A 134,622-nucleotide genomic window follows, 5' to 3' on the forward strand; every position below is an offset into this window, starting at 1 on the left:
CGCGAGCCGCACGAGTCTTCCGCGAGTCGTCCAGAGTGAACGAGTTTACGCCGAAGGCTGTGCGGAGTCGTTTCTTCCATTTCCAGAGCTCCGCGCCCGCTTCAGCCGGCACCCAGCACTCCAGCGTCGACGGCGAGGGGTGCTCCAGAGGCCGAAGCCCCAATGCTTTCAGAAATCGTTCGGTTTCCTTCACCACTTGTTCGATTGTTACGGAACTCACTGGGCGAGCCAACTCGTGACACAAATCGGCCCAAATCGCTTGGCGAGTCATCGTTGGCTCGAATGGCTCACCCCAGTCGCTCTTCTTCATCTCTTCGTAGAGGCGACCGAGAACCTTGTTGGCCGCCGGCGTGTCATCGTTGAGTGGCGGCCGGTTGCCGGAGGTTTGCTCGGTTACTTGAGTCGTCAGGACCGATGACCTTGAGTCGTCGGCGGCGTCCTCAAAGTCTTCCAAGTCGTCATACGCTGGCCCTGGGCCATCCACATCATCCAGTTCGTCCGCGAGGTTGAGCGTCACGGAGCGTGCGTCATCGTCAACTTCAACCGCGAGGTTTCGCGACAACGAACGCGTGCCCGTGCTGCGTCCCGCAGACAGCACTGCATCTTCCGGAGTCTCGGGTGTCACCACCGCTGGCGCAGGCGCCTTCTCCTCCAGGTAATCGTCGTAATCTTCATCCATTTCTGCGTCCTTGGCGTCGGATCCAGTCATCGAGTCGTCGAAGCTGACGGTCCGCTCAGCAATCGGGTCGAGGTGCGGCGTGATCAGGGCCGCCGTCGAGTCGTCGCCACGCGTTCCTCCAGTCTTCATCGGAGTTGCTGGTACCGCTGAACGTGATCCTTTCGCCATTTTCTTCTTTCTTCGTCTTTTTTTCTTTTTTCTTCTTTTCTTGTTCTTCTTCTTCTTCTTGGTTGCTCGTAAAGTCGATCGACCTGCAGTAGCACGAAACACAGAAGGTCACACCAATCCCGGGTCGCGGCACCAGTTGTCGTGTAGGAACACGCACTAATTTATATAAGACACACTTTCCCCACCAACAACACCCACCGAGCCACCGAAGACTCAATGGGCTTGTTAGGGTTAGAACCTGAAGGCCCAGGAACTTTCCCTTGCACCGGGTTGGTGTTTCCTCCGTGCACCGAACTTCCACTAGTCGACCGACGGAAGACTCAGCGTCACTAGCCACGAGCAAAGGCTAGCACGCTCTCACACACAAAATATACCTCGCAGGCCCTCAGAAGGAAGGGTCCCGGCCTTTTACGGCGTGATACGAGGGTGCCGGAGCTATACTCCGACGGGAAGAAATAAATGGAGTGCGCTCTCGCTCCTCCAGTTCCTGGCGACGACTCGTCACTACCAATACACCGGCCACTAACTCTTGGCCCTGCCAGGATGAACACACGCTACACTAGTAGATGTGCCCACCGACAGTCATAATCCTACCTACCAGGTTTACCTTGAGCTGCAGGTCGTTCACTGCAGGCACCGGTGTCGCCCTTGCGTGGTTGGGAGGAAAAGCTGTTCTGTTATTGTTACCCGAAGGCTTATCTTGTCTTCTCTTAAGTTTCCTATCGATCAATACAAATATCAAGTATAAACGCGTCCGTTTTGGACCGTCAGTTGTAACTCACGACTCTTCGGCGCTTTCTCTGCGACGTGGCGGCGTTACCGACGACTCAAACGGCCGCTGAAACGCCACCGACGACTGGGGACAGGCGCCGATGACTCATAAGTTCGGATCTTGCCAGTAGGTTCGCACCGTACTTAGCGAGCTGCAACCGCCCACGCTTGACTTGGGACCATCGACGAGTCATCGTCACCGACCAATTTAGACCAATCAGCGACCGGGTCGTTTGGTCCAATGACTGGCGTTGGGTTGTGACTTGCCAGTTGGCGCCGGCGCCTCGAGTCTTCTTCGCCCCTTGTCTCGGCTTTGGGTTTTGGCTTCGGCTTCATTTCCCGATACCACAGGAGTCGTCACCAAGTTGTGCGCCAGCCCTTGATAGACAAAGCATATTGATGATATCCATAATCGCTTATCATATCAATTATTCGCACACGCACCGCCGCGGACCGGTCATCGCGCAGGATGACCCGAAATTTGATCTTGAGTCACCGGGGCTTTCCACCAGGGTTTTTTGCCGCTTGGTAAGTTGCACCGTTGGTTCACTTAACTTGGGATAGGCTTGGCGCTTCGCTTCTGCTTTGGGAGGCATTTGTACCATGAAGCGATCGGCGAGACTCAGGCGATGCTGTTGAACTTGGATCACCAACTCGTGCTGTTCGTGTTTGGATACCAAGTGAGTCTTGGCATTTGACACGTTGCTAGCACCGCATAGAGACTCTTGCCATGTCTTCGTCCTCGCACACCGCAGGCACATATGTGTGAACGTCTTGCCCCCATAGGTGGTAGCTTCTCTAAGCGGTGTATCACATTCCAAACCGACCCAGTCCATTTCTTAGGCGGCTTGTGAACGATGTGATTTGGTGTGAGCTCCTGGGAATCGCTGTCAATATTGAAGAGTCTGGTCACCTGCAAAACCTGTATTCAGATAGTGTTAGGGGAAACAGATCAAACGCAAAGATATTACCACAGTATTGTTACCGTTTTGACAGGTCTGCATATGGCTTCGTGCAGAGCTCATTGCTGCACAAATGATGTACCTGACCGCCGTAAACAGCAAGGAAATGTCTCCGCTGTGTCGCTCCAATGACAATCGATCTTAGTGCACTTCGTGGGTGTGTTGATTGAGCCGCAAACCGAGAAAAGAGCGACGGAGCGAGAAGGGGGGGGGGGGCACGAGGCCACTAATTTTCGCGCCCTTCGAAGATCACACATGGTTGAAGCTTGGGAACTATAGTAGTGCTAACTAGCACTACTAATGGCATTTTTCCTCGCTACTATTCAATTAGCACTACTAATTGGACAAACCACCAGTACTATAGCATAGTGCTACTATTTAATAGTGATATATTTCTACTAACGCTACTAATCTGGGATCTACTACCGAATCCTGGTTACAATTCACGTACACTAAGGCGGCTACTTGCCTCTGCTTCTAGCTGCCTCGTCATTTCTCCTTCCCGTGGAGAAGTTTATTTGGCCCCCGTCGCGGGGCGTACCGTGCCCGGCATTTTCTCCTGTTGTTGCTGATCCTGTTGCTGCTGCAGACCGCCCTTGCCGTTGACGAGGTGAATGTCGTTCATCGAATACTGGCACACGGGATTCTTCGGTCCGTTGCCCAAGATGAGAGGATGGCCACCCTTCTGCACACCGCGCGACCAGCCGCACTCGGTGTAGTTCTCCGCGCCGGTTTGACGTAGATGTTGCGCAAGACAGCCTCGTCGTTGTAGTTTTCGTTCATCATCACGATACTCACGTTTGGGTCCACGCGCTGCGCCTTGATGATCTCGAGGTCGGCATACACGTTGCGGATGTTCACGAAGCGCTGAACGGGGTTGTTCTTGCACGACCCACATGCGCGATACAATTTGCCGAAATCTTGGGCGAAGAACCCGTCGATGATGACCGTACCGAATCCGTTGTGTTGGATCACCTTGTCGTCCGCGTAGCGAGCACCACCGCCAAGAACCCTCGATACGCTGGAAGCGTTGCCGCCCTTGATGCTCAGGGCGTCTTCGCACACATCATCCCACCACACGTTCTCGATCGTGCAATCATTGTAGTCGCAGTGGACGCCCTCCATTTGGTTCGCGCCGATGATAGCGTTTTTGAGGGTGGCACCAGCTTCGAGCAGGAACACGGCTGTGGAGTTGTCGCTCTCCTCCTGACCGTGACACGTGAGGTTAAAGCGGTCGAACGTCTGCATTTTCCCGTCGAACACTTCGCCAGCCTTGATCGTGTGCACTTTATCAAAACTAACATTGCCTTTACTCACAGGCCAAGTGCCATCGGGAACAGGTAGACCAGCGACTATGGTGGCCGACAGAAGGAGGGTTGCCACTGAAGTAAACGATTGGAGCATCAGTGCGGAAGAAAGTTGGTTTGAGCGATGAAAAGTGAAAATGAACTGGAAGTGGGTGGGTGGCGTTGGAGACGATTGTCACGCAAGCACGGAATACGTGACCCTAGCGTAGAAGGCACGGCGGTGTTGACGGTCTCAGAGCAATCGTGGATGCCATCGATTTTACATGATGGCACAAAAGTATGTACACAGGGTCCTTGAATCGATTCATTATGTATGTATCCTATCCATAAGCTACCTGCAACTCACTTCAAGTTTGATTGTTGAGTTGTGTGCACACTGCACAGGAGCAGATCAAGATGCTAATCACTCAGATGTGTACGCTAACGATCGACGAGCGGGCTCCGTCGAAAGCAAAATTTTGTTGTGTCCGAACTCCGGACAATAAAAATCTGAACCAGCGCGATACGTTGTGTGAAGTCGTACATATAATACTCGAGCCGCGGAGCCTGCGTTCAACTAATAGGGTTGTCTTCGGATGCCACACTTGTTGCTGCGCGCTGGATCGAAGACAAAGCTACGAGGAGGTATCGAAGCAAGTGTGGTTCATAAATACAGCACATTCCAAACCCCGGCGCTCTCTAGGTGTGTGGTACAGTAAATCCCTATAAGGCATCTTCAAGATTAGTGCTGCGGGTGGTGTGATTGTTGGCGCCATGTTCCCTGCCACTGTAACCACGGCAGTGTAAACTTTGCCGATAGTTCTCCGAGCATATTGCGCTTGAGGAGCCGAGATAACGGTTCCAGGGTGTCTTTGACTGCTACATGTACAACATTGGTTTCTGACTAAGACTTAATCGATTCGGATTAAGCGGATCTCTTGGATTTGAAAGAAGACGAAACGACTCGACGATCCCATTGCTTCCCAACTCGCTGCATTGTTGTTGGAAATGCATGTACGTACGTATCCGCAATAACCTCAGCACTTGCTGATCCAACGTAATAAACCAACCATTGACATTTTATTTTTCACGTTTAACATTCGCTATGAGTTGAAGATCTTGAGAAGCACTGGAGTGTGCAAGTCTACTGCTGCTAGCATAACTGCGCTTGGAGTTGCAGCTCCGGTTGCTGCAGTTGTTGCTGCTGCTGCTCCTCCTCCTGTTGCTGCTTAGTGTCATTTTGGACAAGGTGGACATCGTCGTACGTGTACTGGCACACAGGACTCTTAGGACCATTGCTCAGAATCACCGGTCTCACGCCTTTCGTGTTCACACCGAAGGACGAAGCGCATTCCGTGTAGTTGTACGTGCTCGGCTTTACATAGAGATTGCGTAGGACGGCCTGGTCACCGAAGTTTTCGTTCATCATGACAATGCTCACGTTCAACGGAACGTTGGGATTCATTCCGCGGTTGGTCTGGATGATCTCCAGGTCGACGAAAGTGTTGCTGACGTTGAGAAAACGCTGACGAGGGTTGTGTACGCAATTGCCGCATGAGCGATACAACTTACCGAAGTCCTGGGCATAGAACCCGTCAACAACAACGGTGCCAAATCCATTGTGTTGGATCACCTTGTCGTCCGCGTAGCGAGCACCACCGCCAAGAACTCTCGATACGCTGGAAGCGTTGCCGCCCTTGATACTCAGGGCGTCTTCGCACACATCCTCCCACCACACGTTCTCAATTGTGCAATCATTGTAGTCGCAGTGGACGCCCTCCATTTGGTTCACACCGATAATAGCGTTTTTCAACGTAGCACCTGCTTCGAGCAGGAACACGGCTGTGGTGTTGCCACTCTCCTCCTGGCCGTGACACGTGAGGTTAAAGCGGTCGAACGTCTGCATTTTTCCGTCGAACACTTCGCCAGCCTTGATGGTGTAGACATCGTCAAAGGAAACACTGCCTTGGCTTACAGGCCAAGTTCCATCGGGCACAGGAAGACTAAGCACCATTGTGGCCGAGAGAAGGAGGTTCGCCACGGAAGTCAGTGCTTGGAGCATCGGGAGCGGTAGTTGGTTGGGCGGCGGCAAAATGGGAAATGAACCGGTAGTAGGGAGGTGCCGAAAGCGAGGACATGTCGTTCAACGATCGATTGTGTTGCCGTCTTGTGCGCCATCATCTCGGACGCCATCCAAAGTACACAACTGTCTCTTGACTTTGGTTACTTCATTACCTACGGAATCGACAAACAGGCTCCGAACTTCTCTCGTACAATGCTCAACAAAGGGGGTCAAGTAGAAGCAGCCAAGAGAGGGAAATATGGTAAATCCTTGGATAGCTCTGAATAGAAAGATTCCTTGGATAGTCTATTCAATGTTCGTGCAGCGTGGACGTCACGTTCCCCGCAACTCGATCGTTGCCAATACATTGTGCAGCAGCTGCACTGGAACCGATACATCGTTGACATTCGGTAGGCTACCGCCGGTAGCAGTGATCAGATCGCTACGCTATAATAGCAGCTGCTACTCTTGTGGGTGCAATTCCAGCGGCTGGTGCAACATTACTAGTTGATTAAAGTCAATCCGGATTAAAATGATCCCGTATACATGTATTTGACTTCTTACGAACGGGCGCTCTGCACGCCAACACAGGCTATCATGGATGCCTGGTAATGACAATTTCATCGTACGGCATCCAATTTTTTATGAGAGGTGTATTGATTTCTATCCACTCGGCGACTATGGAGAGAGATAGTCGCTAAAGCTCCTTCGGTAGAACACCACGCGTACGGAGGACTGACATCGGAGAATACAGAAGCAACGCAAATCTTGCAAAAGCTTCGCTCTGGATGGTTCACAGCCAACAGTGCTCATTAGCAGGAGCAAATTTCTGTGCATCAATGAACGACAGAGCTCATCGTGCCAACTCCAAGCTGGTGTCCGCCGAAGCATTTAAAACGGATAACATACATATATTAAATTTGGTCAACAAGTCAGGTAGCCATGAACTAAAATGAACTTAAATGCTTCAAATACAACGGACTTCAACACCAAGTTGGTGCCACCAATACCCGAAATTCAGTATCAACCCGTTTTCTTTTAATTCTAAACGCTAGACCTTCAATGCGGTTCGACAACGCAAACGTCTTAAAACGTCGACACAGCGCGCTTGTCAGCCCACGCGTGCTTCGGGTTCGTCCACACCTGCACGTTCTCGAACGTGGCGTCGCCCGAAGCAGTCAGCGCAATGCCGTCAGACTTCGTCTGGCTCGCGCACGGGTAGATGCGGGCCGACAGCGAGAAACGGTCGTTCACGAACACCTCCACGCTCGACACGTCCACGAATACGTGGAAGCTCAGCTTCTCGCGCTTAGCCTCGCACACGTCGCTCTTCGACGCGCCCGTGAAAATGTCGTACAGGTAGAAGTAACCCCACACCGACTCGGAGATCGGCTTCACACCGTTGTCGGCGAAAACGGCACACGTGGCCGACGAGCTGTTCGAGCGGTCGATGATGATCTTCTTCTCCGCGTCGTCGTACACGATGGTCGTCACCTCATCGCCGGCGCTGCTGCGACGCACCTCGAAGCCCACCTTGCTGCCGCGCTCGAACTCCGGCACCTCGGCGATCAGCTCGAACGACGCGCCCGTCGAGTTCAGCACCTGCGACGAGCCCTTCACCGACACGTTGGCCACCTGCTCGTGCGCGTTCTCGTTGCGCAGCAGTTGCAAGTCGCTCAGCGGCTTCACGCTCAGCGTCTTGATGGTCTTGCTCTGCTTCGCGGAGCCGTTGGCGCACTTCATGTCCTTCGAGTCGGACACGATCCAGTCGCCCTTGCCCACGAGGTGGCTATCAACGTCGTAAATGTTGCGGACAATGGAGATACCGACCTCACGCGGCACCGACAGCATACCGTCCCATCCCTGGGGCTGACCGGTTGTAAAGTTGTTGTCCTCGGTGATCCAGCCGATCAGCACGTTCTTGCCGTCCTTGTCGGTGTAGATGCTGTTAGCGTACCAGTCACTGCGGTCCGAGACACCGACCATCAGAGGAGTGAATAGGCCGGCCTCAGGGTCGGTCTCGACACCGCAGCCGCCACCGGAGAACGAGCCCGTAGCCCACATCGGGTAGCGGTTCGGGTCGCCCTCAGCGGCGAACAGCATCACGTTGTGCAGCTCACCGTCCTCGTCCTTCATCTCGCGGTAGATGGTAGTCTCGAAGTTGTAGCCCCAGTTGGCACTGTACGGAGAAAACGTCGTGTTCTTCTCCTGGGACAGCAGGTAGCCCTTGTACTCCCAGTTCTTGTAGTCCTCAGCGTGGTAAAGAAAAATGCGCGGGCCCACATCGTGGATGCCGCCGGCAACGAGAATGTAGTTGCTGCCCTTGGAGGCGTCGTAGCCGAAGTGAGCGTCCAGCGACTGCGAGTGGAACGGCATCGGGTCGCGCCAACCGGTCACGTTCAGACCTTGAGGCGGCAGCTCGATCAGGGGCTCGCTGCCTTTCTGCCAGGTCTTGCCACCATCGTCCGTGGTGGCGTACACGACGTGCTCGCCGAATAGGTAGGGCTTCTTCCACGAGATCGGGAGGGCAGTCACACCAGTGTAGATCACCGTGTGCTTGCCGTCAATGGCGTTGTCCATGGCGAAACCCGAGAACACACCGAGGTTGTCCCACTTGTCCTCGAACGGACGGAGCGCGTCTGGGTAGTCCTCCCAGGTGACCTGGTCCTTGGACACGGTGTGGCCCCAGGTTAGGTTGCCCCAGATCGTTGAGTTCGGGTTGAGCTGGTAGAACATGTGATACAGGCCAGTGGCCTGGTCGTAGTACGGCGCGCATGGATCGTTCATCCACTTCTCGCGGGCCTGGAAGTGGTAAACCGGGCGGAACTGGTTGAAGAGGTCCGTTCCAGGCTCAGCCTCGACCACATCTTGGGCGCGAGCAGTTTGCGGGCTGAAGACGAGGGCGGTGACGAAGGCGCTGAGGGCCAGGACGCTCGGGATCACCTTCATGCTGGAGTACGAGGGTCCTCGAAACTTGGAACTTGGTTGAAGGGTCTTCGGTGGGGCGAAGGAAATTGGGGAATGGCGAACGGGATGACAAAGTCGCCGGGTGAGCAAAGCTCTCGATACTGCTGCAGTGGAAGAGCCGGTGTTTGTCCCGGGTGCAAACCGAGTCGCGCCGTGCCGTGCCTTGGTTTGAGTATAGGACCGAGGTGATCAACGTTCATACCTGGGGCACCAGGGCCATGCAACGCCACGAACTTGATGTTTTTTTGTGTCCTGTTCGACTTGCTTCGACTTGCATCGAGTCGATTTAATCTTGCGATTAACCCGTCGGTCTTTTGCACCACCACTGCAGCGGCGCCCAAGCAGCGGATAATTGTTGTGTCACTACCCTGGATCGCAGCGAGCGAGTAACCTGCGTGAAGAACGAATACTATACTATAATAGCCGCCACGTTCACCTGTGACCTGCAGCAGTACTGAGCAAGATTGCTTGCTTGTTCGCTCGCCTGCAAAGCAGCAGGATCGACCCAGCGACGATACATATATTTCTCTTGATGACGGGAGGTGTCCACGCCTCAACCCGCACGCAATCTGAATTTTGACATCCATGGCCACTTTCATAAATGATGCGTTGGAGCGGATGCGTAGCGCAGTCACTGACGGATAACAATTGTGTACCGCAAACAATGTACTGGTGTACATGTACAGTACATGTAGTACATGTTTACGGTACACAATTTGGCGTTATCCGTCAGTGGGGTTCTAATTATTGAATTGAACGCTTATAAATTCAAGAAACGTACACAAATAGGAGAGGGTATACTACCACAGCTGAGTCAGTGCGGTCACTACCGGATAACGCCAAATCGTGTACCGCATACTACATTCTTATAAATTCAAGAAAGTGTACACAAATAGGAGAGGGTGTACTATCAATACTTAAATGGAGACTTTACCACTAAATGGTAATCTCGTCCAGATTTTAAAGCAGATCGTCCGCGGAGTCTTCGCCTTCGGAGTTCTTGTCGTGAGCGAACATATACGTCGTGGCGAGATTTTGTTGTATTCAACAAAATCTATCGGATTTGAGAGGAGGTACTCAAATCGGCAAGGGTACGCTATTTGGCGTTACATGTTATAGCCAACACCCGGGCGAGCGAGCGGCAACCCGATTTTTTTTTTCTAGATACCGCGCCTGGCCGAGTTGAGGATTTCGAGTAAGGGGGTGGGCAGCGGCGCCCCCCTTGTCGAAGTCCGCAGGCGAGAGCCAACGCGCAAGTGTCCGTCCCATTACAGCAATTAACATGTCCATTCTTTGAAAGTTGTCATGGCCCTTCCCGCTGCACCTGTTGAGTACCAGTACAGGTCCGCATGTTGCGCACGAAGCTTCCGCTTCGACGTGTGTGTTTGAGACAGCCACCATACGCTGCAGTATGTTCACTTCAAGTCTTTTGTTATTTTTATGGTGTTTGTAAATTCCTCTTCTGCTTTTTCTGCTTCATCTTCTCTGTTTTTCTTCTCGACCGTAGTGTCATCAAATGACAACAGCGCAAGGTCGTGACGACTGTCTTCGTGACTCGCACAGCGCAACCCGCACTTGCTGGGAGCGACATTAGGTTGGACGCACACCGTGAAATGCCTGCTCCTGCCCCGTCAGTGCACTAGCTGTCACCCTTCGTCTCGCGCACGCCCGTCGGCGCTGCTGACAGCAACTTGGTCGACAATCTAACATTAAACACTCGTCGTAGCGCTTAAATACGGATGTACGTCAGCAGCGAATCTTCGTCCCCCGCGACGTGATATGCTTTCTCGCTCTTCGGAAGAACGAGCCCACCCACTCCTCGTTCACCCAGCTTGCGTACCCGGATATGATCGCGGTGCATTGCGAAAATCGCGGCGCTGCTTCCGCTGGCCTCCCGCGTACTTGCGCGGACCACCATTGCGCCACTTTCCGTTACGGTTGTAGCTGTTGACGTAGTACGGCGGGCGGAAGGTCGGCGTGTTGCTCTGCGAAAAGCCCATCTTCTCCAGATCGTCAGTGTACTTTGCACGCTCCAGCTCGGCGTTGCTGCGCCCTAACCGGAAGACAAACTCGGGCAGCTCTTCCCAACTCATGATTTTGGCGTCGGCAGTCATATCAGGCTGCTTGTCCTCCATCTGCTGCAAGTCCGTCGCCAAGAAAAAGCGAATGGTCTGCTCCAGTGTCTTCTTTACTTCCGGGTCGTCCTTCGGCTGAATGGTTTGATGCCGACGGTAGAGGAACTCAATACCAATAAACATGCACGAGCCAGGTCCCTGGCGATCAGCATCGCAGGTGTGGGGGAAATAACGCGGGAACGCATGCACTCGCGAGACGGGCGACATGTGGTGGAGGTTATCCACGAGCTTGCGAAGTCGTGACTGCACAAACTTGCCCCACTTGTGCATCGCACTTTCCGAGTCTGCCTGGAAGTTGAATACCATGTACGAGCTGTAGCGAATAAAGAAATTTGACGGCTGGAAAAGCTTGTCCCACGCGCTTCCTTCGCCCCTGCCATGAGCAGACTCCACTACTCCATCTCTTGAATCCACAGCATTCAGCGGCTGGTCGAAAGAGGGCATCGAGGTTGCCATACACACTACTGCCGCCTTCAAGTCAGCTTCGTTGCTTTCAGGTGAAGGGGCAGCCGTAGGGAACGGCTTGGAAATACCAACAGCAATTTCAGCCAAGTACCTCGCACGCCACAGTTCCTCGTATATCACCGAGAACGTTGGCTGCGAAACTTGAACGGAGGAGTTCATGTGAGGGTACGCAGGCGTGATAATCGGCATGATATGTGATCGATCAAATACGCTTTGACGAGGATCCCACATATCAAACCCGAGGCCAGCGTCGTAGATCATGTTTAGCATGACAGGCTGGGGCCACTGCCACTCCGACAGTACCTGGAAGAACCGTACAAAGATTTTGGCAGGTTCCGCATTCGGGTACAACTGGCACACGAAAGCAACCAAGATTGCCCAGCTAATACCACCAAGGTAGCCTAGCTTGGCTGAGTAGATGCCGCGACGTCGGGCCCACGCACGCACGGCTCGCAATACTATCCGGTACTCACGACGTCTTGGCACCAGGCAAAGCAACATGGAGCTCACTCGAGGAGCGTTCAGGGCCTTCATCGATGTTTCGTGCACGCCAACCAGCATGTGATCCGAATCAATGTTTTGGTTGGGCTCCACGCTCGACACGGGCAAGCGCGCGAACAGCAAGTCCATCCGCACTCCCAAGAACGACAGCGAAATTAGCGGCACGTACGCGTTGGGCACAGGTGCAAGGTGGGATACCCCCGGTGTCTGCTCCAGCAAATGACAGAACGAGCTGAAAAAGTCATCGTGGGTTACATGCCAAGGCGCAACACACACAGCGTCGATATCCGAGTTGGGGTCATCCAGCCCCAAGCGATAGGAGCCAGCGAGGAAGAGGGATCCCTTCGTCAGAGTGATGTGCTCCTCACTGAGCTCACGCTCGCGTCCGACCATCTTCACCCACTTGGTAAGCAGGTCCGACAACTGCTTCAGCACCTGCAACTTGTGCATGCGAGCCTCCGGCACATCCGTAGGCGAAATATCATCAACATAGTCCACAAACGACTGCAGCGCAGTAGGATCCATGATTGGTTGCATCGGGCTCTCCATGACACTACCGACTGCTGGAACCAGGTGACACTTGTGGTACAGTACGTCCCGAGCCTCGTCAAGGTACCCGTCGCAGATATTCGAGAACAAGTTCTGCTGCAGCTGCGAGGAAATCGCTCCTTGCTGCGCTGCATGCTGCACCGACCACGACAGCGCGTTCGACTCTTCATACTCGCGGTTAGCCACAAACTCGGCCGACAAGTTGTTGATCCGGTCCAGCAGCATGTACGCCTCCTCGTCCTCCTCGTCCTCCTCGTCGCAGTTCGACAGCATCGACGCCAGCTCGTCGTGTTCTTGGCACGCTTCCATCTCGCGGCGGTGCGCGCCGAAGTGCGACAGCGGGCTGTGCCGAGGGCTCGGGCACGAGGACTCGGCCGTGGACTCGCTGTTGGTGTCGTCGCAGTCCAAGAAGTCGTCGTCGCTCTCCACGGCCTTGCGCGCGTGGTGTCTGCTGCTGCTGCTGCTGCTACCACTGCTGCTCCCACCGGCCAGGCCGTGCGACAACAGCTCGTCCGACTCCAGCGCAGTGGACGAGGTGCTTGACGGAGGGGAGACCGACACGACGGGACTACGCGGCTGCGAGGAGGCCGCCAGCCTGCCGCGCTCTTTCTTTCCCGCCGACTGCGACGAACCGGCGACGGCCTTGACGGGGCTGCTCTCGCACGAGGACGAGCTGGACTGAGTCTCCTGCGTGTCCGAGTCCGACGGGGCCCCCGATGGCAGCGAGGCGCGCCGCAGCAACACTCGGTCGGTAGACACGGCGCTCCCCTCGTCCTTCTCCGACAAGGAGGCGGAGGCGGGGCGAGAGGCGCGTTTGCGCGTCTTGAAGCTCTCGCCCGACAGCTTCTCGCGCTCGCACAGCTCCTCCAGCGGCGTCAACTTTTTAGGTGCGTCTTCACTGCTCGCCTTGGGCGAGGCGCAGGGGCTGCGGTTAGCACTTGCATTTGCATTTGCATTTGCATTTGCATTTGCATTTGCATTTGCATTTGCATTTGCATTTGCATTTGCATTTGCATTTGCACTTGCATTTGCAACTGCAGATTCGCTCTTCTTGTCGCCGTGGTGTTTGCGGCCCTGGTGCGCCTTGAGCGCCTCGCAGCGCTTCTTGAAGCTCGGGCTCTCGACGATCTTGGTGATGCTGCGCGAGCGGATGGTGCGCGTCTTCTTCTCGTGGTTGCTGCTGTTGCTGTTGCCTCTGGCCCGGGGCGAGGGCTGCACCTGCGGCTGAGGCTGGTCCTTGGCGGAGAGAGACGGCGCGCGCACCACGGCGTCCCTGAAGGAGAAGACGCGCTTTGGAGGCGCACGCGCGACCAGCGGGGCTGGCGCGGCGCTGTGGCTGTCGTGGCACAGCACCATCTCGTGTACACTCGGTTAGCACTAGCCTAAACGGGTGCTGGTTAGCACTAGCTTAAACTCGTGCTGCTGGAAAAAGTTGCCGACTGGAGAAGCTCGAGCCTAAAGGCGGATCTGCAACTGTCGCGGTTACTGCGACGCTTCCGCTCCTGTCGCTCTGCGCTTGCCTAGCTGTAGCTGGCTCTGGTTGCCTCTCAACAACTCGTGCTGCGTCGCACACCGCGCACTATAATACACGCGAGTCTCTTACCTGCGGGCAAAAGGCAAACAAACGCAAGTTGCAAGTGCAACAGCGTCTCAGTTCCCTTTACTGCCGACGTGCCAACCCTAACGCGATGCGTCTCGACGCCAAGCGATGTGGAAGCGCACCTGCACTGATGGCCTGCTGCCTGTTGCCAGTTTGCCTGTTGCGAGGGGCGGGGGTGGAGGAGGGGGGAGCGCGCGCGGGGCTGGGAGGGCGACAACCAAACGCTGCCGCTCGCTGCCGTCGCCGCCTAACGCTGCGCGAACCTGTGGACGACGTGGAGGAATGCGAAAATGGCAGCACGCCCCACCCAGCAAACCAAGAGAAGAGGCACCGTACAGAGGGCTCCCTATGTTTTCTCCCACTAGAATCTAATACTTGAGCATATTTTATATGCGGGAAAGATCTAAGTGATACAATTTGATCCTTCCAATCAAATGCAAGCTAACGTTTTATAATGGCCACACCCGCGAAAACGGGGGTATCCACTGTACGCAAGTTGTAGTTCGGATGGCGCACTGTTCGGGTGTTTACGGTACGGCCCAACGGCTCTTATCTTGCTTTCACTATGCGGGTGCCCTCCAGGCAAGCCTTCCCCTACGACCCGATGCTGTCCTGCCGATCTGCGGCGACAGTAGCGCCAACAACCCGGCGTCACGCCGGCTGAACGCCGGACGCCGTGTTCGTGCCTCGACGCTCGGGGAGAATCTGGCCGCGGGACCGGCCGGCTGCCCGCCCGATCAGTGCAGACACACCATACAAAGACCGAGTGTGCCGGCGGCGGCGAGCAATCCGCGGCCCGCAAGCCTTGCGCAGGCGAATCACCAGTATGCCGTAGCGCAGGTTCGCCGCTGAGACACGGATGCGCCAAGGCACATAGTATGCGGCCCGGAGGTGCACTGAACATCCGACATGCGCTTGGACAGGTCGCGTCGTCCCAACGGTAGCATCACTTCAACTGCCGTGCATCACATCGGTCTCCGGTGCCTCTGCGGTTCATGGCCAAGGCAAATAGGCAACGCCTACATAGGGCCTATAGGTATTATATTTATATTATAGGCGCGTGGGAGCGACTCTCTTGCTTGCAGTGCTGCAGGCTTGCAGAACCTAAAGCTTCACGCGAGATGGGAGGGAAGCAAGGAGGACCCCGAAACGCAAGCCGAATGACAGCGTGTGGCGTGAAGTCGGGCGGACCACGACGCTGCGCCGCTTCAACTTGGCTACAGTAACTCTCGGCGGTGCTTGCCGTCGTCCGGGCGAGAAAGCGCGACCAGATTTAGGCAGTCGCTGAGTAGTTGTTCATGCTCATCTGAGGTGGCATTCAGCTGTAGTAGACGCAATGTGCTCCTTCAAATTGAAGTGGAGGCTCGAGCATTTGTTTGGTGACCGAACTTCGCGGGAATCTTGGCTTGGTCGGATCGCCGCCGCGTGCCCTGCAGCACATGAAAGCAGCAGTATACACTAGTGCATGCCTGGACGCCAACGGGTGTAAGTGCACGCAGAATGGCTGTACTTTGAAGTGGCTGTATTAATACCTTACTTAAAGAACAACTCAAGTGATCAAGCTGCGGTCGCTTACGAGGTGGCGTATGCCGTGGTGATAAAGTTCTGCCTCGATCGAATCACCCGGTAGTGCTCGTGCGAGGACGAGGTACGACCAATTGCTGTATTTACCTTCGTCCAAGTGTTGTCAACTACATACCAGCGCCATTTGCAACGCTATGTAGCAACTATGGTAGTCAGGAATGGGGGAGGCGTTGTCTTCAGAAAGGTAGGTTGAGGCATGTTCCGCTTTGCCAGGCATCAGCGTGTTGGTGGGTTCATCAAGCCGAAAAACGCTGCTGTTGCTGCTGAGGATCCATACCTTGCCTTCATTCAATCCAGATACATACGGGTGTGCTTCGGTTTGAATAATATTAATTAACTTTGCTGAGTATTGTTTCGTGTCTTGCGCAGCTTGACGACACTGTGGCTGATGAATTGAGTTAGTGACTGTCTCGGTTCCCACACATGTTTCACGAGCACAGTGTTGTGCGATGGTCCATCGCCGATGGGTAGCCCACACACAAAAATACGCGATTTAAGAAAGTAAGGTGTTGATCCAACTAACGTTATTAGATCCCCCACTGCTTTCTATCCATCCACCACTTCGTTAAATAAATGTTGTGAGCTCGTATTTGTATTCTTTAAGTGGAAGTACCAAGTTGATACTACCAACCCATTTGAAATGTTGGCCAAACAACGCAAAATACTTCTCGTAAGGAGTGACGTTTTCGGCGTGCATGCCTGTTAGCAACGTCTGATGAAAATCGAACTTTGTAGCTCAATTAATTCACGAAGAACTGTGCGGCTCGGCCGCTTTCCACGTTAGCGCCAGCATTAAGACGCAAACTCGGATAGCAAAATGAAGAGCCGAATCGACACGCGTATGGAGGCCGTATTCTCGACATTACTCTCGACAAGTTATGCTAGACATCCGTGAGCTAGCCAGACAGTGTGCTTGATCCAAAAGAGGCTGTAAAGTGCACGAATAACCACAAAGAAACCAAGGATTTATGATCATTAAAGAAATCCACCGCAAGACCACGTCTACTTGGCAGCACATCAGCCCTACCGGTTAGAGCACGCAGAAACATCGGTGGCGCGCGCTGATTCAGGTAAATCGGCTGTGGTGATTAAACTTTACGAAGCGTTTAGCAAAGACTCCAGTCACGAGTATCCCTTGAGACTTGAGTCGATTTAGCGTAACTTACACTTACAGGTAAACACGTACATGACATGTAGTCGGGCATTGCAGGCTACAGGTACGCGTACCTACACATCCGAGATTGAGCTTGTCGATGTGTCCTCACCGCGCAAGCCCACAAATGACCGACAGGTGGCGATTAATCGAGCGTTTGAGATTGCGCCTGCTCTGCGGTAAGAGTGCACATGCATATTCCGCATGTCCTTAACGTGAGAGTATTTAATACTGTGCCGATTAATGGTAAAGCATCACAACGTCAAGGATTGCATCCAGTCGTCAGCACAACCACGTTTTTGTCTCGATCGTTCGCCGTGGCGGGGCTTATCAACAGTGTTTTCCTTCCTCACTCTCACTTCTACTGCTTCCTGGACACACAGCAACAAATTTCGACTTTCAAGCCACCGATGCTTCAGTTTCTCGGCACCGCTGCAACATTCGCGATTGGTGCCGCGATTGCATTTGGTGCCCCGGTACCCGATGGAACGTGGCCTACCAGTCAAGGCAACGTCAGCTTCAGCGAAGTGTACGTTGTGAAGTCGGGTGAGGTGTTCGACGGCGGCATGAAGACCTACGACCGCTCCGACATCATGTGTCTAGGTCAGACGGAGAGCAACGGATCGTCGAAAGCCGTTTTCGAGGTCGAGCCCGGCGCCACACTGAAGAACGTCATCATCGGCACGAACCAAATGGAGGGCGTCCACTGCGAAATGTCGGACTGCACGATCGAGAACGTGTGGTGGGAGGACGTGTGCGAAGACGCCCTCAGCATCAAGGGTGGCAATTCTTCTAGCGTGTCGAGGGTCATTGGTGGCGGAGCGCGTTACGCGGACGACAAGGTGATCCAGCACAACGGATTCGGCACCGTTGTTGTCGACGGGTTTTTCGCGCAGGACTTCGGCAAACTGTACCGCTCGTGCGGCAATTGCAAGAGCAACCCTCGTCAGCGTTTCCTCAACATCAGCAACACTTTAGTTGACCTCGAAATCATCCAAGCGCAGCGTGTGGACCCGAACGTGAGCATTGTCATGATGAACGAAAATTTCGGTGACCAGGCCGTCCTGCGCAACTTCTACGTGAAGCCCGGTAAGGAAAACTACACGGAATGCGCATCCTCCTTCGGTGTGAACAAAAGTGGTGAAAGGCCAGTGATTCTGAGCAACGGCCCAAAGAACCCCGTGTGCCAGTACTCGTACGACGATGTCCACATTGTCCAAAGCGACCAAGGGACTCAGCACCAGCAACAACACCTACTACTACTTCAAGTGCAGCTATAGATACTTCAACAGCACTGTTGAAAAAGCCTCTCATTGCTCAAATAGTAGCTAAGACGTTCAATGCTTCACTGCTTTCTTGCTATTTTGTTTCCCTTTTCACAACGCTTTACTGGTACGTCTAAATACAATACATATAGTTTCGCAAGTCGAGCAATATTTCAAGTCAGACACCGTTTTCACTAGGGTTGGAGGCTCGTGGGCCTGTAAAAAAAACCTAAGGAACTCTACAGTGCCTACAGTAATTAGTCTGGGCTCAAAATTAGTGTCTTCAAAATTAGTCGGGGCCAGACTAATTCATGTGCTACAGAAATCAGGATGTTCATATTTAGTCTGGACACAAATATTCATGATTAGTCTGTCTGAACTGGGCTCGTCTTGGTGAAGTGGTTTGGTTCCTGCCCATCCATTTCAATGAATTAAGCACGCAAAGCTATGATGAAATGTGGCTTATCGCTTGGTGTTGACGGAACGTGAACAGCAACGCAACTTCTCCCTCACTTACAGGAGATTATACAGAAGTACTGTGGGGATTCTTACAGCCATGCTCCTCTTGCATCGCATTGCATGTTCCACGAACAACACTCAGTCAATTACTTGCATTCTACGGGAGCAAGCACAATCAAGAGCAATCATCACAAGTACTCCAAACGTGCTGGCAATCAGCGAGCAATCACCACCAGCACTCTGCAGCTAACTGCAACCGTGGGAATCAACACAGTACAATCTGATCCGCCGGGATCCACCTCCCGGCTGTAGTTCAACGGTAGTTCAACCAGAAGGACGTTGACGAAACAAATACGCAGCCTAGCCTAGCCAGAGAGACCGCTAACCGAATTCAGTTTAAGATTTGCTCTGCAGTGAGCAAGGGACTTCAGTGCACGGCGGCCCGGCAGAGGGCCACGTGCGAACAAAGTTAACTTTAGTACCGACTAGAGTTCCAAGAAAATCCGACTCCGCGCAAGCTCTAGCGCGTGATACGATGGAGTACGACGACGACAATCACGGCGGCGACGGCGCTGGAGACCGCGCCGGCGACGCAGCCGCGCCAGCAGAACGCCCTGGCGCACACGAGAACGGCGATGATACCGTTGAGGAGCTCGCGGCACGTACGGCCGCGATGCAACTTGAGAGTGCGGCGTCACCAGTCCCTGGGTCCCCGGGACTGATTATCCAGATCCCAGACCCTTTCGACACGGTTAGTGGCGGAGACGAGGACGTGGAGATGCCGACAACGAGTCCCCAGGCCGAGACGAGACCGACATCGCAGCGCGTGGCTGCTGCGCCTGCGCTACCGCAGCCCCCAAGGTTTGCTGGTCGCACGATGCAGGATCGACGGGACTTCATGCAGAAGTACGAGACCTACTTAGCGGCGGTGAACGCCCTGCAGACGCCCTACAGCGGAGCATTCGCTATGCCTGTGGCGGCTTGTATTGAGTCGAAGACCAAGAGAATGATAGCACGCTACGAGTTCAACACGGCGCCGAACCTGATCTCGGAGCAGCAGTGGGTGGACTATTTCATGCAAGCCAAGGTCCCTCTCTTGTTGACTATGCGGCGGTGGATGTCGCAATGAAAAGTTGGAGATGAAGATAATCTGGCCGGAGCCGGAGAGCAGGATGATGAACCTTCAAGCTGACTTAGAAGGCATACTGGACAAGTTTAATCTGACCGACACCGCCTTTGAACATGAGCAGCGTCGGCTGGTCAAGTACCTCGCTGATGCACTGGCTCCTCCGCGCTTCAAAGCCGTGGTCGCAACGAAGCTCACGCTACATCAGAACAAGAAGTATAAGAACGAGGTAGTGCCATTTTGCTCGTGGGTGACCCAGCTGCTGCGCGAGTTTATGACGTGGGAGCATATTGCACCGTCTGGGGCTACAACTCAGACCCCTTCGACGGGGCGTGACAGCGGTGGCGACCGCGGAGGAGCTGGTGGCCGAGGTCAGCAGTCTGGTCGTCGAGGACGCGGTGGACGAGGGCGTGGATACGGAGGTGGCCGTGGCGGACAGGAAGGCGCCATGGCTCCAGCTGCGGCGACTGGCGACACTAGCGGGACGCCCTCGACATCGTCGGGTGACCGGCGACCAGCGAGAGGTTCTTGCCTGAAATGCCAGTCGACTGATCACCAAGTTCGCGAGTGTCCGCGCTGCACACCCGAAGAAGCCACCCGCCTGCTAAGAGAACTGCGCGAGCGTCGTGAAGCTCGACGATCGGAGAGTGTTCGCAAGTTTGATATTGTGGATACCAGTAAACGTCTCAAGTCGGACGATCACGGATCAGTCGCGGCGGCAATTGACGGAATCGCGGTTACAGCGCTAATGCTGGACACAGGAGCGGACACTTCGCTGGTAGCGCGGGGTGTTCTGGAAGCGCTGACGCAGATGGGAAAAGTGCTGCGCGTAAACCCGGTCGCGGGCATCACATTATCGCCTGTGGGCAAGGAGAAGATCAACGTGACCCGCATTGTCACTTTCGACGAGGTTGTTTTGACAACGTCAGCTGGGCCGTTGATGCTCCGGAACCTATCTTTCTATGTGGAAGAAGACAACGGCAGCATGGAGGTTATTGTCGGCCGACCCATCATGAGACTCCTCGGGTACTCCACCGACAAGCTATTAGTGGAGGCTAGGAAGGTACGCCCAGATTGGGAGCTCGGTGTAGCCCAGTCGGATAACCTCGAGCCTGGAGCGGCGCCAGCCGAGACGCCAGGGATGCGTCGCCTGTACGCAGAGCCGCCGATGCCCCCCGACGAAGAGGACGCGGTGGAGCGACATGAGACGCGGACAGCTACGCCAACGATGCATCCCACGAATTTGACCGAGGTCATCCAATATCTTGAGAAGAAAGTCGAGATCGCTAAGGAAATGGGCTTGACGCTCGACGGTCAAGCAAGACTAACCACGATTTTACACGTACGGGCCGACTCGTTTCGTGTGGATTTCGGCAATGACCCGCCAGTGCGAGTTGCACCGATGCAAGTCCATCTAAAAGCTGGTGCGAAGCCAGTCCGAGCTCAGCCTCGTCGCTATTCGCCCACGGATCGAGAGTTTCTCGACCGGCACACGCGTGCCTTGCTCGATCATGGCCTAGTGTACAAAAACCATCGAAGCCGGTGGGCCTCAGCGCCTAGGATCGTGCGAAAGAAAGAACAAGACAGTGACCCAACTGCTGATCCGCGCATGAACATCGACACGAGAAGCGTGAACGAGAAGACGGAGCCGATGCCCTGGCCGATGCCTGTGCTCGATGTAGTGATCGGCGAACTCGAGGGAGCAAGATTCTTCTTCGTGCTCGACTGGTTCAGGGGTTACTGGCAGTTGCCCCTGCACCCGGACTCCCAGGAACTGTACTCTTTTGTGACCCATCGTGGAATTTATACCCCGACACGGGTGCCGATGGGTGCCACGGACGCCGTCGCGTACTGCCAGGGTGTCGTCGAAGAGATTTTCGGAGATTTACTGGGGCATTGTATGCTAGCCTGGTTAGATGATATACTCGGCTTTGCTGAGACCGAAGAAGCCTTGTTGGATGTGCTCGACCAAGTGCTTGCGCGATGTGAGCAGTACGGGTTGAAGTTACATGCGAAGAAGTGCACATTTTTCTCTACGAAAGTGAAGTGGTGTGGCCGGATCATATCCGCCGATGGGGTCACGCATTGTCCGGAGCGTGTCCAAGGTCTGGTTGATATGCAGCGGCCACGTACTGCTGGAGAACTGCAGCAATTTGTCTGCGCCGCCAACTGGATGCGGCAAAGCCTTCCCGAGTATTCGCGCATTTCTGCGGCTCTGTATGAAGCATTGGACCGTGCCGCTCAAGTTGTTGGCTCTCGTAAGAAAAATCAGTTGTCGAAGGTGCGACTAGAAGACGTGAATTGGGGCGACGCAGAGGTCGCCAGCTTTGAAGCTGCTCGCACAGCACTGCTGAAAATGGTGCCTCTAGCACATCCCAATCCGACAATGGACGTGTGTCTTTACACCGACGCGAGCCAGGACTTCTGGGGCGCCGCTGTCACTCAACTCCCTGCTGGTGAAGCCCAACGACCGTTGGCCGAGCAGGACCATCGTCCTTTAGCGTTTCTAAGCGGACGGTTTGTTGGTGCGGCAAGTCGCTGGTCGACGATTGAGAAAGAAGCCTACGCAATTGTCGAGGCCACTAGACGTCTGGAATACCTGCTGCTTCGACCTCGGGGTTTCCGACTATATACCGACCACCGGAATCTCGTCTACATTTTCAACCCATACGCCACTGATGGAACCATGGCCCGATATCAAGCCGACAAATTACAGCGCTGGGCGCTCTCATTAATGTCCTTCCAGTACATTATTGAGCATGTCCCTGGCGAAGTCAACGTCTGGGGCGACTTGCTGAGTCGTTGGGGTGCGGGCCAAGTACGCGAAGATGAACACGAAGCGACTAGAGTCGCCCGGCTAGCTGTCGTAGAACGCGTATCCCCTCTCGAGGACCCCGAGTTTGTCTGGCCGTCGGAGACGGAAATTAAAGCAGTCCAGGACGCGGCACGTGAAGCTGGTCAAGACCTCGAAGGGGCCCAGCAGACTGGCGAACGCGAGCTCATGGTCATGCCGTCTGGACAAGTCTGGATCCCAGCCGACGCAGAAGATTTGCGGCAGCGCCTGTGCGTGATCGCACATGCCGGAGCAAGCGGACATCGGGGTGCACAGACCACTCAGCGCGCTCTCGAGGCTGTATTCTATTGGAAGACGCTTGCGGTCGACGTTGTCGCGTTTGTTGGTGAATGTCTACATTGTATGGCGACTGCGAGCGGCCGTATCCCTCGCCCGTTTGGTGAAACTCTGGTGGCTACGAAGCCCAATGAAATACTTCACTTCGATTACCTCAGTATGGTGGAGGGTGACGGTGGAGTAAAGTATGTGCTGGTGCTTAAAGATGGGATGAGCGGTTACGTGGAGCTAGTTGCCTGTCTCCAAGCCACGGCCGACACCGCCTACCAGGCTCTGATTGACTGGTTTAAACGGTTTGGCGTGGTTCACCAATGGGTGTCGGATCAAGGGGCGCACTTCAGAAATCAGATTGTGGAACGATTGCAGCGCGCTATTGGCGCACAACACCACTTCGTGACGGCCTACACGCCTTGGGCTAATGGGACCGTCGAGGTCGTCAATCGGGAGGTTCTGAAGTGTATGAAGGCACTCCTCAGTGAACGCAGACTGGCCATTCGCGACTGGCCCGCTCTGCTGCCGGTCGTGCAAGCAGCACTCAACACCATGCCAGCTGACCGACTGGGAGGAAAATCCCCGCTCACCGCATTTACTGCACTGCCCGGGGTACGCAGTTGACAAGCATCCTGCACCCCCGCGATCCGGAGGAGGCCACTATCCACTGGGTTGCACAGGAGATCCAAGAACATTTGGACAGTGTACGCGTGGCGTTGGACGGACTCCACGCGGAGATGGTGAATGCGAGTGAGAAGAGACGCCGTGCAGCACGCGAGCGGCACGCGCGTAGACAAGGTGTCAAGTTGCAGAAGTTCAGCGAGGGTGATTTTGTCCTCGCTGCGACAGCCACTGGTCGAAGCGGCAATAAGCTGGCGCTTGTGTGGCGAGGCCCCAAACGAATCGTTCGCGCGCTAAATGACTTCACGTTCGAGGTTCAGGATATTGTACAGCCGTTCGAAATGTCCGTTCGTCACGCCTCCCGGCTACAACTGTATCGCGACGCGCGTCGTGGACAGGTCGACGAATTACAAGAGCAGGCGATATATGGTGAAGGTGGTCACCTTGTTGAAGCGCTCCGTGAATGTCGGTTGAGTCCTGACTCACACCGCTATGAGATCTTTGTGAAATGGTATGGGCTGGACGACGTCGAGAGTTCATGGGAGCCCGCGGACAGTATCAAGCAGGACGTCCCCCAGCTTTTCCAAGCATTCCTCGACGCTGCGCCCCACGATAAGCTGCGCTCTGATATGGCGACCGCGCTTGCCAGGCCCACCTCCAGCTCAACTGATGTGCCACGACTGCCGCGCCGCAGGACTGCTGGTCGTCGCCAACATCAACGCGATACGACTAACTAAATCACTCCACAGTGGAGGGGGAAATGATCCGCCGGGATCCACCTCCCGGCTGTAGTTCAACGGTAGTTCAACCAGAAGGACGTTGACGAAACAAATACGCAGCCTAGCCTAGCCAGAGAGACCGCTAACCGAATTCAGTTTAAGATTTGCTCTGCAGTGAGCAAGGGACTTCAGTGCACGGCGGCCCGGCAGAGGGCCACGTGCGAACACAATCGACATGCATTCTATCGGCTCCCTTTGAGTACAAGAGCCGCACCCAAGGCACTACATGTAGAAGATGAGCAGAGAGGATTGGGCAGCTAGAGTAACCAGCAAATAGTAGACACAATTCAATTTGCCACAAACGCAGTAAGCAGCATCAGGATTTGCCATAAGTACACAATGGAGTTCGCCGGCAAAGCGCGGCGGAGGCCGAGACAACAGATGAATAAGAGCCAATCGACGAAGACGAGAGTGAAACTAGATGCCGCTCAGAGCGAGCAGGGCATGTCATCCTCGACGAGGCCATCGTGTGGTGTTTCCCTAGAAACGCTGCAAACGGCAGTCTTAACTACATATAAGCCACGTTCTCTTTACCACCAGCAGACTATTTAGGTATCCAAAATTAGTCTATATTCAAAATTAGTCTGTCCCTTTTATAGACAGACTATTTATTGTGAGTAAAAAAAAATCGATGTTCAAATTTAGTCAGGGCCAGACTAATTACTGTAAGTATTGTGGTTTGCAGATATTTTGTCGCTCGGATTTAGGGCTTAGATCGATCTCTGAGATAAAATAATTCGAAGACATAAAAATGCGAGACGGTACTCCAGGCTAGGTAAGTCGCACCACCTCTTCCTACTTAACACGGGCGCATCGTTGGTTCTCAGGACACCGAGGTAACGTCGCCGGCCACTGCTACTCCGGTACGGCTCTGTTGGACGTGTTTAACGGCTCGTTAGCTTCGTCTGTGAGTGCACGAGCGGCTCCTGCAACACTGGGCTTTCCGCTTCTCTGTGGTGCGAGCAACTCCCCGCCATGTAAGACCACATGTTGATACTACGCTACGAATTTATTTTAGGAAAAGCGTTTCGTATGGACTGCTGTAGCTCCTCTAAATAAAATGTAGGGTGGGCTGCTTTCACGTACTTTCGAACACGGGTAACCACGGCACTCGGCCAACGCGACGACCGGTTAGTTCGATCTCCTTCATCAACCACACCATCGGTCAAAAACAACTTGTACCAACGTTGCAGTGTTCGCACGTTAGCCCAAAATATATCGCTAACATACTGCACACAGATTCCATACACATGCATAAGAAAAACAGCTCGTCAACGGTAGTCGAGAGAGTGCATGCTGCACTTGTGCACGATGAAGGTTTTCGGAAACTGCGGTGCTTCGACAGATCGGCAGCGCGATCTGCCGACCACTCGTCAAGTGTCCAGATGTAAGTGTCCAATTGCATATTATATATATATAAAGCACGGCATTATAATCCGTACACAGCCATCGCGATTTAAAATAAATCGGCCCGAATTGCGTTTTTGGATCGGCAATTCGACCACAGATAGCGTATATCGAGATCGAAATCGAGGCTGGTGAAAATAACTTGGTCGAGTTAGTGGCCATCTGTTTTTATATCGGGCGCCAGATATTATAACTCGGGCAAAACACTAGGTGAAAACGACAAACGCATTGCAAAGCATAATACATTAGCGACTATTTCCTCCATGGTTGGCGTGCAAAATGGGAATATTTCAATAATTCAAATTAATTATTTTGATCAATCGAATATTTAAATTATTATTAGAAAACAATAAATATATTGTAAAGTTTTTTATGCATTATTGATTTGTATTATCGTCAAATTCGTTAAGGCTTTTATTGTCATTTTGTTTTCCCAGCACCCGACTAAAATATTACCCAAATAGATAGGCAGTCGACCTCTTCCTGCTGAAACCGTGCGAATAAACTCATCGAAACATGATAGTTGTCTCTGAAAACAGTGTTCCATAAGGAAGGTAATATTACTTTCCTTCTGAAAAGATAAATCACTTGGAAGAAGAGAAAGGAACAGAAAAGAAGTTCAAATACTTCAATATAAACGAGAAAATGATGCAATGTTCCTTTTTTTAGCAGGAATGGAAGATAATAAACAATGTGTTTGTTAGTCAAGGTATTGTTATACTGGTTCGCGGGTTTGAGGGGCCCGCTTGATCCGCAGTTCGACAATTTTTGTATTATGGAAGTTGATTGGGTATGAATGTAGAATTAAGAGCATCTCCACCGGTCGCGAGTAATACTAAAATTCGTTCTTTTTACCAAATATAGCGATAAGTTTAGTTTGTGTGTCCCACCCGTTAAAGTAAATTGCGAGAGATTTTCTGAGAATTTACGCGGACCGCGGACGCTCACGGAGAGGGCCTTGGATAAATCCATGAGCGTTGGCTGTGTGTGCGTGGCGGCTACCACAGTCTTGACCGCAATACCGCCGTTTGAGCTTTAGTGATAGGACTGTTGCGTAAGTCGCTCAGGCATTTATTACTCAGTTTCGTACTTGGCCCGGAGCCTGCACTCTCAATGCCTGTAGCTCGATACTGGACCGGTTGCCTGGGCAAACGCCGTACATGTATTAGTGAGTAAAACTGCACCCTCGGTGGGCTAACGCCGCGCCTGTATTAGTGAGCAAAGCTGCATCCTTGGTGGGCAAGCTTCGCACCTTTATTAGTGAGCAAGTGCTGCACCTTTGTGCAGTAGTTTGTAGGTTGCTGCATCCATCGGCTTCTCAGGATGATTATAGTTTTTATATTGCGTGAAAATATGGGACATAGGTACTTTTTATAAGAAGTAAATTCATGTAATCCAGCTCAAGACTGGGGAAGATGCTGTCTACCTAATACACATTCCACGATTGTTGATTATTTGTTGATACAGATTTTGTATTATACCTAGGCGTGGAATAGATAGATAAACAGCTGCAACGTCTGAAACGTCTGGTAATGAGCAAACAGCACAGAGATAATGCAACCCATTTAGTTGGTTTAGACTTACAGTGGCTGTTTCAGATATAAGACTTACCCCGTGGCGGCTATTATAAATGTACTTTAGTATTCATTCTCCACACAGGTCGCTCGCTCGCTGGGATCCAGGGTTGTAACACAGCAATTCCCCTCCGACATTCGGCCGTTGAAGTAGTGATGCAAAAGTCCGACGGGTTAATCGCAAGATTAATCGATTCGATGCAAGTCGAAGCGAGTTGAACAGGTGACGGGGAAAAGTATCAAGTTCGCGGCGTCGCATGGCCCTAGAGCCCCAGGTGTTTATCCGGGATGAACGTTGATCACCTCGGTCCTGTATACTCAAGCCAAGGCGCGACATGGCGCGACTCGGGTTGCATCCGGGACAAACGCCGGCTCTTCCACTGCAGCAGTATCGAGAGCTTTGCTCACCCGGCGACTTTGTCATCCCGTTCGCCATTCCCCAATTTCCTTCGCCCCACCGAAGACCCTTCAACCAAGTTCCAAGTTTCGAGGACCCTCGTACTCCAGCATGAAGGTGATCCCGAGCGTCCTGGCCCTCAGCGCCTTCGTCACCGCCCTCGTCTTCAGCCCGCAAACTGCTCGCGCCCAAGATGTGGTCGAGGCTGAGCCTGGAACGGACCTCTTCAACCAGTTCCGCCCGGTTTACCACTTCCAGGCCCGCGAGAAGTGGATGAACGATCCATGCGCGCCGTACTACGACCAGGCCACTGGCCTGTATCACATGTTCTACCAGCTCAACCCGAACTCAACGATCTGGGGCAACATGACCTGGGGTCACGCCGTGTCCAAGGACCAGGTCACCTGGGAGGACTACCCGGACGCGCTCCGTCCGTTCGAGGACAAGTGGGACAACCTCGGTGTGTTCTCGGGTTTCGCCATGGACAACGCCATTGACAGCAAGCACACGGTGTTCTACACGGGCGTCACCGCTCTCCCCATTTCGTGGAAGAAGCCCTACCTGTTCGGCGAGCACGTCGTGTACGCCACCACGGACGATGGTGGCAAGACCTGGCAGAAAGGCAGCGAGCCCCTGATCGAGCTGCCGCCTCAAGGTCTGAACGTGACCGGTTGGCGCGACCCGATGCCGTTCCACTCGCAGTCGCTGGACGCTCACTTCGGCTACGACGCCTCCAAGGGCAGCAACTACATTCTCGTTGCCGGCGGCATCCACGATGTGGGCCCGCGCATTTTTCTTTACCACGCTGAGGACTACAAGAACTGGGAGTACAAGGGCTACCTGCTGTCCCAGGAGAAGAACACGACGTTTTCTCCGTACAGTGCCAACTGGGGCTACAACTTCGAGACTACCATCTACCGCGAGATGAAGGACGAGGACGGTGAGCTGCACAACGTGATGCTGTTCGCCGCTGAGGGCGACCCGAACCGCTACCCAATGTGGGCTACGGGCTCGTTCTCCGGTGGCGGCTGCGGTGTCGAGACCGACCCTGAGGCCGGCCTATTCACTCCTCTGATGGTCGGTGTCTCGGACCGCAGTGACTGGTATGCTAACAGCATCTACACCGACAAGGACGGCAAGAACGTGCTGATCGGCTGGATCACCGAGGACAACAACTTTACAACCGGTCAGCCCCAGGGATGGGACGGTATGCTGTCGGTGCCGCGTGAGGTCGGTATCACCATTGTCCGCAACATTTACGACGTTGATAGCCACCTCGTGGGCAAGGGCGACTGGATCGTGTCCGACTCGAAGGACATGAAGTGCGCCAACGGCTCCGCGAAGCAGAGCAAGACCATCAAGACGCTGAGCGTGAAGCCGCTGAGCGACTTGCAACTGCTGCGCAACGAGAACGCGCACGAGCAGGTGGCCAACGTGTCGGTGAAGGGCTCGTCGCAGGTGCTGAACTCGACGGGCGCGTCGTTCGAGCTGATCGCCGAGGTGCCGGAGTTCGAGCGCGGCAGCAAGGTGGGCTTCGAGGTGCGTCGCAGCAGCGCCGGCGATGAGGTGACGACCATCGTGTACGACGACGCGGAGAAGAAGATCATCATCGACCGCTCGAACAGCTCGTCGGCCACGTGTGCCGTTTTCGCCGACAACGGTGTGAAGCCGATCTCCGAGTCGGTGTGGGGTTACTTCTACCTGTACGACATTTTCACGGGCGCGTCGGAGAGCGACGTGTGCGAGGCTAAGCGCGAGAAGCTGAGTTTCCACGTATTCGTGGACGTGTCGAGCGTGGAGGTGTTCGTGAACGACCGTTTCTCGCTGTCGGCCCGCATCTACCCGTGCGCGAGCCAGACGAAGTCTGACGGCATTGCGCTGACTGCTTCGGGCGACGCCACGTTCGAGAACGTGCAGGTGTGGACGAACCCGAAGCACGCGTGGGCTGACAAGCGCGCTGTGCCGACGTTTTAAGACGTTTGCGTTGTCGAACCGCATTGAAGGTCTAGCGTTTAGAATTAAAAGAAAACGGGTTGATACTGAATTTCGGGTATTGGTGGCACCAACTTGGTGTTGAAGTCCGTTGTATTTGAAGCATTTAAGTTCATTTTAGTTCATGGCTACCTGACTTGTTGACCAAATTTAATATATGTATGTTATCCGTTTTAAATGCTTCGGCGGACACCAGCTTGGAGTTGGCACGATGAGCTCTGTCGTTCATTGATGCACAGAAATTTGCTCCTGCTAATGAGCACTGTTGGCTGTGAACCATCCAGAGCGAAGCTTTTGCAAGATTTGCGTTGCTTCTGTATTCTCCGGTGTCAGTCCTCCGTACGCGTGGTGTTCTACCGAAGGAGCTTTAGCGACTATCTCTCTCCATAGTCGCCGGCTCGTGGGCCTGTAAAAAATCTAAGGAACTCTAGCGACTATTTCCTTCCTCCATGGTTGGCGGCTCGTGGGCCTATAGCCGTGCAAAACGGGAATATTTTAATAATTCAAATTAATTATTTTGACCAATCAAATAATTCCGTTATGGTTAGCAAACAATGAAATATATTGTAAATGATTTTAAGCATTATTGATTGGTATTATCATCAAATTCGTTAAGGCTTTTATTGGCATTTTGTTTTACCAGCAAATATATAAACCTGATTAAAATATTACCCTAATAGATCGGCCCGTAACGCTAATGTTGCCTAAACGTAGCGTGAATAAACCTGAATATCGTTCGATGACAACGCCTGGAGGGGCAAGCACAGATCTTACGAACTGCGAACATAGCAATTATAACCACACACCCGTGTAGATCAGGTACGCATTATGACTTCATGTGGTACCAACACTGGTGCTTTGAGACGTTGACAATCCTCTCTTTGGTAATGACCATTGGTCCTTCGGCAAGAGGTCTTGGTCCATCGACGCACGTCGGGTTACCACAAACAAATATGCGTGTTGTACCGTAGCTTTTTTTTTTAATTGCTACACGTGATCAATGATGGTTATAGGGACGAGTCTTTTAGCCGTGTGCATTTGTGATTGCATTCTCAGTTTTCCAGGGACTCAACAAACAATGTAAATAATTTCTATTCGAGGCAATGTGCTGCTGCCACGACGTCGACGTTTTCAAGAGACCCTCAGGAGCGACCCACGCAGAACTAACAAAAAAAAGCAACAAAAAAAAACACCAATCGTAATTAGCGTTTGGTTGCAGCAGATCTTGGTCACAACGAGAAGGAGCGGAATAAATGATGACGTTGCGCGAACAAAGTCGTTCACCAACCATACTTTCGCTAAGTACATGTAAAAGCAAAATATGAAGAGACCCTTGAGGACGAGCACTGGGTCTCTGTTTCGTCAAGGCCATTCTTCAATTTTCCTCGCAACGCCGAAGACCCCCCCCCCCCCACCTGATCCAAACACCAACTCCCGGTCCCCAAGCATGAAAGTGGTCCGAAGCATCGTAACCCTCGCAACGCCGGTGACCGCGGCTACCTGGGGCCCGCAGGCTGCACGCGCCGACATCGTTCCTGCTCAACCAGGATCCGAGCTGTTTGAGCAGTTCCGCCCCGTGTACCATTTTATGGCGCGCGACAACTGGATGAACGATCCGTGCGCGCCGTACTACGACGAAGATACTGATCTCTACCATCTCTTCTACCAGTACAACCCGAACTCGTCTGTTTGGGGCAACGCGACCTGGGGCCATGCCGTGTCGAAGGACCAAGTCACCTGGGAGGACTACCCAAACGCTCTCCATCCGTTCGGGGACAAGTGGGACTACCTGGGTGCGTTCTCGGGGAGCGCCATGGGCAACGCCATCGACGGAAAGCGCACAGTGTTCTACACTGGTGTCACGGCGCTCCCAATTCACTGGACCAAAAAATATCTCTTTGGCGAGCACGTGGTGTATGCCACCACAGAGGACAGCGGCAAAACCTGGCAGAAGGGCAGTGAACCTCTGATTGAACTGCCACCCGCTGGGCTGAATGTCACGGGTTGGCGTGACCCGAACGTCTTCCACTCGGCATCCCTGGACACTCACTTCGGCTACGATACCACCAAGGGCAGCAACTACATTCTAGTTGCCGGTGGCATCCACGATGTGGGTCCGCGCATCTTTCTCTATCACTCCGAGGACTACAAGACGTGGGAGTACAAGGGCTACCTGCTCGCGCAGGAGAAGAACACGACGTTCTCATCCTACAGTGCGAATTGGGGTTTCAACTTCGAGACCACAGTCTACCGTGAAATTGAGGACGAAGATGGCGAAGTGCACAATTTGATGCTATTTGCTGCGGAAGGCAGCCCAAACCGCTACCCGATGTGGGCTACGGGCTCGTTCTCCGGTGGCGGCTGCGGTGTCGAGACCGACCCTGAGGCCGGCCTATTCACTCCTCTGATGGTCGGTGTCTCGGACCGCAGCGACTGGTACGCCAACATCATCTACACCGACAAGGACGGCAAGAACGTGCTGATCGGCTGGATCACCGAGGACAACAACTTTACAACCGGTCAGCCCCAGGGATGGGACGGTATGCTGTCGGTGCCGCGTGAGGTCGATATCTCCATTGTCCGCAACATTTACGACGTTGATAGCCACCTCGTGGGCAAGGGCGACTGGATCGTGTCCGACTCGAAGGACATGAAGTGCGCCGACGGCTCCGCGAAGCAGAGCAAGACCATCAAGACGCTGAGCGTGAAGCCGCTGAGCGACCTGCAACTGCTGCGCAACGAGAACGCGCACGAGCAGGTGGCCAACGTGTCGGTGAAGGGCTCGTCGCAGGTGCTGAACTCGACGGGCGCGTCGTTCGAGCTGATCGCCGAGGTGCCGGAGTTCGAGCGCGGCAGCAAGGTGGGCTTCGAGGTGCGTCGCAGCAGCGCCGGCGATGAGGTGACGACCATCGTGTACGACGACGCGGAGAAGAAGATCATCATCGACCGCTCGAACAGCTCGTCGGCCACGTGTGCCGTTTTCGCCGACAACGGTGTGAAGCCGATCTCCGAGTCGGTGTGGGGTTACTTCTACCTGTACGACATTTTCACGGGCGCGTCGAAGAGCGACGTGTGCGAGGCTAAGCGCGAGAAGCTGAGTTTCCACGTATTCGTGGACGTGTCGAGCGTGGAGGTGTTCGTGAACGACCGTTTCTCGCTGTCGGCCCGCATCTACCCGTGCGCGAGCCAGACGAAGTCTGACGGCATTGCGCTGACTGCTTCGGGCGACGCCACGTTCGAGAACGTGCAGGTGTGGACGAACCCGAAGCACGCGTGGGCTGACAAGCGCACTGTGCCCACCTTCTAAGCAGGTCGAGGTAGTTCGTGAGTAGCTGATGGCCCTCCTTCTAACTGTTTGGAGCAGACATAAGACTGATTTTGTCAAGAATTGTATCTCTGCATCAATTCAACGCTTTTGTTATCCAAATTTCTACTATCGGTGGTTGTGTCCGACAGTAGGCGAGGACTGGCCGACCACAGCTGTGTGGCTGTATGTGCTTCGGCATTTACGCTGCAAACCATATCATGATTTTGTTGAATTGTGCTCGCCATTACAAGTACAATTATATACATTTCGATGTTTCAAACGTGGACTCGCGACATGTACACTCAATCTGCAGCGACGGAATCAATTGTAGAGAATGTGGTCCCGCAATCGCGCTGCGCTTGCGAAAGTCGCCACTTCTGGAAGCGGATACGTAAGATGAAGCGCCCAGGCGGACGCATTGCAGCGGCAGTAAATGCGCAGTATTTGAACTCGATTGCTGTAGCGACGCCGGGATGCCTACTACGACTACTGCGAGCTACACGATGTGCTCCCAAGTGGCGATTGTAGTGCATATGTACTCGCAACGGAATGTGGAGGGCTGTGAATCCGGGATTCAGGGGATTCAGAATCCCCTTGCATCCGGTTTGCGAGCTGCGATTAGAGGAACTTGTTCAAGTTTGAGTGTTTACTGTGAATAATCAACCCAGCAGGATGTTAGGCAATGCCTCCCCCATCACAGCCTGCAGAACGTAGGATCTGCAGTGCAGGGAACTGGGACGCAAGCTTCACCACAGTGCTGCTGTGGATCTGCGTTGATAGTCGGTGATGGAGGGAACTTATAGTTGCTCACTCACGCGCGGCCCACGTTAGCCTTGACATACCGCACCAGTGCGTTTCTATAATAGGCGGAGTGTCGAGCTTTCGCAGTTGACGCCATGGCACCACCTGGGAGTTGGCGAGTCCGGGACACGTCGAGGCGGAAGAGAGCCCGACACATGCTGCCCGGAGCGTTTCTTCCCCTTCCTGCGCCGCAGCGCAACACCAGCGACAGAGCCCCGGCACAAGTAATCACCTCCGTTTTCTGGCCGTCGGCATGATCAATCGTATGATCGAGCCCCATGCCGGCTCTTGATCTCACAGCTTTGAAAGGCGGCGGAGCGTCTTTGAAGCGAAGCCTCGGCGCGCTCTGGCTGTAAATTCTCCGAGGTGATCCCTACCAACTGCTGCTGCGTGATGCGTGAGCCGCATTGAGGAGCGAGAGCGCATTCTGCAGCACGAACACGCCTGCAGTGACGGTCGCTGCCGTGTTAACCCTTTGGCGCGCAATTTCGGCGAGTTTTGCGGTGCCTCTGCCAGCACAGCTGGACCCTAGGTTGGCTGCTTGGTCGGTAACGCAGCTTGAACTTATCTGCGTCGATGTGCGTCACGACGACCTGTATTCGCGCTTCATCTATCGCAGGTTCATCCAAATTCCGCAGGTTTTCAGAACAGAGGTTGTATCGCGTCTTCAAATAGCGTCGCTTCAGTATTCAAAATAGCAGGTTTTCGAACGTCTCACGTCCTCTTGAGCAAACTGAAGTAAATCAAGTTCGAGGCATCGCAAACGCGTGCAAAAAGCGCCCTCGTCAAGGGATCCGCAGCCAACGCACTGTTAACTCGGCGCTCGCGGTGTTGTGGCCTCCCCAACTTCAAGCGGGGCTGTCAAAATGGACGAGGCCGTCATAGAACACGAGGTGGAGCCATGGACGCCTTCGGTCCAGCCGAATCCGTTGAGCTCGGCATTCCCCAATTCACTTCGCTTCGCTGAAGTTATTTTCCAAGTTCCAAGACCACCCGATCTTCGGAGACTTCCTCAACCAACCATGAAAGTGATCCCGAGCGTCCTGGCCCTCGGCGCCTTCGTTGCCGCCCTCGTCTTCAGCCCGGAGGCTGTCCGCGGTGACATCGTGGAGGCCGAGCCCGGCACCGAGCTGTTCGACCAGTTCCGCCCGGTTTACCACTTCCAGGCCCGCGAGAAGTGGATGAACGACCCGTGCGCGCCGTACTACGACCAGGCCACTGGCCTGTATCACATGTTCTACCAGCTCAACCCGAACTCAACGATCTGGGGCAACATGACCTGGGGCCACGCCGTGTCCAAGGACCAGGTCACCTGGGAGGACTACCCAGACGCGCTCCATCCGTTCGAGGACAAGTGGGACAACCTCGGTGTGTTCTCGGGTTTCGCCATGGACAACGCCATTGACGGCAAGCACACGGTGATCTACACTGGTGTGACTGCCCTCCCGATCTCGTGGAAGAAGCCCTACCTGTTCGGCGAGCACGTTGTGTACGCCACCACGGACGATGGTGGCAAGACCTGGCAGAAGGGCAGCGAGCCCCTGATCAAGCTGCCGCCTCAAGGTCTGAACGTGACCGGTTGGCGCGACCCGATGCCGTTCCACTCGCAGTCGCTGGACGCTCACTTCGGCTACGATGCCGCCAACAGCAGCAACTATTTGCTCGTGTCTGGTGGCATCCACGATGTTGGCCCCCGCCACTTCCTCTACCACTCCGTGGACTACAAGACGTGGGAGTACAAGGGCTACCTGATCGCCCAGGAGAAGAACACGACGTTCTCCCAGTACAGCGGCAACTGGGGCTACAACTTCGAGACCTCCATCTACCGCGAGATGAAGGACGAGGACGGTGAGCTGCACAACGTGATGCTGTTCGCCGCTGAGGGCGACCCGAACCGCTACCCGATGTGGGCTACGGGCTCGTTCTCCGGTGGCGGCTGCGGTGTCGAGACCGACCCTGAGGCCGGCCTATTCACTCCTCTGATGGTCGGTGTCTCGGACCGCAGTGACTGGTATGCTAACAGCATCTACACCGACAAGGACGGCAAGAACGTGCTGATCGGCTGGATCACCGAGGACAACAACTTTACAACCGGTCAGCCCCAGGGCTGGGACGGTATGCTGTCGGTGCCGCGTGAGGTCGGTATCACCATTGTCCGCAACATTTACGACGTTGATAGCCACCTCGTGGGCAAGGGCGACTGGATCGTGTCCGACTCGAAGGACATGAAGTGCGCCGACGGCTCCGCGAAGCAGAGCAAGACCATCAAGACGCTGAGCGTGAAGGCGCTGAGCGACCTGCAACTGCTGCGCAACGAGAACGCGCACGAGCAGGTGGCCAGTGTGTCGGTGAAGGGCTCGTCGCAGGTGCTGAACTCGACGGGCGCGTCGTTCGAGCTGATCGCCGAGGTGCCGGAGTTCGAGCGCGGCAGCAAGGTGGGCTTCGAGGTGCGTCGCAGCAGCGCCGGCGATGAGGTGACGACCATCGTGTACGACGACGCGGAGAAGAAGATCATCATCGACCGCTCGAACAGCTCGTCGGCCACGTGTGCCGTTTTCGCCGACAACGGTGTGAAGCCGATCTCCGAGTCGGTGTGGGGTTACTTCTACCTGTACGACATTTTCACGGGCGCGTCGAAGAGCGACGTGTGCGAGGCTAAGCGCGAGAAGCTGAGTTTCCACGTATTCGTGGACGTGTCGAGCGTGGAGGTGTTCGTGAACGACCGTTTCTCGCTGTCGGCCCGCATCTACCCGTGCGCGAGCCAGACGAAGTCTGACGGCATTGCGCTGACAGCTTCGGGTGACGCCACGTTCGAGAACGTGCAGGTGTGGACGAACCCGAAGCACGCGTGGGCTGACAAGCGCGTTGTGCCCACCTTCTAAGCAGGTCGAGGTTGAGGTTTGCGAGTAGTCAAAGCAACATTGTCTGCAATGCTCTTTGAGCATACATAAATCCAAAACACGTAGCGTTATCTAGTTATTACTAGTATGATTCGGTAATTTTGTCTGCTTTCATAGCGTGTGGGGCTACTCTGGATCGCTCGGTTGTTTCTTCTTTCTGACAAATTTTGACGAGTTTTCAATATTTGGATCTTCAACATCAATTGCGAATCATGCAAACAATATAACTTCAACAGCGACTCGCACTCGTCGAAAGTGAGTGCTCCATGCACATTATAGTGTATTTTATCGCTGAGAGCGCGTATTTGTTGAAGTTGCTTTACCGGACTTGTTGTTGCTGAAAGTTTTAGAGGACTCATTGATTTGGGAAGAACAATTGACGAGATAGATGGCTACCGTAAACGGCGAAGATGCGACGTCGTAAAAAGGGGGTGTTTTTTTACTCTAGACGGCTTGCACTCGCTCACTCAACTTATACCGTCACAACCTTTCCAGTCTTCTTGTGGACCTGCTTGGTGGGCACCGTGCGCTTGGCCGGCCACGCGTGCTTCGGGTTTGTCCACACCTGCACCTTCTCGAAAGTAGCGTCGCCCGACGCGGTCAACGAGATGCCGTCCGACGCCTCACCGCACGGGTAGATGCGAGCTGACAGCGAGAAGCGGTTGTTCACGAACACCTCGACTGTCGACACATCCACGAACACGTGGAAGTTGAGGTTTTCACGGGTGACCTTGTACACGTTGCCATCGCTTGACTCCGAGTCATCCGCGAGCGAGTCGGAGTCGGAGTCCGAAGCATCGTCAAGCGAGGCCGAGTCCGAGTCCGAGTCGGCAAGGGAGTCGAAGTCCGCCTCACCAGCAACCGAGTCCGAAGCCGAATCGAATGCCCACTCCAGCGATCCAGAGTCCGAGGCATCGTCCTCGCCCGAGACAGGCTGGAAAATGTCGTACAGGTAGAAGTGGCCCCATACCGAATCCGACACAGGGGTCACCTTGTTGTCGGTGAAAACGGCGCACTCAGCGTTCGAGCTGGTAGAGCGGTCGATGATGATCTTCTTCTCCTTGTCGTCGTATACAATAGTCGTCGCTTCCTTGCCAGCCTTGCCGTGGCGCACCTCGAAGCCCACCTGGGTGCCGCGCTCAAACTCCGACACCTGGGCGATGAGCTCGAACGACTTACCAGTCGACTTCAACGCCTTGGACGTGCTGTTCAACGCCATGGTGGTCACCACCTCGGTCGATTCAAGGTTGCGCAGCAGCCTCAGGTCGCTGTGCGGTCGCACCTTCAACGTCTTGATGGTCTTGCTCGGGAGCTTCTTGCCACCGGCCACCGTAAGGTTCTGCGTGCTCGACACGATCCAGTCGCCCTTGCCGACGAGATGGTCGTCAACATCGTGGATGTCACGCACAATGGTGATGCCGACCTCGCGCGGCACCGACAGGATGCCGTCCCAGCCCTGGGGCTGGCCCTCGGCGAAGTTGTTGTCCTCGGTGATCCAGCCGATCAGCACGTCCTTGCCGTGCTTGTCGGTGTAGATGCTGTTGGCGTACCAGTCGCTGCGGTCCGAAACACCAACCATCAGAGGAGTGAACAGACCCTTGTCAGAGTCCGAGCCGGCGCTGTCACTGCCAGCAGTACCGAAGGTGCCCGTGGCCCACATCGGGTAGCGGTTCGGGTCGCCCTCAGCAGCAAACAACATCACGTTGTGTAGCTCACCGTCCTCGTCCTTCATCTCGCGGTAGATGGTGGTCTCGAAGTTGAAGCCCCAATTGGCGCTGTACTCGGAGAAGGACGTGTTCTTCTCCTTGGCAAGCAGGTAGCCCTTGTACTCCCAGTTCACGTAGTCCTCGGCGTGGTAAAGGAAAATACGCGGGCCTTCGTTGTGGATGCCGCCAGCCAAAATCATGTAGTTGCTTCCGGTGGTGGCGTCGTAGCCGAAGTGCTTGTCTAGCGACTGTGAGTGGAACGGCATCGGGTCGCGCCAACCCGTGACGTTGAGGCCCTTGGGCGGCAGCTTGATGAGAGGCTTGACACCCTTCTGCCACGTTGAGCCACCGTTACTGGTGGTGGCGTACAGCACGTGCTCGCCAAAAAGGTATTCCTTCTTCCACGAAATGGGGAGAGCGGTGACGCCCGTGTAGAACACCGTGTGTTTTCCGTCGATGGCGTTGTCCATGGAGAAACCCGAGAACACACCGAGGTTGTCCCACTTGTCTTGGAAGGGCAGCAAGGCGTCCGGGTAGTCCTTCCAGGTGACCTGGTCCTTGGACACGGCGTGGCCCCAGGTCATGTTGCCCCAAATTGTCGAGCTCGGGTTCGACTGGTAGAACATGTGATACAGACCAGTGGCCTGGTCGTAGTACGGCGCGCACGGGTCATTCATCCACTTCTCGCGGGCCAAGAAGTGGTAAACCGGGCGGAACTGGTTGAAGAGCTCGGTGCCAGGCTCAGCTTCCACAACTTGAGCGCGGACAGCCTCCGGGCTGAAGACGAGGGCGGCAACAAAGGCACCGAGGGCCATGACGCTCGGAATCACCTGCATGCTTGCAATTGAAATAACCGAAGGCCGATGGGTCCTGGTACTTGCGAAGTAAATCGAGGAATGAATGGTGCTTGACGCACCCTCAAGAAAGCGGTCTGGTTGGGCCGGTGGTCATCTGGACAACCATTTCTCTCTTCGCGGATGGCGGTGGAAAGACAGCAGGCAGTGCCCGTTTTGTGAGCTACAACTCATTTTCTTGTTGCAGAGGGTATCTTGGCAATCGCATCACCGTCCGGCAAACACCATTACGGTACGCCACGAACAAATGTTTCCAAAATTTGGCCGAAGTCAATTGTACTTTCACAGTTTTGGGTTTTACTGTATATTGCTCCAGTACTTATACAATATACACAATAGTGTTCTCGAATGATGAAACTACGAGTTCTCGAAAATGGTACATGTGTGAAAGAGATTTTATTTGGTCTACAGAGTAGCCATTAAAAATCCTAAGAAGATTTTATCATTTCTCTTGGTAGCTGCTACTGCTTACCTTTACTTGTCCGTGTATGTCTTGCTTCAACAGGAAGCTGTCAATGCAGTCCTCCAGCATCTTGCTTGCTCCACCGTTTGCGGTCTCATCTTTTCCTTCCTTGTTATGGCTCTCAACTGACGGATAATGGTACATATACTTGTACGATATAACTTTTCATGACTAAGACGATTCTCTCATTCCTGTATCCTGGTACCATGTAAATGTGGTTCACTTACATTAATGATCGATTCTGGCATTAAAACCCGAAAAAAAGCAGCAGAATTCTCCCTCATAATCCGTGGTGTGGATTGAGCTTGTTTTCTCGGCTGGTTCACACCGTGTAAGCTAGTACACCGTGAGCCGACCAGCACATCCTTGGCGATTCTAGCAAAGCTTCGAACAGCTCCAGCGGAACTGACACGGCGAAACGATGCACGTTCTCAAAATGCAGTAATGCCGAGTAGAAAAGCGAAATGCTTCACTTTTGTAAACGTCGCGTCAAGTTGCAGGGGTTTCAAAGCCGAAACTTGATCCTGCTGCGAAATTTCGCTGATAGAGCACTGCCAGGTGGCCCCGAGGAAGCGAGCCCTTCAGCGCATCATTCTTCTGTACCAGGGTGGCTACACATTGCAGTCTGCACGTCGGTGCAAAGCTCAAGGGTTTAGAGAGCATTTGATTTCTCGCTCGTGCGGGTGCCATACAGTACACCTGTAACTTGCAATGGCGTCAAAGTGCACCAATATCCACGGCACGCAGCAGGGCGGGCCTACAGATGAACAACGTTTCATACTGTACTAATGCTCGTGCGTATATTAATACTTCGTATCGATGACTCGACAGTACAGTAGCATGCAAAACTCAACTGGCTGATTTTTCACGGCGCAATTCGCTTTGTACCTACAGGAATATCGCCCCTTAATCCCTGAAATTTTAAGCTTGGTGCGTGCTTGGCACTGTTTGTACCGGGACTCTTACATAATATCAGGGCTGGTAAGAAATAGCTCAACTGCGTTGCGAGTTTGTGGACCATCGAGTCGGGAATATCATATTAGTGCTGCAAGGCGCATGAGTCCACACAAGGGAATGTGAAAAGAATATTTGACAAGCTTACACTATTCACACACCTCACGACAGTGTGAGACTCCCAGTCCTGAGGCTACAGAGCGATAGACCGCAATTAACGCTTGTCGTGGTCATCGCATTCAACTCAACCCTTGACAATCCAACCTGGCTTAGGTATTATTATCCTGCGCTCCAGATGTGGACACTGATGTCTACGGATGCAGCACTTCTAATCAAGTCTCTCACGAACTGTAATGCTTGGGAAGGTGTGGCAGCTGGGCACACGCGCGTGGAGCGCCGTGAATGTGGAACACCGAGGCGCCTACTCTATCGAGCGTTTACAGCGCCTACATGCCTTCCTTCGGCAGCGAGAAAACGGAGTAAAGCACGCAACTACATTTTGGTCCGTATTGCTGCTTTTTGGTACATCACTACCGTGTCTTGTTCTGCCGCTCATGCCTCCTGAGGCAGAACCAACCCCGCATAGTTACTTCTGGCTCATCATGGGCTTTTTCGTGCTTGCGGGGCTTACAGAAATCAACTACTGTGTTTTAGGGTTAGACTATCGCTCGTGGACGCTAGTTGTTGCAGTAATGCGTTACACAACAGGATAACGGCGACGTACTTCGCCTTGGCCCCTTCGCTAGGATTCCCGTTACCAATTTCACCTGTTGCTCTCAATCTGCCGGTGTTTGCAGTCACGTCCGCAGTAGTCTGGATACCGTTTGGGCTGATCCAGTGCATTCGCCGTCTTGTTCGACAACAATTCCAGTCTCAATTCGTCATGATATCGGTGAAAGCCAGCCTTGCTGTAGTATATCCGCTTTTCTGCTACGCGTTCACGATGGTTGATGCAAATACGCAGCTGCCGTTGACCTTGCTGTTGCCGCTTGTAAAGATGACGGAGAAGTTGCTGATACGACGTACTTGCCCGACTTCCAGCCCTTGCTTGTTACTTTTAACGTCGAAGTCTTCAACACGCTCTTCGTCTCGATCTGCATGCGCAGCTCCACTTCACTTGTCGTCACCGCCAGTCTCTTGACGATGGACTTTGTGAGCGCGTGCATCGCAATCTATCGACTGCGCGATCTAATGGTACACATATCCAACTACTAAACGCCAAAATGGCCCCTTATGACACATAGCGATGCTGGGCATCGCAGTGTTTTGCCACGAACAATTTCAAGCTGACGGTAAAAGCACCAAGAGCATTTTACGACTCGCCAGTAGACGTAAAAGCTCGCGGAAGACTTCTGTCAGCCCATGGATTGCCGAGATGGAATCCGAGAGGAGAAAAAGCGCCAGGGGAGATAGGAGGGCCCGCGTGACGGCTTCAAGTGGGGGCAACGGAGCTTCAGACGCAACGCCATTTAGCCATTCCCCTCCTAAAATACTTTGGAAAGAACAAACAAAATTCAGTCACAACGCTGTGATGCCTGCAGAAAGCGTTGCTCCTTCAGTCTCGCTCATTCACGGGGCTCCTTGGCCTGGCATGACTCACACACAATGCAATATCGCTGCAAATGGTCGAGCGCCTGACTCAGCCCGAGCGGCAGCACTTTGTTCACGAGGTCCTTCGCATATTTCGACGAACAAAATTCCTCGTGTTGATTAAGTTCACCGAAGTTGTCGTCCCTGTCGTATATGGTGCGTAAGAAATTATTGTTCAGTTGTTTCATGGTGTAGTTACGTCACTTTTGCTTTCGTTCGGTAAGCGCACCGATTTACGTGTCAGCAAATCGCAGTACCTGCGAGATATGTCTGAAGCTGAGCTCAAAACCACAACTCAACACGTGTTGTTGTATGGAGGGCTCCAGCTGCTGTCCTTCCTGTTACTGCTCCTTGAGCGTTCCCGCCGCTTCCAGTTGTCTCCCATAGCCAACTTCATTTCGTGCTGCAGACCGATTGGAAGCTGGTTCAATGTCAATTGGTGTTCTGGGTAATCTACCTGTTGCAGACGCCTCTAATTCATCTAGGTGAGTTCGTTATCACAACAGACAAGTCACTGACGGTCGTATTGACAGTGTTGGCTTGATTGAGTAGGCATAGACTACACCTTCAAATTTAAGTGGCTTTCAAGGTAATTCATTGAAGTCTCGAGACCAATAGGGTCACTGTATACCACACTTCGAGGTGACGGATAACTTAGAAACCAACACTTCTGACGTTTTATCGACGAACAATTACTTCACGGCGCACTGCAGAGGTCGCAGCAATCGAAAAAATATTGGACAACACCATGTGATCAAGCGATCCCGCACTCGAAGATAGATTTCCATGCTCCACGACGCTGAGAAACGATGTCTTCAGTTGAAGCGGTGTTTTATAACGCAGTACTTGCCCGTTGAACGATTTGACCAATGCCGTTGCTGCCTTCTGAGTCCCAGCAGATAGCGGGGACAAATGCAAACACCGCAACGTCGTATTAGCTGAAAGAGCACGCTGAAGTCCGTCCCAAATGCTCCCCTCAATCTTGTCGCCCTCAGCATCCCGACCGATGACTTCGAGCTGGAGTTTCTCCAACATCTTGCTGCTCGAGTTCAGCAACAACGCTTGCAACTGAGTATCAATAATATCCGTAATAGGTTCCACAAGCACACCCAAATTTGCTATTTGACAGCGACCCTCTTCATACGCTTGCAGCAATGGTGACAGGTCCGCCATCACGTTGCGGGTCACATTCAGTCTGGATAAATTCGGACAGACATTAAGAATTGTGCCCAAGTCCAGAGAAGTTAGTCCACACGCCGGAACATCCAGAGAGGTCAGGGATCTACCGAGTAGCCGCAGCAAATCTAGGACACCGTTGCTTTGCTCCTCAGCGCCCCGATACGTTAGAGACCGCAACCCGGGACGTGTTGTTGCCAAGGACGTTCTCGCCACGTTCGATGGCTTTGAGGCTTCGTACCGTACAGCACTTCTAACGACCCAGCCAACACCATAGCCTGGAATCAGAATGCATAACCAGTCAACTAGCCGCACCATCACCTCGTATTCAAAGTCACTTGCTTGCAGTGTTCCCGGTAACAATTGTGGCCACGCTGCCGAATAGCCAGGACTTGCCCACGCTTGGGAACCATCCAGCAGCCGAACGAAAAGCCTCTCATTCGGAGGTAGTTCACACTCCTCGCACCCTTCCCCCTCAGGCAAACGCCCGTCCTGCAAGAGTACCAAAGTTCTACCGGGATGGGGCGACTCAAGCATTGCTACAAGGGCCTCCACGTCCTGTGCTTGCAGTTGCAATCCAGAGACATCGAAGTGTTCCAGCTCAGAGCCCGAGTCTACATGGAAAACAGCCAGGAAGATCCAGGCCCACAACAGCCGCGAGTTCGAATGTGCACCTCGCGTGGTATACCCAACGGACAGCTTCGTCAGAGGCGACGAGTATCGAAGTGCAGAGCATAGGGCCGCCATGCAATTGCCATCGATCCCCACTCGTGTCAGGTCCAAAGCTCTAAGAGGCGACGACGGGGCAAGCACCTGTCGAGCAAACGACTTGAAACTCTGGAGCCCCGCAGGGTTTCTCAGCGAGTTGAAATACACCCCAGGCAGCATCAAATTGCGGATCGTCGACGACGGGAGCGTGACAAGCTGGGCCAGCAACTTCAAGTCCTCCGCCGCGCTCAAAAAGCGGCAGTTGTCGAACCAGAGCGACGTGACCTCAAACTCCACGCAGCGGAAGCCACCCTCTTCCTCTTCCTCCTCCCCCTCCTCCTCCTTCGTGGAAGTGTCCACCTTTGGAAAAATGTCCCACCGCAAACCATCCACCATGCTTCGGAGGACGGAAGTGTCCACCACGTTGTTGGACAGTCGCAAACAAATTTCAACCCGTCGTCTCTGCCGCACACACCCGGACACCCGCAGGCGCTCAATGAGCAGTCTGTCCTCCTCGGCCAGCAGCCCTCGAGGGTCCATCTGCAGGAACTGAAAGATCATCTGCACACCCTCGAGCGTCGGCCTCCCCACGGCCAGCGCGAACCTGGGGGCCGCCCCCACGTCGCGCACCGTCTCGAGGTACTTGTCTGGCGTGAAGTCCGCGGGCCGGAGCAGCGCCGGCCACCACAGAGCCTCGAAGCTCTCCTCCCAGCGACACGACGGCGTCGCGCTCAACTGGCACACGAGCTCCAGCAGCGCGCGGCGCGTCCGCAGCTGCTGGGCCAGCGACGGCCTGTCCGTCTGGGGCAGCGGCACGTTCATCTGGCTCATTGTGACGACGTCCAGCCGCACCCAGCTCTCGCCCGGGGACAGCGGCCACGAGCGGCCCACGGCGGCGCCGAACCCGCCGCGCACCAGTCTGCACGGGCTGCAGACGGCCCGGTCGGCCGCGTCCGAGGACGCGCGGGCCACGTACGCGGCCACGAGCGCCGTCGCGTCCCGCAGCGCGAGCGCCGTCATGGCTTGACAGTATGGCGGACGTATCGGCTTTGGCGGGTGTTCGGCTATGTCCGAGGCCATCGGGATGCGGACGCTTTGGGGCAGCTTCATACTGGAATCAAGTGAGTCAGCGGCCAGGCAGCAGCAGCAGCAGTAGCAGCGGGCATGTCGACCCCCAAGGCGCGCAAGTCCGTCAAGGTGGGCGGCAACGTGGGCGTGCTGACGGGCCGCCGCAACCGCCAGGAGACCATGCTGTCCATCCGCAAGGCCAAGAAGGAGGACGCGTACGCCACGCGCCGCAACCTCAAGGCCAACCACCCGCCGGCCGCCGCGCAGACGGCCAGCCGCAAGGAGCTGCTGCTGAACCTGGCCTCGCGCTCGCAGGCGCTGCTGCTCGGCATCCAGCGGCCCGACGCGCTCACGCGGCAGAAGTCCATGCGCGCCTTCGTGTACCTGCTGTCCAGCGGCGTGCCGCCGCTCTTCGACGAGAGCGACTCGCAGCACGAGGGCCTGTGGCGCACCATCCTGGCCGCGCTGCCCTCGTTCGTGGCCATCCTGAACGAGGCCCTGCCCGACGCCAACGCCGTGCAGCTGCACTCGGACGCGGCCTTCGCGCTGCGCTTCATCTCGTCCATGGACAAGGCCAGCGCCGTCATCGGCTCGGGCGCCGTGCCCAAGCTCGTGCAGCTCTTCCAGTCGGGCATCTCGGAGCTGCAGATCCAGGCCGCCTGGTGCCTCGGCAACATCGCGTCCGCGTCCGCCGAGAGCTGCGAGGAGATCGTCAAGGTGTGTCCGCCCAGCCTCGTGCTGCCGCACATCCGCATGGCCACGCCGTCGCTGCGCCGCGCGGCCGTGTGGCTGCTGCGCAGCCTCGTCGAGTTCCCCGACGTGCTGGACAAGAGCGGCGTCATGGGCCCCGACACCAAGCGCGAGATGATGGAGGTGCTGGCCAGCATCATCCTGCAGCTCTCGAACGAGAAGGTCAGCAACTTCGTCTCGGCCAACGGCCAGGCCGGCGAGGCGATCAAGTTCAAGAAGGCCGCAGCCATCGCGCCGTGGCGGATCTTCGAGGTGAGTTTACGTGCTGTTGTTGCTTCGTGACATGTCATCACGACCTGAGTTTTTGTCTAACCGATGGCCCCTTCTGACGTAGATCAACACGGGCAAACCCGCGCCGAACGATATCGCCGTCGTGCGGTTTGTGCGCGAGGTCGATGAAACGACCGTGGAGGTCATGGACGTCGACGTGAACTTCGAGACGGGCGAGAACATGGTCTTCCAGGCGAAGAAGGCGGACATGCGCCCGCTGCAGGTGGTGGACGACGCTATTGGCGAAGATGACGAGCTCGAGGACGAAGAGACTGACCTGCTAGACGAACAAGTACTGACGCTGTGCGATAGCTGTTGGGCGCTCGTCGAAATGACCCTGCACGACAGTGACGTCGTGGGAGGCATCGTGAGCGCCGGGCTGTGCCCGCGGCTCGTGGAGCTGCTGTACATTTCACAGAGCAGTGTCATCTTGGCACCAGTGCTGCGGCTACTGGGCAACATTGTGTCCGCGGAGATCTCGTTCTCCCAGGCCGTGATCGACGCCAAGCTACTAGAAGTGATCCCAAGCGTGATGACCACAACAAGTCGTGCGGTGCGTGAGGAGGCTTGCTGGATGCTGTCAAATATTGCTGGTGGTCAGGAGGAGCAGGTGGTTGCGATGATGAACGCCCCTGGAGTTATCAACGGCCTGGTGGAGCAGATGGCCTGGGCCGAGTACGGCGTCAAGCGCGAGGCCACCTGGGCGATGTGCAACATTATCGTACGAGCGAACCTCGACTTTATTAAGGAAGCCGTGCGTATGGGTGTGCTGCAGTCGTTCTGCCCGCTGCTCGACGAGTGGGAAGACCCGATGGTCGAGCTCGTCATCTTGGAGGCGATCGAGAGCCTGCTGCAGAAGGACCCGCAGGAAGGCCGCATAGCCGTGGAGGAGAGCGGCTGCCTGGAGAAGATAGAGGAGCTGTGCTACGACCAGAACGAGGACGTGAGCGGCATGGCGTCGCAGCTGATAGACACGTGGTTCGACAACGCCGGCGACGAGGCGGACGCCACGCTGGCGCCGGCCGTGGTGGGGTCCGAGCAGACCGGCGAGGCGCTCAACTTCCAGCCGGTGCAGGGCGACGTCCAGTTTAACTTCAACCAGAGTTAATCGGCCGGGACCCCGTCAGAGCCCACGTTAATTGCGAAGATAGCCATAAAGTGAGCTTGCCCTTGCGTGTCCTGACGAATTTCGTTCGTGTTGCCACTCGAAACTTGCCAAAACGCTTCCAACCCGGAGCTCCCACCCGCGGGGCGTGACATGATGTGTCAACAGTGCAGAGCCCCGCGCCGCGGAGGCCGCAGGACCAGCGCTTGCACGTGTACGGAGCAGCGACAGCAGAGACCTCTCCGACGCAAGGCGCTTCATGCGCTCGCGACACGACCGGACACATCGTGACGCATGGCGGTGCTCACCTTCCATTGGCGACGCGCACGTATATGTATCCGCGCCGCAGCAATGCTCGCCATCGGGCAGCGCAAAGACTCCGGCAAGAAGGCAACAAGTTGCCGCTCGCGATGAGGGACGAATCCGACGATGGGGCAGACCTCGCATCTGCCAAAGATCGGCGGCCTCGACGCTGTCAAGTATGCTGCATCGAAGGCTTATGCTGTTTGGTCCTGGTCAGGTCGTCGTAATAGATCAGAATACAGCATACTCCGAGGCAGGATCATGCTGCAGCGCAGTAATTCAACGGCAATGACGCCAACGCACAGTGGGACCTGCCAAAGAGACCCGAAAGCTCAATTAAGGCTAGATTCTCTCAAGTGCTATGCCGCTGCCATCGCCGACGCGGAGACCTGCTCGCCTCTCTCGTACACCGAGGTCGTCACGGCCGCCGTGTGTCCTCGCTGCCCATGCCGCATCAAAGCAAAGTTTGTTTTTTGCAAAAGCAAATGCCCCGTCGATTAAAAATCGCGCGTTGAAAGAATCCAAACTACCGTCAATCAGTACATAATTTCCTGTGTTGTCTCCGTGCATGGTTAACAAGAGACGATACAGTACCTTCATCTACTGAATCATGATATATTAATCCGTTGAAAGACGGATTAAGACGCAGAAAAGAGACCGTCTGATGAGTGTACTGGTTGACCACCCTCGCCTTCCAGCGCTCACTTCGCAATCTGCCGCCTCGCGCGCACTCCGCCTCCAGCCTCCAGCCCTGCCCGCCCCTCCTCCCTCCCGCGTCCCCCCTTGAATGGTCGACCCCCCAGACTTATATGGCCGAGACTCATGCGTGGACCCGAGCGAACTGAGGCGAGCGTCGTCTCTGCAAGACGCGGCCGCGGCCGAGGAGACGCCGCCCTGCTCTTCTTTCTCCTACGCTGCAGCGCACACTCCTAGAGCGGGCAGCGCCAAGAGCCAACAACAACAACAACAACAATTCCTTCTGGCCGAAGACGACCGCCGCGATGCAGACGCAGCCGCAGCCAGCGAGCACCGCGACCGCTTCCTGAGCGACGCCGAGCGCCTCGTGGCCATGGACCCGCGCAAGACGCGCGCGTCCTTCGCCCAGGTGGACCGCCGAGAGGACCAGTGGGCCTGGCACGAGAGGCCCGCGGCCGCCATCCTCGAGGCCCTCCAGGTCGACGCCCAGCGCGGCCTGGACGCCGACGAGGCGCGCAAGCGCCTGGCGCAGAACGGGCCCAACGCGCTCGAGGCCGAGAAGAAGGCCCCGATCTACGTGGTGTTCCTGCTGCAGTTCACCAACGTGATCATCGGCCTGCTCATGGCGGCGGCCGTGGCCTCCATCGCGCTGCAGGAGTTCGTGGAGGGCCTGGCCATCATCGCCATCGTCACGCTCAACGCCGTGATCGCCACCATCCAGGAGCACAACGCCAGCAACGCCCTCGAGGCGCTGCAGAAGATGACGTCCCCGCAGTGCGTCGTGCTGCGCGACGGCGGCCGCCAGGTGCAGATCCCGAGCGAGCAGCTCGTCACGGGCGACGTCGTCGTGCTCACGACCGGAGACATCGTGCCGGCCGACATCCGCCTCATCGTCAGCTCCGACTTCAAGGTGAACGAGATGATCCTCACGGGCGAGTCCGAGGACGTGCTCAAGAAGTACGACGCAGACATGAGTCGCAGCGAGAAGCTCACGGCCGACAACATGGTCTTCGCCTCCACGTCCGTCGCCACGGGCAACGCGACCGGCGTGGTCGTGGAAACCGGCATGAAGACCCGTGTGGGCTCCATTGCCGCCCTGCTCAGGGGAGGCAGCGATGCCGACGGCTCACGCCCCAACTGCTGGCGCCGCTTTGTGGACAAGTACTACCCGAAGATGACCCCTCTGCAGCAGAGCCTACACCACTTGGGTGTCGTCATGGGGACCGTGGTGCTCGGGATCTGCGTCATCGTTTTCGTGGTCGGAATGGTCCGAGACAACGCCGACCCGAAGAACCCGTCACGCCCCGTGTGGCTGAACATGGTCATGGTCTCCGTGTCGCTGGCTGTGAGTGCAGTCCCCGAGGGACTGCCCATGGTTGTCACCATTTGCCTGTCCACCGGCACGGCCGCCATGGTAAAGAAGAACGTACTCGTGCGCAAGCTCGCTGCGGTCGAGTCGCTGGGCGCGAGTTCGGTTATCTGCACGGACAAGACGGGCACTCTGACGGAAGGCAAGATGACGGCCGTCAAGATGTGGAGCGACTCGGTCGTGTACGACATTACCGGCACGGGGTTCAACCCCACCGGCGACATTCTCCGTAAGGGTGTCAGCCAGGCCAAGATCTCTGTTCCGGTGCGCACGACGTTGCTGTCTGCGGTACTGTGCAGCAACACGAGTTTGCAGCAGGAAGAGAGTGAGACGGGTGCCACTATGTGGGTGCCTATGGGTAACTCTTCCGAGGCCCCGCTGGTTGTCGCGGCTGCCAAGGCTGGCATTTGGCGTGAGGAGGCCACGAAGACATACCCGCGAGTGACCGAGGTTCCTTTTTCATCTACGAGAAAGATGATGATCACAGTCAACGAGATCCCGGCTGGTGAACCACGCCTTGACATGCTCCAACTTCCTGGACACACAAAGTTTGTGGCAAACGTCAAGGGAGCTCCCAACTACATCGCCCAGAACTGCACCCAGCTGCTACGTACTGATGGATCTGTCACGAAAATGCACGAAAGTGACCGTGCCAGGATCTTAGAGGCTGTTGACGATCTGTCATCTCAAGCGCTGCGGGTTCTTGCCGTCGCGATTCGCCCCCTGGACAAGATGCCCTATTCGGACGACGAAGACGATGTTGAGGCCAAGTTTGACGCTCTTTGCGCACCGCTTATCTTCGTTGGACTCGTCGCCTCGATCGATCCTCCTCGAGAGGGCGTCAAGGATGCAATCCACACTGCTCGTCAGGCCTCCATTCGAACTGTGATGATCACTGGTGACTATCTCAAAACCGCCGTGGCTATCGCTCGCGATATCGACCTACTGCAGAACGGTGCTGATGCCGAAACGCAAGCGGTGGACTGTGGTGTGCTGCGTCCGCGCCAGAACGCATACCTACCCGATGCTGAGCTGGACGAAATCACGAGTCAAGTGTCAGTGTTTGCGCGCGCGAAGCCCGAAGACAAGATCGAGATCGTTAAGTCACTGCAGCGTCAAGGGCATGTGGCGGCGATGACTGGTGATGGTGTCAACGACGCCCCGGCACTAAAGGAAGCCGACATCGGTGTGGCAATGGGGATCGCTGGTACTGCGGTTGCTAAGGGTGCCTCAGACATGATCCTGACGGATGACAACTTCTGCAGCATTGTGTCTGCTGTCGAAAAGGGTCGCGAGATCTACGGCAACATCCAGCGCTTTGTGTGCTTTCTGCTGTCGACCAACTTCGGCGAGATTACTGTGATTTTCACGGCTATCGCCGTGGGCATGCCCAACCCACTGGAGCCTCTTCAGATTTTAGTGCTCAATCTGTTTGCCGACGGCATGGCTGCTGTGGCGCTCAGCCTCGAAAAGGGTGATGGCACGGTAATGTCGGAGCGCCCGCGTCCTCGATCGCAGCACATTATCTACGGCCGTCTCTGGGTGCTTGTGCTCTCAAACGCCTTCCTAATCGCGACCGGTGCGTTGATCGTGTTCACTTGTGGCCTATACTGGAATTTCGAGAATGTCTTGCTTGACGACATCACCGCTGGTGTCGATGCCAAGAGCGGCGAAGAGGGCTACAAGAATGTGGTATGCTCGCGCTGGATGGGCATGGGCAATGGCTGGCAGGCGTACAGCAACTGTGGCGCTCGTGATCTCAACGGCACCTACCTCTTCGACGAAAGCATTCGCTCGCTGAACTACTACGAGAGCGATGAGCTCCTCTGCTACGGTGGTGACTACGAGTGCGTGTCTGATGGTACGTCGCGCTCGCAGACCATGGCGTTCATCTACATCACGACAATGGAGATGCTTCGCGCGTACACCGCCCGCAGCTTCACAAAGTCTGTCTTCAAGGACATGTTCAGCAACAAGTGGATGCAAATGGCGGCTGTGGGCTCGATCACGCTGACGCTGTCCGTCACCAACATCCCCGTGATCATGGATGACCTATTCGGCTTCGCGTACATCGAGTGGTACGAGTGGATGTTCTCCATGGTGTTCGCGTTGGTGATGGTTGCCTTCGGTGAGACGCTCAAGTGCGTCTACCGTCGTCGTGACCGTGGAAAACTTCGCACAGCCGCTGAAGCCGAGTACGCTGGCATGGTGGAGGAGATCCGCACTCTGCGCAACCACATTGAGCACCTGGAGGGCAAGTGGGAAACGGAGATGCAGCAGCTCCGCATCCGCGTGGGCTACGAGGACCCGATGTCCCATTCGCCTAACGGCAACTCGACCCTTACGTCGTCCTCGTCGTCCTCGTCCCGCTCGAGTGAAGATGGTGCAGTGCCGCTGTAGGAGCGCATCGGTTCTCCTACACCTGATGCGTGAGGTGCACATGCATATTTGCGTATGAATAGGCAGGTAGTGATCGAATGCGAGGGGAGTCGGTAGGTATATTGCCTGGAGGCAAACTAAAGCTAATGAAGCTCCTGTTTGGATGGAAACACGATCTCGACGCTCTGTGCGATTGTTGCAGTGGTAAGATGTCTTGCATTGAAAGATGCTGTTAAAATTGTTTGGACGACATGCAAACAAAGCAGAAGGGACGTTTGGGCCATCAAGTTGCCTACCAAAGTGAAACCAAGCGGACTTGTCCAATCACATGACGATGGTGCCGGGATCGGGGATACTGGCGGAGATGGCTTTGTGCGGTAGGATGAGACCACCGTTGATGAACTTCTCGTCCTTCACCTGCACGTCCTCGCCCACAACGGTGATTCCCTCAATTCGGCACTGGGGATTAACATAGAACATATGAATTGCCGTCAGGGACTTGTTCAACAAAAGTAAAGGGGGCAGCATGCTAACAACGGTGAACACGCACCCATCGGCCAATAGTTGAGCCCCATCCAATAATGCTTGACTGGATCCACGAGTTCGCGCGCACCGTGACCCCGCGAAGCAGCGTCGTCCGGCTAAGTCGAACACCTACCAACAAAAATAACAAGGAATGAGAAGTCAGCACCTTCCCTGCTTGAGTCCGCAGCACACTGCTCATCACTGCAGCGTACCGTCTTCAATAACACATCCAGGGCCAACGACAACGTTGGGGCCAATGAGACACCCCTCGCCAATCACCGCCGTGGGGTCCACCATGACGTTGCCGATGAACTTGGAGCCCGTGGACAGCGAGTCCGAGTTGGATCGCTCGAGGAAGTCGAGGTGCAGACACATGCCCGACAGGAAGTCCTTGGGCTGGCCGATGTCCATCCAATAGCCGGGAAGCACCATCGAGTACAGGTTCCCCTCGGCCGCCATCTGCGGGAAGATCTCCTTCTCGATGGACGTGGGCCGCAGCTGGATGCGGTCCAGCACCTCGCGGTTGAAGATGTAGATGCCGGCGTTGATCTTGTTGCCCACGTACTCGCGCGGCTTCTCCACGAAGCGCTGGATCTGGCCGTCAGCGCCAGAGATGACCACGCCGTACTTGGAAGGCTCGTCCACGCGGGTCACCATGAGCGTGCCCTCTCCGCCGTGGGCCTTGTGGAAGTCCAGGAAGTCCTGCAGCCGGTACTCGCAGATGACGTCGCTGTTGAACACAAAGAACGGGTCGCCGTCATCCAGCAGCTCGCGGGCCAGCGCCAGCGGCCCCGCCGTGCCCAGCGGCTCGGTCTCGTGCGAGCAAGAGATCTTGATCTGGTACTGATTTGCATTAACCCAAAGCAGTACATGTCAAAAACCGGTGTCAAAAATACAAACATGTCAAAAACTCGTCGGGCCATCCGCACCTTCTTCTCCATGGACTCAAGCGCCGCCAGCATCACCTGCGGCTGGTAGTTCACGGCCAGGATCACCTCCGTCACGCCGACCTGCGTTTTTGACATGTCAAAATGCATAAATACATAAACAATTAATTGTTTACGGGTGTCAAAAACTGTTTTCTCGACGGGATCGCCGACCCAGAGCCTGCTGGCCACGCACCGCCACGAGCGCCTCGATCTGGTGCAGCACGATGGACTTGTTGCAGAACTCCACCAGCGGCTTGGGGCACGACAGCGTCAGCGGCCGCAGCCGCGTGCCGAAGCCGCCCACGAGGATCAGCGCCTTCATCTCCCTCGCCACTTGGAGTTTGTATCAGAACGATCCGAGTTTCCGTCTAAATACGATACGGAGGTGCCCATTTACGTATCGGTACACCAAGTTGAAGCAAAGATCGCAACGAGTAGATGCGCTGAAGGAGTTGATGCTCGCGTTATGGGCGATGGTCAATGCACTGCGTGGTGATAAAGCCACGACCATTATATTCTGACGCCCCCGAGCTGAAGATATTGTATAGAATAGTTTCCTCAAACTCAAGCAGTTTTTTAGCCTGGAAAATGGCGAATCTGAAATACTGGAGTTCTCTCTGGAAAATATAATACGCTACCGATACGGTGTGCCTGTCAGGGGAGCACTGATGGATAGTATCTGTGTGGCAGGTTGGATAAGTCCCTAGCTAAGCTAAGCTTAGGTCGCTGGGATCGGGACGCACGTAGACGCCGACCGCCTCCAAGATCTGAGCCGGACACTGAAAATAGGCGCGGCGTTGACACGCATGGGCTGAATGGAATGCAATGGACAAACTTGACATCTTAGTCGTCGATTGTAAGTGCTTGGATGAGGTTGGTGGAGGTGAAGTTAGTCGGTTGGCTTGTTGCCCTGCTGCCGCTGGCTCAGGCGTGCATCCACGACACTCTCGAACACAGGGTGGTCAACAATCACCAGCACTACGTCGAGTTCCACCCGTCCGACACAGATGAGAACGCATCGGTCTTTCAGACGTACGAGACGGCGACGGCCGATGACGTTTACCAGCCGATCCGTATCACGCCGTACTACGACCTAGACACACTCAACCTGATCCCGGCCGAAAAGCGCGCGCTCATCCACAAGGTCATCCCCGACGCCATCGCGCGGTTCCAGAATGCACTGAGCGTAGTCCCGGTGCAAGGCAAGTTGGCTGCGCAACATTCGTGTGACTATGAATGGAAAACGACGCCTCCCGTTTGCAGCAGCTTGGTTCAGAACGAAACTTGCTTCGAGATGGTGATGCCGGCTGAGCATTTTGGAGCCACGCGCTACTGCAGCACTTGCCCCAGCAGCAGCAATGCTTGTCTAGACGGAGACTGTGCTTACACGGACGCACAAGGCGTTGAAAACACCGACTTCCTGCTATACGTTCGGTCCGTGACGACTGAAAACTGCGGAGCACGCACGCTGGCCTACGCTTCGCCGTGTCAGATAGATCAACACGACCGCCCCACCTTCGGCATGGCTAACTTCTGCCCTGAAATGATCAGTACAGACCCTGATGAATACGAGGCGCTACTCACGACCGCCATGCACGAAATGACGCATGCGCTCGGCTTTTCAGCGGTGTTGTTTCCTTACATGCGCCACCCTGATGGAACCCCTCGCACCGCTCGAGACGAGAATGGCATGCCACCCACGTATGAATCGGGGACCTGCCCCGACGGCTCTCAATTCACCTACTATGTCGAACCGAGCACAGACACAGTGGAGTTCTCCACCGAACGAGGCCACGTTGTCGCCAAGATGGTAACACCTAATGTTGCCGCGTTCGTACAGTCACACTTTGGCTGTGACTCGCTGGTGGGAGCTGAGATTGAACAACAAGATGAATCGGGGTGTCTGGGTTCGCACTGGGAGGAACGTATCTTCGAACCCGAGTACATGACACCGGTGATCAGCTACACCAACGTCTTCAGTGCATTGACGCTAGCGTTCTTTGAGGACTCTGGGTGGTATCGTTCGAACGTATCTGCAGCCGAGCGGCTTCACTTCGGGGAGAACCGCGGGTGTGCATTTGCCACCGAAAAGTGCATCAATCCTGCAACTGGGATATCCATTGCGAGCGATCACTTCTGCACGAGTGATACTGCTGAAAGCTGTTCAGTGGATGCGACATCGCGGTCTGTTTGCTCCATCTTTACGGGTGAAACTATCCCAAGTTGCTATCGCTACTTTCCTGGAGACCCGACCAAGGGAGGGGATTTGTATCCCGACTATTGTCCGATTAATACCGGCTACAGTGGCGGAGACTGCAGCAATCCCAGCAATCTTGATATACCTGCCAACACAAACATCAACATCCTGGGTGAAACGTATTGCTCCAATTGCAAGTGCACCGCCACCACGCTCCGCAGTGCCGACTCGACCAACTGGGCTGTGAACTCGCGTCGCCAAACCGGGTGCTATGCTATACAGTGTTACGATAACGGCAGCAACGACTCCAGTAAAAGTATCGTCGAGTTCACGATCCCCCGCAGCAAGACGAATGATGAAGTTCGGGTAAACTGCACAGCTAGGGGCGACCAACTGACAGTGCCCGGATTTTCAGGGTTTCTGACCTGTCCAGATCCGAATGTTGTCTGCGATTCGATAGAGAGCTACAATTTCGTAGACGACACTGCTACAGGAGATGTTGGCTCAGGCGGAACGGATTTATCAGCTTCAAGTGGAACAGGTTCAAGCCGAACAAAATCAAAAGGCACTGGGTCAAGCGGAACAGGGTCAAAAGGCACAGGCTCAAGTGGAACAGGCTCCGGCGCAGCCAATCTCCGCTCAACCAATGCAGCATGCACTTTGCGGCCGCAAACATCATGGATCAGGCATTTATTGGAGCTCACTTGGCTGGCATACGCGGTTGGCACATTTTATTTATGATAACTAGCAACACTTCATAGTAACATTTCAGCTTTCCACTATTGGAAATTTACAGCTCCTCGTAGTTTTTACTTAGTATAAATGCATTCGTTAGTGGCTCGAGAATCCTTAACATAGCTTGGATGGAATGGCACTCCAGTGCTTACCTCCTCCGAGACCTGAGTCGAACACTGAAAATAGGCAAGAAGCACCAAGAGCAAGCACCATGGGTGTCTGGGCAACGCTGCTGGGACAGCTCCATGGAGTGGCGATCGTCTTAGTTGTCATTTGCGGCTGCATCAACCAGGTCGACGATGGCGGGCAGGGTCATGGTGGCGATCGGTGTGTTCCTACTACTGCTACAGCTGGTTCAAGGGTGCATTCACGACAAACTCGAGCACAGGGTCACTAACAGCTACCAAAACTACGGTGACATCCACCCGTTCGACGCTCGCAACCGGAAGCGGAAGCTTGGCGATGTTGACACGACAAGTGTCATTCAGACGTACGAGACTACAACTACCGATGACACGTACCAGCCCATCCGAATTACGCCATACTACGACGAAGCCACGCTTAGTCTCATCCCGACCGAAAAGCGAGCGATTATCAACAAGATCATTCCGGACGCTATCGAGCGTTTTCAGAATGCACTGAAGGTTGTCCCCGTGCAAGGCAAATTGGCTGCTCAGCACTCGTGCGCCGGCTATTGGCAGGTGACACCCGTGGTTTGTAGTAGCGTCTTGTCAAACGAGAAGTGCCTGGAGATGCCGATCCCAGCTCAGCACTTCGGAGCAACACGCTACTGCACTACCTGCCCCAGCAGCACCTGTGACGGTGGCAATTGTGCGTACACGGAGGCCCAAGGCGTTGAAAACACTGATTTCCTGCTCTATGTTCGGTCAGTGACGACTGAGAACTGCGGGTCACGCACACTGGCCTACGCATCCTCGTGTCAAAAAGACCAGTACGATCGACCCACATTCGGGATGGCCAACTTCTGCCCTGATGAGATCAGTACAGACCCAGCAGACTACGAATCGCAAGTCTCGACAGCCATGCACGAAATGACACACGCACTCGGGTTTTCATCGCAGTTCTTCCCCTTAATGCGCTACCCGGATGGAACTCCGCGAACCCCACGTGATGGCAATGGCGACCCACCCACGTACAGCTCGGGTACCTGTCCAAATGGCTCGCCAATCGACTACTACGTCGAACCGAGCACAAACACCGTGAAGTACTCGACCGAGCGAGGTCATGTCGTCGCCAAGATGGTGACTCCCAACGTCGCTGCGTTCGTGCAGTCACACTTTGGTTGTGACTCGCTGACGGGAGCTGAGATTGAACAACTAGGTGAATCGGGGTGTCTGGGTTCGCACTGGGAGGAACGTATCTTCGAGCCTGAGTACATGACACCAGTGGACAGCTTTCGCAACGTCTTCAGCGCATTGACACTGGCGTTTTTCGAGGACTCGGGGTGGTATCGTTCGAACGTATCTGCGGCTCAGCGACTTTTCTTCGGAGAGAACCGCGGGTGCGCCTTTGCCCTCGAAAAGTGCATCAATCCTGCAACGGGCGTTTCCGTTGCGAGCGATCATTTCTGCACAAACGACAACGCTGAAAGCTGCTCAGTGGATGCGACGTCGCGCTCGGTTTGCACCGTTACGACCGGTGAAAGCATCCCAAGCGATTATCAATATTTCCCCAGCGACCCCACCAAGGGTGGCGATTCTTACCCGGACTATTGTCCGATCAATACCGGCTACACCTACGGCGACTGCAGCAACACCAACAATCTTGAGCTAGTGGGCAACACGATCAACATTCTGGGCGAGTCGTATTGCTCCAATTGCAAGTGCACCGCCACCACGCTCCGCAGTGCCGACTCGACCAACTGGGTTGTCAACTCGCGTCGCCAAACCGGGTGCTATGCTATGCAGTGTTACGAGAACGGCAGCAACGACTCCAGTAAAAGTATCGTCGAGTTCACGATCCCCCGCAGCAAAACGAATGATGAAGTTCGGGTGAACTGCACAGCCAAAGGCGACCAACTGACGGTGCCCGGGTTTTCTGGGGTGCTGACATGCCCGGATCCAGTCGTCATCTGCGACTCGACTGAAAGCTACGCATTCGAGAATGACTCGGGAACAGGGGGCACAGGTTCTGGTACTGCTAACCTGCGCTCTCCCAATGCAGCAACCACACAGCACTCAGCAGCGTCTTGGATCACTCGCTTGGTTGGGCTGATTTTGGCTGTCATCTTACACTGATGCAGCTTACTACTTCGAAGTACGATACAAACGCTGAACCTGTAATTTATTTTGCGAGATAGAAAAAACATCATTTTTGAACGCACTCTTCGGAGTACGTTTTGTATTACCAGCTAAGGATACTAACCGCCCCAAGCTTCTGATCTTGGCAGCACTTGTGGAAATTTCGCCAGAGAGTTCAATGTTCGTATCGGCAAATAGTTTGGGGGAGTAATTCAATTCCCAAGTACTGCAAAACACAAGTAGTAGAGGACCTATCTGCTCGTTGAAAGCGAAATTCAAAGTTTTTTTTTTATATTTGACAAATATACAAACGTAGCTTGTTGATGTTCGAAGCTTTCCGTATCTAAGGCAATATGGGTGTTCGATATGAGGACGTTTCTGGTGTTGAAGAGCGATTGGGTAGGAGCAGCAGTCCCGACAACGCCTTAACTTAGCTTGGATCGGAACGCATTCACCCTTCATCCTCCTCCTCCGGGATCTGAGTCTAACACTGAAAATAGTCAGAAGTATTGACACACACACAAGAGCAAGAACCATGAAGCGGATCAGCTCAATGGAGCAGGGTGATCTTAGTTGTCGATTGTCTCCTCATCAAGTGGGCTGGCAATGGCGAGTAGCATCAAAGTGGTGATAGTTTTTCTTTTAGTGCTCTCGCAAGTACCGCTGGTTCAAGGGTGCATTCACGACAAACTCGACCACAAAGTTGCCGATGGCCACCAGCACTACGGTGACATCCACCCGTTCGATGTTCGCAACCGGAACCGGAAGCTCGCTGCCGAAGCTTCGACGAACTTCCAGACGTACGAGTCTACAGCTACCGATGACGCCTACCAACCAATTCGGATCACGCCGTACTATGACGAAGACACGCTCAGCCTTATCCCAGATGAAAAACGAGCGATCATTTACAAAATCATTCCCGACGCAATTGATCGATTTCGGAAGGCCTTGAAGGTCGTGCCCGTGCAGGGCAAATTGGCTGCTCAACACACTTGCAGAACCCAGTGGCTTACGACGCCTCCGATTTGCAAGACGTTCGTACAAAATGAGAAATGCCTAGAGATGCCCATTCCAGCTGAGCACTTCGGATCCACTCGCTACTGCGATTCCTGCCCTAAAGAAGGATGCACGGGCGGAAACTGCGCGTACACGGATGCTCACGGCGTTGACGATACCGATTTCTTGCTGTACATTCGGTCAACGACAACGGACTATTGCGGCACTCGCACACTTGCATATGCGTCGTCGTGCCAAAAGGATCAGTATGATCGACCTACCTTCGGAATGGCTAACTTCTGCCCTTCACAGATCAGTACCGACCCGGCAGACTACGAATCACAAGTCGCGACAGCCATGCACGAAATGACACACGCGCTTGGTTTCTCGGCGCAATTCTTCCCATTAATGCGCTACCCCGATGGAACTCCGCGGACGCCTCGTGATGCCAACGGAAAACCACCCACTTTCAGGACAGGAACATGCCCTAACGGCTCGCCAATTGATTACTATGTCGAACCGAGCACAAACACAGTGCAACACTCCACCGAGCGAGGCCACGTCGTTTCTAAGATGGTAACACCTAATGTTGCCGCGTTCGTGAAGGCCCATTTCGGTTGTGACTCGCTGGTGGGAGCTGAGATTGAACAACAAGATGACTCGGGGTGCTTGGGTTCGCACTGGGAGGAACGCATCTTCGAGCCCGAGTACATGACACCGGTAGACAGCTTTCGCAACGTCTTCAGTGCATTGACATTGGCATTCTTCGAGGACTCGGGGTGGTATCGTGCGATTCCATCTGCAGCCGAGCGACTTCATTTCGGGGAGAACCGCGGCTGTGCTTTCGCTACCGAAAAGTGCATTAACCCAGATACCGGTGAACCTGTCGCGGCAGATCACTACTGCACGAGTAACGCTGCTGAAAGCTGCTCGGTTGATGCAGAATCTCGCTCCGTTTGTACAATATCTACTGGACGGTCGATTCCGCTAGACTATCGATACTTCCCTGGTGCACCTACGAAAGGAGGCGACGAGTTTGCTGACTTCTGTCCCATTAACGTCGGCTACGCGTACGGAGACTGCAGCAACCCTGCCAATCTGGCGTTCCCGGCCAAAACCAAGATCAACATCCTCGGTGAATCGTATTGCTCGAATTGCAAGTGCACTGCCACAACCTTGCGCAGTGAAGACTCGACAAACTGGATAGTGAACTCTCGTCGTCAAACTGGGTGCTATGCTATGCGGTGCATCGACGATGGCAGCCACGACCCCAGCAAAAGTTTTATCGAGTTCACAATCCCACGCAGCAAGTCGAAAGATTCTGTTGTGGTGAACTGCACCTCCAAAGGCGCTCAGCTTTCGGTCCCCGGATTTTCCGGCCTCCTCACTTGCCCGGATCCTTCCGTCATCTGCGATTCGGTCGAGAGCTACACATTCGCAGAAGACGTGACCACTGCTACCAACCTGCGCTCGTCCAGCTCAGCAGGCGCTGCGCATTATTCAACAATAGCTTGGATCACCCAACTACTGGGATTGACCTTTGCTGCTGCCACCTTACACTGAGCACTACTACAGCGAAATTTTGCTAACTAACCTTATTATGCTAAACCTCAATTGTACATATCAATGAAAACTTAGGTGGCATTTGAGCTCCTCTCCCGTTTAGTTTATTTCACTACAGCGTGCTAGCTCCACAAGTTCTCAAGACGGTTGTTGAACAGCCACGTATTCACGAAGCTGTGCTGAAATATAAGAGCGTACTGTTCGAATTCCACAGCGCCGACCTGAGATAATTGCTGGACTGGGGGCTCGGCCGTGCGCAGCTGCTGGAGTGTGAATGTGACGATAAAACTGGACGGGGCTCTCGGGAAGTAGTCTCGGAACTCGGTTCGTCCGAGATGATGAGCAGTTTTAAACGATGCAGCAAGTGCATGAGCACAACTTTTCGCGTTTGTTAGCGTCACCAATCCGTTCACAAGAGCAGGGCTCCGCTGGAATGAAGCTTGCAACTCACCCTCTTGATCACGTAAGAAGGCCATACGATCTTTAATTTGTTCCTCTTCTGCCTCGGTTGTTGCTTGTGCTAGAAGCTGCGTCGTCAAAAAGAGATATTAGCATGCATTCAACAACAACATTTCATATACTGACGAAGTGCACATACCTCTCGAAGCCATACGGGCAACACCGTCGCGAGTTGCCACGTGTCCATTTGGCAGCATCGAACTCGCTCTTCAGGCTCGGGTGAATCAGGTTTCTCGTCGCCGACTTTTGTGTCCGATTGGATCGGATCACGTGAAATAAAGCTACATATCCCATAAGCGGTGGGTGCTTGGGTGGAGACAATCTCCACTTCGTCCAGATAACTTCTGTCGCCCACTGAAAGCAACAAATGCACAAATTGATTTGTCGCTTCCATATCCATCAGACCATCATGTTGCTTGATTTCCTCTCTACGAGCTTTCACATCGTTTTCATCGCTTATTGTAGACAAACCCGGGTCTACTTCTTCAGCAGAAATAGGTGTCCTTCGCACAAAGGTGTGACGAAACGTATACCGCTCTAGAAGGGTGCCCTGCGTGAAGAAGGCCCTCGGACGAATACCAGAGTTTGAAGCTTGCAATGGGCCCACGACATACTGGGACAGTATTTGCTCGTCGACAGTGGGGAAGTTCGGGTACGACGTGCTGACAGACGTTTTCTCGTTGCTGTGGATTTCACGGATCACAGAGTGGAAACTTTGGTAGCGACTACCACCGAGAAGAATGACTTGCTTCTTGACCTCGGATGTATTATATGTAGCTGGATCCATGTGCTGCCAATCGAAAAGAACTTCTAGCAAGCGCTTTACATCTTTCCTGAAGAACCCAAACTTCCTGCGGTAGGCGGAGTCCATGCAAGCTTTTTCCCTGATGTCTTCTAGTGATTCATCGATAAGTGCCTCGGTCGACACGAGCAATAACGTTGATAGTGATGGAGTCTCAAGCAGCATTTGGAGAGCATCCCAAGTGGATTCGTGGATGTATGAGCCACCTAGTTCCTCTTTCGGGAGAACAAACAGCCCGAAAGCTCCGAAGCAGTGGTACAGAGGCTTGTTCCATCTAACTTCATCACCGTGCAGGCGCTTAGAAGGAGGAAGCAGCAAATTTTGGTAGCGCACATGAAATTTGCGTAGCAGTTCACGAACATTATGGTTCTGTTGATCTTCGCCTTCTTGGTTATTGGCTGGGAGTTGGTCGTTTTCGTTAGTAAGAATGAGATGTGCACCATGTGCGAGTTTTTCACGGATACCTGGCGTGTTCCATGCTGCTCGGTACATCTCGCGAAACTTCCTATGAATCATATCGGCCGCCACGTCTTCACTCTCTTCGATCCCCTGGAATTGATTTGTGCTATCACCAGCATACACTAGTGCCTCGTGGATGTGAGGGCTCGATTCAGGGAGAAACTGCCCGCCAACGTGAATCGTCAAGTTGATACCAATAAACGGCATCTTCACCGTGTTCTCCTGGAGGGTTTGCCACACATTTGATTCTTTCTTGTCTCCAACCAGAACTTCTGGAATGTTGAGAACACTACTATCGTTTCCAAGCGCTAGAACATCGAATTGCTGAGGTGCTTTTGTCACCGTTGTAAAGCTTGCTTGGAAAAGCTCTGGGTGCTGTACATTTTCAAATGATATCCGGTAGTAGTGCCCGGAGCGCAAGTGTGTGATGAAGAACGAGTTCGCCTGGTCGGCAAAGAATCGCTGAAATACGCGACGACTCTCCCGAGTCAGCGAATTCTTCACCAAGCACACAATATCGGCGTCTCGGTCGATCTCCAGCAGAATAGCACCACACGACTCATCTACCCATCCAACCACTGGCCCCAGCAGAACCTTTGGAAGGTATTCTGTCTGCTTGTATTTATCTACTCGGCAAATGTCAATGGGCTTGTTTTGACGGCTCCCCAACTTCACGTCCAGAAAACACTTTGTGTTTACCACCTCTTCGAGGTGCTCGAATTCAAAGCGAGCATGAAGGATGCCGTTCCTCCTTGGGATTACGTAGCCATGAGGTGCTGCAGAAATCGCTCCAACGGTAATTTGCTCGGATTCCGTTCTTAGCTTCGTATCCTTTATACGCATTCGTGCGAAACAACGTACAGGGTTGGCACCAGCAAGTACGACAAATTGACGATTAGGCTGTCGAAGCTTCCAATCGAAAAGCTGGGACAGTAAGCGAGCTTGAGCTGATCTATTCGCACTCCACGTCGTGTCAATTTCGTCAGAGGTGACTGCCACAGAGGCTTTTACCTCGGGGGCGAAGTCGTCTATGAGTGGAGCTTCAGAGCAAATTAAAAGCAGTTGAGTGCTAGCACGCTCCAGAGTCTCCTCGATGAATCTCCACTGCACGTTGCTCAGCAGCTCATTTTCTCGTGCCTGAGATCCCCCAGGCTCCAATCTGCTGCTTCGCAAGTCCAGAACAAGAATGCAGATGTTCCCGACCTCGAATATAAATTCTTCGCCTCGTTGCGGTGCCAGGACTTGATTATAGCTCACCAACTGCTTCTCTAACTTCACCTTCTCAGCCTCCAACGCCCGAAGATTTTTCTCCACACGCCTGGCACCTTCAATCTCGTGCCGCTTCTTCTGAAGCTCCAATTCCTCGGCGGTTTTGGGTATCTGGTTTGATAGAGCAAATATTTGAGCCGTCGTGGACAACGCTTTCTCCGAAATCGCTAGCAATTCGACCTGCCAAGACGATATGGTTATTATACACACACGGTATCTCAAAGAGTAGCAACTTGAAGCCGTACGAACCTCACGCTCGACAAGCTGCTTAAAATCATTATCCCACAACTGCCGCTGATACTCATGAAAGAGGCGTCGACCGCAGCGTGTGACAGTTCGAACAACTTGCATCTGCAGCAACGGCAATAAAATAGTCAGGCACAGTTATGAGAACTAGAGCGCAGTCGATGAAGCTGTTTACCTGCAGCGTTGGCTGTTCGTGGTCAATGTAAAACTCGTCACGAGTAGTGAACCGCAGGTAGACGTCGGCATCGCTCCACATCATCAGATTGCAAGCATTGGCCAGCACAAATTTCAGATTTGTCGACAACGTCCACTGCGATCGGTACGTAGATCGAAGCACGTCTAGCGCCTTCGCCTCCATCATGGACCAATCCGGTTGCTCAGCACCATCACTCGACAATCCTTGTCCGTACAGCAACAACAACTGTACTGCCTTGTCGAACATGCGCCCCATCGCGACCTGCCCTCCCAAGTGCAGCACAACCTGCGTCTCCTCGTGCTCCACGCGCTCTCGAACGTCCTTCCACAAATTGGCCTCCCCGCTCTCAATATCGTACACGTTATCGCCACTCACCACCACCACGTTCAACGCATCGCCATGCTCCAAGCTCTGCGTCCGAAAGCTTCCCCGTTGCGATTCAACATCCTCTCTCCGAATCCCTCCAAACGTGACGGTGTAGCTCTTTCCAGGCACCAGCCGCTCCAACACGAAAACCGCGGGTCGGTCAGCTTCGCACTGCACCGCAACCTGAAGCTGCGGCAGCTCCACCATGGAATTCGTCGCCGCATCCAGCGTCGAGACGTGCGCAGTCACCACAGCGCGTCGATTCACCTCCAGCAGCACTCGCGCACGCTGGAACTCCACTTTCCCCACCACAGGCCCCAGCACCACCTTCACATCTGCAAACCCATTGCAAAACAACCTCAAACTTCGTTAGAACACTCAAAACCGAAGGGTTATCCTGAAAAAATGGTCAGGTTCGTCGAAACCTTTTCGAGTGCTAACTATCACGTTGTCCACTGAAATTTGGCCGGACCGGAGCGCGGGCGGAGGTCGACAGTGAAAGCTCAGCGCTTGCAATGACCGGTGCATGTCCGCCAGCTCCTCCTTGAGCCTGGCGGGCTCCATCTCGCCACTTGGGGCGTTCCCCATGGCAACTATGATACAGTATCCACGACTCTACAAATCTCAAGTTGAAGTGGGTCGCTAACGCGAATATTGGGATGTGTGCGCCACACCATGCGCGTCAGTGGTGAATTTCGAGCCAATCGCAGACGATGGCGCTGCTGGACAAGAGGAAGGAGGTGCTGCGTCTGTACCGCGAGATCCTGCGCACCACGCGCATGTTCCCGCACCGCAACGAGCAGGGACAGCTCTGGTCGGCCGTGCTGCAGCAGAACGCGCGCATGGAAATCGAGCAGAACCGTTACGAGACGGTAGACGGCCGAGCAGCTCTCGCCCCATTCAAATATCACAATAGATAAACCCTAATGTTATATTTATGAAAACCTTTTATTCATTATTAGGACAGCGAGACCATCTCCAAGCGCATTCTCTTCGGCTGGAAGTGCCTGCAAGAGGTCCAGGAGAAGGTGGAGATACTGCCACTAGAATTAATGCTGGTTGTGAAAATGTTGTTAAAATATTTTCTTTGTTTGCTGCAGGTGATGGAGAAGCAGCATGAGTTGGCCCACAACATGGACAGTGACAACAAGAACCAGTAGCCATGAGATGGGGAAACCGCAACAAGTAGAGACAAGTCAGCAATGTTGCTGCTTCATTGTCAGCATTTGGGAAATTCCCTGCAGTTTGGAGTGCGATGTACTTTTTTGTTTTTGTTTTTCGTACACAGGGACATTGAGAGCTGAAGCTTCTATTCAGTGCTACGATCACAATAGAGGCATGAAGTGCTGGTTACTACGGAACTCGAGGTAGAGCGTGAAGAGCACGTGCAGCGACTCGTAGACGTTCTTGTGTACGGGGATGTCCAGCAGCGCGCAGATGACCCGCACGTACTGTTCGAGCCCCATGTCCAGGTCTGCGCTCGGCAGTGTCGTCTTGCTCAGGAGCTCCTCGAACTCCTCTGGCCAGACCTGCATGAGGTTCTCGATGTCGGGCATCGTTTTGGTGTAGTGAACTTGTGGCGGCGGCTTCGTGCGGTGCAAGTCGGCGATGGACTTGATCCAGCGGTCAATCTCACGTGGAGATTTTTCGGCGTTTTCGATGCTGCGTACTACGATATCGCCATGCTTCTTCTTGGACGTGGAGCGTAGTTGCAAGTCCAGTACCGTTGCGTCGGACTGGTTCAAGCTCGGTTCGTCCAGCATTTTCAGTCCAAGTTGATCGGCCTGGCCGTCAGGACGAGGAATCTTCAGGAAGGCGTCCATGTCTCCCACTGCAGGGATGTACTCTGGAATGAAGCACTTGAGCCGCGTCTCCAGCTCGATTTCTTGCGCCTTGAAGCGCCCGATGTACTGGAACAGCTCGCGGATCTCGTGTGATACCTTCAGGTGCGCGTAGTCGCTCTCCTTGTATCCTCCAGCGTTCGCCATCATGGCCGCGTGGTTCGAGCTGCCTGCACCAGTGCTGGTAGCCCCCGCTCCAGCACTGCTGCTGGCATGTGGAGCCGCAGCTGAAGCCGCATGAGACGTGGACTGGGACTCTTCGCCTTCGTCGTCATCATCGTCGTCGTCATCTTCGTCGTCGTCGCCGCTTTCGGAGTCCTCGGAGGAGCTGGCGGATTCCTGTGCAGGTTTCCGTACTGGCTCGGGCCGCTTGTCCGGCGCTGCAGCTGCAGGTTTGGGTGCTGGTGCTGCCGTCTCCACGCTGCTCTTCTTGCTCTCACTCTGTTGTGGTGGTGGTTGACGTGATGGAGCTGCAGATGGCGCTGGTTGAGTGTTTTTCGAGTCCTGTCGAGCCTTTGGACTCGGCTGGCCGTTGGTGTCGACGCTGTCGCCAGAGTCACTGAGATCGACTTCTTCGTCGAACGGTTTGTTCTTCATCTCGCTGCCCACTGCCGTCGACGACGGGGCGCTGCCCTTTGCGTCCCGAGCAGTGACTCCTTGTGAAGGTTTCTCGGATGCAGCGGTCGACATTTTCTTGGGACTCTCCACCTCCTGGACGCTCTCGGACAGCTCGAGGGCCTCGTCGAACGGTTGATTCTTGAGCGCTTTGCCTGCCCCCGGCTGCTTCTTGGGCGAGTTGGGGTCCTCGGACGCGATGCTGCCTTCCGACTCGCTCAGATCCACGGCCTCGTCGAACGGTTGGTTCACCAGCGTCCGCTCCGAGCCCGCGGCTTTGACGGCGGAAGCCTTGGCGCCGTCTTTGGCTTTGCCCTTGCGGTCGTCGTCCGACTCGGACATGTCTTCCTCGCTCGAGTCCTCGTCGCTGTCGCTGTCCGAGATGTCCTCGTCGCTGTCGGAGTCGTCGTCGTCAGCGTGCTTGGACTCGCGCTTCGACATGGCTGAAAGCTGCTAGCTGTTCCTGCTGGTGAAGAGGTCGAGGATCTCTGTAGCGTCGCGCGTGGCGCCAAGTCGGATCTCTCTCGTCCTTTTGGAGACTGCTCGAGATATCGCGTCCGTTCACGACAACGAAAGCCCGAAGCAGTTGAACGGATAGTGCTGTGATTGAATTCGAGCATGAGGACTACCAGCTACACTAGTATCGATCTAGCAAGCTCTTGCGTCTCTAGTCTCGCAGCTCTCACGCTTGAGGAAGCACTTTGCAGCGAACATCGACAACTTCCGCACACCAACCTGCGCGTACGGCAGCACGAAGCTCGGGAAAATCGTGAACACGTGCGGCATGTCGTCGTGCACGTCGACCTCCCAGTTCCTCACTCCATCCGCATTGGCCTTCGATGCGAGCCGATCTCCGTGCTGGAAAATGTAGTCAAGCCTTCCAAGCTGCAAAAACACGGACGGCAGACCGCGCAGATCGCAGTGCGCCGAGGACGCGTCCTCCCACGTGCGCGGGTCGGTGTAAGTCGGGTGATAGGCCACGCTGAAGGCCTTGCACATGGCTCGCGACAAGAAGCAGTCCGGTGCGTCCGGCTCGTCGCTCGTGAGATCGACGGCAGGAGCCAGCAGCATGGCAGCCAGCGGCAGGAGCTCGGGTCTCGACTCACGCACTCGCAGTAGTGTGGACATGACGAGACCCCCGCCAGCACTGTCCCCCGCGAGGATGATCTGCGACGGCGACAGTCCTTCCTGCTTGAGCAGGTAGTCTCGATACAGCGCCACGGTGTCCTGCGGTTGGGTCGGGAAGCTGTACTCGGGCGCCTTGCGGTAGTTCCCCAGGAGCAGATCGACGTGCAGGTCGTGACCGGACTGCTGCTTCAGCTCACTCTCGATCGTAGCAGCGAGCTCCGCGCCGAGCGACGTGTAGAGTCTCGGACTCAGGACCGCAAACCCACCGCCGTGCAGATACAGCACCACCAACCGCTTGGTTCCGCTCGGACGGGATTGCTTGTTGCGCAGCCACACGTGCTCCAGTCCATTGAAGTGCACGGCTTGGAGGCTTCGGTTGAAACGGCGACAGGAGAACCACCCGAGGATTGACCCCAGGAGATCGCTCTGAGCTCGAATCCACTGTGCGTTGCTTTCGATTGCCATCCGTTCGCCGCAGGTCTCGGTGCACACGCGGAGCATGGAGTGGAGGAGTTCAAAGCGAAGAGACCAGTTGGGGAATTTGGCGTTGCAACCCCGTGCGACGTACAGAACGGACGTCTTGAAGACTGCAACGACGATGCGCAGGAAGAGCAGAACCGATTGCCAAGGAGCCTGGCACATGCCAATGAAGGTGGCATGGATCACCGCCACTGCGGTCGCAACACCGGTGGCAATGAGTGTCAGATGCAGGAGTTTCTGGTGCTGAGTGCTGTCCACGAAAACGCTTTGAAGCGTGATCGCGAGTACAACCAAAGCTATCTGACGGTGGGTCTTAAACACGATCATGGTGGTGGTGTTTGGTGCTTGGGGCCAAACGAGGAATGACATCGTTTAACAATCCGTCTGGATGGATGCCGACGCTTGGCAACGGATCCAAGCAGTGTGTCTGTACAAGATACCAATTAGCTCGATCTGCCATCGTGACAAAGGTGCCGTGGAAGAGGATAAGGGGCGGGGACTGTGCTTGGTATGCTACAGGTGCTGGCTGAATTATCATAATATGCGCTGGAATACATAAGAAGCTCGCAACTACGCGCGTGTGTGAGCTTCTACCTATGGAAAGCTACACGACAACGGGCGGAGGGAGGTTCGCGCAGCAACAGCCAGACACTCATTTAGGAAATCGTGAGTGATCCGGAGTTCCGATGCTACGAATCACGCGAGCATCGCTGACTAGCAGGCAGCAGTGGTGGCTCGACCCTTGTGGAAGACAGCCTTGCTTGGGAATTCCACGGGCACAGCCCGAAGTGTCGGCGCCGTTGCCTTTGGTCGTGGTGGTACAGGGGGAGGTTTGGTCTCTGACCAGTTCTCCTGTTCCTGGCTGGACGACGAAGACACGGATGCGGTTGATGCATAAGAAGACGAGGAAGACTCTGACGTCGACGGAGACTCCGCGACGGGCGACAAGTTGCTCGACGACGGCACGTGCACCAGCGAGAAGAGCGTGGCGCCACTCACTCGCCGTTTGCCTCGCCTAAACAGCACCTGCTTCGGGAGGAAGACGCCGCACTCGGGGACGTCTTCCTCCTCGTAGATGCACGCCTTGCCTTCACGCGGGGGAGGCTTGGCCTCCACCACCTCCTCGAACTTGACGGTCTTCCTCGACGGATCACTGGCCGTGACAGACTTCCTAGCCAGGTCCTGGATGCTCACGACCTTGCTAATGGGAGTCACCTGGTACTTGACGCTCTTCTTGTCAGGGCTGTCATACGCCTTCGTGGGGGATCGTGCCCGCTTGTCGGTGCTCTCATCGGGTACGACCGTGTACTCTTCGGGCGTGACAGTCTTGACCTCCTCGTTGGAGTGCAGACTGCTGTAGTGGTCGTCCTTGAACAGCAGGTGCAGTATCCGATACGGCGGCGGCGCAGGTGGGTGCTGCTTCTCGCCGTCCCCGTCGTCCTCGTTCGTCACGCGCAGTCTGCGCACGGGGCCTGTGTGGACTACGAAGTGGATGTTGAAGAGCTTGGCCGCCGCGTAGAGCTCGAGGTGGCCGCCCCACTGGCCGTCCTGGCGCAGTCGCGCGCAGTAGTCGGCCACCTCCTCGTCCTCGATGAAGGGCTTGAAGAGCTGCTGGTCGCGCTCGATGAAGTCCACGAGCCGCCGCCGAATGTCCTGGTGGAAGTGCTCGCTCGTGTAGAGCTGCTCGCTGATGGCTCGGAAGAGGCAGTTGCCGTCCTTGGAGATCGGCACGAGCGTCCACCCGAGCGCCGCGTAGTGCGCGTCTACCTGTTCGTTGCTGCTCCACGCAGCGTCGCGCTCCTTCGCGCCGCAACGTGGGGACCCGTACTCGACGCGAGGGACGTAGCTGCTGGTGGACTCGGTTCTCGGTTTGGTGCGGTCGAGCTCGGCGTCCACTTCTCGAGCTGCTGCGGCTGCGTCCTCCGCCAGGTCGTGGCCTGTATCGCTGGGCTTTGGGCTGGAGCTGAACCAGAAGCGCACGCCCTTGTGCGACCGCTTCTTGCCGGCCTTGGCCGACGACCGGAGACTGAACCGAGAGCTCGCTCGCCCGCTCGCTGCTGGCGGCGACGACGGAGCTGTCATTAGTGTCGGTCGGTAGCTTAGCTAAGGATACTGATTCGGGTGCAGTCGTTGCGGGTGCCGCGCGGTGAATTCGCGAATGGATGCGGCTCCAGTCGCGCGCATGGGTGGCAGAGGTAGAGGGCAGTTCCGCCTCCAGCTGCTGAGCATGAAGCGGCGGACTATCAGGCGCGTGCAAAACGCCCCCATGCCGCTCAATGATCACCAGGGCCGTTTGTGGCGCGGCGAGCGCGGTTGGCGTCCAGCTGGCGCCAAGGACTGGGCCTCGTCTAGCGTGGCGGCTGAAACCGAGTTCACGACCGTCTCACCTGATGGGGAACAACGCCAGCTAACTACTATTTAACAGATACTCGACGCGCATCAAGCTTCGAGCTCCGGTCGATCGACGCTAGGAAAGACGGGAGGGCATAAGACCTGGCATCGCGAGTCGCCGGAAGCTCCATCCATTGCATCACCCGCCCGGTCCAGCGGCGCTGAGTTGGCACCAGTGCGGCCGCCGACACTCGATCTGACTCTACATTTCGTGCCTATGATGGTGGCAGACCATTATTTCGGCGTCGAGAGCCGATGGCGAGCAGAGCTCCTAGCGGCCTTCTCGACCTTCTTCAGTTGGCGCAGCTCTCTCTTGCTGAGCGTCTTGCCAGCCACAACCTGTAACTGATCACCGAGAGTGCCTGCCAGTTGGTCGACCTCCGAGTCTGTAGGTGTCGTTGGAACGACGCGCCGCTCCGGCTGCTCCTCGCCTGCAGCTCCTGGCGTCGAGGAAGCATGCGACTGCCACTGCTGCGAGCCAAAATCCACCGCCAACGCATTGGTAACCGCGTCCGCGACTGCGAAAAATCACCCAAGAAACGCATGCAAACGCACCTTGGCCAGGTCCTCGGGGCGAAAGCCCTCGCAGCTGAGCTCGATCGAAACCGGCAGGGCGTCGGGGTCGACGGGGTCGCGTAGTGCGCGCACGCTGTCGTAGTGGTCCTCGCCGTGGTAGGCAACGTGGGCGAACCGCGTGGGCTTGAGGCGGTCGCACTCGATCACCATGATCCGCGCGCTGGGCTGGTCCTGGTGCACCACCACGTACACCTGAAAGAGGCGCGCAGCGGCATACAGCTCCTGGTTGCCGCCCCACGTGCCGTCCTCCCGCATGCGCTCGCAGTACTTTGCAGGATGGTCGCAAGTCAGTCCCCAAGCCACAGATCGCTCGATAGTCCACAGCGTGACAACACAGCTCAACTCACCCTGTCGAACTTCTCCTCGTCTTCCATGAAGGGCTCGAAGTCGTCGCGATGCTGCTCCAAGTAATCGACGATTTTCTAGAGAACGCATTCAACGCACGACATGAGCCTCTCTCCATTGTCTCCCGCCAGCAGAACTCACGCACTCCACGGATTTCCTCGTGCCGGTGCTGGTCTCCATAGAGCTGGTCGCCTAGCGCGCTGCAGCACATCGTGACGACAGCAACACACAGCGCAGCCTGCAGCCCCTGAGTTCCCCTCATCCAGAATAATAGACCACCGCCACGCGATCGACTCACCGGAAGAGGCAATTGCCGTCGGCCTCTACCTCCTACAGCGCAGACACAGTAGTCACAACCACAGGTAAACGCCATGCAGGACTCGTCAGCTCCCGAGTCTCAGAGACCTGATGCGACAGAGTCGGCGCCCGGTTACCGTCCTACGTGCAGTTTGCAGCCGACGTCGGCCAGTTGCCTCCGCATGAGCTTGATGGCGTCGTCGTCCACCACGTAGGACGAGTCCTTCTTCTTCTTCGCCTTCGTCTTGCTCCTGTGCTTGGCGTGGGCCGCGACCACATCCAGCTTCTTGCCCGTGGCGGCCTCAAAAATGACTTTCTGTGCTCAAAATTTACACACACAGAGAGAGAGAAGTCGGCGACTAGATCTCAAGCTCAAGCGTGCATCGGCCACCGTGGCTGGGCCTCGCACCGGGGCCTTCTTGGCCAGCTTGACGGCCTTGCGCCCCATGTCGATCCGCTCGATACCGGTATCAGTAGTACTTGATCCCGTCCCACAAAAACCGTTACGCTCGCACCACCGACTGCACAAGATACGCCACCGGCCGGCGCTGCTGCCCCCGACCGGCTCCGCGCCAGTCAATCAGCGGCACAAGTCGAAGATGGTCGAGACCCGCCGCACGTCGCGCCGCCTGCAGGCCAAGGCCGCGGCCGCTGCGTCGCCCACGCCGTCGCCCATGAGCTCGCCCGCCGGCCGCAGCCCCAGCACGCGCAGAGCCAAGCGCACGCCGTCGCCGCGCGGCCGCGCCAAGAAGCCGGAGGCGGCGCAGGAGATCCCGCTCGAGCCCTCGGACGAGGAAGAGAAGAAGAAGGCGCAGCAGCAGGGAGAGAAGAAGGAGAAGGAGAAAGAGATGGAGGAAGAGAAGGAGGTGGTCGTCATCGGATCCGAGACGGAGTCCGAGGACCACGAGCCGGAGAAGAAGCAGCAGAAGAAGCAGGAGGAAGCGGCGGAGGAGAAGGAGGCTGTGCAGCAGCAACAGGAGCAGGAGGAGGAGGAGGAGATTATGCTGCTGGATGATGAAGAGGAGGAGGAGGACGAAGAAGAAGAAGAGAAGGAGGAGAAGGATGATGATGATGAAGAGGACGACGATGACGAGGATGTGGACCAATACGTACGTCGCGTGTCTGCACCACTTGACATCGTGAGGCGCTGACGTAGCTGTTGTGTTTCTTGTTGCAGGCGTTCTTGGCTGCGTCGGGTCTGAACTTGTCCACGAAGGCGGCCGCTCCGGTTTCCTCCGCTGCGTCGACGGCGCCTGTGGCCGCGAAGCCGTCGGGAACTGCGGCGTTGAAGCGGCGGCTGGTCCCGAACCAACTGGACAGCGGCGCCTCGCAGTACCAGGAGTTCTTCAACTTCGACGGCTCGCGGCGCTCGACGGCCGCGACGCTGCGAACGGATGCGCGCGCTGCGGAGGAGGCCAAGTTGGTGGCGGCGGGCCAGAAGTCCATGGCGCACTCGGCGAGGCAGCGCGCCGAGTCCCAACACAAGAAGTCGGCGGGCCGCCGGTGGTTCAACTTCGAGTCGGAGGAGATGACGGACGACGCGCGCCGCGACTTCCAGCTGCTGCGCATGCGTAACTACCTGGACCCGAAGAAGTTCTACAAGAGCTCGGACCACTCGCGCGCGCTGCCCAAGCACTTCCAGATGGGCGTCGTGGTCGAGGGCGCGCACGAGTTTCACTCGGCGCGTCTCACCAAGAAGCAGCGCCGCAAAACCTTCACGGACGAGATCATGGCGGACGAGGCCGTGGTGCAGTACACCCACCGCGTGGCCAGCAACATCCAGGCCGCGCGCGCCAACACGGGCCGCAAGAAGAGACGACGCAACTAGACTGAGCGTCAAGTGGTCGCTGCGACCGAGCAATATAGATTTACGTGCATTCCTCAGCGCTGTCGGCCCCAACGTGTGCTTCAGTGGTGCTTGCAGCTAGGCGAGAAGAGAAGATATCGTGAACAAGCAGCGGCGGTGATTGTTCGCATCTCGAGGATCAGCTGCGTCATCTCGCCGTCCGTGGCTGGACGGGTTGCTTATGCCGTCCGCCTCGTCGAAGATTTGACGGCGCCGCCGTGACTCCGCGAGCATGAACATCGGGTTGGCACTCGCCACAACTCAACCGGCACTGCTAGACTCGAGTTGAAGGCGCTGCAGCGTTGCCGTCGCCAGCGTCACGAGGACAGCTCGCGCTACGAGCGACTCGTCGCGGTGCTGCTTGGTGTCTTCAACATCCCACAGGCTGTGGACCACAGGTCAAGTTGAAGTGCATCCGAAGGCTTGGACCAAAGCTCACTTCACGAATTGCGAGCAACCAACACGATAGATAGATGGTAAAGCTGTCGGATTCCGTGGTGGCGCTAGCCCAGCGGACGGTGCTCACGCGCGTGTGGGCAGACCCCGAGCGCCGGCGCCTCATCGTTCGGCTGCTTTTCGGTGGTGCGACTGGCGCTCTGACGCTGGCGCTGCTCCACGAGGCTTTCAAGGGCATGTGCCGCTCTCCATGGGAAGCTGTGCGCTTGGTGGTGCGTTTGGTTGCTGTCGTCACCTCAACGATCGTTGGCTTCATGGCGCGCGGGTGCAAGCCCAAGTTCAAGAACTGGACGCTGCGCTTCGACATCCTGCGTACTGTCATCCGGGAGTGCGCCCGAGGGGCTCGTGGCGAGCGCATGGTAGTCGATGCCAAGCACGCGCGCGTGATCCGATCCCAGAGCGCTGCCGTCGGGACGGTGTTGGGGTGGTTCGCTTGTCGACAGCACGGTCGGCGGCTCGAACCGGTACACGCCAACGGACTGGAGCATGTGTGGCTTCGGTCCGCAGCTCCACGGACACCCACGACCAAGCGCTTCGTGGTGCTGTACGTCCACGGCGGCGGCTTCGCTGTCATGAGCCCCAGACTCTACATCGCCTTTGCAGCGACGCTCGCTGTGGCTATCGAGAAGGAGCTCCGTCGACAGCTCGGGGACGACGACTCCGTTCAAGTCGACATCTTCCTCGGCAATTACCGGAAGGCACCCGAGCACTGCTTCCCCACACCTCCTGAAGACACCGTCGCTGCGTACAAGCATCTACTGCACACGGAGGGCATTCCCCCGGAGCAGATCATCCTCGCGGGCGATAGTGCCGGCGGTGGGCTGGTGATGTCCACCCTGCTGAGAATGCGAGACTCGAGCAGCGCGCACCTGCCGTTGGCTGCCATCTTGATCTGCCCCGCGGTCGATCTGTCCGAGATCGAGGCCCGCGGCGATCCAGAGGCAGCTTCAGCGCACTGCCTCCTGTCTCCGGAGATGATCGCTGCTGGCCGACTGGGCTACCACACCACGGCGTCGGACCCGACAACGTGGGCGGACGCTTCCTCCGTCCACTGCGACCTGCGTGGACTTCCGCCTGTGTTCGTCCAAGCGGCTACTCTCGACTACATCTACCAGCACTCGGCGCGGCTGGCCCAGAAGGCCGAAGCGGACGGCGTGACGAACTGGGAGCTGGACGTGCACCAAGACCTGCCGCACGTGTTCGCCATCTTCCCGTCGTACGTGCTGCCCTACGCGCAGGTCGGCGTGCAAAGGGTGGCAGCTTTCGCAGCGATACACTTTGCGAAGGCTTGCATTGGCGATGCTGACGCCGGAGTTCTCAATGCTAGCGCTGCGTAGCTGTTTCGGACAAGGTGGGGGGGGGGGGCATAGGTATCTGGTCAAGACAACTTCAACCTGTTGCTTCAATGTACATGTACTTGCTTTGGTAGTTGTTACGGTGGTTCTACGCCGTGGGCGCATTAATTCACGCAGCACTCGCTTATGCTGCCATAGCGGCGGGGCTGAAGCCGCTGGTCTTGAGCGTCGGCTGCACCTGCCGCACGATAAACGCTGCCATCCTCTCGATGGCCACGTCGGCGTGCGGCAGGAACCAGGCCGGGAAGATGGGGAACACATGTGACATGGTCTCGTGCACGTCGTACTCCCAGTTGGTGACGCCGTCCGCCTTGGCCTTGGCCATCAAACGCACCGCGTGCTGGTGGATGCTGTCGAGGTCTCCGGTCTGCAGGAACACGGGCGGCAGGTTGCGCAGGTCGCAGTGGACGGACGAGGCATCGCCCCACTTGCTCTTGTCGTCGTGGTCCGGGTGATAGGCCGCCAGCACCGCGTTGCAACATTCCTGCGTCAGGATGCAGTTCGGCGACGGACGTTCGTCTCCGGTGAGGTCGACGAACGGGCAGACCAGCGCCGCGCAGAGCGGCAGGAGCTGGGGCTTGTCGCGACGTTCTCTCAGCATCGCCGACATGATCAGCCCTGCGCCGGCACTGTCACCGGCCAGCACAACCTGCGAGGGGTCCAAATTCTCATGGTACAGCAGGTGTTCGTACACCTTGACGATGTCCTGCGGCTGGGTCGGGTAGCTGTACTTGGGCACCTTCCGGTAGTTGGCCAGGAAGATCTCCACGTGCACTTTGCTCGCAGCCTCTGGGCCGAGTTGGCGCGCCAGCTCCTTCTCGATGAAGCTGCACAGCGCATTGCTGAAGTGGATGTACAGTCTCGGGCTCATGATGGCGAAGCCGCCGCCGTGGGCGTACAGCACTACGAGCCTCTTGGTGTTGGGCTTCCGGGGCGTCTGCGACCGCAGCCAGATATGCTCGAGGCCGTTGATCCGCACGGGCTGGTAGCGCTTGCCCGCCTTCCGACACGCCCTGCGGCCCCAAAAGGTGCCGAACCCCTCGCTCTGCTCGCGCACGATGGCGGCGTAGCTCTCGTCGCCCAGCACGCGCTCGCCGTGCAGCTCCATGCCCACCCGGATGAAGATGCGGAACAGCTCGAACCGCAACGTCCAGTGCGGGAAAATGGGCTTGAAGCCTCGCGCCGCGTACTGCACCACCGTCTTGCCGAAGGCGTAGAGCAGACTACCGATGAGGTAGACGCCCTCCAGCGGGTTGTTGCACAGGCCCCGCATCGCAATGTGCAGCACCTTGAGCACGGCCGCCCCAGTGGCGCCGCCGAGCAGCAGGGCCAGCAACTTGAAGCGGCGATGCGGATCCGACCACGCCAGCAGCAGGGCAGCCGTCAACGCCCACGGCATCGGCGACTGCAGTCGGCCGACACTTGCGAGCATGGTGGCGATGGCTTTCGAGTCGGGAGGCGGCGTGCAGACTTGGCGAAAACGCAAATGACCCCGTCGAGCTGCGAGCCCTCACTGCCACCGCCGCTCTGCGCCGTCGAGACCACCCACAGCTGGCGGGCGAAGCCATGTTTTCGGACCTCTTGCTTCGTCTGCAGTGCGCACGCATGCTGACAGCTACAGCAGCAGGAAGGAGCGCAATGCTGGCATTGCCGAGATCGCTCGGCTGTACAGACTTTGTCAGACTGTACTACAGTACTCGATCCCTTCGAGAGGTATCGTTGAGTGAAGTGGTGCTGGTCGTCCGTATACCTGACGGATGCTGCTTCCTGGCAGGAATCCAATCGAAGTTTTCGGCTCACAATGTTGCGGTGTACATGTTGGTTGGCCAGGCATGCAGCGTATGTATGTGTCGCGCTTCGTGGCTCTTGAACATGTGCAAGTTGTCGCAGGGCGCCATTGCGACGTCATGATCCGTCTTCATGGTCACGCAACATCCCTGTCACTTTGTGCAAATGGATACCTCGCGTGTGGACGACTGATGCTGATCTCTGAGATCATCTCGTGCTTTGACTCAAAGTTTGAGCCCCGGAGACGGTTCGTGCAGGCACTCGGAAGCTATGTTGAAGGCCCTTCAAGCTCGACGAGCGCTACATGTAATACCTGCATAAGCATTCAGGCTGCAACAAGTGTTCGCGATGCCATGCAAACGTACTTCACAACTCGAGTCGTTCGGAGCTCCACGGCAGTCCGCGGAGTCCACGTTCATTATCTCCATCAGGCCTGGGCGCGGCGCTTCTCCGCGGCGGCCACGGCCTTGACGAGGCTCTGCTCGAAGGGTGGGTAGCACACGCCCTCCTCCGTGATGATGCCGGTCAGGTAGCGGTTGGGCGTGATGTCGAAGGCCGGGTTGTACACGGGGCAGCCCTCGGGCGCGACCCGCACGCCGCGGATGCAGGCCACCTCGTCGGCGCTGCGCTCCTCGATGGGGATGCCCATGCCCTCGAGGAAGTTGAGGTCGATGGTACTCGTAGGCACGCAAGCGTAGACGGGAACCTCGTTCTCCTTGGCGACCACGGCCAGCTTGTACGTGCCGATCTTGTTGACCACGTCACCGTTCGCCGCGACGCGGTCGGCCCCGAAGAGCACGACGTCCACCTTGCCGGCCAGCATGAGGTAGCCCGCCGCGTTGTCGGCGATGAGGTGGATGGGGACACCCTCGCGCATGAGCTCCCAGGCCGAGAGGCGTGCGCCCTGCAGCCGCGGGCGCGTTTCGTCCACCCACACGTGCACGTTCTTGCCCTGCGCGTGGCACTCGTAGATGACGCCGATGGCCGTGCCGATGTCCACGGTGGCCAGGGCGCCGGTGTTGCAGTGGTGCAGGATGTTGGCGCCCTGGGGGACCACGTCGGCTCCGAACTCGCTCAGGCGCTTGTTGATGGCCACGTCCTCCTCGGCCAGCGCCTGCGCCACCGTGAGCGTGTAGGCCGCCAGGTCGGCGACCGTCACGTCCTGCTGCACCTTGGCCCGGAGCTCCTTCACCACGCGCTCCGTCGCTGCAGACACAACACCACATTAGCTTAGCCACTCGACGTGATACCACGATCACTTAGCTGAGACCGTGGACGCACCCCACGTGAGGTTGACGGCCGTGGGTCGCGACGCGTCGATGGTGGCCTTGGCCTGCTCCACGGCCTGCAGCACGTCCTGCTTGGTGCTGTCGGCGGCGACCGGGAAGTTCTTGGCCGCGATGGCCAGGCCGAACGCGCCAGCCGCGCCAATGGCCGGGGCGCCGCGCACCGCCATGTCGGCGATGGCGCGCGTGACGGCCTCCACCGTCTCGCAGCGCATCAGCACCAGCTCGGTCGGCAGCTGGCGCTGGTCGATGAGCTGCAGCCCGCCGTCGGTCCACAGCACGGATCGCATGCGCTCGCCAGCCATCGTCGTCTTGGTCGTCAAATGGGCGGTTGGCTGGTCTCTGAGCTCGCGATCGGGGATCGGGCCACGAGTCGGGACGAAGCGACGTACAGGCAGAGCATGCAGTGGACCGAGGAGCTCAACGCGCTGCTGAACCAGTGCGTGTTCGCCAGCGGCTACGACTTCGCGGCCTCCAGCGAGCGCTTCTGCCAGCAGGCCACCACGCTGCGGCTCTGGACGTACGTAGGTGCATTGGTCGGAGTTTGTCTTGTCCAACGTGACGCTCATGTGGGTGAATGCTGCAGCGGGGACGAGGAGCTCAAGCTGACTGCGGAGCAGTGCCAGGAGCAGTGGATGGCCTTGAACCCGACGGAGGACGACAACGATGACGAGGATGAGGACAAAGGTGAAGTAGGTCCGGAGACTCATGGTGGTGAACCGCTCGGACCTCGAACATCGGAGCTCGACGATACGGCGCCACCAGCGGTCGAAGAAGAAGAAGAGGAGTCGGTTGTTGTCCCTGATGGAGGCCCTCGACTCGAGTTGTCGTTGTCGGACGCGGAGCTGGAGATGCTGTTGAGTACGCTGCCACCGAGTGACGAGCCCGAAGACAGCAGCTCTGCTGACGCGAAAGACCGACAGTCGTCGAGTATCCGCAGCGAGATGCAGTGGGTGCTCGCGTTCTTGACGGACCCGGACGCGATCGCAAGAGTCGACGTCGAAGCGAAGAATTTGATGGGCAGCCCTGAAAAGCACGACGACGACGACAACTACCAGGTCTTCCTGCAGGACCTCCAGGAGGCCAACTTGATGGCGCCGGCACCGGTCACCGCAGTTGAAAGGCATTCGCAGGTCGTTGCGGGGGCAGCTTCGGGCGTCAATGAAGACGACAGCAGTGGCGACGAATCTGAAGAGGAATGGGAACGGACTCGGCAGGCGATGAAACACTCAATGAAGCTGCGCTAGTGGGGCTACCAACTGGTAGGCATAAATATTGTATCATTCTGAAAGAGCTAGCTAGCCCCTGTTCACCCCTTTCGTCTTTTGGTTTGCCGCTTTTTAGGCGCTGGCTTCGCTGAAGTACTTGCGCCCTCATTTTTCTTTCGCTTGGCATGCTTTTCGGGTTCCTCCACGTGCATCACGCTAGCATCGACGCCAACCTCCTCGTTGAGGACTTGTAGCCAAAGGAGTTGTTTATCACTAAGACGATCTCGCGGACCCTTCACCTCTACCAACTTCATTTGTGCAATGTAGCCGCCCCCGTTCAATAGCTGTAGCACGTGCTCGAGCGGTTCCACGTCAACTTTCTCCTCTTTCGTCTTCTCAGGATCATCGCCGTCTAGCGACGTAATGACCTTCTCGTTCATATTCAGCTGCTCGTCCAGGCCGCAAAACGCGTGAACGTTCAGACAATCGTGACTGTCAATTGGCCACTGAGGAGATAGCGGCACAGGATCATCGTCAGGTCTCGGGAGTTCTATCCTCAAAAGGATCAGATCAGGTAAACCATTCTGCGCTTGGTGGAACTCCTTCGACGTGGCCATATATCGCAAAAGGTTGGCGAGAGGTTTCCGTCCGATTGCCGCGATAACGAGCAAATGATACTTCAACGACGCCACTTCGTCGCTAGGCCAACCTACAAACCGAGTTACCTTGCCGTACTCGGAGCACCATCTCGTAACGAAGGCCGTTAGCAGCTTCTCCAAGCACCATTCCTCCTTCACTTGAGCTATTCGACGGTCGATTAAATCACGTCGAGCTTCATAAAATACATCTGCATAGCCAAAATCTAAAGGTGCTGACTGGAATGGCGTCTGGAAGACGTCGGGGATGCTAGCGTACAACACGTCCCACATCAAAATGCCGAACAAGTTTCGAAGGACTGAACCCTCAGAGTGCATCCCATACCAACCTCCCGTCTTGATCTTCTCAGCGGACATCTCATCAACGGGGTGACCAGAATAGTGGTCCCGGTAGTATTGTAGCACAAGTTGCTCCACATTGCATGGCTCATCGTCGTAGCCCACAAACCGCGATTTTTCACCTGTTTGGCGGTTTAGCGGACGACCCACGATATGATTTCGCCTATAGTCGTAGGTAGTGTGCGCCTCCACAGGCATCGCTTTCTCTTCATCGTTGTCGTCATTATCATAATTGCTAGGTGTTATCATGCTCGTGCCAGCGTCTTGCAGCAGCATCTCAGTTGCAGATAGGGATTCAATCCTGCTTTGTTGATCACGATCTTTTTGACGCTGCAATCGATTCAAACGTCTTTCGAGCGCGATTCGGTCCGCTGCGAGCACGTGTGGGTCTTCCAGTGCATTCACGCAGGTACATCGAGCTTGATCTGTGCACTTCAAGTGCTCCAAATTCAAGGCTAGTCGATCCCACCAATAGCCGCGCTTTCGCTCGAGAAATGGCGCGGCCAGCAACTCATTCAGTAGCAACGTGGCGATTTGATACTTTCGCATCTTCTCGTACAAACCAACCGCAGTGTGCAATATACGAACCAAGTGATAGCCAGCGTTGCACTTAGAAAAGAAGACAGGAATCCCCGAAAAGCCATACCCAGCTGCCTTCATCCACTTCAGATATGCGTGAAGACAGCCTCTGCTCGCCAGCACCAGGTCGTCTAGCGACTGCATCTTTTCAATCTCGCCGTAAAACTGCCCCCAACTGCGCGTTTGCCAGTCTGTCACAGCATTATCGTCTTTTTGCTCAGCTTTTCCCTCAACAACGATGCACCCGTCTTCACTCTCGGTAGCCTCCTCATCTTCGTACAGAATATACAGAAGCCGCTGAAAAGCAAGAAACACAGGCGGACCATCCGACAGCATCCATTTAAGCTCCAGATCAGGCTCCTGGTACTCTTTCTCAGGCGTCACGACTTGGATGCATTGCTCGATGACGCTCATGATGCGATGCAGCTGATGCGCCACCTCATAGCTCACATACGCTTCCGACGATGGGAACACGCGATGAGAATTGATCGCTTGAGAGGCAGTATCTTGAGCGCCTGAGCATGCGGCGAGGTTGTACTCGGGATACGCCACTTTCTTGAAAAACACCATGAGCCCTGGCCACTGCGTCGGCTCTTGGCGAATTTTATGGGCTGCCAACGCAATAAGCTGACCAGCATCCTCCGACGGAGGCGGCATCAGCGACGTCGCGTTGAACGGAGGCGTCGAGACAAAGTAGAACAGCCGATGCATGCGCAGCATCAAGTCCCGCGTAGTTGGCGTCAGCCGCAGCACCATCACGTCCGAGTTCCTCCTGCCAGCCAAAGGGTACGACTCGAGCCAGATGTGCTGCATTAGCTGGGCCACAGGGATCCTCGATCCGTCAATGCGTCTCTGCGTCTTGACGACCTTCTTGACCGCGGCCATGAGGTCCGCCTTGGCGATGTGTTTCTTGCTGCCCGTCATTTTCTTGTAGAGAAGTGCTAGCTCCGGCGCCGTAGCACAGCGCTCGATGGCGTCCAGAGCGGCCTCCAGTCTCTCCAGCTCCCGCTTCTCCTTCCTGCCGGGGGACAAGGGAATACTGGCGATGGTTTTAGTGCTTTTGGGGGACGCGGCGGCCGTGACTGGGAATTTCTGGAGGAACCCGGCCTCTACCATCACGTGGATGACGTCCTGCACCTGCTCATTGACTGGCAGGAGCTGCTGCTGCTGCGTGTCTTCTGCTTCTTCTTCTTCTTTATCTTTATCTTTAACTTTATCTTCTTCTTCTTCTTCTCGTTCTTCTATCTCCTGTTGTTGTTCACTCTGTCTTTTGATATCCTCCGCGCGGATAAAGTATCGGAAGAGCGACGTGGTCTTGAACCACGGCCCGCGGCGCTGCAGCAGCCGCGCGTAGAGCTGCTGCTCGAAGGGCTTGAGCTCCGTGAGGAAGCGGGTCGCGCGCGCCAGCTCCGGCGCCGACAGGAGCTCGCGGAAGTCCGCGCGCTCGAACAGCACGGCCGACAGCACCAGCGCCAGGTGGCGCGCGTACGCGTCCTCCCACGGCGGCAGCTCCTCCGCCTCGCCGTCCTCCGCCATAAGCTCAAGGAAGGTCAAGCTGAACCCGTTGCACCTGTCACTATCCTACCTCCCCCGACACAGTGCCATCCGTTGCGAGTTCAGAGTCGCCGCGCCCCCTCATCCCGCAACATTCCCCTCAGACCTCATATCGCCATTCGCAGGCCGCAGTCGATCGAATTGCACGGGGGACGGACGACTCGATGGCCTCGCAGGGCACTCTCACTCCGTCTAAGCGCCGCGCCGCGGACGCGCCCGATGTGGACGCCGCAGCAGCCTTCGCGTCATCCACAGAGACGCTGGGCCAGCCGCAGCCTCCGCCTCCGGCCGCCGCAGCAGCGAAGCCGCCGGCCAAGCCGCGCCGCGCGGGCGCCAGCGGCAACGGCAACCTCACCAACTACCAGCGCAAGGTCATCTGCGAGTTCTACCGCAAGAGCGGCGGCGTCATGTCGCAGAAGGACCTGGCGCAGTGGACCAAGCACGAGTTCAGCCTGAAGAAGACGCCGGCGCAGTCCACGATCTCGGGCATCCTGCGGCGCCAGCACGAGTTCATCAACATGAGCTCGCTGGAGCTCGGCATCAAGAAGCGCCGCGTCGTGCAGCACCCGCAGCTCGACAGCGCGCTGGCCAACTGGGTCATCCAGATGGCCGGCCGCGGCCAGACCGTGCAGGGAGACCTGACCAAGGAGAAGGCCAAGGAGTTCGCCAAGATGCTCGGCATCCCGGACAGCGAGCAGCCCGAGTTCTCCAACGGCTGGCTGCACTCGTTCCAGCTGCGCCACAACTTCAGCTTCCGCAAGTTCAACGCCGACCACCACCACCACCACGCCGCGGGCCTGGACGACGCCAGCGCCAACGGTGGCGTCCCGCCGCGCCGCAGCTCGGCCGCCCCCGGCCAGAGCGCCAAGGTGCTCTACTGGACCAACATGGACGCGCTGCTGGCCGAGACGGACAAGTACGAGCCCAAGGACGTCTTCGCCGTGGAGGAGACGCCCGTGCTCTACACCATGCCGCCCGTGCAGAACGCGCTCGAGGACGGCCGCATGCGCTGCAAGAAGCGCTTCGTGGTGTCGCTGGCCGCCAACGCCGACGGCTCCGAGAAGCTGCAGCCGCTCTTCGTGTCCCACCACGAGCACCCCAAGTGCTTCCGCAAGAAGACGGCCGAGCAGCACGGCCTGCACTACTTCTGGAACAACAAGGCCTGGATGACGGGCGTCATCTTCTCGCGCTGGCTGCAGCGGCTCGACTTCGCCATGGCCAACCAGAAGCGCCGCATTTTGTTGTTTATTAACGACATGCCCTCGCACGTGGTCGCGCACCTCGACCTGAAGAACATTGTCGTGTTCATCCTGACCCCCGCGGTCATGCAGATGCTGAACCCCATCACGTCCCGCGTGGTCACGACGTTCAAGAAGCGCTTCCGCCGCTACCACCTGCGCCACGCCATCGACAAGTCCGAGGCGGCCAAGAGCACCATGTTCGACGTGGATGTGCTGCAAGCCATGAAGTGGGCTGCTGCGAGCTGGGATGAAATTACCACGGAGACCATCAAGCGTGCCTGGATCCCCACGCAACTCGTGCGCAACCGCGTGGGAATGGACGACCACGACCTGTTGCAAGAGGAGGAGGAGGTTCTGTTGGACACGGAGTTGGAGCACCTGATGCTGTTCCTCCGCCTCGCAAACCCCGTGCCTATGATGGAATACCTCAATGACGAAACCATGTCTGACTACCCGGTGCACGAGGACAAGTTCGATGTCGTGTCGAATGTCTGCGAAGTTCCCGAAGATGAAGTTGACGACACAATCGAAGAAAGCCCAGGCCGCACACTGTCGCTTCAGGAGAAGCTGAAGGCGTTCCGAGACGTTCTTCACGTCCTGAAGGACCGAAGCGATGCCGACGACAGCGCTCTGAATGCGATTCGACGGGTGCAGGATGCGATCCGAATGGAAGGCCAGAAGGAAGCAATGGGTGCTCTCGGCACGAACGGAGACGCGAAGAGTGTTTTCGACCTGGACGCCGGTGTGGCCCACGACGGTAGTAGTGGTGTGACTTCAGCACTCGAGGTGGACAGCCAGCAGCACATGGATGCTTCTTCGCTCCTGGACTCTTCCGAGAGCTCGGCGCTTTCCGCTGCCTCCGCGTCCCTGGCCGAAGGAGCTGGTGACCACACGGGTTCGATGCTGGGCGGTTCCGCGGACGGCGAAGGTCGCCACGACAGTTTCCACGCCGTGATCTAGCCGAGTTCGGACACGGCACGAGCTCAATTGTCTCGAGCAAGATAAGCGCGAGTTTATCGGCCATGTCTTTATCATGTCTTTTGTATTTCAAGTACCTCCAGCAGAGCTCTGACCACGGTAGGAAACTCAAGGACAAATGCACTTACTTCTAACGTCAATACTTGTTTGGTACTCCCTATTACTTCTGGAGCACGAGCATTCGGTAGCGCCCTCTCTTCTTCTTGGTCAGATCAATCGCCAAGCCAGACCCGATCGTCTGCAAAATGGACTTGTGCTTGCGCAGCTCCCGCGTTGTTTGCTCCCATCGACGGAAAGCTGGCCGAAGTTGTCGTGTGCGAACAGTGTTGATGAAGGTCACGAACGTGGCTCGATGCCTCTCGTAGAGTGTCACCTCGCACCACTTCTCGATTGCCATCGACAAGGTTCGAAGCAAGAATTTACGCATCAACCGCTTGGACGCAAGTTGTACACGGCGTTGCTCCTCGGTGAGCAGGTATCGTAGGGCGTAGTCAGCAGCCTCGGCGACGTCGTTGCTCTGCCAATCTGCGATAACGGTTTTCAACGTTTCCACGAGGTGAGTACATGCATCCAGCTCGTTTCGAGTCTCTTCTCCGACGTGGATGGCATGCAAGCGGTCCAGACGAGCTAGAGCCGCAACAAGTGATAGCTCCAGCTCGTGCAACCGCGATAAGAAGTGCACGCGGGCTTCGCAGACACTGTCGATGAGCCCCAACGACGTTATCTCCGATTCAAGTTGTGGTCTGGTAGTGGATTCATCGAGACCATAGGCGACGTTGCCGATCGTGATCAATGCCCAATACAGGAGGCGAGATTGCTGACGATGGTCTAGTAACACGCGTTGAAGCAGTGCCAGTCCGTTGGCTTCGGCGATCTCCCACTTGACGCTTGCTGGAAGAAACAAACGTAAAGCAACACCACTCAATAAGCTACTCAAAGGAGTGATGAACCCTGGTGGCGACGAAACTCACCGTTTTCGTACGAGAAGACAGCAAGAACGTAGCAGCATTCTCCAATGACAGCAGCCTCGTGACGATACACGTCGTGCTCCAGGTACGATAGCACCAGCTTTACACCCGAACATGATTCGAACACAAGTTTGGCAGCTCCGTTCTCACTCAAAACAGTCCCCAGAACCTCCAGACACAGTAAGGGTATCTCCCACTCCGGTGATGGGGCTTTTGGCTCTTCAATCTGCACTCCTGTCATTTCCTGCGATGCTTCACTGGTCGATGTATGGGAACGGAGCAGATCGCACAGTGTTTGAAAGCGTGAGGATTCAGTCATGAATCGCTGGGTGGTTTTCTGTAGGCAGGTGAGTTTGAGAAACAGTCGAAGGATGAGCGCGACAGTCAGTTTTTCACTGGGAAACCAAGTGATAGATTCGAGCAGTGCATCTAATCCGTAGCAATCCAGTAGCTCCTGCTCGAATTGTACTTGGTTGGAAACCCCAGGTTTACCACGATCACCTCGTATCCCATCCGTTTGATGTTCCCACTCCACTCGATCTGCCTCTTCACGCTTTTCAAGTTGCGCGTAAATCCATTGAACGCTGCGAAATTGCGTCTGGGGATCAGCTCGCTGCTGCTTCATCCGCTTAATGGCCTCCTTCACAGTTGTGCAGTATCGTAGCCGCCAAGCTAATGAAACTTGTTGCAATGTGATGAACCGCACAACGGGGCTCCATCGACTTTTCTTCATTCGGTTCACTGCTCGACATCGCAAAGAGTACATCGTGCCACATTGGAGGCCGTCGATATGGTGATTGGTCTTTGGTCCGCTGTAAGTTTGCTCAAATGGTTCGTGGTGCAGTGTGTCGAGAGTGCCATGACGACAAATTTCAAGCTCAAAATCGACAGGAAGACCATGCAAGGGCTGCCAGTCTCTGGGAAGCTGCCAATACACTTGCACTCCGGTGGAAGCCACGCACGACGTTAATATGAACGGTTCAGGGGGTGCTAGTCATCGAAAAACAAAACATTTAGCAACAAAGTTAGACACAAGTTCACGTACAAAGCAGCCATGGCACACATTAGATGAACGTACTTACTAGCGTTAGCGCCGTGTGCAATATGGGTTTGATGTACCAGCACGACAGCGGCGGTGGTTCTTTGGGTCCGGCGAATTGATGAATACCTATCAACTTTCCTCCGCGAGTGAATACCCCACAACCTGCGGATCCGGTTTCCATTACCCGGTCATACTGCAGGTGCTGCGGGTTGATCGAATTTGGTGCAAGCTTAGCAAGCTCTCGTTCGTGTAGCACCTGAAGCTTGCCGTGAGGATGGCCAACCACTTCAAGACGGTCACCGAGCCGCAAACTCTCCGATTCACCGCAGCCCAACTTCCGGTCATTCATCTCGAATCGTAGCGGCTGGATGTTAGATCCGGCGGCTATCAAAAACTGATCTTCGTTCAACGCACACAGCGCGAAGTCAAGCTGTGGTTTATGGGACTTCTTCTTTGGAGACTGTGGCTGCGATTGCGCGGCTTCGTTGAGAGGCTCCAGGCGCGCAGCAGAATCTTCGGGCATCTTAATTCCTGCGAAGAAATTGTCGGCGGACAGCATCACCGGGAAGGCGATGCGCTCGTCGGCGTAGTTGCAAATTACTCGAGCTGATCGAGCACAGCTCTCATCTGCCAGCGTTTTACCATCAGTCAGGACGCACAAGATCCCGCAAAACCGACCGATCATACCAGAGCCGTACGGATTTCCATCCGACGAAATCTTACACACCGCCTTGCGGAAGTAGAAGGGCTCAATCTCCAGATCATCTCCGTCGTCGTTCTTGCTGCTTCCAGAAGCGCGTTTGGAGATCGCGCCCGCAGTGTTGGGGCGTTGGCGGAAAAACGGGGGCTTGTGCTCGGATCGTTCACCGGTGCGCGTGTTGAGGTAGTAGAACACTCGGCTTTCGTGGTCGAACAGCTTCATGTAGTTCTCGCGCACCATTTGTCGGATGGTCTTCTTGGCGAGGAATGCTCGCACTATGCGTTGAATGCGTTGCCCAGCCTCTCTCGGAGCCAAATCCACCCGGCCTCGGGAGATGTTGTGGTCCCCCGGCAGGAAGCGAACCAGCAGCAAGGGTTTTTCCCAAGTGCTCACGTTGGTCAGCGTGTTCACGTAGAAATGCTGCTTGCGAATGGGGTCGTAGTGCTTCTCGTAGACGCTGATGAGCATTTTCGCCATGCGCTGGCGACTCAAGAACGCGCGCAGTTGGTTCTGCAGTACTCGCGCAGCGCAGTCCTCTTCATGTGCGCGCCATTCATCAACCAGCGACGTCTTCGGGTCGGTCGAGGAATCGGCATTCGTTTTCCGTCTCGCATGTCCACCGCCCCGACCCCCACCGCCGCCACCTCCGCGTCGTCCAGCGCCACGCATCAACTGCCTAGCAACCTGCTCACACTGCCACGACAAGAAAGTGAGCAACGCTTCACGGTCAGCGCAACCGCTTGGCTCGGTCGAAAACGGATCACCACGAGTGTTGTCGGCATGGGCGTGCTTGTCATGTTACCACGTTAGACGGTCAGAAAGTAGCTTAAGCAGTAGGCGAGGGCACGAGGCGCTGTATCCGGCGCTCGATGGTGTCGAGCTGCTTGCGCAGTGAGCGGCGACGGCCCTTCTTGCCACGGCCCTGCTCGCTCGAGAGCGAGTCCTGCAGCGCCTTCACGCGCGTGTGGAGGTCGTCCAGCGACCCGGAGACCAACGACAAGTGCTCGTGGCAGAAGACGTCCTCGTCGGTCTCGCCGCGAGCTTTGGCGTCCGCGCGACAGTCCTCGCACAGCAGCACGTGCATGCGGCAGTAGGCGCAGCGCGTGCCCGAGAGCGTGTCGTGCGGCACCTGGCAGCGCTCGCACTGCCCCGTGACCGTCTTGTCCTCGGATGCCATGGTCACGCGCTGGTCGAAGACGAAGTTCTTGCCCTGGAACAGGCCGCCACCGTCCGGGAAGCGCTCGAGGTAGCGGTGGATGCCGCCCTCGAGCTGGTAGACGTTCTCGAGCCCCAGGTGCTTGAGGTAGGCCGAGGCCTTCTCGCAGCGGATGCCGCCGGTGCAGTACATGAGCACCTTGTCCTTCTGCTGCAGCATGGGCAGCTCGTCGCGCACCCACTGCGGGAACTGCCCAAAGCGGCGGGTCTTGGGGTTCAAGGCGCCGGCGAAGTGGCCGACCTGGAACTCGTACGTGTTGCGCACGTCGATGAGCGCGATGGACTCGGGCTCGGCGTTGAGTTGCGCGGCGCGGAACTGCTCCGGGCTCAGGTGCTGGCCGCGCAGAGCCAAGTCGTAGGCGTGGTCCGGCAGCTCCAGCGCCACGATCTCCGCCACCACGCGCACCTGCAGCTCCGGGAACGGCTCCACGTCCGACGCGCTGGTCTTCCAGTCCACGTCGGCGAACTGCGGCAGCTGCGTCATGGTCTCCACGTAGCGCTGCACGCTGGCGCTGGAGCCGCCCAGCGTCCCGTTGATGCCTTCGAGCGCGAGGCGCACGCGGCCCGTGAGCCCCAGCGACGTGCACAGCTCCTCGTGCGCCGCGGCGAAGGCGGCCAGCTCCTGCTGCGTCTCGCACAGCCGCACGTACTTGTAGTAGAGCACCACGACGTACGCGCCGTCGTCCTGCCCCATGGTGGTGAGAGTGACCGCTCCTGCCGATATCGAGTTGTGGATGGGTGGCGCGGGCACGAGAGACAAGACTTCAAGGGATCAGACCATGGAGACGACGGAGGACAAGTGGCGGCGCGAGCGGCGAGAGCTCTACGCGAAGCTTGAGCGCAGCGCTGAGAGCGGATTGAACCGAGACGCCGTACTTGCATCCAGGTGGGGGGCGACTGCTGTCGTAATGCCACGATGGACTCGCCGCTAACGGTGTTTGTGTAGGGATCTCTTTGCGTTTGACGAATCTGGTCGAGCTGTCCCGAAGCAGTTCGCCTTCCAGCATGAGGGCGACGCTGTGACGGTGGTGTGCGCGGAGATTCCACGGAGTGCAGCGCTACAATGGGGTGGCATCACGCGACAAGTGCTGAACGCGCTGCGGGGCAAAACGAGAGAGAGCTGCGGTGGAGGGGCGACGGACCTGAAGGACGTGTACGTGAGCGACCAAGACATCATGCACGTGACGCTGTTTTACACGTCGCACCCGGACGACTTGGCGCCGCGAAAGGAGAACGAGTCCAAGAGCGAACGTATCGATCGCGAGGTTACGCTGTTGAGGGAGCTGGCGATGCCGTTTGACCCTGTTCGTATGACCCCCGTCAAGGTGGTGCTGGCTGCATCCGGAGCGATCCTGCTTCTCCTGCAGTGTATTCAAGCGGATGACGACTCGAACGATGAGCAAAACAGAGCGTTTGCTGGACAAAGGCCGTTGAACGCTGGGCGCCACGCGGAGTTTAGCGTGGATCTGCTGCGCCAGGAAGCCCGGGAGACGTTCCCGTTCGTGTCCGGGAAGAGCCCGACTGCTATCATCCACACGACGCTAGCGCGTGTGCTGTCCCCCGACGCCTTCGACGAGGCTGCCCTGAATCGCGTCCGCGAGGTCTGCCACCACATCTCAGTGCAATTGGCGAGCGCTGGGCCCAACAACGCGAACTCCTTCGTCGTGAGCAAGCTCTGGTACGTGGATGAGACCCACTTCATCCGCCCCACTGGCCGCACAACCACGATCTCACTGGGAGCGGCGGGGACAACAGAGGCAACTTGCACGCTTCCAGCTACGATGTAGCCAAGTCGCTGCGCGACTAGCGAATGATATCCTGATATTCGTGTGTCACACGCAATTTCACCTCACCTTTTTTTTGGATGGGACGTCACTTCAGTTTTGGCCAAGCAGCAAAGACAAGATACTTAGATGGCCGAACAGGAGGCGCAGTGGCGCCAGCAGCGAGCCGAGCTCTACGAGGAGCTCTATGAGGGCGGCAAGAAGGCGCTCAACCGCGAGGGTGTGCGCAAGACGAGGTGCGGGGCGTGTCATTGCACTGTAAGCCACTCCCGTCTCCGCTGACTCCTGTGCACCTCAATTTTCCGACAGACAGCACTTCACGCCCGGCGCAACGCTCGAGTCCAAGCCGTATGAGTTTCCGAGTGAGAACGACGGGGTCGCGCTCATCTGCGCGCCGATCCCCGCCGATATGGCAGAGCGCTGCCACGCCATCGGCAAGCAGCTCACGGACCTGCTGCCGCGTGAGCCCGAGACCAACAACGCCGTGGCCTGCGTCACGCGCCGCGAGCTCATGCACGTCACGCTGTTCCACACGTCGCACCCAGGCGACCTGGCCCCCAACGCCAGGCTGCGCTTCCCGCAGGACGTGGCCCAGCTCAAGGCCATGTGCACGCGCTTCGCGCCGTTCCGCATGGCCCCTGTAAAGGTGCTCATGGCCTCCTCGGGAGCTATCATCATGCTGTTCCAGTGTCTACCGGCCACCGAGCCGGTCAGCGGCGTGGTTAACGAGCACGCCGAGTTCTCCGTGGACCACATCCGCCGCGTGGCGAAGGAGACGTTCTCGTATGCGCCCAAGACGGACACGCGCGTGATCATCCACGCGACGCTGGGACGCGTGCTGTCTCCCGACATCAGCGAGCAGGATCTGGACCGCCTGCGTGCTCAGTGCGACGCGATCACGGCCGAGCTGGAGGCAGACCCGCAGCCGGCGCTGTTCGACAAGCTCTGGTTCGTGGAGGAGACCCACAACCTGTCGCCGCAGGGCCCCAAGACCGATGTGCCGCTGCTCGGAGGCGTGCACAAGGCGTCATAGGAGAATCGCGGGAATTTCCCTGGGAAAGACTAAGACGGAGAATGGAGAACGGCACCGGCAATGGACTGTCAAGCCCAATTGTCCAGGACTAAGCTTACCTGTGAATTGAGTCAGCAATGTGCAACTAGCAAAGTGGTGATTGCTCCATGTATTTGTGAGCCATTGATGAAGCAGGTAATAGCAGACCGCCACCGTTGCTTCGGCAGCTCGGCAAACCGGAGGTTCATCATGCAGTCGGCTTCGATGTCGGCCGTCCTGAATTGATAGCATTATGATTTGCAGCTACGAAGCTTCCATTGGCTTCAGTCATTTCGGCACAGTGTGTTCAACACCACACTTATGTACGGATTTGTGCGCAACACGAGTCGAACAGCAGGGAACAAGGTACGGTAGTCCTGCTTTTCACCGACCGACGTCGGCATCGACGGGACAGGAGTATACTCAACTTCAGATGTTCACCGAAGCGAAGCCGACCGGCCGCATAAGAGACGCCGCGCAGGTGGAAGCTCGCTGCTCGCTGGTCGAGTTTCTTCGCGGTTCGTCCGCGCTCTTCCTGTCTGGCGCACGATAATAGCGACAGCGGCAACTTGCCGGTGCTGGTAGCGATGGCACCATGAGGCAAGGAAGCGTTGCTTGCATTGAGCGGGTGATAGGCAAAGTGAGAGTAATACCAAAGCGGAACAACGTTCAAATTAGGACTTTTTAACGGGTATGGACCGGGCACGAACGCCGACGAATACTGTGGCGCGCGGCGGCTTTGCTGCCATCACCGGGCCGCTATAAACTAGGATCTGCTTGAACTGTGCGTATGGAGGAAAGGTGTCTCTATGCCTGAAGCTGCTGCTGCTGCTGCTGGCGCCGCGCAACGACCTGCGCCACGATCGCCGCGAGGTCCCGCAGCTGCGCGGACGCGTCCACGACCTGCGCCTCCATGAGCCGCACCGACTTCTTCAGCCCGTCAAGGTCAGCGCGGCGCCGCCGCTTGGCGGCCGCCATCGCGTCCATCTCCTCCTCTGCGACCTCGAGCTCCGTCTCATCGAAGCTGCTGTCGCTCTCGTCGCTCGAGCTCTCGCCCGACGTGGTGCAGCAGCTCTCGGGGGCGTTGGTACTGTTGTTGTTGTTGAGCTCGGTTGCGCGAGGGCTGCTGGCGTCGCTGCGCCGCCGCTTGTGGCCGAGCACGCACGACTGCTGCGGCTGCACAGTGGCAAACGTCGATGCCTGAGAGTCCATGGGGCAGTGCATTGCCGGGTTTGGCTGGTGTAGTTGTTTGTTGCTGCTGCTTCTTGGCTGGGCCGAGGCTTTCACGCACGAATCGACTTGGCCGCTCGGACGCACAATGGGAACTGGGTCGGCTAGGAGCCGCGCTGAGCAGCGGACTTCGCCGGGCTTCCGGCGGTTATATAAAAATGCGCCGGGGCAGGCCGGCCGGTCGGTTTATGCAGGACCAGTCGACTTGAGGAAAGTATGTTCTCCGATCCGCGCAGCAGCTGGTCGGTCGGGCAATACTGGACCCCAGTTTAGCGACATGGATGCCTTCTCGTAAATACCTGATGTGGGCGGACCAACCTTGCGATAGCGACGCGGCTTGACCAGTCTCTGAACGGGGATCGGGCTGGCCTTTTTGCGCCGGTCGTCTTCCCATCGGCAACCATCTTGCGCTCAGTATGTGCCATAACCGCGGTCGGAAGCGGAAGCTCGCGCTGGCGGGCCCGGTCGGTCGGGAATGACTGGGAATTGTATGCCCCTGCCGGCGGCGGCGCGCTCGAATTCGACGCCGTTCCACACCACAGACACACAGCTCTGCTCGCGCGAGTAGCGAAAAGCAACTTGTGCTGACAGGCATCGCCGCAGCACCAGCAACAAGCAGGCATCCTGCGACTCGCTGTCGACTTCTCAGCACGCTTCATTGCGTGGCCGTTCGTCGTAATGAATTCGCCTGTGGTTTGGCGGCATGGAGTTCGGCCTGGCTGTCTCGGAAGCGCAACGCACGGTTCTTGTCCGCCGCCAACGTGCCGATGGAAATGTGGAGAATGATGTTATGCAATGAAGGCTGTCTGCCAGTTGAGGCTATCCGATCCGTCGTCCGTCCTAACGTTAGGCAGCTTACCCGCTTCACGGGCAGAAGCGTACACCAGGTGTGTTGCTTCAAGTGTACTATTGTGCGGCAAGCCTTGCAGCTCGGTCAAGATCTCACGCAAGACACACTCGGCTAAGCTGCGGAGGCAATGGCTGCGACGTTCGCGGCGACAGAGGATAGTTTACAGGCTCTGAGTCAGAGTCTAGCACCCTTGAGCAAACGGCTCGAGCCACGGCAGCACCACACACGACGTAAAACAGGCCCATATGATGCTCGTCAACGAGGCTTCTTGGTCGTTCGTCGACCTTCGAGTCTGCAAATCGCATGGTCAGCTTTCGTCATTTTAGCCACAGTGCCGAGCCTTCACCCTGCTTTGAGAGCGCTCTCTATAGTCAAGTGTGTGAAAACTTTTTCAAGCAGCAGCCAGTTGGCACTTCCGCCAACGAGCTGTACCAGTACGCAGCGTTTGCTTTGCAGTCGCAATCGGGCGATGACGGGCATCGGGCTGTAATCTGCTCCCGTCTGGCCAAACAGTGCAAAGTTTGCACAGCAAACCACTCTTGTCGAGCAACTGGTCAACTCCTGCACAAGCCCACGCTGGCGCCATTGATGTACGAACGAATTCAATGAAGTTCGCCGCCAAATTTGCGGCTCGAAATCCAGCTCCACGCCAGTCGTGAGCCGCGCCATTGCAACAGCCAGATGTGTCTAATATATCCAGGTGACGAACTGTCCTGAAGTACACGCAGCCGTGCGGATCCCGAGATGTAAAGCGCACTAGATCCCCTCTGCTCATCGCAATATTCACACCCGAGTCCAGGACCTCGACTCGAGGCCGACCTCCGTCGTTGAAGGCCCCGACGTACTTAACACATACTTCAACAAAAAAAAGTAACATCATGAAGTAGCTGGATCCCCAAAGGACGCGATCCTGTCATCGGCCATACCTACCTAGGACGCCGGACCATGTCGGGCAGCGACGACGTGCTGTGCGTGGCGCTGCTGTTCTGCGCCACCTTCGGCGTGGGATCCATGAGCCTCGGCTCCATATTCGCAGCCGCGGGGCCCGTGCTGGCCGCCATGGCCGTCTACTTCATATCGTCCTGCAACCTGCACGCCAGGTGCGCGCAAACCCTTAGATATCTATGCATTTACCTCGCGTTGCTGAGTTACCATTGTCCCTGTATCGCTTTCGTGCAGTGTCGCCGTGAGCAAGTCGCTCATGGTGGCGCCTGTGGACGTGCGCACCTTCAGCGACCTCGGCTACTTCGCCTTCGGGGAGACCGGCCGTCGCGTGGTGCTGCTCTCCGAGTGGGGCGCGTGCTTCCTGAGCCCCATCGCCTTCCTCATTCTGGGCGGCACTATCCTGCTGCCGTGCCTATTCGAGGGCACCGCTGTCGGGGAGGAGTGGAGCCCCACCCACTGGATCATCGCCATGAGCCTCGGCGTGCTGCCCGTGATTTTGATCCCGACGCTGAAAGCTGCCGCGCCCTTGGCCTACATGGGCGGACTGGCAGCGGTGCTCGCCGACGTCATCTGCGTCGGCTACAGCCTCCAGAATATCCAGCCTTCCCCACGCGAGACGCAGATCCAGACGAACCACGTCGTGCAGACTTTCGGCACCATCATGTTCGCCACGGGCACGGCCATTATCATCCCGCCCATCCAGCGACAGCATACGGACCCGGCTCGCCTAGCAAACTTGGTGTCCCTTACGCTACTCTTCATCACATCCATCTACCTGCTTATCGGTGTCGTGACGTACTACCAGTTCGGTTGCACGGCGCCGGCCACGCTGCTGGATCAGCTACCCGAAGCAAGCTCGGCGAGGAAACTCGCTTCAGCGTTGATGCTGCTACATGTCACGATCGCGTTTCCTTTGCTGTTGAATCCCTCGCTATTCGACATGGAGCGTTATATCCTCGGCAAGGATGCTGACCATGAAGTCCTCCAAAAGACATTGAGTCTACGAGCCGCAAAAGTTGCAGCTGGATCGGGGCCGAGCAAACCAATACTCGCGAAAACTGGCGCGATCGGTGCCCTTGCCCCGTCCAAGATTCCTACGATCGAAGAAGAAGGGTTTCTGTATGGCGGCAACACCCCCTACTTCCAAGCGACTTCACCACCTCCCAGTGATAATGGCGATAATGCGTACACGAGCGAGCATACGTACACCACCTCCGATCGCGTCTGCAGCGGTTTGATCCGAACGATCACCGTGTGGCTGCAGGCCTTCTTAGCGATCATGTTCCAAGCGTCTTTCATGGATATCTTGAGTTTTATCGGGGCGACAACTGTGACCATGTCGTGCATGATCATGCCGTGCCTGTGCTACCTACGAGTGCACCCGATTGCTACGCACACCTTCAGGGGGAAATGCGACCGCTTCGTGTGCCACTTGACCATCGTCAGCAGCCTTGTGCTGGGTATTTACTGTGCTGCCATTGCACTGGGCAATATCAGTCGCGATATGCGGCAGTTCCGCCTGTTCCAGGCCGCCGAAACCAACATGGCCGTGAACGCCACCCTCGCCGACGAATACCCGTACTGCCACGAAGGCGAGAGGAACTAAATAACACCAACCAACACAAATGTGCTTGCAAATGTTGCTCTGTGCTACCGGTCTAGTCAGCTACAGGATGCACTCGAATATCGCTGCCGGAGTTCTGTCTGCCTGCCGTTCGATAGCGGCCGCTTATGCTGCTTAGCCCGCCGATGCCCGAATTGTTTCCGGTGAAGTGGCTAGTGCCGACGGTCTGAGTGAGCCATTTGAGGACCTGCTCGACGTTCTCCCCAGTCAGCGCGCTGGTCTTGAGGATCTGCACGGGACCGCAGTCGGGCTCAACCAGCAGCCGGTCCAAGCACAAGTAGGTGCGCAGTACAGTATCGTCCACAACGAACCCCGCGTCGATTTGGTTGATCAGGAGCAGCTTGGGCTTCCGCCGCATTTCGTCCACGCTGAGCACGGAGAAGAACTCGACGGCGGCGGCGGCCAGCTGCGTGGCGTTGCTGGCGTCGATCAGGAAGAGCCAGAAGTAGCAGGACTCGAAGTAGGACGGCCACATGGGCAGCAACTGGCCGCCGACTTCGCGCAGGGTGCAGATTCTGCCTCCGTCGAGCGGCAGCGTCCAGTGCTCCACCCCCACGCTCGGCTGCGTGTTGGCGTCCACGGCATACCCCCCGTCCTTCGCGCCGAAGCCTCCGTCGTCATCGTCGTTGTTGTTGCTGCTGCTGCTGCCACCGCATGGGTGCGTCGCGAAGGCCACGATGCGCTCCAGCACCGTCTTCTGCTTGCGCACAACTTGCGCCGTGAGCTGCCGCAGCAGCAGCGTCTTGCCGGCGCCGTCCAATCCGAGCACGAGGCCTGTCCGCATCTCGTTCGCGGCGGCGGTCGGAGCGTCTTAGAATAGGCCGGAGGCTAGTAGAGTCCCGGCAAGACCCACCAACGGATTTGCCAGCCCCCCAAGAATACCATCCCCAGGCGCGAACGAATCTGGCGGTGCGATGGCGATCGTGGGCAGCTCGAAAGTGACGCGAAATACGCAGACGAGCCCCGCTCGATCTTCAGTTTCTGGCCGCGGGCTGCCACTTCGAGAGCGGGACGCCGAGCTGCTGGTGCATGGCGGACGATGCTGCTGCCTCCCGACGGTAATGCGCTTCAACTGACAAGTCAACTTCAACGTTGCGCAGGTCGTCCGAAGGTCGCCTGAGCTTGGACATCTTCGAGCAACCTTAGAAACGTCCCCGTCTCTTGCTGAGATGGTGCGCGTCCGATTGCAATTTGCTTCGAACTTCGACACCTTCTTGTTGTTGCCTGGGCTGATGCTCTGGGCAAAGTTGCCTCGCGCGAGGGTGGGGACTCTCTCGAGATTTGCCGGGCCTGACCGCGCTGCCAGCACCACTTGCAGCTCGAACCCTTGCTGGTGATGACGGCACTGCACCTTCGTCGTCAGCCGAGCGAGTTTTGCTCTCGCAATGGATTCTGCTGCGCGTCGTCGCAGTCGGCGTGGCGTGCGTGTGCACGCGTGCCCGACCAACGTTTGATGCAAACCCCAGCACGACAACGACGCCTTGACGCGAGAGTGCAACTGGGCGGGTGGTCCGCCCTGGCCCATCGCGAGCCCCGCTCTCGTCTGCATTGCGCCGTCCTCATCTGCACGTGGTGGGACCGACCGCGGTCCTCGCAGCGAGGAAAACTTCAACGCAGACTCGAGGATGTTGCAGCTGCTGCCGCCGAATTACACACACAGAGGCAGGCCCCTTGGCACATGCCGAGCGGAGCACCGCGATCACAGCGCGCAGAGAGACTCATGCTGCCCGCCCTGAAGGGCACAAGCCTTTCGCTAGGAGGGGAGCCGCGGCGCCGTCCGCCGTCCGCCGTCCGATGATGTGCGCAACAACAACATGTACAGTACGGTATACGGAGCCCCGCGGCTATCCATCACGAGGGGCTCCTCAAAGCGGAGGCCCGGCAGTCCCGTCGTAGGGCCTCTCACTGCATCTCCGTAAGCCTCGCGAGCCCACGCGCGAGTCACGACCGGCGCCCAAGAGAGAGCGAAAGTCTCCGCCGGGAAGGCCAGCCACGCTGCCCAGAGCCATAACTTACCCACACCATAAGACAGCGCCCTCGCCGCATTGTAACACAATTGCGCGTCTCTCGCCCGAAATGGGCAAACAGTCAGTAAGCAATCACCGCAATCACCCCAAAAATGGACCCAAAACGTCCGCTGTTGCTCAGGCCGGCAGCGGGGTTCGCCTGCATGCTGGAAAGCTGCATGACTACGCGGCCGCAAGGCACGTAGTCGCGGCAAAAAATTGCGCCTGGTATGGCCGGAGGTTCTCGCTCGCTGGCACCCCGAAATGTCCAGCGGACTGCAAGTTTGAATGATTTTAGCCCGGCAGCACCGTCCGTCCGTCTCGGCGGATGATACATACGGAAAATGCGACCGAAGCAGGGCTGACGGCTCAGCGCTGCAGAGAGGATGAAATTACCGTGATCCAGTAGAAAAATACTGCTAACTACTACTAGTACAGTAGATTTTTGTAACCAATTTTAGTGCCAGAAATGCCTTATTTGCCGCGGCGTGAACCACTGGCTTGTACAACCGAAAGCGGATACATGTACTTGCCGACGCCTCGGTAAAGTACAATGCTGGTTGAGCGGTTACTCCGCGCAGCGACAACTGGTATCAAAGGAGATCTCAGGTATTTGACGATGAGTAGGATGATGCATTTAATTCATATTATTAATACAGGTACTTGCATACTCATACATATATATATAGTACATATATCATCAGTGTGTAGGAGGACAGCCACGAGTGTGTGGCTTGGCAGGCTCGTGGAGGACTTGATACAAGGGTCGTAGGCGAAGGTATAGCTGTGCGCGTTTTCGGGAGGTAGGTAGCCGACTAAACTGCAATAAATTCAAATTCAAGTTCACATAGTTCCTCCACCTCTAAATGTCGCCGTCTTGAAAATCGTGCTACCGCCGAGAATGATAAGGTCACGTGTTGTGTTGTGTAGTTGCTGCTTCCGCAGGGTACTTATCTACTGGATCACGGTACAGTACAGTACGCAGCGACCCATTTCTGGCGAAATGGGCCGGCTTCCGGTCTCTCGGCCTGTTGCTAACGCGCGAGGGCCTATCACCGCTGGCCAGCCTTTCCCGCCAGCGCTCCCCTTGCCCCTCGCCGCGCTGGCGCTCAGTTTCCGACTCGAGCGCGGCGGGAGCAACAACCTGCGCTCGTAGCTCCCCTCGATTTCCACTTTCCGCCGCCGGGGAAAGTATCCGCAGCGGCGTCGTAACTAACCAGGTTGTAGCTGCAGCAACAGGCAAGGGCAGGAGCAAGGGCAAAGGGCGTGCGCGCAACAGTCAGCAACAGGTTTTCTATTCGCGTCCACTGAGTGGATCCGCCCATGGTGAACTACGGCTCGTTATACCGGCCGCGGCACCGGCAGCACAAGGCGTCGTCCGCCTCGTCGCGTCCCAGCGAAACGCCGTCCGCCGCGTCCGCCACGTCCGCCGCGACGCAGCATGACGCGCAGCAGCACTGGGCCGCCAGCAGCGGACGCTCCAACTTCAGCGCCGCCACCGCCGACAGCGCCACGCCCGACGCGTACCTGCACTTCAGCGACGCGCAGCAGGACGCGCTGCTGCTGGACGCGCGCGCCAACGCCGCGGCGCTGCTGGTGGACGCCGTGGCGGACGCCGACAAGTGGCAGTTCGTCACGGCGCGCGGCCAGCTGCGCGTGTACGAGCTGCGCGCGGACGCGGCGGCGCGCGTGTCCAGCATGACGCCCGCCGACCCGGCGCAGCTGGCGCTCAACATGCACACGATGCTGGCCACCACGCGCGTGCGCGCGCCGCTGGACGACTTCATGCGGCTGCTGGCCTCGCCGCGGCGCGACACGTTCCAGAACGTGCAGGCGGCGCTCTTCGAGGAGCGCGTGCAGCTGGCCGACGTGTTCACGAGCTTCGGCTGCCTGCCCAGCGAGCGCGCGGGCCGCAGCTCGTCCTCGGCGTCGTCCGCCAGCTCCGGCTCCGGCTCGTCCGCCAGCGGCGCCGAGACGGAGCAGTACGCCGTCAAGTACGTGTCCATCAGGGGCCGCTCGGCGCGCAGCAGCTCGGGCGCGGCGCTCAACGGCGCGTCCGCCAACGCGCTCAAGTTCGGCGGCAAGAACCGCCACCGCGAGCGCCAGGCCGCGCGCCTGCAGAGCGGCGGCCAGGGCCGCGCAGCCGCCGACGGCGCGCAGGAGGAGGGGCTCACGCTCTGCCTGGCCGAGTACGCCACCATCCGCCGCGCGCACATCCGCGGCCCCATGGCGCACAACCAGGCGCAGGACTTCGAGGACCAGCGCGTCGGCATCATCTCGCAGCACTCGATCGAGGACCCGGCCGTCACGCGCTACTGCAAGCCCATCGTCACGTCCTCCGCCGGCTCGGGCGCGTCCGCGTCCTCCCAGCAGCAGACCAACTTCGCGCTCACGGCGCGCGCGCTCGTGCAGTTCTCCGGCATCGTCGTGTACCCCGTGGCGTCGTCCGTGGCTGGCGACAACGTGCTGGAGGTGCTCATCAAGTTCAGCTGCTACGACGCCAACGGCGTCACGTCCGCGCGGCGGCAGAACATGCTGGCGTACCTCACCGCCTTCCAGCAGCTGGACACGGCGCTGCTCGTCATGCGGCTGCGCGAGTCGCCCTACCTCACGTCCGAGAACTGGGTCAAGTCCCGGAAGGCCTGCGGCGTGTGCCAGGGCAAGTTCTCCATGTCGAGGAGGAAACACCACTGCCGCCTATGCGGCGACGTCGCGTGCTCCAAGTGCTCAGAGGTGCACCAGATCAAGCTTGGCAAGGCCGGCAAGTGTCCGTTCCGCATCTGCACCAACTGCGAGCACGGCGTGGACGACAACCAGAGGCTCAGTAGAGCGCGCGTGAACCAGGGCCAGGGAGCACCTCAACCGCCGAAAACGCCGGTGGGCGGCATTAACGCGCTGCGGCGGCGGCTGGGGAGCGGCAATGCGTCATTGCGCGGCCCAGAGGACGACGACGAGTACAACAGACCACCGTCAACCAACTCGAGCAGTGGCGATAGCTCGGACTTTTACGACTCGCGGGGGCTGCTGTCGTCGCAAATGTCAACAGGTGGAGGAGACCGGACGCTATCGAGCATGTCTGGCAGTACGGTGAGCAGTTTCAACAGCAGTCGCGGCCTGGGAGCGTTTGGCAAGAGCGGCAGCTCGAAGACGCTAAGCGTCAGTGGGAGCAGTCTGAGCGGCAGTTTCTACAAGCAGAGTAACGCGAGCAATGCTACGACCATAAGCAGCTCCCGAGGCAGCCGCTTCGACTACGAAAGCGAAAACGATGTGGAGGGCAATGATGTTGAAGGACTGGAAGACAGGGACTCGGAAAAAGTTGTGGAAATCGCTCGAGAGATCTCGCGCGAGGTGGAAAAGGAACCCGAGGTCGACCAGGAGCCTGCTCTTACCGTCGACATCGACGCCATTGAAGCGACTGAAGTGGCTTCCGTGTGCTCGTCGTCGCCTTCTTCTCCGAGCAGCGTCGTGATGCAGAGTGACCAGTTCTACAAGCGATTTTCGGAGTTGTCTCTCATGGATTTCCACGACTCCGAGTTTGATTTGTCGCTGAAGGGTGGCCTGCCCGCTGCTGGAAGCCGCTTTACAACCTTTGACTTCCACGATTCGGAGGCTGATGCCGATTCGGACCGTGAGGACCTCGGTGGCATCGGTGAAGAGGACGATGAGGATGGAGACGGTGACGAGGACGATATTTGCGACTTCGATCTGCGTGAATTGGACGAAGCCGACGAGGATGATGGCATGGAGTTCCACGACTCGAATGTTGGCATCGACTTTAAGCTGCAGGATCTGAACTTGCAAGACTACCAGGGTCTTGACGAGCTGGAAGAGGCCGACGAAGATTTTGACGAGGAAGTTGTGGAGGAGATCCACACGGATATGGTGCTCGGCAGGTCTCGTGTAGGTGCGTCTCTAGACGAGGAGCGAGCTGCCCGCCTAGCCGAGTACGGTATTATGGATTCGGCCAAAGAGCACATTTACGACCTGGTGGCCAAGCAGGCGGCGCAGCACACGAGCTGCTCGGTGGCTACCATTAGTTTCGTGGATGCACAGCGCGAGTTTATCAAGTCGAGCTTTGGAGTGGCTGTCATGCGTGATCTCAGCGAGATTCCAATCTCGCACTCGCTCACAGCAGAGATCATGCGGCGCTTTCCCGCCCGCAAGCCCGCTGCTGTCCACGATGTCACCGGTGATGATGACGACGACGACGACGACGAGATGGATGATGGCGAGGTGGTGACAGTGCTGAACGCGCTTCAAGACGATGTTCTGTCCACTAATTTATTCGTGACCGAGGCGCCCAACGTGCGATTCATCATGGGCGTGCCGTTCCGTGCGCGCGATGGTATTGTGCTCGGCGCTCTCATTGTGGCGGACTCGAAGCCGCGCAGCTCCGTGCCCTCTCGGCAGCGCTCCCAGCTCAAGGACCTGGCCGAGCAGGTCAGCGCCTTACTCGAGGACCTGTGGACGCGCACCCAGGAGCGCGCCCATCTCGCCAGCTCCCAGACCGGCCAGCTCCGCGACCAGCTCGTGGATTTACTCTCGCAGTCGTACACCACCGGCCTGCAGATGCAACAGAACGAGCTCAAGATCAAGGAGCAATCCACGTCCAACTTGTCGTCGTCCATGCACAAGCCGCAGACCTCGTCCAACGCGTCGTCTTCCGCACACCAGCCGCAGTACGCCAAGGACTTCCGGCACATGCAAAGCGTCGAGTTATGAGTCAATCACAGCAGTCCAGTACCCCCTTGACGGCAGACCAGCATAGATTTCGGTCTGCCGTACGAACGTTCCCGCGGCCAGAAGAGCGAGTCTGGGTGATCGCAACCCAGACAGAGCACGAGGAGAATAGCGAGCGGTAAACGAAGCCGTAGCTCTAAGCCCGCTATTATTTTATGTAAGCACCAGAGCACCCGCTGCAACGGAAGGAATACAGCATCTAATTATCAATCACGTCGTGCTTTACACTTAAGCTTGGTTACCGCGGCGCAGATTAGCTGCCCCCTGCCTCAGTCGGTACGTGTTTAAGAATTCCTGCAGAATTGACCCGTAGGGGATGTTTTTCCTCTTACTCAGGTCCAAAGTCGCTAGGATTTTCTCCGTGCTGTACTTGTTCCACCGCTCGAACATCTCGAGCTTAAACACACCGTCCACCAGCATCCTGTCGAGATCCACCTTCGCAAAGTCGTTGGGCTTGGGGGTCTTGACCAGACTCAACAGGGTTTTGAGGCCCCAGGCTCTCTCTTCGTCATCGGCTCCATTGGTGTTGGCGGTGCTTGTCTCCTGCGTTCGCAGGAGTCTGCTGTCTCTGTCGGAACCAGTTCTAAGCTTCTCGGTTTGCGTCTTCGTCTGCAAGAGATTGGTACTCGATGGTGCGGCATCGCAACTTGACAGGAGAGTGGCGGTAACTGCCAGCAGTACGAGACATAGACGCATAGCTCTTGGACAGAAGCAATGTACTCGAGGCCTGAGTTCTGGGAGGCGAATTGCCAAGTGAGGTGTCGAGGAAAAGTCGGCGCGACCAGCACAACTATCCGATACGAATCCAGACGTGGTCATATTTTCCCAAGGCTTTCCTGCGATTTGAATCGGTCTGTTGAGTCAACTGACCAATAAGCTCAGTCAACTGAGTTGACTGAGCTTATGGACTGGACCAGTTTTCAGTACGGACAAAGCCGTGCTTCGCCCAGAACAGCTCTGGGTTTTAATTTGCGGACCGCACAACATGCAACTATAGGTAGATTCGTGCTGTAGTACAGCTCTAACCTTTTCTTTAATAACAGGAATAGGTAGTTTTAGTTGTTGCTTCCACTGCCCTCCTGCCCTAATCGGATCTAGTACAGTAGCACTGTAGGAGCTAAAGCAGAACTGCATTGCAATACTAAATGGGAAGTTCGCTGTAGTAGGTTGGCTCGTCGCGTAGCGCAAGGCCACGAACGAGCACTGCCAGACGATCGCGTGGCGGTGATCGACTTGACGTGAGGCGAGTACGGTGGACAAGTGCCGTAGTGTGGGACAAGATACGGGTGGTGACGAGGGCGAGCCAGTGGGCTAGTGCCACCAGCCATCGACGGGCGTTGAGCAAGCAGTGGAAGGTTGAAGTGGCGACAGCGACGGTAGAAGATCGCAGGCGTGGGGCGACACGCCGAAGGACAAGGGCGAAGAGTATTCAAGCGAGGCGAGGCGAGATCAAGAGCAGGAACGTGAGGCTGTGAGGCCTTGAAGTACCGGTGAGGGAGAGGTCCAGTAGGCTAGGAAGGCGCCCGTGCAGTAGGAGTATAGGTAGATCGACGGGGAGTAGGAGGGCAGCGAGCGGCGGTCGGCCGGCTCGACCCTCAGTTGCGATTTTTCACTGGTTAGTGGAGGATCAAGACTAATATACACGAGTTGCGCCGACGCAGGGTTACGGTCGAGACAGGTGAGCAGAGGCAGGCTCGTGCACAGATGAGGGCAGTGTTCGAATAGGGCGGCGGGACCGTGGAGAGAGACCACGGGGGCTGTGGTAGTTGGAGCTCCTCGGCCGAGGGACGACAGGGCTCGCATGTGCCAGTGTGCGAAGGGCTCTGCTGTCCGGTGCATATAACCGGGTTTACGAGCAGGAAGCGGCTAGTGGGGCCACCCGACCACTAGTGCTGATAATGCTTCCTCCCAGCCATCCCTATCCTAGCCATGCGTGCAAGCCAGTAAAGTCTGGTCGACACCGAACGGCCTCGCACTGGTAGACTCCCCTGCTAGCCGTGGCGCTCCCAACCGCTGAGGTGGTCAACTTGTGTTAACTATCTACCTACGCCGTGGTGTAACAAGAAGGTCACACGGGTTGGAGATAACGACATGGTGGTCGTTACAGGTGCCTACCGGGCAGTATCACGAAGTGGTGCTGGCGGCTTGGCATCCGTGGGCATAGCCGCAGTCGAGAGAGAAGGGAGAAACGAAGAGAAAGAGGAAGAGAAGAGAGAAGAGATGAGCGATGAGACTAATGAGTTTGGTATTACGTTAACAGATTACGAGAGACGAAATGACGGTGGTCGGAGGACAACTGGCACGTGATGAACGCGCTCAACGGCGAGCAGCGTCAGCGGAGCGAGCGGCAACGGAAGCGGCGAAACAGCAGCAGCTTCAGCACCAACCGACAACGGTCACGACCTTGGAGACGGAGGACGGTGCCACGGTGACGCTAAGCACGGAGGAGATACGCCGCGCATCTGGCGACACGCCGATGGCAGCAGGCGGAACGGGGCAAGGCGACCTCGGCACGAGTCGAGGCGGTGACGTTCTGACAGGACACGGCGACGAAGTGGGCAGCGGCAGCCGGACGGCGACGGACGGTGACGGCGCGCAGCCGAGAAGCGGCCGCGGAAACGACGGCGGTAGCGGGCAACAGGCCAGCGCGAACTTGGACACGACGACGGACGGGGACGCAGTGGACTTGACGGGGAATGGTGGCAGCGGCGGTGCCGGAACGGGGCGTACGCCACCACCACCACCTCCTCCCCAACCGCACGAAGGAGCAATGGCAGCTCGTGGGCGTGGTCCGGTGCAGGGGAACGCTCCTCAGCGACCGATCATCGTTCGCGAGAAAGCCAAAGCGTTGAAGTTGAAGAAGTTCAAGGGCTTGGACGACACGATGCCGGTGACGATGTGGCTCAAGACTGTGCGCGCGGAGGTCAGGCGCCAGGCAGTGTCGCTGGGAGTCGAGTGGGAGGAGCGCCAGCTCTACCACGAGGTCGCGTCGAACCTCGAAGGCGAGGCGCAGCGCTGGTTCGCCACGGTGATGGAGTCCGTGCCGGAGAGCGAAGAGAACATCAGCACGTTGGCTGGGATGCTACGCGCCAAATACATGACGCAACGCACTGGCCCGGAAGTGGTCGACTTGCTCAACGCGAGACGGCAGATGAGAGGCGAGCGACTTGTCGAATACGCGCAGTCGTTGCGCGAGATCGGGGAGCGCGGCGACGTCGGAGAAGACTGGTTGGTGAACGCCTTCCCGAAGGGGATGAGCAGCCCCGAGGGTGCCACCCACGTACGAGGGCACAGGCCTCAAATGTTGGACGAAGCAGTGAACTTGGCGGTGCCCCACATTGGTGAGTACGGTGAGGGTTACGGCGTCGGGTTGGAGACGGCGATGTCGCGCTGGGACGAGCGCGAGACGTCAAGCGGGCGCGGGCCCGGGGTGGGCGCCGCGACGACGACTGGCGGCCAGGAACAGTCTGGGCTGACAGGGAACTTCGAAAGTGTGGTGATTGGCTACGGACCCATGTGGGGCACGGCGGCCACGCCGCCTAGGTACGACACTGAAGGCCGGCAGGCGAGCGCCGGAAAAGCCAGTGCAGATTGGTGGAAGGCGATATCACCTGGTTTCCAGCTGGTACCGGTAGGGACACGCAGCAGCCAGGGAGACGGTTCAAAATTTCGAACGGCTAGCAGTGACCGGTTCGCAGCGAGAGGAAAGCGGCCAGCAGCGGTTGGAGATCAGAACCCGAGGCGTCCTGCAAAGGCGCTGAAGGTTGAGGGCAGTTATAGCAGCGGAGCACCAGCAGCGAGTGGCGGGGTGTCGAACCCAGCGCTCGCGACACGAGAAGGTAGGCTGCTCAACCAGCAGCGCTACATGCAACGACGAGAACAGCCAAGGCGCGAGTTCACTCCTCGGCCTGGCACGGAGTGCTACTACTGTGGACGACTTGGGCACTTTGCGCGGTCCTGTGAGCTGAAGGAGGCGGACCTTCAAGCGAGTGGCAAGAGCGCGGTGGCTGGCGCGACGGAGAACACCACGGAAGAGTCGGGAAACGGCCCGCGAGCGTAAGGGCCCCGGCCTTACTGCTCGCAGGCACTGGACCGGGTAAGACGACGAGGCAGCGGCCTGGGCAACGGCAAGGACGCGCTGCCAGCGACGGCGGAGAACGAAGACGAGGGAGACGCGGGCGCAGACGACGAGGAGCATGGCAAGTGGACTTTGAGTCTGGGGATGGCGCCGCGGACGACGCGCACGAATGCATCCGCGGTGAAGACGATGGGGAGATGCGGTCAGGGGATGGCGTGGCACGCACCGACCCCAGAAGACGACAGGAGGAATGGCGGAGGTCTGGGGATGGCGCCGGACGGCAGGTGCTGGTGGCCTCTCCGACAGCCACCGAGGTTAGTGACGTCAAAGAGCCGACGCAGCGACGTGTGACATTCGCTGGCGTCGAGGCGGAGTCAGTGACCGACGACATGGAGCATGTCGACATGGGCCAGCGGACGGATCCGTCGATGAACGACGAGGGTCGTGCGGTGAGCAGCAACGGCGACGGCGGCGCCATGCGGAACGCGGACGCCGAGACGACGCGTCTGTTGCATGCCACGGTGACGGTGGCCCGCAGCAACGAGCAGCCACCGAGCTTGCCACAGAACGACGGCGTGGTGAGTGGCGGTGACGAGTACGGACGATCGGCGGTGGACGCTGTCTCGGCGGGCGTTGGAGACGCGAAGTCGGCCCACTGCACTGGCCAGGAGCGTGCGGTGATCAACTTCGACGACGAGTCGACGAAGGATGGTGGCGAGATCAGCGGCCTGCCGAACGAAGACGTGCTACGGGACAAGGCAGCGCAGAGCGGACAGGCCGAGCTGCACGGAGACGGCAAGGGCACGGACGACGTGAAGAACACGCAGAACGCGGAGCACGGTGACGCCGGCGGCATGCTGGCGGCGGAGCTGCACGTGTGTGGCAAGGAGCGGGGTCGAGTGCTGATGGTGACGGCTCGACAGCAGGCTCACAACGAGGCCAAGAAGAAGGAAGCGGAGCGGCAGCTCCACAAGCGGCAGAAGCGGCTCGCACATACCAAGGAGCGTCGGGAACGGCGCGCCGAGCGCGAACGGCTGGCGGACGAACCGGCGGAGAATGGAATGGCGACGACGTTGGTGTCCAGTCGCGGGCAAGAAGCAGGCAAGGCACCGGCATCGCGACCGGTGGATCACGTGAGTGACACAGCGCTGGGGCGTTCCAGGGCGAGGCGACGCTCTGAGAAGCGCCTGCGCAAGGCGAGAGCCAAAGAACAACGCGAGGTGCGGGAAGCGCTGGTAAAACTAACGCAACCAGTGGTGGCTTACCGAGCTGTCGAGGAGGCGTATCGACGACACGGAGGCGACAAAGGAAAAATCTTGAGCCGCGAGGAGGCCGAAGCAATTGGCTTCACGCTTCCAAGTACTACGAGAGGGCAGAGTCGGCGACCAAGGCGCCAAAAGAGCGATACACGGCAGTACGTGTACCACAGTGGTAGTGTGTACGCGTGCTCCCGCGTGGAGAAGATAGACCAGCAGTACCGGCCGATGCGCGTTGGCCAACTGCGCGCAGTACAGGCGCCGACGGTGAGTACGTTACCGACGGCGGTGGTGAGAGTCCAGGGCGAGCAACGGCGGATCAAGCTCGACACGGGGGCACAATACAGTGTGGCCGGCGAAGGATGGCGGCAATACGGTGAGAAGCAGCACGCGCTACCTCCGGTAGACTACGTAGAGGGGTTCACGGGCGCGGTATCCCGCGTGCTGGGCGTATGGAGGTTCAAGTTTCGTACGCAGTACGAACAGACCATGGAGGTCGACGCGCTGATCGTCGAGGGCGCGACGGAGGAATTCCTCTTGGGCGAGGACTGGATGCTCAGGAAGGGAGTCAAGATCGACTTCATCTCGTGTGAGATGAAATGGTACGAGGACGACACGAAGAAGATCGTGCCGTTCCAGTGCTCAAGCGGCAGCAGGCAACCAGGTCGAGCAGCGAGAGTACGACTAGTGCGGACAGCGCGAGTGCGGACGTGGACTTGTTGTAATGTGGAGTTAGGAGTGGCAGCGGCCGAAGGCACTGTGGGGCTGTTCGTACCAGCTCGACGCATAGAGCCACACCTGTTCCTAGCTCCTACATTGTCAACAGTGCGCGGAGGCAAGGTAGTTGTGCCAGTGATGAACATCGAAGGCAAATCTGTGAGGCTGCCAAGGAGAGAGGCGCTGGGTACGTGGATGCCGACAGCAAACGACGTCGAGGTACTCGAGATGACGGGCGAATGCGGGCAGGACCGTGTACGGCGATGGCTGGAAGACTTGTGCCATAACCAGACGCCGTTGAGCAACGAAGACGATTTGGTGCTGGGAGACATGGACGATCACGACAAAGAACTTCTATTACAACTCTTACGCCGCTACCGTGAACTACTAGAGCCGAGAAGTGGATGCCCACCGATGACGAAGCTGGGAGTAACACACGAGAATCACACTGGAAATGAGGCGCCGGTCAAAGTGAGACCGCGGCGGCACTCACATGCAGAACAGAGCATTGTAGATGAACATGTGGAGAAGATGCTGAAGGACGGCGTGATCGAAGAGGGTAATGGCGCGTGGGGATTTCCTGTTGTGCTAGTGAAAAAGAAGGACGGCACGGTGCGATTCTGTATAGACTACAGACTCCTCAACGCGATCACCAAGCGAGATGTCTACCCCTTACCACGCATTGACAACAACTTGGACCACATGCATGGATCCAGGCGTTTCACCAGCTTGGACTTGCATGCTGGGTATTGGCAGGTCCCAGTAGCCGAGAAGGACCGAGATAAGACCGGATTCATCACCAGGAGGGGGCTCTTCAGGTTTGTGAGAATGCCCTTCGGTTTGGCAAATGCGCCAGGCACATTTCAACGAATGATGGACGCAGTGTTACGAGGGCTAACATGGCAAAGCTGTTTAGTCTATTTAGACGATGTTATTGTCTTTTCTAAGGGCGATGTGGCGCAGCACATCGTGCAGCTGGCGGTAGTGCTCGAACGGCTGGCAAAGGCAGGGTTGTCGTTGAAAGCCAGCAAGTGCGCTTTCGCGGCGACGAGATTGAACTATTTGGGCCACGAATTGGATGCTGAAGGCGTCCGACCGATGACGAGTTTGGTGGACAGCGTCGTGCGATTCCCACCCCCGACAGATGCTGCAGCAGTGAAAAGATTTGTACACATGGCGGGATATTATCGGCGTTTCGTGCCGGATTTCGCGAGCAAAGCAGCTCCTATGACGCTACTACTACGGAAGGGAGTTGTGTGGAGGTGGGCGGAACCACAGCAAGCCGCCTTTGAGAAGCTGAAGTCGGAGTTGACGCAGAGGCCGTTGTTGGCCTACCCAGACTTTTCGAAGCCGTTCAAACTAGTTACGGATGCGTCGAAGGTGGGGCTCGGGGCCGCACTGACCCAAGATCAAGGGCAGGGCGAGCAGCCGATAGCCTACGCGTCTAAGATCAATTCCGAGACGATGGCGGCGTACACCATTACCGAGTTAGAGTGTGCGGCGGTCGTATGGGCGGTAAAGCTGTTTAGGCCGTACCTGTATGGTCGTAGATTTGAGCTCGTGACGGATCACGCGGCGCTCAAATGGTTGATGACGTCGAAAGAATGGACAGGGCGGCTGCACCGCTGGGCGCTACAGTTACAAGAATATGACTTTGAGATTATCTACAGACCGGGCACCAGCAACGTAGTTGCTGATGCGCTTTCACGGGCCCCGGTAGACGCTGTAGTGGGCGTGGCAGAGCAGCAAGTAAGTGGACCGGGCGGAACAGACAGCGAGGAGCAGCTGACTGATCGAGCCGTCCTGAGGGAGCAAGCTAGAGATCGCATGGTGAAGAACCTCCGGCGTAAGGGTAAGTACCACGACAGAGCCATCGTGGTGGAGGACGAGATTGTCTACATCGTTCAGGGCGACGGAAGCAAGAGGGTCGTGCTACCCACCGTTTTGTGGGCCGCGGCTCTGAAGGAAGGGCATGACTCGATCTATTCGTGCCATTTACGCACGCCTCAGACATATGAGCGCGTTGCGCGGAGTTATTGGTGGCCAGATATGCTGGTCTACGTACGCAGATGGGTGCAGTCATGCAGAGACTGCGGGTCGAGGAAGACGAAGCCGAGGGAAGTCATCCCGCCTCTCAGGAGTCAGGGCGTGGGCAGCGCGGGTGATCGCTGGGCACTCGATGTCGCAGGACCGTTGCCTGTCACGGCCGCCGGCAACAGGTATGTAGTGGCGGCTATTGACTACGCTACGAGATACGCTGTGGTGGCAGCGGTGCCGCACCACACAGCGCAGGACGTCGCGAAGTTCATCGCGAATAAATTGGTATTCGTGTTCGGCCCCATGCGCGAGGTCGTCATGGACGGAGCACCGGAACTGAACGGGAAGGTATTGGACGCGTTAGTGAAGGCTCTACAGGCGAAGCAGATTACGCCTGTACCCTACAGACCTGCCTTGATGGGGCTGGTGGAACGCTTCCATCGGTCCTGGAAGGACATGGTCGCGATGTATGTGGCAGAAGCTCAGGACGACTGGGACCAGTGGCTACACTGCGCGGCGTACGCGTACAATGGCGCCAAGCACTCAGCCACAGGATACAGCCCGAACGAGCTCATGATGGGAAGGAAACTACGAGCGCCGAGAGAGCTACTACGCAGCAGCGGCATCACGCAGACTGGACCAGCTGCGGGGTACCACCGCAGACTGGTAAACAACATCGCAAAAGCTACGAGTGCAGCGCACGCAGCGCTGGCGAAGGACCAACTGCGTCGCGAGCGATACTACAACCGGCGAGTCCGGCATGACGTGGAATTTGGCGTTGGTGATCCGGTGTGGGTGTTCAAGCCTCCACGAGGCAAGGGCATTACGAAGCTAGCACACCAATGGGTAGGTCCGGCACGCATCGTACAAGCAGCAGGATTCGACAATTGGGAAGTCGTCCGCGACGATACGGACGAGCACTTGATCGTTCACTGTAGCTTCTTAGTGTCGAGCCGCTGTCCGAGCGACTCACTGGGAGTGATCGCCGAGAAGCTTCTCGCAGAGCTGGAGCTGGAAGACGACGCTAGTGACGGGGAGTTGGCGGTGGACGACGGCGCTGAGCAGGCAGGAGCGCAGCACGACGGCGAAACCGCAGCGGCCACGACGAGCAGTGGCAATACGGCCGACGAGTCGATAGTGGGCGAGGGCCGAGACGAAGGCTAAATGACGCGAGCTGACGCCAAGAGGGACGTCATGGCGGGAACGAGTGGTCGCGAGAGTGCCGCAACAACACGACCGAGTGTACCAGTGCCAACCAGAACAAATCTGGCCGGACAAGACGAGGAAGAGAAGCAGCGGACGGGTGATGGAACGGCACGCCCAGGAGCGATGAGGCGACACGCGTTTCAACCGCCCCGGCGGACCAAGACGGAGATGCGAATGAAATAAGCCAACCAGGAATAGCGGCGCCCAGGATGAGCAGCAGAGATGGAGCGAGGTCGAGCGCAGCAGCGCAACCTAAGCCGGCAGTCAGAAATCGAGGGTGGAAACGTAGGGCAGAAGCGGATGCCGAAGCCAAAGCCTACGAGGAAACGAAGGGGCGTCGGCGACGAGAAGCCGACGAGCGCGAGGCACGTGCAGCAAGACGCCAGGCTACACGTCACGAGCAAGAGGTCGCAGAAGCAGCTAGTACAGACGCTGCTAGTGGAATTCATGGCGGTGCGGAAGCCGATGATCACGAGGCCAAGACACTAGCACGACGAGGACCTGACGCTGACGATCACGGGTGTCACGGCGAGGCCAGTACCGATACGGAAGAGTCAGCAGTCGACGGCGGACGAGGAGCAACGGTGGAGATGCTTCGTGGACAAGGGCGTCCACGTTGGCAGCCTCCCATGCCCGAACTCCTGCAAGTGGAAACGGCTGGGTACATCGTGGAGCGAGCACGACAAAGGGTGCGCAACCGCGCAGGACGCTACGTGCGCGAGCACCAAGTGGAGTACAGCACGGGACCAGGGCGACCGACAGGACGAATATGGCTCACTGCAGAAGAATTTCAGCAGCTCGAAGATGCTGCCAAGGTCGTCCACGACCTTGGAGCCGGGGATGGCGTGTAGTAGGTTGGCTCGTCGCGTAGCGCAAGGCCACGAACGAGCACTGTCAGACGATCGCGTGGCGGTGATCGACTTGACGTGAGGCGAGTACGGTGGACAAGTGGCCAAGTCGGGCCGTAGTGTGGGACAAGATACGGGTGGTGACGAGGGCGAGCCAGTGGGCTAGTGCCACCAGCCATCGACGGGCGTTGAGCAAGCAGTGGAAGGTTGAAGTGGCGACAGCGACGGTAGAAGATCGCAGGCGTGGGGCGACACGCCGAAGGACAAGGGCGAAGAGTATTCAAGCGAGGCGAGGCGAGATCAAGAGCAGGAACGTGAGGCTGTGAGGCCTTGAAGTACCGGTGAGGGAGAGGTCCAGTAGGCTAGGAAGGCGCCCGTGCAGTAGGAGTATAGGTAGATCGACGGGGAGTAGGAGGGCAGCGAGCGGCGGTCGGCCGGCTCGACCCTCAGTTGCGATTTTTCACTGGTTAGTGGAGGATCAAGACTAATATACACGAGTTGCGCCGACGCAGGGTTACGGTCGAGACAGGTGAGCAGAGGCAGGCTCGTGCACAGATGAGGGCAGTGTTCGAATAGGGCGGCGGGACCGTGGAGAGAGACCACGGGGGCTGTGGTAGTTGGAGCTCCTCGGCCGAGGGACGACAGGGCTCGCATGTGCCAGTGTGCGAAGGGCTCTGCTGTCCGGTGCATATAACCGGGTTTACGAGCAGGAAGCGGCTAGTGGGGCCACCCGACCACTAGTGCTGATAATGCTTCCTCCCAGCCATCCCTATCCTAGCCATGCGTGCAAGCCAGTAAAGTCTGGTCGACACTGAACGGCCTCGCACTGGTAGACTCCCCTGCTAGCCGTGGCGCTCCCAACCGCTGAGGTGGTCAACTTGTGTTAACTATCTACCTACGCCGTGGTGTAACAAGAAGGTCACACGGGTTGGAGATAACGACATCGCCTTCATTTTTACACTCCAAGAGAGCACAGCTTCACGCTGTATTTCTAGATAAGACTGGACATGCATATGGGTCTGCACAAGGAACTATGTCAATAATACGGATATGTTGGCCTTTGAGGCAAAATCAAGGCACCTAAGATACCGGATTTAGCAAATCGGGGATCATAAATCTTAATAACCACTAAATCGACGGATTTACAACCCAATAAGACAATCTAACCGGTTTTCACAATACGACCAGATCGTGTGCAGGCTTATCTTTCGTGGTAATGGCAGACGGTGAAGCAGGGAGTGCGTCTCTGGTGGGTTCTGCCTTGTTGCCTGCATGTTGCTCGTTCTCTCACTTTTGCTTGCTCCGAGCCACATACTGTTTTGAATCTTGAATCGGAGAAGGGGTTACACTGCCTTACTGATACAAGACTTCAGTACTACGCTGAGGTGCTGTGATGAATCAACCAGCGTGACCACGCTCGGCACCATGGCGAACACTGAACATGATCTCTACCATGGACGTATACCCCTAAATCTAGTGCACTCTCAAACCAGTACTGTATCCTCGTTCGTATAAGTGATATGTATGAGCTAGCGAACAAGTCCTGCAGGCGAAGGCAAACTCGCAATTCTTTTAGAGGGGGGAGGATCAACTAAAGCTCAAACTGATTGTTGCACGACTCTTTTCATATTACGTCTAATACTTACAACTTACGTGTTGACGCTCCTTTTCGTCCACCTCCCAAACAGTTTCACCTCCCAAACAGTTTTCCACGTCAACAATCCAACCGAACAAACATTGCGCAATCGTTAGCATTGTTAGAGCTTTGTTGTTGTCGTGTGTGCTTGTGTTGCTATCGTCTTGCTTGCCAACAGTGCACCCCAGGTATAGTTTTCACGGGAGACCGCTTTGGTAGCCGTTCAGCGCGTGTTTCGAAGTGAACCCACCGATGCACGGAATACTGTATTGAATAGCAAGGATGATTTTTCGTATTCGTAATAGGGTATGCTTGTTTCATATGGTATGTGCGTACACTGTACGTTATAAATTTGTACATATATTCGACAAGAAGCCCTTCCGGTATTACCAGTCGAACGATGGGATAGGTTTAAGTCAGAGTAGGTTTTCATCTCGGTTTTATTCCAGACCGAAGAATGTACCAAAATCTCGCTTCAAAACAAAACGCAAGCAACCCACTCTAGCACAACTGTAGGCTAAATACATAACATCACCGCTTCCAGGTAAAATGAAATCAAGCACTTGAACCCTGCGCATTCCGACTGTTCTTGCGCCGGCCGAGATGATCGTTCAGTTCAGGACGTGCTTATTGAGCTGGTAGCTGAACCAGAACCGCTGTGCAAATAGCAAATACAAAATTCGCGGTAGGCTTTGCAAAGCTCTACCGCCTGCGCTATGACGCATTTGCAGTTTCGACGCGGGTCACACACAGATCTTACACGGTTCGTTCTATATGATGTTGTTTTAGAATCGGTCGTACTCGCGGTGCGTACTGATAATTGTGCAGCATTGTCGGGCAGATGTTTGCGAAGCAGGCGCAGGAGATGCACGCGGCTTGTACGGATCGTATAAGCTATGTGTAAGGGTATCTTACCAAACGCTGACTATTTTGGCGTGTATCTTCATCTGACGAGTATATTTCTGTCCGCGAGTAACTTCGACAGAAGTTACATGTCCAATTTCAACCATGCGGCGGGCTGACGAGACGTGTGGGCTCGGACGTGGCGGTGGTATCTAGCTCATTACCTTAGCAGGATAACAGGGGTTCATACACTCCTAAGCTTTGGAGTATTTAACAAAAAATTGAAGTTTCTGTCACCAAGTTTGTAGAAACAGCTCCATCATTTCTTGCACTATGTAGACAATTGTTGCTACCAGAAAGTACAGAGAGAACTACAGATGATAGGCTATCATTCAGTTCAACTCACATCGATCAATTCGCAGATGTAAGATCTGTAGCTTTGGTTATTGTGGGCAATGCGAAACACCACCGTCGCTTATTTGATAAATTTTACCAGCTTTGAAGCTGTAGTAGATTGGCTCGTCGCGTAGCGCAAGGCCACGAACGAGCACTGTCAGACGATCGCGTGGCGGTGATCGACTTGACGTGAGGCGAGTACGGTGGACAAGTGGCCAAGTCGGGCCGTAGTGTGGGACAAGATACGGGTGGTGACGAGGGCGAGCCAGTGGGCTAGTGCCACCAGCCATCGACGGGCGTTGAGCAAGCAGTGGAAGGTTGAAGTGGCGACAGCGACGGTAGAAGATCGCAGGCGTGGGGCGACACGCCGAAGGACAAGGGCGAAGAGTATTCAAGCGAGGCGAGGCGAGATCAAGAGCAGGAACGTGAGGCTGTGAGGCCTTGAAGTACCGGTGAGGGAGAGGTCCAGTAGGCTAGGAAGGCGCCCGTGCAGTAGGAGTATAGGTAGATCGACGGGGAGTAGGAGGGCAGCGAGCGGCGGTCGGCCGGCTCGACCCTCAGTTGCGATTTTTCACTGGTTAGTGGAGGATCAAGACTAATATACACGAGTTGCGCCGACGCAGGGTTACGGTCGAGACAGGTGAGCAGAGGCAGGCTCGTGCACAGATGAGGGCAGTGTTCGAATAGGGCGGCGGGACCGTGGAGAGAGACCACGGGGGCTGTGGTAGTTGGAGCTCCTCGGCCGAGGGACGACAGGGCTCGCATGTGCCAGTGTGCGAAGGGCTCTGCTGTCCGGTGCATATAACCGGGTTTACGAGCAGGAAGCGGCTAGTGGGGCCACCCGACCACTAGTGCTGATAATGCTTCCTCCCAGCCATCCCTATCCTAGCCATGCGCGCAGGCCAGTAAAGTCTGGTCGACACTGAACGGCCTCGCACTGGTAGACTCCCCTGCTAGCCGTGGCGCTCCCAACCGCTGAGGTGGTCAACTTGTGTTAACTATCTACCTACGCCGTGGTGTAACAAGAAGGTCACACGGGTTGGAGATAACGACAAAGCTGAAGCCATTACTTATTCCCGCCGGTGTCAATAATATGGCTATGCTAGAAAGGAAAGTAGCTAATTAGTTTTTCTTTTTGTGGTGAAGAGAATATATTAAACAAACACAGCTACATGTAGTAATAATTATGCTGTTGCGAAGGATGTCCCTAACAATCCAGTGCTTCATATAACAGAACAGTCTACATGTATTTGTACGGAATAGGTTTTCCGAACATTCGTTTTCCGCGCCGAAAAATGTGCAAAATAGAAATGCACTCATTCAATCTTATCTTCCGTGGTAAACCGTTTAAGTTACTCAGACTCAGTCAGAACGAAATAAAGTCTTCAGTTGTTCTGGACATTCAGATTTATCCGAGCTCACACACTGCTCTAGAAGCTCCTACGAATTGCGCCTGCCCCCGGGACGCATAACCCGGGAAAACCGGACTTCCAGTTCAGTACCGGTTTCTGCCGGCCGGCCGAATTAATTCTGAGCACTACGTCGCTTCCTATTCCAGTAAAACGTTGCCTAAATCCCACCCCAATGGAATTGAATGAGCATTCTGACGTAGGTAGCAGAACTCGCAAGTTGCATTCAGGCGTGTGCCGTGTATATCTGTGATACTTTCGAGACAGCTGTACTGCATTACTTGAGCGATCCCATAGGAAATAGATAACACTCGATCTTTGTTAACCACATACCTGTACGCTGTAAAGGACTTGAAAAGCAGGGTGACAAGCGAATGTACTGTAAATGATCAGAGGATACCCAGAATACGCTTGAGGGGGATTTTGCCCGCAAACGTTAGGAAACGATTCGCCCAACTTGATCACAAACGTGTTTCTCGCCTTCTGCAATCCACGTCGGCGTGATGCATACTGTACTACTAGTTCACTTTTACTACATGCAGTACACGGATATGATAGTACCGCACTGAATAATTTCTTGATCATATGATATCAGCTTTGTGATCCGACGAAAAGCGCATCATGCGAAAACGGTGCTATGAGAATTACGTGTCAGCGTCATTAGTTTACTGCGCCCAGAACGCATGAATGCTGACAGGAAACGACAATTTGTTCGAGGTCTACATGTCTCGGATCTTACAGTACTTGTCGGACATTGGCCGCGGCGAGAAGACGATGAAGTGGACAGCATTTGTACTAGGTATTGCGAAGCATTTACTCGTCTGCTGCTAACCACGCACATCTCAATCTTCCCACGCAATCAGTGCAAACAGTCATCTCAAGAACGTAATAGATCCATGTAGTAGTAAACAATCCAATGATTGTTCAGATTCGGCCTCGTGGATCTCCACGAACGGCTTCAACTTGGACGACGCAGGGCTTCGCTCGACCAACCACAGGCTGGGCAGACCGTGACGAAGAAGGTGTTTCAGTTCTTGCGAGTAGTGAAGGAGATGGCGACTAGCTCAACGTTGATGACGAGGATCCAGAAGTGTCAGCTTCGGTTGCTGCAAATCCTTGTAGCAGTAAACAATTCGTTGATTGTTCAGATTCTGTCTTGTGGATCTCCACGAACGACTTCAACTTGGACGACACAGGTCTTCGCTCGACCACTGGCTGGGCAGACCGTAACGATGAAGAAACGTTCGTAGGACGCCATCGTGAGCAAGATCACAACTCAAAAAGATCCGAGAAGGTCTAGTAGTCAGGGAGATGGCGACTAGCTCGACGTTGGTGACGAGGGTTCAGAAGTATCAGCGCCGGTTGCTGCAAGCTTTGCTGCTTGGGGTGATTTTGTGGATCCGAGCGGACCCGAAACACCGTCGCAAGTGGCTTCCGTGGTTATTCGGCGGAACAAGTGGTGTCGTTGCGTTTGTAGCGCTGCTCGAGTCTTCTCGCTGCGTCTGCCGGACACCTACTGAGACTGTCAAGCTGCTCTCACAAACTTGTTGGGTGCTCTCCAATGTACTGGTGCAGTACGCTGCTCGAGGGTTCAAGCCTAAATTTCCAAAGTGGTCGCTGAGGTTCGAGCTGGTGCGAGGAGTAATGCGTACTGCGGCGAACCTGTACGGCGAACGCATCGTTGACGATACACAATCGCCCATTTTTCGCTGGCACAGCGGGTTGTTCGGGTCGTTCTTGGGTTGGTTTTCACGCAAACACCACGGTTTAAACCTTGAACCCGTTGTACTGAATGGACTAGAACATCTCTGGCTGAAGGTGGCATCGACTGAGTCTCGTAGTCGCAAGCGCTTCGTCATCCTCTTTTACCACGGTGGCGGCTACGCCGTTCTCAGTCCGCGGATGTATATCCCATTCTGCAGCAATTTACTCGTCGCCATCAAGCAGGAGCTGGTTGTACAAATACCTGACGAAGACTTTGACGTCGACATTTTCCTCGCAAACTATCGCAAAGTGCCGGAATATCGGTTCCCAGTGCCAGCAGAGGACGCTGTCGCCATGTACGAGTACCTGCTGCAACACAAGAAGCTGGATCCGTCCCACATAATATTGGTCGGTGACAGCGCTGGAGGTGGTCTTGTGCTCTCCACACTGCTACGAGTGCGTGATGGCAAGTCAAGCTTTAAACCAAGACTGCCGCTTCCGCTGGCCGCCATTGTAGCTTGTCCACTTGCCGATCTCACGGGGGATGAAGATCGGATCAAGGGGCAGCACTGCGTGCTCTCTCCTAGCATCATTGCTGCTAGCGTGAACTCGTACCACCCGACGCACGAAGACGCTAGCACGTGGGCGGATGCTTCGCCAGTGCATTGCAACCTTAGTGGTCTCCCGCCCGTCCTCCTGCAGGCAGCCAGCTTGGACTATTTATTCGGGCATTCGGTGCGTCTCGCGGCGAAAGCCAAAGCTGACGGCGTTAGCAACTGGGACTTCGACTTTCACGAGGGTGTGACGCACGTATTCATGGTCTTTCCGGGCTATATTCTGCCCTACGCTCGGGTAGGAGTCCAGCGCATGGCAGAATTCGCAGCCAAGCAATTCTTAAGGGGGAACTCAACCAGTGAGGACCATCGCGAGGAAATCAAGGCGATAGGTGAACCTCAAACTACGAGAAGCTCCTCCAACCATCTGCCATCTGCAGCGGCCTAGAAGTCTAAACACAACGCTCCGCTCATACATTTCTTGCCACTAGCAAAACAACATCAGCTTTTCTAACACTCGAGTAGCTGCTTGCTGTGGTTCGAAACCTTCTCTTCTTCCAAATGACCCCGCCACTTAGTCCCGGTGACCGGTGACGGCCTCTGTCTCAAGAACACTAAGAGGAGAGGCCACACTCCTTCTTGGCCTTATTGAATTCGATGTCACCCAGGCTCAAAGGTAACTTTCTCTGTATTTCCATACGCCGGAAACGAAATCGACCCGCAAAATACAGTGTTAGGATGAAAAACCATTATCGTGATTTGTGTTACCTACAAATTGTTGCCTTCCTCGATAACCGCATCGTACATCTACAGACAGAAGATAGTCAGAACACGACGTTTGCATTGGCCCTTCCACCATACATAAATAAGGAAAACAAATCTCGCCTCAGGCTCGTTCTCTTCGTCGGCATACGTTGCGCGAACTTTCGTACCAGGCCTCAGTCGATCTAGAATCGCGAGGTTGTATTCGCACGTTCTTTCTATCGGGGCAGCAGCAAAAGCTACACATGTATATCATTTTCTTGAGTAATTGCGCGAAGTAGTCTTTCGCACGATGAGTATATTATTCTTTCGAGTTTACAACCGCATTGAGCCTAACACTATTCAATCGAATTTTGAACAATATTGAGTCGTGCGCTGCGTGCATTCGAGTTCACATTCCTCATGTTGTATAGTACGCGTTCATGTAGTGCGGGTGTAGCCTACGCTAGTAGGATGATCAGAATTTTAGGTACATGTCGTTTGCCGATTTATCGACATCAAGATGACTTCGAACCTTTCATTTAGCGGTACCTCGGTTTGAAACCTCCCTTCCGCTTCACAAACCCAAATATCTCGCTGGTTGTGCCCAAGCCTCTACGAGCCACGCATACAAGCTAGTTTTAGCAATCGCGGCGACATTCTTAGTTAATTGCACCGCAGTCGACCATACCGAAGCACTGGCGTCAACTTTCGTCCAGTCTGAAGGTGCAGATGGTGACGATAGCAGAATTTCGCGAGGCCACGGAAATGTGGAGGACGACAGCACTAGCGCCGAGGAGGGGGAGAGAAGCTTTCTGCTTCAAGAGCCTTTTCGGGGCCAAAGAGGCGAAGGTACAAAAGACTTCTCGAAAGCGACTCTACATAAGATGCTCGCTAGCCCCACGTTCAAGGAAACGATGTCTAAGGTCTGAGACAGGAAGTACACGGTCGGCCAGATTAGACAAGCACTGAGGTTAAAAAGAGCGAAGGCTACACGACATTGCTGCTTTCGTATCTCAACGACAGCAAACGCTAGTCAGGACTCCGCAAATGAAGAGACAAAAAAACAAAGTACAACATTTTGAAACGATGTTGTAACGTGTATTTGGTTCCGAATGGTTTGTCTGTGTCTCCGAAACCAGTTTGGTTTGTACTTGGATACAGCCATGGTACACAACAAACAGTGATACAGGTTTGACGAAAACCACACAGTTCTTGTTGTAACTTCGAGTTGTGACTTTCGAAACACAATAAATTCTGTCAGATCCAACGAATCCATGTTGTAAACAAGGTTTTGATTGTCCAGATTACCTGCCAGGTTAGACGCTGGCCCCAGAAGTACCCGCTACCAAGCAGGAGCGTATTGTGCAAATGCCCGACGAAGAATGCGCTGTCAACGTTTTCGCAAGGTGCCGGAATATCGCTTCCCAGTGCCAGTGGCCTTGCTTTCCTCAAGATCGTTCTCACCAATTGGGTTTCCGCTTAAAATTGCTTGGCTGCGAACTATGCCATGTATACCATTGAACGCGCACAATATATATTTCCATTACACAGGAGTAGCTGCTTGTTGTAATTCAAAATCTCCTCTTTCTCCTTCCAAACCGCCCCGCGCTTTCAGTCAACTCTTGGTGAACTGCTTTGCGGCGAATGCTGCCATCTTGTCCACTCCTACCTGTCCGTACGGCAGCACCCACGAGGGGAACAGTGAGAAAACGTGGGCAACCCCCTCGTTCACATCGAGCTCCCAATCTGTGACTCCATCGGCCTTGGCCTTCTCATCAAGCAGCACTGAGTCTTGGTAGAGATAGTCTAGCGTAGCTGCTTGAATAAACACCGGCGGAAGGCCGCTAAGGTTGCAGTGAATCGCCGAGGCATCAGCCCACGTCGATCGGTCCGAGCACGTCGGGTGGTACACGATCCGAGCAGTTTTGGCGATGCTGCGGGTGAGGATGCACTTGCGAACGCTGGCAGGATCAATGCTTTCACTGAGGTCAACGAACGGACTTGACACGATAGCTGTCAGCGGCAAACGACCGGGCTGGTTAGCGTCACGCAAGCGAAGCAGCACCGACATGACGAGCCCTCCTCCAGCGCTGTCGCCCGCAAGGATGATTTGGTTGGGGGACAAGCCTTCATGGCCAAGTAGGTGCTCGTATGCTGCTACGATCTCCTTGGGTTGTGTCGGGAAGCAGAACTCTGGTGTTTTGTGATAGTTGGCGAGGAAAACGTCGACCTGAGCGCTGCTGCCGCGACTCCCAAGCTCCCTCTCGATTGACGCAGCCAAAGAGGCACAAAAGAAGCTGTAAAACCTCGGACTCAGCAGGGAGAAAGCACCCCCGTGCACGTACATCACCACCAGCCGCTCGCTCTCGGTCTTTGGAGCGGTCTTCGGTCGCAGCCATAGATGTTCCAATCCGTTGAAGTCCACAGACTCCATCTGTCGGCCGTACCATTGACAGTAGAGCCAGCCCAGCAGCGTGCCCACCGCTTCGCTCTGAGCACGGATCACGCAGGCGTACTGGGCATCTTTGACCATCCGCTCGCCGTACAGCTCGTTCACAGTCCGAATAGCTGCGCGCAGCAGCTCAAAGCGCAGCGTCCACTTGGGGAACTCGGGGCGGAATCCTCGCGCGACGAAGCTGATGAGCGTCCACGCGACGGCTACACCGACCCGCGCGGCAAGAGACACCGCTTCCAACGGAGACCGACATATGCCTCGGAGACTCGCGTGGAGCGCTGCAACCGCAAGCGCGCCGCCGGTGGCCCCGACCACCAGAGTCCACGGGATCGCCTGCTGCTCGGACATCGTAGATCGTTCTCCTCCCCACGGATACCTCCGTGCAGGCTGCGCGCAAACAAGACTCGCGATTGCGCGCACGCACGTACCACTCCTGTCAATCAAAGTCTCCGACCGATGGACCAGTGTTGGCAGGAGATTGGTTTTTGGTTTAACCTGGTTTTACAAAAACCATGGTTAAACCAGGTTGCACGACCAGCAACAACCAGAACAACCTGGTTCTTCGCTGGTTCACCATCCGACCAGATTGCAGACCTTTCGAGCTTAGACATAACGTGCACCAACAACACACAGAATGAGAGCACATCAAGTAACTTACGAAGATCTGGTCGGTAGGTTGGTGTGACCCCCAGTCTTCATACTTTCACTGTGAAAGTTTCACAGACGACCCCCAACCCCACCCCCTGGCATCCCTAATCTAGTTGTGGACATGGGGCACCCAGCGAGCCATGAGCGCTCGCAATTCGCTGACCTAAAGATCGGTTGTGGAAGCAACCGAACATGGCACTACTGCAAGCACTGCCATCTCGCCTACATTACTTCTAAGCGCCCAAAAGGGACGTACGCTCTCTCAGAACCCAAGCGAATATAAGGAAGAATCGAGAACTTCAAGAGCCATCTTGCGAGTATTACATCACGCACAACCAAGGCCTCAGATCCGCCAGCGTATCTGGCGCAACGGCTTCATCGAGAGCGAGCTCAACGACTGGCGGAGTTTTGCTCAGCCCAGACGAAGGCGGTACCACCATTTCGCAGTCCAATCCATTTCATCGCGAGCTTGCGATAGCTAAGCGACGACAAAACAAACATAGCGGTACGGTAAAGTCAGTACCCGATCCGCACACACAAACAACCAAGTTTCCAAAACAATATATTCGTTTACGTGCAGCGAAATGATCTCGCAAGACATTTCCCTATTCCTACAAAGAATAAATGCCTCTCAGCAGAGAAATGGATATGCCCGACTTGAAACGTCAAAATGACAGACAGCGTAGCAGCCCGTCCTTAGTGGTGACTGTAGTTGAATGGGCTGGTGCCCTTCTTCTGGTCCAGGCTGGCGAACGCGTGGTTAACGTTGCGATGGTTGCACTCGTCCGCGCGCACTCACTTGATCACATCGTACACGGACGCGTCCTCCGGCTGCTTGTAGTAGGCCTGCGCGATGAGAAGCACCTTGCGCTCCTTCCATGCGTCCAGTTGGCCGTCCTCGATGTCCTGCAGCAGACACGTGTACGTCTTGACGGCCTCCTCCTCGAGGGAGCCCACGAAGCGGTGGCACATCTTGGGTGAGACCAGTTAAGTGAGGAAGAAGCCGTTGAAGAAGACGCCTGTGCGCCCACCACGAGTGCGCGGAAGCAGTAGTCGAGCTGCTTGATTTTCATGAAGATGTACAGGTGCATGCGTTCGTTCTCGGCCTCCTCTAGCGGCGTGTAGATCCAGCCATAGTCGCACTTGAGCAGGCGCAGCAAGCGCAGGTGACGCATCATGCCGCCAACCATGCCGGGTACACCCGCCATGGACTCGAGAAACAGGCACTGGTAGAGCCAGTCCTTCTCAGTCATGGCGCCGCCGAGCCGGAAATGATGTCAAAGCCGGCGTGGAGCGCTTTGACGCCGACGTAGGCGACACGCTCATGCATCTTGCCGGTCGAGGGGTGGGTCCGTTCCATGTTGGTGATCTTGTCGAGGTCGTTGAGTGTGTGGTAGATGGTTCTCCTGATCGGCTCGCCGTCGACTGATGGTCCGGGAGGGTGGCACGATGGCGATTGTTTGAAGTGAGCCTTGTAGGCGGGCTCATTGGTCACATCGATAGGCTTGCTGGTTGTCTCACTTGCCTTGGGCGGGTGGATTAAGGTCGTCGACGCGAATCGGGCCGTGGAGTTCGATGCAAAAGGGAATGGGGTCACGGCGCAGACTGAGCGCTGGCGCTTGAACAGACTCAGTGCCTGGTGGCGGAAGTGTTATTGCGTGCTGGAGCGCTCCATCCTCTTGGCAGTCAGTGCGTAGTGCATGGTAGCTCTACATGGCCTTCCGCGCCGCGCCAGACGAGGACGAGGTGCTGACCATGGCGCGCTCGACCGCATACTGCGACACTGGTACGCGTTCACCTCATACCAAAATCTATAAAAGTTTGCACGGGACGATGTTGTTGAGGTTACACTTCGCTGTCTGATCGACTGGATCCCTACCGCGAGGCAGACGGCCTGCGCGTGCTGACACGTGCCACCGGGGTCTGTGGTTGAAGATGGGAAGATCTCGCAACCTGATTGGCTGGACTATCTCTGATACTGGAATGTGATTGGACGACAACTTCAATTTGGGTGCTTATGATTTGCATGTGTTGAGTCAACCGTTTTGAGCCGCAGTCGTGACTAGGCGGATCAGTCTTACGACTGACAACTTCGTTTGGACCGCAGCCGAGATCGTTTGGACCACATCTACAAGCCTCACCTACTAGGGAACATTGTATACAGTAGGGACTGCTAGCTGGTAAAGACACTAACCTAAATCGAGCTCACTTTCGGATTTCCTTCCAACTACTCACTCGACAACCAAGCATCATTTGCACACTCTCAATTGGTTATGAACCCAAGCTACGCGGACACGGTCAAGCTCGTGGAAGATAACTACTTCCACTGGGAGTTCAACATGCGGATGAAGCTCTCGCGCAAGGGACTGCTGCCTCACATCATCAAGGTGGAGTTCGACCCGGTGAGCAACCGCGCCACGGATGCATGGAAGACCGACGATCTGAAAGCCCTTGGAGTGATAGCTGGCGACGTCAGCCTCACATTCCAAGTTTACATCCGTGGTGCGATGACTGCGATGGACGCATGGACAACACTCCAGGCCGGAGCACGCTCAAGAGCCGACTCCTCGTCACCAAGAAGCTACATAATTTCAAGATGGAGCCCGGTACGCGGTTCGTGACGCACGTGGACCGATTCAAGGAAATCGTGCTCCAAATGGAGACGATTGGTGAGCCTCTCGACGAGACCCGCCAACTCGTGCTGCTGCTCGACAGTTTGACCGATGAGTACCGGATGATCAGTACCGTGCTCGAGAACACGCCGAACATGACGCTCTCGTACGCAATCCAATCGCTCGCTGGTGTTGAAGCCTCGGATGAATCGTCATCGGCTCAAGAGAAGGCGTTTGCTACGAAGAAGGAGAATTTCAAGCATCGGTTCAACGGCAAGTGCTTCTACTGCAAGAAGACTGGCCACAAGGAATACGAGTGCCGCAAGAAGAAGGCCGACAACGAACGTGGGTGTCGTGTAGGAATTCACGATTTTACGAGTCCTCGTCCCTCAGCCTCGACAAATGGGACGAGTCCTACCAACAACACACGCTTCCCTCGAAAGGTCGGCGAAGATTGTTGGGATTAAACCTGAAGACCAGGTCCGATCCCTTACACCGGGCTGGAAATATGCCTTGTGTTGAAGTATCGGTCAGGAAGGTAGAGCCCACACACAGGCACCGCCAGCCACGAGCAACGGCTGGGGTGCGTAAATATAAACGCTTTCGCGCTAAACCCACTGTGGTCCCTCAGAAAGGAAGGGTACCGGGCCGGTCAAGGCCTTTAACAGGGGCGCCGAGGTGAAACCTCGGCCAAAGAGTCAAACACACTGGGGGGTCACGCCACGCACCCAGGTCAACGTACAAACGTACAGGGAGGACTCTCTACCTCCCACCACTCGGCCACTATCCACTCTTGGCCTTACCAGGGCGAACTCTCGGTCAATGTACCTTAAGCTCACCGGCAGACATACCCCGCGTCGGCCGAGCGTATCCTGACCCTACAGCGAAGCTAGCTAGACTTACCGTAGACGGACTTGACCCTGATGGCTTGGGGGGAATATTCTGCTCTGATTTAATAGTTAGAGGCGGTGAGGCCTCGACTATAACTAATCCCTAACGTCTATACAAATATCTAATATGGACCGAGCCTTCGGTCTAATCCTACAACCGGACGAGCCTTCGTCTTAAGTCAGGATTCCTAATAGGAGGCAAAAAGGGTATCCACTATGACTACCTGGAAGGCTCGGCGGGAATTTAGTAGGACTCGCCGTGCCCCACAGTCACTAACTAGCTTTCTGTCACTCTGGCGCGGTAAATATGAGTAGCCAATAGGAGACCTCGGTCTTCTCCTCTCAAAGCCTCGATGCCGTTAGACCTCGGTCCGGTGACTCCACTCCGCAGTCAAAACCCAATCTCACAACGGCCCCCACCTCGACGCGAACCTGCCAGGTGGTGAGCGTCGTGGTGCACGTCATTGCTGCCAGCATGTCTGCTCCCCCGAGCCCTCGGCAAGGGCTGCGGGTCTTTACGTCGGAAGCTCTCGGCCGCGCTCTCAGGGTAAGCTATGTAGTGTCTTCGAAGCTTCGCTGGTTTCCTCATGCTAATCCTCCATGTCTTCTTTGCATGCCACAGTATGATCCAAATGCCTTCATCGTGCCCTTCCCTCCTGAGTTCACGGCTAGGTTGGTCGAGGCCTCGGCGGGGCCAACTTCCGCCTCTGACTCGCACAGCGGGGCACCCCGAGATCTCCCGTCATTTCCTGCGCGCGACCTTCCACCGAGAGGCGACGCTGTGTCCAACCCCAGTGCCTCGGCTCGTTCGCCACCAACTCCCGCCTCTGATTCGCACAGCGGGGTGGTAACGAGCTCTGAGGCCGCGGGTTCGGGCCGCGTCAATGGTTCGCCTCCCTGCTCTCCGCGGAGCCCTCGGTTGGACGAGCCTGGCGGCACTTCATCCAACCCGACTCAGTACTGCCGGCTCGAGGAGGGTGAGGTCTCGGAGGCGCCTTCTCGGCGCCCTCCGAACCCGCGTCGTGATGTTCTTGAAGACGCTGTCCGGGACGCCGCCGAGGATATGGTCCGAGAGCTGCAGGATCACACCGAGCAACGTTTCGCAGACCTCGGTCACCTCATGGTCGACTTAGTGCGTCATCCTCCGCTCCGCCTCGACTCTGATCTCGACCAGCGCCTGGAGGACGCCCAAACTCTCGGCGCGGTGATCCGTGCATTGGCTCCAGATGCGCCGTCGCCTGCCCCCGGCTGGGACGCAGAGATGGCTGACCTTCGGGCGGAGGTTCGTTACTACCAAGAACAGCTCACGTACAGTGATGCGCTGCTACGCCGAGAAGTGGACGAGCGTCGCAAGTTCGAGGTCCTCTGCAACCAAGCCTCGTTCGAGCGCAACCAGCTCGCTGAAAAGTTTCGAGTCACTCGGGAGGAGCGAGACTTCCTTTCTCGCAAGATGGACATCGCGGTGAATGCACTCCGGCAGAGCGCTGAGATGTCTGACAACTTGAAGGCTCGATGCTCCAAGTATGAGAGCTCGATCAGGGAACTTCGGGCGGTCATCAAGAAAGACCGAGAGGGGTTCAAGTCGGGGCTAATTTCGTACACGAAGGCAGTGGAGAGGTTTAACACCTTCCTCCGCCAGCAAGATGCTCAACGATCCAGTTTGGGTGGCCTCGACCTCCCCGATGACTCGTCGCTTCCGCCTGTGGTTTCCTCGTTGCTCGGAGAGCTCGACGAGCTGGGCTTGCGATTGTCCGAGGTCGCGGTGGGCTCCAAGCGTCCTCACCCGATCTCCTCGGCTACGACGACCGGCTCAAGCGTCGCCAGCTCCCAAAAGGTCTCCGGACCATCACATGCGGCTCGCATCAGCATTCCACCTGACTCCTCGGTCGAGCTGTCGGACGACGAGACCATTACTGCCCCGCCAGCCAAGCGTCTGAAGCGTTCAGCCAAGGTCTCGGCGAAGTCGTCGTATCATACCAAACTTTCGCCGACGCTTGCGACAACGAAGTCCCAAGTTCAAGTCAGACGTACCTCTCGCCTTGGTAAGCCGTCGGTGGATCTAAGGGCCAAAGCAGCAGCGAAAGCAGCCAAGTCTCGGCCAGATTCTGGTGCTATTCCGCGACCCATGGCCCAGGACTCGTCATCGCCACCGCGCGGGTCGTCTCCTCCGCGTGGAGGCGGGACTGGCAGCACGAGGACTCGGCCGGCCGACAGGCCTTCAACGGCGAGTAGTGGTTCTCTTTCTCAGTCACCACTGGAAATCTTGGAGGTCGACACCGACACTTCGGTCCACGCGCCTCCATCGCCGCATCCGTCCGATTCTTCGACAAACTCACTGCCCGGCTCGCCAGCTAGGCCTGAGGACGTAGAGGTTCCGACTTCGATTCCGGCCCCACCGGAGTCTCCGGACGACTAGTCGGAAGCTGGCCGAGATCTCGAAGAGAAGGCGCCGGCCCCTGTCGACCGGGATTCTCCATTCAAGGAGTCGGTGGTGATCAAGCCTCGTCGGGACGGCCGTCCGGTTCGTCCTGCTTCTACCGTGGTCTCACTCCAGTCGAAAGCATCGGTCGAGCAGGAAAATGCTCCCGATGACTTCGTCTTGGGCCTCGATGGACCCTCGGAGGCGGAGCCCGAGGTCATGGACCTTACTGGACGTGATGCTGGAGATGGGTTTCGGTTTGGGAAGCCGTCCGAGAATTTCTGGAGGGAGAGTCTGTCAAAGAGGTTTCCCCAGCAGCAGAAGCCGGGCAAGGCGAAGAAGCCTGCTGCTCCTCCCTCAGAAGCTCCTTCCAAGAAACGTCGGCAGCGCAAGACATCGCCGCCACCGAGTCTCCGGCGTGAACGTGGCGAGCCTACGAAAAGCCGGCAAACTACTTCTAAGGATGCCACGGCTGGGCCAGCTCGGAGGACCGACACCTTGGCTTCGTCCAAGAAAACCTCTGGTCGCTCCACGAAAACCTCGCCGGACGACGCGTTGGATCTTCTCGAGCCTCCTATCACGGCCCCGAGTGCTCGAGCCTCCTATCACGGCCCCGAGTGCTCGAGCCTGCTGGCAGAGAATATTGGATGTTCGGGTGCCTCGGCCTGCTGACAGTGAAGTCGCGGTGGAGTACTCGGCCGAGGGCATTGCTGCCTTCGCGGATTGGGAAAGGTCGGCCCATCCGTACCAGCAATTCTTGGCGAGCCTCCCTGCTGATCCTTGTTTGTTCAGCGCCGCCGAATTCACGCCGGACGAGCGCATCTCGATACGGGCAGATGGTCTCCCGGTGGTGGTCAAGTTCTGGCGACAGTTCAACGGCCGAGCAGTCGGTCCCACCGAGAAGAACGACTTGGGTTTCGCCTTGTACGAGCGCTCGCATTGGATTTCCCCGGCTGCTGTCGAGCGATGGCTCCAGCAACTTGCCGAAGAGCTCGGTGAGGGTTCTCCCGCTTACGTCGAGGCGCTCGAGGCTTGGACAGACTACCATTCCAACCGGAATGGGCGTGCCGATCGTCTCCGCCTCCGGATCCCCTACCGTCTGTGGCCTCGGTGTTACCCGGATTCGCACGGGCGCATCCACTGCACCCTGGAAGTCATGTTCGAGCCCTCGGTTCCCATTTACTCCGTGGATAATTTGCTGTGGACCCCTATGACTGCGGACAGGTGCACCGAGGTGACGGAGCTGGATGGTCACGAGCCCTGGCGGAACTGTTGGGTGGATGTGCCTGCGGCGCATCCTTACAACACCATCTTCGCCCCCTGCAACCCAGCGGTCCCGGTCTTCGTTCCTCGTGGGATGACCCTACAGCAAGTTGCGTCGGCTATCACTGTCGATCCCTCGCTGGACCCCAAGCTGGTCACCGCGCCGTGGGTTCGCAAGTTCACCCGCTTCCACGCTTCGCCGGATACTAGGGCCCCTGCTGAGGCTGGAGACTCGGCAGCCGAGGGCTCGGAGGCTGAGGAGGGGAAGTCTGCGCGTTCTCGCGGCGGAGTGTCGACAGAGCGGTCGGCCCAAGGCTCGGTTGAAGAGGCTGCGGACGCTCACGACGGTCACGTGGATGAGGCTCAAACTGCCACTCCTCGCTCGGGAGCACGTGCAGTTCCTCCGGCCGATCACTCGAGCGACGAAGACTTCGACGACGAGCGCGCGGTCGGTGGCTCTGCTCCGGAAGCTGGAAGGTCGGAGGCTCGACCCAGAACCGGGGAGCCCCAAGAGGCGCGCCTCACAGTACTGGCTCGGGTCGCTTCTAACTCGGACTCTTGAACCCTCGGTCTCTTGTTTCCGCTTTCATGTTTGCAGCTGTAGTTAGCTCAGGGTCACTCAGTGATTGTAGCGTAAGGGTAGCTAGCTCTCAGGTTTCCGCTAATCGTCTTTTCATCATCTTTGCGTATCTCATCACCTTTCTCCAATCGTAATCTCCACGCGTGAGCTCGTTCCAATTACATGCAAATATACAATCATTTTTTGGTGCAGTAGTCGTTTTCGTCTGCTTGGGTGGGCTGCATCGCCCCACCGGCAGTTCATCATTCGCGACAGGTTGCAGCTAGTCCTCGTCAGCGACTTGCACCATTTGCAACCGTCGGTCGCGGCGTTTCTCGCGCAACTAGTCATACAGCAGGCCGCCGCAAGACAAGTTGGCGGCTGGCTCCCACGAGGGCTCGTCGTAACCGGCCCACTTCACCAGGAACTCTCTGACCGAGCGCTCGGTGCTGTTTGAGAGTGGAACTCGATCGTCTAAGATCGCCTCCACCTCGTACTCGCCAGCGAGCTGGTCTGGCTCCCAGCTGTCCTCGGGCAGCAGCTCCTCGTCAAAGTCAAGTCTCGATCCCTCGGTGACCTCTGGGGTCAGCCGAATTCTCGGTCGATCGCCGAATTCGCTCACAGCTTTTAATCGCGACACATGTACCACCGGGTAGAACCGGTATCCACTTCGATCAGGCAGCTCCAACTCATATGCATACTCGTCGACCTTTTTCTTGACACGGAAAGGTCCATGCCAGCGATGTGCAAGTTTCTTTGTCAGCCCAGGTTTCACGCGCTCCATGTATAACCACACTCGATCTCCAGGTTTGAACAGAGAGTTCGCCACCGACTCTTCGTCGGCTCCATCAGTTCTGCCGACTCCTCGTTCACCGTCGGAAACGTCGTCCTGTACTGACCCAGGCATGGCTGCCCTCTCCAGTCCGCTCAACGTGGCGTTATGCTTCTCAGCACACCGGGCCTTCTCGGTCGCCTGATACTCTTTAGCCATAGCCAGGGCGATCTCTTGTTGTCGGTTGACTTCACGTCGCCACGCTAAGGCGTTGGACTGCCGGCCGAGCCCTCGCTTAAGAGACGACGACATCGCTCGAAGGCTCGACCGAGCGTCCCAACCATGCACGAGATAAATTGGGGTGTCCTTCCTTGTAGCATCATGCGAATTGTTGATAGCAAAGATGAGCTTTTCCACAATCTCATCCCAATCTTGCTGGAGCGGATCCTCCGCATACACTCGCACAGACTGCATTACGGTCTTAACCGAGCGTTCCTGCTGGCCATTTGCTTGTGGTCGATAGCTTAGTGTAGCCCGAGACCTCGATTGCATCATCTCGGTGAATGCTTGGAAGACCTCGCTCATGAAACGAGGATCTCGGTCGTGACGTATCAACGACGGCGCACCGAACCTTCGGTAGACGCATTCCTCGAACGCTTGTACCACACAGAGGGCTGAAGTGTCGGTCATGGCTTTGCCCATGACAAAACCCGTGAATGCGCACTGAAATAGCAACAGTGCGGTGTTCCCTCGCCGAGACCTCGGCAGAGGTATAACGAAGTCCATCGATACTATTTGCATCGGTCGCTCGGCCAGGATGTTCCCTGGTGAGTACCCACGGAATTGTGGGACACTTTTACTTGAGCTACAGTCCGGGCACGAGCGCACATGCCGCTCCACATCAGCGAACAGGCCGATCCAGTAATAGTCCGCCTTAACTCGGTGGTAGGTGCGGACGATACCTTGATGTCCGCCCTCCAGTGAGTCATGGCAGCTCTGTAGGACCTCCTGGACCATCGTTGTCGGCACCACCATCCTAAATGTAGTCTCGTCGGTCCGTTCCTTTCCCCACAGACGGTTCACTCCAAGGAAATAAAGCAATCCATCTTCACTCAGTGCAAACTTGTCGGCCATTTTCCAGGCTTCGCGAGCGGCTTTGTAACTCAGATTTGCCTCTTCACCTTTCAGCACCATCTTTAGGTTCGACCAGCGTAATTCTTCATCTTGGGCGTCGCTTATGCGTCGGCGGCGCCAGTCCTGCACCACCGTGGGGTCGATGTCGTCAGCACTCGGTTCGTGCACCGCTGTTGCATCAAGTCTCGGTTGGGCCTGTTCGTCGTTTAAACCCTCGGTGTTGGCCCCAGCTGGGCCTGACGCGTGTTCTACGCGGCCTGGATCGATCACCGAGACTTCCTTAGCAAAGCGGACGTGTTTCCG

General features: G+C 56.4%; 39 protein-coding genes across 42 annotated transcripts; 18 read left to right on the forward strand and 21 right to left on the reverse strand.

Annotated features, from left to right (window-relative positions):
- Positions 1–7,014: 7,014 nt before the first annotated feature.
- IUM83_12292 (Glycoside hydrolase) lies at positions 7,015–7,671 on the reverse strand (the record flags this gene model as incomplete). The annotated part of the gene is made up of 1 exon (XM_067936910.1): positions 7,015–7,671. The coding sequence occupies one exon, from the start codon at positions 7,669–7,671 to the stop codon at positions 7,015–7,017; it is 657 nt and encodes a 218-aa protein (XP_067800063.1).
- A 3,047-nt stretch (positions 7,672–10,718) lies between these two features.
- On the reverse strand, positions 10,719–13,901 carry IUM83_12293 (putative Poly(A) polymerase; the record flags this gene model as incomplete). Its single annotated transcript, XM_067936911.1, has 1 exon — positions 10,719–13,901. The coding sequence occupies one exon, from the start codon at positions 13,899–13,901 to the stop codon at positions 10,719–10,721; it is 3,183 nt and encodes a 1,060-aa protein (XP_067800143.1).
- A 5,240-nt stretch (positions 13,902–19,141) lies between these two features.
- IUM83_12294 (Pol protein) lies at positions 19,142–19,735 on the forward strand (the record flags this gene model as incomplete). Its single annotated transcript, XM_067936912.1, has 1 exon — positions 19,142–19,735. The coding sequence occupies one exon, from the start codon at positions 19,142–19,144 to the stop codon at positions 19,733–19,735; it is 594 nt and encodes a 197-aa protein (XP_067800141.1).
- A 43-nt stretch (positions 19,736–19,778) lies between these two features.
- Positions 19,779–20,268, forward strand: IUM83_12295 (uncharacterized protein; the record flags this gene model as incomplete). The annotated part of the gene is made up of 2 exons (XM_067936913.1): positions 19,779–19,978; positions 20,049–20,268. 2 exons carry the CDS (start codon positions 19,779–19,781, stop codon positions 20,266–20,268), a joined length of 420 nt encoding a protein of 139 aa, XP_067800076.1.
- A 7,474-nt stretch (positions 20,269–27,742) lies between these two features.
- IUM83_12296 (putative glycoside hydrolase) lies at positions 27,743–29,605 on the forward strand (the record flags this gene model as incomplete). The annotated part of the gene is made up of 1 exon (XM_067936914.1): positions 27,743–29,605. One exon carries the CDS (start codon positions 27,743–27,745, stop codon positions 29,603–29,605), a length of 1,863 nt encoding a protein of 620 aa, XP_067800142.1.
- Positions 29,606–31,070: 1,465 nt separating this feature from the next.
- IUM83_12297 (putative glycoside hydrolase) lies at positions 31,071–32,930 on the forward strand (the record flags this gene model as incomplete). Its single annotated transcript, XM_067936915.1, has 1 exon — positions 31,071–32,930. One exon carries the CDS (start codon positions 31,071–31,073, stop codon positions 32,928–32,930), a length of 1,860 nt encoding a protein of 619 aa, XP_067800223.1.
- A 1,823-nt stretch (positions 32,931–34,753) lies between these two features.
- IUM83_12298 (putative glycoside hydrolase) lies at positions 34,754–36,613 on the forward strand (the record flags this gene model as incomplete). The annotated part of the gene is made up of 1 exon (XM_067936916.1): positions 34,754–36,613. The coding sequence occupies one exon, from the start codon at positions 34,754–34,756 to the stop codon at positions 36,611–36,613; it is 1,860 nt and encodes a 619-aa protein (XP_067800139.1).
- Positions 36,614–37,103: 490 nt separating this feature from the next.
- On the reverse strand, positions 37,104–39,173 carry IUM83_12299 (putative glycoside hydrolase; the record flags this gene model as incomplete). Its single annotated transcript, XM_067936917.1, has 1 exon — positions 37,104–39,173. One exon carries the CDS (start codon positions 39,171–39,173, stop codon positions 37,104–37,106), a length of 2,070 nt encoding a protein of 689 aa, XP_067800140.1.
- Positions 39,174–43,541: 4,368 nt separating this feature from the next.
- IUM83_12300 (uncharacterized protein) lies at positions 43,542–45,102 on the reverse strand (the record flags this gene model as incomplete). The annotated part of the gene is made up of 2 exons (XM_067936918.1): positions 43,542–43,652; positions 43,717–45,102. 2 exons carry the CDS (start codon positions 45,100–45,102, stop codon positions 43,542–43,544), a joined length of 1,497 nt encoding a protein of 498 aa, XP_067800186.1.
- Positions 45,103–45,246: 144 nt separating this feature from the next.
- On the forward strand, positions 45,247–47,278 carry IUM83_12301 (putative importin subunit alpha; the record flags this gene model as incomplete). Its single annotated transcript, XM_067936919.1, has 2 exons — positions 45,247–46,152; positions 46,235–47,278. 2 exons carry the CDS (start codon positions 45,247–45,249, stop codon positions 47,276–47,278), a joined length of 1,950 nt encoding a protein of 649 aa, XP_067800187.1.
- A 1,141-nt stretch (positions 47,279–48,419) lies between these two features.
- IUM83_12302 (potassium/sodium efflux P-type ATPase, fungal-type) lies at positions 48,420–52,043 on the forward strand (the record flags this gene model as incomplete). Of its 2 annotated transcripts, none has more annotated exons than XM_067936921.1 (2): positions 48,420–49,931; positions 51,522–52,043. In XM_067936921.1, 2 exons carry the CDS (start codon positions 48,420–48,422, stop codon positions 52,041–52,043), a joined length of 2,034 nt encoding a protein of 677 aa, XP_067800183.1. The 2 variants fall into 2 exon arrangements, with proteins under 2 accessions (XP_067800183.1, XP_067800184.1); XM_067936920.1 differs by lacking the exon at positions 51,522–52,043 and adding an exon at positions 50,043–50,059 and having other exon boundaries at positions 48,420–49,968.
- Positions 52,044–52,346: 303 nt separating this feature from the next.
- Positions 52,347–53,798, reverse strand: IUM83_12303 (Mannose-1-phosphate guanyltransferase beta; the record flags this gene model as incomplete). Its single annotated transcript, XM_067936922.1, has 5 exons — positions 52,347–52,481; positions 52,573–52,676; positions 52,760–53,390; positions 53,477–53,557; positions 53,670–53,798. 5 exons carry the CDS (start codon positions 53,796–53,798, stop codon positions 52,347–52,349), a joined length of 1,080 nt encoding a protein of 359 aa, XP_067800185.1.
- A 546-nt stretch (positions 53,799–54,344) lies between these two features.
- On the forward strand, positions 54,345–61,228 carry IUM83_12304 (Leishmanolysin M8 metalloprotease; the record flags this gene model as incomplete). Its single annotated transcript, XM_067936923.1, has 3 exons — positions 54,345–55,567; positions 56,701–58,562; positions 59,328–61,228. The coding sequence occupies 3 exons, from the start codon at positions 54,345–54,347 to the stop codon at positions 61,226–61,228; spliced, it is 4,986 nt and encodes a 1,661-aa protein (XP_067800078.1).
- Positions 61,229–61,350: 122 nt separating this feature from the next.
- Positions 61,351–65,613, reverse strand: IUM83_12305 (uncharacterized protein; the record flags this gene model as incomplete). The annotated part of the gene is made up of 5 exons (XM_067936924.1): positions 61,351–61,755; positions 64,206–64,397; positions 64,467–64,568; positions 64,639–65,360; positions 65,451–65,613. The coding sequence occupies 5 exons, from the start codon at positions 65,611–65,613 to the stop codon at positions 61,351–61,353; spliced, it is 1,584 nt and encodes a 527-aa protein (XP_067800079.1).
- A 125-nt stretch (positions 65,614–65,738) lies between these two features.
- Positions 65,739–66,185, forward strand: IUM83_12306 (Complex 1 LYR protein; the record flags this gene model as incomplete). Its single annotated transcript, XM_067936925.1, has 3 exons — positions 65,739–65,897; positions 65,988–66,053; positions 66,126–66,185. 3 exons carry the CDS (start codon positions 65,739–65,741, stop codon positions 66,183–66,185), a joined length of 285 nt encoding a protein of 94 aa, XP_067800057.1.
- A 165-nt stretch (positions 66,186–66,350) lies between these two features.
- Positions 66,351–67,922, reverse strand: IUM83_12307 (Intraflagellar transport protein 46; the record flags this gene model as incomplete). Its single annotated transcript, XM_067936926.1, has 1 exon — positions 66,351–67,922. The coding sequence occupies one exon, from the start codon at positions 67,920–67,922 to the stop codon at positions 66,351–66,353; it is 1,572 nt and encodes a 523-aa protein (XP_067800241.1).
- A 207-nt stretch (positions 67,923–68,129) lies between these two features.
- IUM83_12308 (Monoterpene epsilon-lactone hydrolase) lies at positions 68,130–69,110 on the reverse strand (the record flags this gene model as incomplete). Its single annotated transcript, XM_067936927.1, has 1 exon — positions 68,130–69,110. The coding sequence occupies one exon, from the start codon at positions 69,108–69,110 to the stop codon at positions 68,130–68,132; it is 981 nt and encodes a 326-aa protein (XP_067800055.1).
- A 693-nt stretch (positions 69,111–69,803) lies between these two features.
- IUM83_12309 (OTU (ovarian tumor)-like cysteine protease) lies at positions 69,804–71,171 on the reverse strand (the record flags this gene model as incomplete). The annotated part of the gene is made up of 1 exon (XM_067936928.1): positions 69,804–71,171. One exon carries the CDS (start codon positions 71,169–71,171, stop codon positions 69,804–69,806), a length of 1,368 nt encoding a protein of 455 aa, XP_067800056.1.
- Positions 71,172–71,714: 543 nt separating this feature from the next.
- IUM83_12310 (OTU domain-containing protein 3) lies at positions 71,715–73,146 on the reverse strand (the record flags this gene model as incomplete). The annotated part of the gene is made up of 7 exons (XM_067936929.1): positions 71,715–71,951; positions 72,036–72,323; positions 72,404–72,478; positions 72,547–72,601; positions 72,700–72,731; positions 72,844–73,014; positions 73,108–73,146. 7 exons carry the CDS (start codon positions 73,144–73,146, stop codon positions 71,715–71,717), a joined length of 897 nt encoding a protein of 298 aa, XP_067800069.1.
- A 151-nt stretch (positions 73,147–73,297) lies between these two features.
- IUM83_12311 (rRNA-processing protein fcf2) lies at positions 73,298–74,526 on the forward strand (the record flags this gene model as incomplete). The annotated part of the gene is made up of 2 exons (XM_067936930.1): positions 73,298–73,807; positions 73,876–74,526. The coding sequence occupies 2 exons, from the start codon at positions 73,298–73,300 to the stop codon at positions 74,524–74,526; spliced, it is 1,161 nt and encodes a 386-aa protein (XP_067800080.1).
- A 491-nt stretch (positions 74,527–75,017) lies between these two features.
- On the forward strand, positions 75,018–76,337 carry IUM83_12312 (CRN-like protein; the record flags this gene model as incomplete). Its single annotated transcript, XM_067936931.1, has 1 exon — positions 75,018–76,337. One exon carries the CDS (start codon positions 75,018–75,020, stop codon positions 76,335–76,337), a length of 1,320 nt encoding a protein of 439 aa, XP_067800155.1.
- Positions 76,338–76,479: 142 nt separating this feature from the next.
- Positions 76,480–77,787, reverse strand: IUM83_12313 (Monoterpene epsilon-lactone hydrolase; the record flags this gene model as incomplete). Its single annotated transcript, XM_067936932.1, has 1 exon — positions 76,480–77,787. The coding sequence occupies one exon, from the start codon at positions 77,785–77,787 to the stop codon at positions 76,480–76,482; it is 1,308 nt and encodes a 435-aa protein (XP_067800075.1).
- Positions 77,788–78,570: 783 nt separating this feature from the next.
- Positions 78,571–79,734, reverse strand: IUM83_12314 (S-methyl-5-thioribose-1-phosphate isomerase; the record flags this gene model as incomplete). Its single annotated transcript, XM_067936933.1, has 2 exons — positions 78,571–79,349; positions 79,425–79,734. The coding sequence occupies 2 exons, from the start codon at positions 79,732–79,734 to the stop codon at positions 78,571–78,573; spliced, it is 1,089 nt and encodes a 362-aa protein (XP_067800156.1).
- A 96-nt stretch (positions 79,735–79,830) lies between these two features.
- IUM83_12315 (uncharacterized protein) lies at positions 79,831–80,676 on the forward strand (the record flags this gene model as incomplete). Its single annotated transcript, XM_067936934.1, has 2 exons — positions 79,831–79,949; positions 80,016–80,676. The coding sequence occupies 2 exons, from the start codon at positions 79,831–79,833 to the stop codon at positions 80,674–80,676; spliced, it is 780 nt and encodes a 259-aa protein (XP_067800088.1).
- Positions 80,677–80,738: 62 nt separating this feature from the next.
- On the reverse strand, positions 80,739–83,747 carry IUM83_12316 (Fanconi-associated nuclease 1; the record flags this gene model as incomplete). Of its 2 annotated transcripts, XM_067936936.1 has the most annotated exons (2): positions 82,816–82,822; positions 82,888–83,747. In XM_067936936.1, 2 exons carry the CDS (start codon positions 83,745–83,747, stop codon positions 82,816–82,818), a joined length of 867 nt encoding a protein of 288 aa, XP_067800070.1. The 2 variants fall into 2 exon arrangements, with proteins under 2 accessions (XP_067800071.1, XP_067800070.1); XM_067936935.1 differs by having other exon boundaries at positions 80,739–83,747.
- Positions 83,748–83,929: 182 nt separating this feature from the next.
- Positions 83,930–85,966, forward strand: IUM83_12317 (the record flags this gene model as incomplete). Of its 2 annotated transcripts, none has more annotated exons than XM_067936937.1 (1): positions 83,930–85,966. In XM_067936937.1, the coding sequence occupies one exon, from the start codon at positions 83,930–83,932 to the stop codon at positions 85,964–85,966; it is 2,037 nt and encodes a 678-aa protein (XP_067800152.1). The 2 variants fall into 2 exon arrangements, with proteins under 2 accessions (XP_067800152.1, XP_067800153.1); XM_067936938.1 differs by having other exon boundaries at positions 84,653–85,966.
- Positions 85,967–86,144: 178 nt separating this feature from the next.
- IUM83_12318 (uncharacterized protein) lies at positions 86,145–87,193 on the reverse strand (the record flags this gene model as incomplete). The annotated part of the gene is made up of 2 exons (XM_067936939.1): positions 86,145–86,875; positions 86,956–87,193. The coding sequence occupies 2 exons, from the start codon at positions 87,191–87,193 to the stop codon at positions 86,145–86,147; spliced, it is 969 nt and encodes a 322-aa protein (XP_067800068.1).
- A 739-nt stretch (positions 87,194–87,932) lies between these two features.
- IUM83_12319 (uncharacterized protein) lies at positions 87,933–89,171 on the reverse strand (the record flags this gene model as incomplete). Its single annotated transcript, XM_067936940.1, has 3 exons — positions 87,933–87,942; positions 88,031–88,093; positions 88,189–89,171. 3 exons carry the CDS (start codon positions 89,169–89,171, stop codon positions 87,933–87,935), a joined length of 1,056 nt encoding a protein of 351 aa, XP_067800154.1.
- Positions 89,172–89,520: 349 nt separating this feature from the next.
- Positions 89,521–90,603, reverse strand: IUM83_12320 (Thiosulfate sulfurtransferase/rhodanese domain-containing protein 2; the record flags this gene model as incomplete). Its single annotated transcript, XM_067936941.1, has 1 exon — positions 89,521–90,603. The coding sequence occupies one exon, from the start codon at positions 90,601–90,603 to the stop codon at positions 89,521–89,523; it is 1,083 nt and encodes a 360-aa protein (XP_067800048.1).
- Positions 90,604–90,688: 85 nt separating this feature from the next.
- IUM83_12321 (cAMP-specific 3') lies at positions 90,689–91,696 on the forward strand (the record flags this gene model as incomplete). Its single annotated transcript, XM_067936942.1, has 2 exons — positions 90,689–90,795; positions 90,856–91,696. 2 exons carry the CDS (start codon positions 90,689–90,691, stop codon positions 91,694–91,696), a joined length of 948 nt encoding a protein of 315 aa, XP_067800049.1.
- A 126-nt stretch (positions 91,697–91,822) lies between these two features.
- Positions 91,823–92,726, forward strand: IUM83_12322 (cAMP-specific 3'; the record flags this gene model as incomplete). Its single annotated transcript, XM_067936943.1, has 2 exons — positions 91,823–91,929; positions 92,003–92,726. 2 exons carry the CDS (start codon positions 91,823–91,825, stop codon positions 92,724–92,726), a joined length of 831 nt encoding a protein of 276 aa, XP_067800050.1.
- Positions 92,727–93,551: 825 nt separating this feature from the next.
- IUM83_12323 (uncharacterized protein) lies at positions 93,552–93,968 on the reverse strand (the record flags this gene model as incomplete). The annotated part of the gene is made up of 1 exon (XM_067936944.1): positions 93,552–93,968. The coding sequence occupies one exon, from the start codon at positions 93,966–93,968 to the stop codon at positions 93,552–93,554; it is 417 nt and encodes a 138-aa protein (XP_067800051.1).
- Positions 93,969–95,769: 1,801 nt separating this feature from the next.
- On the forward strand, positions 95,770–97,375 carry IUM83_12324 (Amino Acid/Auxin Permease (AAAP) Family; the record flags this gene model as incomplete). Its single annotated transcript, XM_067936945.1, has 2 exons — positions 95,770–95,924; positions 96,004–97,375. The coding sequence occupies 2 exons, from the start codon at positions 95,770–95,772 to the stop codon at positions 97,373–97,375; spliced, it is 1,527 nt and encodes a 508-aa protein (XP_067800045.1).
- Positions 97,376–97,427: 52 nt separating this feature from the next.
- IUM83_12325 (GTP-binding ADP-ribosylation factor-like protein ARL1) lies at positions 97,428–98,177 on the reverse strand (the record flags this gene model as incomplete). Its single annotated transcript, XM_067936946.1, has 1 exon — positions 97,428–98,177. One exon carries the CDS (start codon positions 98,175–98,177, stop codon positions 97,428–97,430), a length of 750 nt encoding a protein of 249 aa, XP_067800046.1.
- A 2,545-nt stretch (positions 98,178–100,722) lies between these two features.
- IUM83_12326 (signal transduction histidine kinase) lies at positions 100,723–104,121 on the forward strand (the record flags this gene model as incomplete). Its single annotated transcript, XM_067936947.1, has 1 exon — positions 100,723–104,121. The coding sequence occupies one exon, from the start codon at positions 100,723–100,725 to the stop codon at positions 104,119–104,121; it is 3,399 nt and encodes a 1,132-aa protein (XP_067800047.1).
- A 246-nt stretch (positions 104,122–104,367) lies between these two features.
- On the reverse strand, positions 104,368–104,694 carry IUM83_12327 (putative RxLR effector; the record flags this gene model as incomplete). The annotated part of the gene is made up of 1 exon (XM_067936948.1): positions 104,368–104,694. The coding sequence occupies one exon, from the start codon at positions 104,692–104,694 to the stop codon at positions 104,368–104,370; it is 327 nt and encodes a 108-aa protein (XP_067800204.1).
- A 15,773-nt stretch (positions 104,695–120,467) lies between these two features.
- IUM83_12328 (putative carbohydrate esterase) lies at positions 120,468–121,271 on the forward strand (the record flags this gene model as incomplete). Its single annotated transcript, XM_067936949.1, has 1 exon — positions 120,468–121,271. One exon carries the CDS (start codon positions 120,468–120,470, stop codon positions 121,269–121,271), a length of 804 nt encoding a protein of 267 aa, XP_067800052.1.
- A 1,911-nt stretch (positions 121,272–123,182) lies between these two features.
- On the reverse strand, positions 123,183–124,370 carry IUM83_12329 (Monoterpene epsilon-lactone hydrolase; the record flags this gene model as incomplete). The annotated part of the gene is made up of 2 exons (XM_067936950.1): positions 123,183–123,828; positions 123,913–124,370. 2 exons carry the CDS (start codon positions 124,368–124,370, stop codon positions 123,183–123,185), a joined length of 1,104 nt encoding a protein of 367 aa, XP_067800053.1.
- A 1,095-nt stretch (positions 124,371–125,465) lies between these two features.
- IUM83_12330 (Alternative oxidase) lies at positions 125,466–125,923 on the reverse strand (the record flags this gene model as incomplete). Its single annotated transcript, XM_067936951.1, has 2 exons — positions 125,466–125,642; positions 125,702–125,923. The coding sequence occupies 2 exons, from the start codon at positions 125,921–125,923 to the stop codon at positions 125,466–125,468; spliced, it is 399 nt and encodes a 132-aa protein (XP_067800240.1).
- Between the last annotated feature and the right edge of the window lie 8,699 nt (positions 125,924–134,622).

The sequence above is a fragment of the Phytophthora cinnamomi genome (genome assembly GCF_018691715.1).
Source record: "Phytophthora cinnamomi strain GKB4 chromosome Unknown Contig2, whole genome shotgun sequence".
Lineage (NCBI taxonomy): Eukaryota > Oomycota > Peronosporomycetes > Peronosporales > Peronosporaceae > Phytophthora > Phytophthora cinnamomi.